The 138,609-nt window shown below is 52.7% G+C and overlaps 6 protein-coding genes and 2 long non-coding RNA genes across 14 annotated transcripts in view; 5 read left to right on the top strand and 3 right to left on the bottom strand.

The window, feature by feature from the left end:
• The window catches only part of TRIOBP (TRIO and F-actin binding protein), a 55,934-nt gene extending 18,834 nt beyond the window's left edge, over positions 1–37,100 (top strand). For 2 of the 6 annotated variants that reach the window (XM_087448935.1, XM_087448934.1), the window contains exons 7-22: positions 3,104–3,218; positions 3,920–5,038; positions 7,502–7,579; positions 19,233–19,289; positions 21,818–21,886; positions 22,009–22,098; positions 22,490–22,599; positions 24,046–24,574; positions 25,195–25,305; positions 30,902–31,049; positions 32,680–32,782; positions 33,365–33,524; positions 33,607–33,720; positions 34,596–34,682; positions 35,491–35,654; positions 36,429–37,100. In XM_087448935.1, coding sequence (XP_087305061.1) covers positions 3,104–3,218; positions 3,920–5,038; positions 7,502–7,579; positions 19,233–19,289; positions 21,818–21,886; positions 22,009–22,098; positions 22,490–22,599; positions 24,046–24,574; positions 25,195–25,305; positions 30,902–31,049; positions 32,680–32,782; positions 33,365–33,524; positions 33,607–33,720; positions 34,596–34,682; positions 35,491–35,652 — 3,052 coding nt within the window. In that variant the 3' untranslated portion in view covers positions 35,653–35,654; positions 36,429–37,100. Of the gene's footprint in view, positions 1–3,103; positions 3,219–3,919; positions 5,039–7,501; positions 7,580–9,717; positions 9,856–13,732; positions 13,937–19,232; positions 19,290–21,817; positions 21,887–22,008; positions 22,099–22,489; positions 22,600–24,045; positions 24,575–25,194; positions 25,306–25,527; positions 25,997–30,901; positions 31,050–32,679; positions 32,783–33,364; positions 33,525–33,606; positions 33,721–34,595; positions 34,683–35,490; positions 35,655–36,428 lie in introns of those variants that run through there. The other 4 variants (XM_087448938.1, XM_087448936.1, XM_004437836.2 and 1 more) reach the window with 4 other exon arrangements.
• On the bottom strand, positions 8,871–13,541 carry LOC147913732 (uncharacterized). The gene is made up of 3 exons (XR_015556358.1): positions 13,357–13,541; positions 12,541–12,628; positions 8,871–9,864 (listed from the first exon to the last, which is right to left on the bottom strand). It is a non-coding gene; the product is annotated as an uncharacterized LOC147913732 (long non-coding RNA).
• A 27,894-nt stretch (positions 37,101–64,994) lies between the features above and the next one.
• On the top strand, positions 64,995–67,215 carry H1-0 (H1.0 linker histone). Its single transcript, XM_014793194.2, has one exon. It carries the CDS (start codon positions 65,010–65,012, stop codon positions 65,883–65,885), a length of 876 nt encoding a protein of 291 aa, XP_014648680.2. The 5' UTR covers positions 64,995–65,009; the 3' UTR covers positions 65,886–67,215.
• Positions 67,216–67,747: 532 nt separating this feature from the next.
• GCAT (glycine C-acetyltransferase) lies at positions 67,748–73,882 on the top strand. Its single transcript, XM_004437838.3, has 9 exons — positions 67,748–67,958; positions 69,327–69,457; positions 70,768–70,869; positions 71,337–71,483; positions 72,003–72,157; positions 72,294–72,376; positions 72,562–72,733; positions 73,172–73,293; positions 73,570–73,882. The coding sequence occupies exons 1-9, from the start codon at positions 67,763–67,765 to the stop codon at positions 73,719–73,721; spliced, it is 1,260 nt and encodes a 419-aa protein (XP_004437895.1). The 5' UTR covers positions 67,748–67,762; the 3' UTR covers positions 73,722–73,882.
• A 2,342-nt stretch (positions 73,883–76,224) lies between these two features.
• On the top strand, positions 76,225–82,626 carry GALR3 (galanin receptor 3). Its single transcript, XM_004437839.2, has 2 exons — positions 76,225–78,679; positions 79,347–82,626. The coding sequence occupies exons 1-2, from the start codon at positions 78,321–78,323 to the stop codon at positions 80,113–80,115; spliced, it is 1,128 nt and encodes a 375-aa protein (XP_004437896.1). The 5' UTR covers positions 76,225–78,320; the 3' UTR covers positions 80,116–82,626.
• A 6,107-nt stretch (positions 82,627–88,733) lies between these two features.
• Positions 88,734–101,020, bottom strand: ANKRD54 (ankyrin repeat domain 54). Of its 2 annotated transcripts, none has more exons than XM_087448932.1 (8): positions 100,616–101,020; positions 99,101–99,148; positions 94,065–94,163; positions 91,699–91,770; positions 91,185–91,232; positions 90,987–91,111; positions 90,695–90,802; positions 88,734–90,121 (listed from the first exon to the last, which is right to left on the bottom strand). In XM_087448932.1, the coding sequence occupies exons 1-8, from the start codon at positions 100,938–100,940 to the stop codon at positions 90,047–90,049; spliced, it is 900 nt and encodes a 299-aa protein (XP_087305058.1). In that variant the 5' UTR covers positions 100,941–101,020; the 3' UTR covers positions 88,734–90,046. The 2 variants fall into 2 exon arrangements, with proteins under 2 accessions (XP_087305058.1, XP_087305059.1); XM_087448933.1 differs by having other exon boundaries at positions 94,065–94,158; positions 100,616–100,763.
• A 5,851-nt stretch (positions 101,021–106,871) lies between these two features.
• On the bottom strand, positions 106,872–109,469 carry LOC147913731 (uncharacterized). Its single transcript, XR_015556357.1, has 2 exons — positions 108,820–109,469; positions 106,872–108,699 (listed from the first exon to the last, which is right to left on the bottom strand). It is a non-coding gene; the product is annotated as an uncharacterized LOC147913731 (long non-coding RNA).
• EIF3L (eukaryotic translation initiation factor 3 subunit L) lies at positions 109,410–135,584 on the top strand. The gene is made up of 13 exons (XM_004437840.3): positions 109,410–109,557; positions 110,095–110,143; positions 111,285–111,495; positions 114,401–114,480; positions 117,604–117,665; positions 121,150–121,219; positions 121,439–121,512; positions 125,216–125,387; positions 127,870–128,024; positions 128,791–128,961; positions 129,805–130,302; positions 134,401–134,481; positions 135,364–135,584. Exons 1-13 carry the CDS (start codon positions 109,525–109,527, stop codon positions 135,400–135,402), a joined length of 1,695 nt encoding a protein of 564 aa, XP_004437897.1. The 5' UTR covers positions 109,410–109,524; the 3' UTR covers positions 135,403–135,584.
• The last annotated feature ends 3,025 nt before the right edge of the window (positions 135,585–138,609 follow it).

Below are 138,609 nucleotides of genomic sequence, written 5' to 3'. Positions count from 1 at the left end.
AGACCAGAGGGGTACATTTGTTAGAATCCGAGAACCTACACTGACACATCATTATCAGCCAGAGTCCACAGTTCACACTGGGGCTCACTCTTGGTGTTGTACATTCTGTGGGTTTGCACAAATGTATAATGATGTGTGTCCACCATTATAGTAACATACAGAATAGTTTCACTGCCCTAAAAACCCCCTTTGTCTCTGGTCTTTTTATGATTACTATTTTTGGTCTGATGTCAATTTGCATATCTTTGACTTTATCTGTTAACTCAGCAGGGACACTAAGGTCTTTAAAACAAAGTTAAATTTTTTTTCTTTCTTTTTTTTCTTATGGGGATAACTTAGAGAGATAAAGAGTTTATAATAGAAGTCCAGAATATGTTTATACTTTCATTAATCATTTAATTGTTTTTACACAGTTACTTCTATTCATTTTATTTTATTCTCTTTGAAGTAGATTACTTTTTTAAAGCTTTTTTGAGGTATAATTGATATACAAATAATTGCATATATTTAATGTTTACATTTGAGCGAAGGAGATTTTTTACCTTTTTTTTTTTGGAAGCTTGGCCCTGAGCTAACATCTGTTGCCAATCTTCCTCTTTTTTTTTTTCCTTTTTTTCTCCCCAAAGCCCCAGTACATAGTCGTATATCCTAGTTGTAGGTCCCTCTAGTTCTTCTATGTGGGATGCCGCCTCAGCATGGCTTGATGAGCGGTGTGTAGATCCGTGCCCAGGATCCGAACCGGCGAACCCCCGGCTGCCGAAACAGAATACGTGAACTTAACTGCTATACCACCGGGACAGCCCCAATTATTTACCTTTTAACAAGGTTTTATAACTCTACTGAGTAAAATCTTTCCTCTTGTATGGCACATTTTCCAAGTAGAAAACCATTTGTCCTCTGAAGATGAAATTTTAAAACCTATTTAAGTATTTGTAAGGGGCAGACGGAAATTTATGAGTGGGTGGCTGGAGAGCTGCACTTTTATTTTCTCCCACTTACTCATTCAACATGTATCTATTGAGCATCTATTCTGTCCAAGCATTGTGCTAACTGAGCCTGGAAATTTTTTCTTAAAGGGCTATCACATTAAAGCATTAGGAATTTTGGCTTAATATCTTCATTTTCCCCCCTAGATGCCTTTGGAATCTCTTATCTTAGAATCATAGAAGCATTTCGTAGTCTCTTGAATTCACAACAGAGCCTTCATGGAATGTGCTAGACTTGATGGCTCTTGTCCTTTAATACTCTCTGGAGGTAGAAGAGCCCTTCCAAACTTCCAAAGGAAACCCGTTTCCTTTGTCACCCTCGGTGCAGCCACACCAACCCTCAGGAACAGGCGGCCCAGGGGACGCTGCTGCTTCAGCATCAGAAAGGCTGGGTCTCTGTTGGAGTCTCAGAATCTTCTTGAGCCCTTCGCTCCTATCTCTCAATTCCACATGGGAGGACACTTCTCAGAAGGAACGATCACTGAGCAAACTAGAGTTTCTATGGAAGATGCATTCCCCTCGAAAGAGAGTACACATTTGCCTCGCCTCCCTGCATGAGTATTTTCCTCCGTTATCCTCCCCACCTGGTCATGTTTGGGGCTTTTGCTTCATGGATGTTCCCACACCCGGTTCTGGGGCAAACTCACGCTAAGCCCTCAGATCTCACAGAGCAAGGAACCGCCCTCACTGCAAATTAGATTAAAACTTGAACCTGATCAGGCAGCCCTAACTTTGGTTCCCTGTGAGTCAGCTGCTAAGAACTGCTGAAAACTGATCTGATTTATGGATCTGATTCTAATGACCCTGGCAAAAGCCGTGAGACAGCAACAACAAACCCCAAGCCCGTAATTGTTTTCCTCTCCAAAGCCCCTGCAGAGCTCCAGCACGGCTCCCACGCTGGAGGCAGACCGCGGAGCACGGGTTCCCGCTGAGACCCGAGCAGAGATGCGTCTCACTTCCCTTCTCGTGGCCCAGTCAGGGCTCGGCACCTGGTTGTCTTTTTCAGGCTTCTGGCTCGGTTCAGCCATGAGAGGCTCAGCTCCATTTGTCAATGCAGATGAAGTCAGACTCTCAAACCTTGTTGAAACAGATATCCAGTGGGGTGGTTGGATCTTTTGTTTTGACCTCTTACATACGGGAGCGGAGAGATGTGTGCCCAGATTCTGTTTGGCATGCGTACCTTTCCACCAAGATGTCACGTTGAATATTAATAACCGTGGCTACCAATTATCGGGCAGGACAGCTAACTGGAACGGGGGACTTTTTACAGCTCAGAGGTCCAAAGATGACCTATCTTTGGTGCATGTGGCAACAGCGCCTGAAGTCCAGGTGTCTTAGAATGGCATTTGCAGAGACAGTTGATGTTGGCCTTTCTGGAGCTGTGGGGGAAGAGGGGACGTTTCTTCCTTCTGATCTTGCTGAGAGCTCTTTTACCAACAGCTAGGACGGCCCGGAGTTTTCAAGGCTAAATGCTGGAATCCCGTTAGTCAGTGTGGTGGGGAAAAAGGTGGGCTTGGGAAATCCAAAACGTGCCATATGGACAGGAAGAGGGCAGAAAGAACAGAATACGGGGGCACGTAACATTCTATGTCTCCCATCCCCACCTCCTGGGTTGCATGAGATGAAATGAGATCTTGGCCCCTGGAACACAGGAAGTGCTCAATGAATGTCTGCCTTTATGATCCTATGTGCACAGTGCCTGGTACACAGTAGGTGCTCAATAAATCTTAATTCCCACAAGGACCAGTCTAACCTCTGTCTGGGGGTGAGTGATGGGCTGCTGGTGGGTGGTGGTCAGACAGGAAGTACTGAGGGAGACAGGAGGCGGTCAAGGCCAGGGTGGAGCCCCCGCCTTTGCTCACCCCCTTTTCTCATTTCATCTTTGCTACAGCCCCATGAGGCAGGGAGGGTAGAGCAGTGTCCACCATCCCTGTTTTTCAGAAGGGGAAACTGAGGCCCTGAGAGGATTATCCTTCACGTAGGGCCCTTCAGTGAGCTTGTGGTGGGTCCCTGGATCTCCCACATCTCCTTCCTTTGGGGGTGTGAGTAGAGGACTGGGGTGCCGGGAATGGGGCAGTCTCAAGGGCCCTCAGAGGGGCGGCTGCATTTGCTCATAGGAAGTCCGAGGCACCAGGGGCCTTCCAGGCCCGGCACGAGGGGCGGTCGCAGCGGCCCGACCAAGGTCAGAGCCAACTTCTCCGAAGACAGTCCAGCCCTGCCCTCAGCAGGGAGGTGAGCACTGCCAGCCTGCCCTGGGCCCCTGCACACACCCAGCAGGGGTGGGCCACTGCTTCTCTCCTCCCCCAGGTGCCAGGCAGGGGTCCTGGGAAGGGAGGTCCTTTATGAAGGGGTCAGAGTCCCCATCATGGGTGTCCAGTGTCCCCCTCTCCCAAAAAGCCAGCAGCTCTTGGCAAATTGAGAAGGACCCCAATTAGTCCCTTGAAGACGCCCTTTCCGTGCTGGCCCCTTCTGTCATTAGGTTCCTGCTATCTTGAGAGGTTTCCAGGGAAAGCCTCGGGTGTCTCAATCCAGCTCTAAGGGCGATCTCTTCCAGGGTGGGGATTTGTATTTTTAAAGCAAGTTTTAGAGGGCAAGGCCGACCCAGTGGAATGGAGTGTTGGTGTGGAAATTCCGGCACCTGATAGCCTAGGTTGGAATCAATATCTTGGGGGGAGGGGAAGCCAGAAAGTGAGCAGCTCTTTGCAGATCTCTTTCTGGAACTGAGGAAAGTGGGTGAGAGGGAAGAGCTGACTCCCCCGGGGGGGACTCCAGAGACCCCAGGTACTTTCTGACCTGCTTTAATCCAGGCTGCTGGGAGGACACAGCTTGCCTCTCCCTGGGGCCTGGCTAAGACCCCAGTTTCCCATCTTCCCAGACAGAGGCCACCCAGTTGGGGTCCTGGAGCCTCATCCATCCCCTCACCTCATCCTCAGGTAACCAAGCCCCTTGCGAACCAGGCAGAACCAGCCCGGCGGAGCCGAGCAGAGCTCCCTCATCCCAGGAGCCCCGAGAGGCGGCCTGAGGGGGACCGGCGGCTCCAGGGGTCCTCGCTGCCCCCAAGGACATCAGCCAGGACCCCTGAGAGGGAGCGGCGCACAGAGAGACCTCTGGAGAGTGGCCGGGCAGGCCAAAGACAGCCTCTGGTGGGGTGGCAGAGTCAGGAGGGGCTGCCAGGACCCCGGGGCCCTCACAGACACCTGGAGACAGGCTGGAGCAGCCAGGAGGACCTAGGCCTGGGGGGCTGGCAAGGACCTGGGGATCCCAGCTGGGGAGCTGCCAGAGCCCCTGAGGGAACAAGGAGGGGCCCTCCCAGGGAGTCTGAGGAGAGCTGGGGGCAGCTGGGTGGCCCCACCTGCCACAGGCGGCAATTAGAGGCCTGGGAGGAGCCCCCCGACAAGCCAGCTCAGAGGGGCTGGGGCATTCTGCAGGAGCTGTCCAGTGCCCACCAGCCTCTGAGCCCCCCAGAGAACTCCAGGGTGGGCCAAGCAGAGTTCTCAAAATCCCAGCGGCCTGAGACACCCACCGCCGCGGGCTGGGGGGCCGAGGGAGCATGCCCACACCTGCACGGCCCTGAGAGGCCACCTGCGCTTGACTGGAGGGACCTGGCGGGCCTTCTCAGGGCGCCCAGAGAGGAGGCCTGGGCCCATACGGAGGAGCCCACGCTCACTTCCCATCTTCCAAGTCTGGATTGGGAAGGCCTCCTGGAGCTCCTGCAGGCCCAGCTGTCCCGAAAGGACCCAGCTGGACACTGGGGTGGCCTGGTCACAGCTTTGGGGCCAGAGCTGGGTTCCCCGGGCACAAAGGGTGCCCTGGAGCGAGAGCAACACAGCCAACCTGAAGGCTGGGCCGAGGCCACCCTAGTCAATGGACACAGCCCTGGGCGGTGGCCTCAGAGTCTGCCCCAACCGCCTGGCCCTGCCTGCACCTCCACCCAGTGGCCAAAGACCAAAGTGACGAGTGGACCAGAGACCTCGACTACAGCTGGTCTGGAGGAGATGGGCCAGCCGGGGAGCAGGAGCCCTGCAGAGGGCCCCAGCTTGCCGCCGTGGGAGGTAAGTCAGTCTCCCCTGTGACGGGCAGCCTGAAAGTCAGCCCCTCCCCAGACAAGTGTCCTTAGAGAGGTCTCCCTTCAGCTCCTGCACACCCTCCAAGGCTCAGCCCTAATCCTCTCTCCTGACCAAAACCTTTTCCAACCACCAAACCGGACAGCAGTGACCATGACCAACACTTTTTTGAGCATTTACTATGTGCTAAGCCCTGGTGTGAATGTTGCATGGCTATTTTTGTCATTTAATCTCTATAGCAACCGGATGGGAAAGGCACTGTTTATCTACAGATAAGGAAACTGAGATAGACAGCCACTTGCCCAAGATCACACAGCTAGTAAGGGCTGGGGCGGGGGTGGAACCCCAGTCGGCTCAGTGCAGATCACCCTGAGGTCCCCCAGCAAGACACTCTGCCCAGGGCCATCTCCACCCCTACCACACCCCTGGCCCGTGTTGCCTCTGGTGGCTCCTACCTGACCCTGCCTGGGACTGCAGCCCATGTGGTCACGTCCCCTCCCGTTGCGGTATTCCTCAAAGCCCAAGACATCCCCACTTACCCCTCTCTGGCTGCTCCAGCTCCTCTCAGGACAGAGAAGAGGCTGCCTCAATGCTCATTGGGTTCAGTCGGCTGCCAGGACAGGCTGCTTATGTGAGAGCCTGTGTGCAAAGTGGGCCCAGTGCCTACCCAGTAGGTGCTCCCCAGGTCCCTTCCCTGCCTCACTGGTCCAGCGGCAGGGTCACAGTCAGTGGTACTCTGGGGCTGCCTGGAGGCCACAGACCTGCAACCCAGCCTCTGCTCCCCGGGAACACAGCACGTGGTTTCGGACACCTAGCCTCTCTCGGCCCTGGTCTTCCTTGTAAAATGGGACCGACTTCCCTGACAGGCACCCTGACAGGCTCCCGCTCATTCATCCAAACCCTCCTCATCGCCGTGTGTGCAGTCCAACGCTGCCTCCCGTGTGGATGGCGGGGGAGGACTCACAGCCTGCGGGGCCCGGGCTTAGTGCTGCACACGCTTTGCCATACGTGCTTCGGCTGGACATGAGGCAGCTGCCACTGTCTCCATTTTATAGATGAGGAAACTGAGGCTCAGGCTTGTTAGGAACTTCCCGTGAGTCACACATGTATAGGTCATGAGAAATGAGATCCAAGTGTCAAGTCCAAAACCTGAGCTTTAACCACCATGTTGTGATGCCTCTGAGCCCACAGCAGGACTGAGGAGGCACCTCCCCTCTATTTCCCTGTGTCTTTTACTAATTTCCTCTAGTCAACTCAGTGCATAGACACCAGACATGCGGGGATGAGCCAGCTTGGTCCTGCCCTCAAGTTGCTGTGAGGCTTGTTGGGGAGGCAGGTGGACCACAGGCTGCTCAGGGAGGGCCAGAGGCTGTGCCCCAGTGGACACTGGGGTGCTGTAGGCTGGCCTGGTCAAATGGGAGGAGGAAGGGCAGAGGGATTCTGCAGCCAGAGTTAGTCCATGGTGAGGCTCAGGGGTCCCCGGGAGGTTAGGAGATGGTGACTGGGGAGGGGCTGGGGCGTCAGGTGGTTAGGGACATTTCAAAGATGACACAACAGAGGCAGTCACAGGTCCTGCTGGTGCTCCAGCTGCTCACCCTCTATGAAAATCCTCGGCATGGCATTCAGGGTCTCCTGGCCTTCCTTGCATCCCAGATTTGCCCTCTAGTTGTGCTGAGCTGCCTGGAGAGGTCCATGCACACATCTCCCTACCTCTGTGCATGCTGTTCCCACTGCCTAGGATACTCTTCCTTTCCCTATTCACTCACCAAATGCCTGTTCATTGATCAGTGAATACATGGATGCTCAAGTGCATGCAAGCAACAGGTGGAGGATGGGTGGGTCAATGGGTAGATGATGGATGAATGATGGATGACGGATGTGTGAATGAGTGGTGGACAGATGATATATGTTGGACAAATGAAAAATAGATGGTGGGTGGATGACAGATGGGCAGATGGATGGATACATGGGTGATGAATGGATGACAGACAGATGATGGGTGTTAGATAGATGGATATTGCTTAGATGATGGGTGGGATGATGGATAGATGGATGAATGTTGGGTGGAACATGGATGGATGGATGGATGTTGCATGGATGGGTAAATGTTGTGGAATATGGATAGATAATGAATGTTGGAAGGATGGATAGATGGAGGATAGATGAATAGATGTTGGACGGATTGAGGAAGGATACATGAATGTAGGATGGATGGATAGATGACGAATAAAAGAGGATGGATATATAAATGGGATAATGGATGTTGGATATATGAGTGAGTGGATAATGTAAGATGGATGTTGGATGGTTAGATGGATACATGGATCTATTGATGTTGGACGCTAGATGGATGTTGGATGGATAGGTGATGAATGGATGGATAAGAAGGTGGATAGGTGGATGAACCCTGGGGAATAGCCTGGGCTAAGCTGTGTTCTTTCTTATCTCTAGTTCCAATCAGAGACGCCTGAAGAGTCAGAACCAAGCAGAGGGCAAGACTCACTGATTGACAAGAAGCAGGCAGACTCGGTAGCTGGGTCATGGGTTTGGGGATTTAGGGAGGGGAAGGAGAGGGAAATCAGGTTGGAGGTGGGCTGAGGTCCAGATGAGCTTTGGGGTCATCCAGACCAAAGTTGGCTCTGCCATGGGGTCATCTGTGTGTGTGGTGGGGCCTTGAGAAGAGGGGCTCTGGAGGAGCTGGGCAGCAGAACCACCTTCTGGCTTGGGGACCAGGGTGGGTGGACGATCCCGGGGTCTAAAGCCCAAGGCTCTGCTTCTGACTTGCTAGGACTCCCTGAAAAGGTCACTGCCCTTCCCTGGGCAAATGGCAGTTTGGCCCCAATGGTCTTTAAAAGCAAGGTCTTTCTGGGTCTGGAGGACTGGCCAGGCCTGGAGAAAGGGTAGGGCTTCCAGGAGCTGGTTGAAGATGGATGAGGAGGTGCTGCAGTCAGCGGGGCCTGGAGGGTCTCCAGGGTCATGGAGTGGGAGAGATGTGTGCAGGGGGTGGGACTCACTGAGGCTGCTCTGAGGCCTGGCTGCAGCTGGAGCACACTGCTCTGCCCCACCCCTCCCCACGACCTGCCAAACAGACTGTTCTCATCACCCTCAGCCTCCAGAGAGGTGAGGTCAGAGCTGAGGGCCCTGGGCAGCGGGAGGCGGGGAGAAGGAGACCGGCTATTGGGGCTGTGTTTTCCTCGTCCTGCTGTTGTCCTGATGTTCCCTGTCCTAACCTAACCCTGAGAAGCCAGGTGTGATTGGGTTGGGGGCGACATCTGTCTGGCAGCCTGGAGCCCTCGAGTCTGGCCCTGCTGCTAGTCAGAGCTGGGGGGATTCTGTCCAGCCCTTCACTGTGCAGATGCAGGAACAAGGGGCAGGGGAGTCATCAGGTCACTCAGCCAGGTGGCTGGACTCAAACTAGAACCTAGGGCTCGGGACCCCCCACCCAGCACTCTCTCTGTTCCCCCGCCCTGCCGCTTCCTGGCTCTGCACCATTCCCCGCGCGGCCTCGCACAGCGGCAACAGCAGCAGCACCAGCATTCCAACTGCTTGGGGGCCGGTCTTCCCATCGGGAAACAGGTGGGGACAGGAGACTGATCACTTGAGGCACTTCCAGCTCTCATGGGGGCTCCAGCAACTCTGCTCTTCCTCTTTCTGGGTTCTTTCTTCACACTTCCTGGAGCCGGAGTTTCGTGAACAAAGAGGAAATAGCAATACAGTGGTCCCCCTCTAGTCCCCACAAAATAGACCGTCCCAACCACATGGAAAAGCTCTCGATCCACCCCCAGGCAGCCTGGACTGGACAGAATTGATAACTGCCTCATTCATTCGTTTATTCACTCACATACCCTTAGTGAGCGCCTTCTGCATGCCTGGCTGTGGGCCAGAGCTGAACTGGAGCGGCAGTGGTCAGGGCGGTGATGGGGGATGTGGTGGCAGGGTGGGGTCCTTCCCCCAAAGTCCCCCTGGACCTGTGCTTTGATGCTTCACGTTCCGCCTCTGGATTCTGGAGAGTTGGGCACTGGACTCTGTCCTGCCTCGGCCAGTGACCTGCTGTGTGACTTTGGGCAAATTCCTCTGCTTCGTTGGGGCCTCAGTTTCCCCAACAAGGATGACTCCAAAGGGGGCGCTTTTGGGGGTCTGTTGGGGGTGGCTGTAGAAGTCTGTGACTCATTCCTTTCACAAAGGTGAGGAGAGTAGGCAGAAGGGAGACTTGAGTTTGGGGGGCCCTTGTGCGACCTCTTGGCTCCAGATGGTTGTTGCCATGGGGAAGAGGGGCCCAGAGTTTCCCCAACTTTAGATATTTCAAGAGAAACTAGAAATATGTAATTCTATGTTAAACCTCCTGATTATTTAACATTGGAACCCAACACAAAATAATCTGAAAACCCTACGCGGGCTGAGCACACGTCTGTGGTCCGCACTCCCCTCCCGATGGCCACCTGTGGTTTGCACGTCCCCAAGGGCGCAGCCGCAGGATCCCTGTCAACCAAACACCGCGTAGTTTGAATGAGTTAACAAGCTCTTTTCTCAGCAGCTCTGGAGAGGAGGGAGATGGGAACCCTGGGCCTTTGAGGGGGGCATGGCACAACAGGCAGGGGGGGCCAAGTCAGGGGCTCCCCCATCCCACCAGAGGGGCCTGGGGGCCAACACTGGACCCTGTTTGACAGGCAGACAAGAGGCCAGCGGAGGGCAAGGCGGGGAGCCCACTCAAGGGCCGACTGGTGACCTCATGGAGGATGCCCGGGGACCGTCCCACGCTGTTCAATCCGTTCCTGCTGTCTCTGGGGGTCCTCAGGTGGCAAAGGGTAGGCTGGCTGCAGTGGGGTGGGAGGGGTGAGGGTGGGTGGGGAGGCGAGGGAGGAGGTTAGTCAAAGAAGAGAGAGTGGGGGCTGAGGGGGAGGGACTTGGGGACCCCACAAGAGAAAGGAGAGCTGGAAGCAGAGTCCTAAGGGCCTGTGGTCTCTGTGAGTGAGCAGATCTCCCACCTCCAGGGCAGGGCTGGGCTGTCGTCAGCTTTCAGGGTGAGAGGTGACTGAATAATCTACACAGCTGAAAGCTCCCAGTCAGCAACCGGGCCAAGGGGAGGCAGGCTGGGGGGACGGAGGAGAGGAAGAGAAGGCCTGCAGGGGCTCTAGGATTGCAAAGGGTGTCTCAGACCTGGGCCTCAGCCAGTTTCACAAACATCTGGCATTACGTAACCCAGCCCCTGCCCAGAGAGGGCTGTAAACACTCAGGCCTCTGGTTCGGGGTTTCCTCAAGGGCAGTGAGGGGAGGCAGCTGTGACTTGCTCCCTCCTGCCCCCTACACAGTGGGAGGAAAGGGGCCTGACCATCTCCAGGGGCCACAGGCCGCCTCGTGGGGTCTCTGCTCTCAGTGACAGGCTGACTCTAGTACTCTCGTTGGCTCTGGGTCCAGCACTAGGCCGGACATGTTAGAGACGGTATACCCATTTTATAGATGAAGGGACTGAGGCTCGGGGAGGTGAGTTGACTTGCCCGAGGCCGCACAGCTAGGGTTTAGAGCAGCCAGCTTCTTGCTGATTTTCTTCATTCCCACATAAGAGAACGGCGGCAGCCAAACTCATGGAGCTTCAGCTGCCACATCTGTCTAATGGGGAAAATCTATGGGACACTCAGGGCTCCAGGGAGGGCTCAGAGAGATCCAGATGCACAGAGGCATAATGGTGGGGGGCTTTCCCATCCACTTCAGAATTTCCTCTCTGCTGCTCTCTGGGGGTTAAGACACAAGGTGGTCAGGCAAACACGGTTAGCTGGGCAGGTGGTACCTACAAGCCGTGGGCCGGAATTAGCTTATCAGACTACACTAAAGGTCACCCACACGCAGCAGGTCTGGCAGGAGGGGCCAGGTAAGTCCCTGGTGGAGAGCGGGGGAGAGAAATGGGGACAGACGAGAACCCTGAGATAATGATGATGGTGATAATAACCGGCATGTATTGTGCACCGACGGCGTGCTCAGCTCTGTGTTCATTGCACGGCATGCCTGATTGCATTTAACCCTCACCACCAGGCATACCAGGTGCGGTTCAGATTGTCCATTTTACAGATGAGGAAATGAAGCTCAGAGAGGAGAAATCACTTGTTCTAGGTCACACAAAGGGCAGAGCTAAGATTTGAACCCTGCTGTGGCTGGCCTCAGAGCTCCCCATCCCTGTGCATCCTCATCTCCCTGAGCCCTCCCTGCAGCCCTGAGCGTCTCCACGGATTTTCCCATTAGACAGATGTGGCAACTGAGGCTCAGCGAGTTTTGCAGCTATGCTCTCATCTGGAAATGAGGAAAATCAGGAGCTGAGGGTTGGAACTGCCGGTGTAGCCTCGCTGACAATTACCTAGAGCAGCTTCAAACATCTCTCAGGATGGATGGTGAACTTAGCCCAAGGTCAAGGGCCAAGAAGCCTGGTCTTGAGTTCTGTCTCTGCCCCTAAACTGTGTGGCTTTGGGCCATTGTCTTCTTTCTCTGAGCCTCACACTGTTATTCTCAAGAGAGTAATGGTTGGAGAGGATAACCTCCAAATTTGGTGGCTCTGGTTATTAACTCACTCCTGGGTCCTGAGGCTGTGTCATTTCTGTCCTACCAGGGCAAGTTGTGGTAAGGCAGTCATTCCTCCATTTGTGCGTTCTTCATTTGACCACTGTTCCTAAGGACCTACCATGGGCTGAGGCCCTGGGCTGGCCTCTGAGACAGAGCCAAAGGACACTCTGTCCCTGCCCACAAGGAGCTCACAGTTTGGTGAGGATAATGCCGTGTAACTGGGTAGAACACACTGTGGTCCTCACTTCAGTGGGGGAATGTACAGATGCGGGGAGCACTGGGCAGGGAACGCTGGACAAGGAGATTCCAAGTCTGTGCTAGGGGCACTTTGGCTTCCTTTGGACTGAGACTTGAAGGATGAGGAGGAATTTTCCAGGCAAACAAACATTTGGAGGGAGGGAATGAGAGAAGGGGAGGGAGAGAGAGTGTGTATGTGTTGGGGCACAGAGGACAGGAAGGGAAATGTTCCAGGCACGGCAGAGAACAACATGTGCAGTCCCATCCGAGGTACAAAGGACCTGGCTTATTCTGGGAATTCCCAGTTGTCCGGCGTTGTGTATCCCTAGCATGTAAAATGTGTGTATATAATGACAGAGGACAGAAGGCAGGGGCCAGATGATGCTGGGCGCTGACTGCCTGGAACAAGAATGTAGAGCCGGTCTATTAGCATTGGGGAAGCAGTGCAGAATTATGAGCAGGGGAGTGGTCTGACCACTGAGTTGAGGGTACTAGAAACGTCGTCCCAGAGGCCAGGAAACCAGCAAAGAGGCTGGTGCCATCAGGTGCCCAGGCCACTGGGCCAGGGCACTGGTGGTAGGTGAGGTCCTCTGTGTGTTCACTCGCTCTCCCAGGGACTGATGCCTGAGTGAGGTGCAGGGTAGGGTGGGAAAACTCAGCACGGGGATGCCAGAAGGCCAGTTTCTGGAGGAAGGTGGGCTTACCCCTGGCCTCATTCCTCAGGGTGGAGGAGAGGCTCCCAGTGGAAATGCTGGGAAAGAACTTCAGCTCCCTAGGCCTCCATTTCTGGATCTGTGAAATGGGGATAGTAATTATAATTATGACAGCAATAATTTTTGAACCCCAAACTGAGATGGCAGAATAATTGAAATGGCAATTATTCTAAGCTCCCTTGGCCCCCTATCTGAGGATAGCTAACTAGGGATAAAGGGGTTGTTCTGGGTGCTTTACTTAATTTAACACTTAATCCTACAGCAACCCTATGAGATAATAGCATTATCCCATTTTACAGAGGGTGAAGTTGAGGCACAGAGAGGTTAAGTACCTTGCTTAAGGTAACACAGGGTTTGAATCACAATGCCACACAAGCTACCACATGCATTTAGCAACAAATTCCACCAATTTGGAACTCAGATGAGCTCCTGCAGGCAAAAAGCCTCTTAGAAACTGCCAAGTGCTCTGGAAACGTGAGAAACGGGTGTACGCTCACACCCAAGAACCCAAAACGAGATTCTTAAACCCAGAAAGACCTGCTTGTGAGAAGGGGGCATTTGGGCAAGGCCTTGCCATTCCAGAACTTACTCTGTGCTTAGATTTCGTGCTAGGATTCCCCTCTCTTCTTACTGTGTGGCCTTGGACAAGCTGGCTCACCTCTCTGAGCCTGTTTTCTCATTAGTAAAAAGGGGACAAGGACGCCTCCCTGTCAGGTTTTGGTGGGGACGAGAGTCGATTACACAGGTGACGAGCGGGGCTCGGTGAGTGGGGCCCGCTGAGATGTTAGTACTGGGTGCTTTGCCCACCTCTCCATCGAACCGAGGCGCCGAGCCCTAGTGGACCCACCGCTCCGTCCGGCGGCTCGCGGCTGGGGCTGGGGAGCCGTAGCCGGGACGACGCGGGGCCACACCCGGCTGCCTCCACCCTGCACTCCGCGCCGTGGCCCGACGGAGTCACCGGCACGCTGGGCTCTTCCTTCCTCCCAGCGCGCCCGGGGCTGAACCCGGCCCGCCTTCCCTTCCCTCCGCCCCCATCCGCCCGCCCCGCCCGGCCGCGCGCGCCCGTCCCGTCGCGGCAGGCCCCGCCCCCGGGCCCGTCCCGCGCTCCCATTGGCCCGCCCGCGGCCCCCGCCGCTGCTCGTCCCGGCGTCCCCGCCGCCCATTGGCCCGCCCGGATCCTCCCAGGAAGTTTGAAAAAAAAAAAAGTTTTATGGGCGGATGGAAGGGGCCGGGGCAGCGCCGGGGAAGGGAAGGGCCGGAGGAGCGGCGGCGGGCGGCCGAGAGGGGCGGCGGCGGCGGCGGGGTTCCCGCGCCGCTGAGCCCGGCCCGAGAGCCCTGTCCCCCTTCCTGCCTCCTGCTCCCGCCGCCCCGGGGCGCCGCCATGACGGTGAGTGCCCCCCGGGCAGCCTCCGTGCGCCCCAGGCCGGGGTGAAAGCGGCGGCCCGAGCCCCAGCCCAGCCGCCCGCCTCCCGGACAGCCCCCTTCTCACTTCCCGAGGCCAGAGGAGGGCTCGGCCGGAAGACGGGGCGGCCCCAGCGCACGGGCCGGCCGTCCTGCCTCACCTTCCCCCAGCCTCCTCCTCACCTTTCCCGGCCTGAAGCCCGGGCGACCCCGAGGAGATGGCAACGCCCCGTCCCGGGCACCCCCTGTCCTCACTTTTGCGGGACCGTCACGAACGGTTTCGGGGTGGTCTTTTCCCGCCTCCCCTCATCCCCCTTGGTGAAGACCTGATCTGATCCCCACAAGCTGCCAGACCCCTAGGGGCTCCTGGGGCTCCTAGCTGTGGGAGGAGCCGAGGTGGGCCCCGCCTGGGTCTGGGTGTTCGCCCTGGGCTGGAGAGAGGCGCTCCCCGGCTCGGATGGGTCTCTGCCCCGGGCCTGGGAGGGCTGCCCTCCTGTGTGGGCACTGACCGGCGGTTGGGTGGATGAGAAGGGGCCGCCCCGTCCCGCCCTGTCTGGGAGCCCATCCTGGGATTTCTCAAGCGGCAGGATACCGGTTCTCTCGAGCTGGCCCCTTCGCAGGGGCGCTGAGGCCTTGGGTGGGGCAAGCCCCGAGTGGGGGTGGGGGACACGATGGCAGTGGTTTGTCTTTCTCTTGGGGATGAGCCCTACCCAGGCTCTATCAATACCTGTGCCTTAATTATCGTATTGCACCGCACTGCCGTGGTCACCATTATCCCCATTTCACAGTCAGGTAAACTGAGGCTTGCAGGGAATTGGTGAGTTGCCCAAGGTTACCCTGAGAGTAAGGGAAGGAGTAGCTTCTTTCCAGGTCAGTCTGGCCTCTTGACCATGAGGTTCTGGAAGGGAGAGGCGGGGCTGCTTTTGGTTTCTGACTAGTGCTTAGGGAGGCTCTGACAGCCTGGGGGGCGGGAGGTGGGGGTTGAGCAGGGTGGGTATGAGCATGCGCGCGTCCCCTCTCGTCAAGTGAGTGGAGACCCCGACCAGGAGTGGGCGGGGCCTCTGGGGGATTGGCACCAAGGGCCTCTGCCCCTGTGAGTGTGATGACCTGGCCGCTGCCTGGACTTCCTCGGCCTCCGCACATCCTGCCACCTCCCTGCTGGCCCTTCCTGTCGTCAGCAGCCTCCCCTTCCCCGTCGGGGAGCAGAGGGGGATGTCGGAGGAGGAGCTGAGTCAGTGTCCTGCCACCCCCCCACCCCCTGGGCATTGCCCACTGGGTGCCTGCCAGGTCCTGGGCTGGATGCTTTCACATTCCCAGAGTCAACTCTTCACGCTTGATAGTAACTCCCCATCTGACAGACGAGGTCACTGAGGTGTGGGGAGGTGAAGGAACAAGCCCCGGGTGACCAGGCTGGGCCCTGGCTGAGCCAGAATTTGTATCCAGGTCTGTCCCAGTTTTCTCTCTGGGGTGAGATAAGAAATGCACACAGTTGCATCTCGTGGGGAAGCACGGGCTGAACAGGGTGAGGCTGCTAGAAGTGGCCTGTGGTAGTGCTTGGAGGAGGGACAGCCCCGCTGGGGGGAGGGGGCTTCCCGAGGGAGATGCCCTCCTATGATTGCAGGACTTTGTCAGGTGGAGATGGCCTGGGAGGAGGGAACGGTGTGGACAAAGGCCGGTGGTCATGTTTGGGGAAAGGCGAGACAAGGGGCCGGGAAGGAGGCCTCAATGGCCAGGGAAAGCATCTTGGGCTTTGGTCAGGGCACTGGGGAGCCATGAGCGGTGTTAGGGCAGAGAGGAGGCTCGTGATCCCACTGACTGTGTTTGCTGGGTTCATCCTGGCTGCCTTCAGACCTGAGCCTACTCCAGGCTGGCGTCCCTCCTATACCTTCTTCACTGCCTTTCCCTCTCTCCTGGCCCCATCTCCCTGACCCTCGTGCCTGACCTCAGGGATCTGCATGGAGCAAGTGGTACTGGTGCTGTGGAGGGGAAAATGCTTGGAGGCTTCTGGCTTTCGGGCCTGGAGTCAGGATCCACTCCGCCTCCTTTTGTCCTTTTGCCTTAGGCTGGAGCAGCCCTGCCCCCCGGAGCCTCATTCCCCAGCCAGGCCTGGCGTCAAATTATATACCTGTTCCCTTGTTTATTGTCTGTCTCTCCTGAGTCCCACCCGGGCAGGGGCCACATCTCTCGTTCACAGTGGATTTCTTGGCCTAGAACAGTGCCTGGTTCTTAAAAAAAAAAAAAAGGAAGAGATTTCTGCAAACATTCTCTGTGCCCCTGGGTCCTGGAGGGTGAACAGCGCATGTCCCTGCCTGTGAATTGCCTCTAATGTAGCCTGTGAGGGCTAAGTAAGTCGATTCAAGATAATCATGGATGCAACAGAGGCTGGAGGAGGGCAGCTGGTGTAGTGTGTGGTGTGTCTGGGAAGGGGGCTTCAGAGGTGGCAATAAAGACCCTCAGACAGGGTCTTAAGGCATGAGTAGGGGTTCTGGTCAGCGGAGGAGGAGGAAGCTTGGTATTCAAGCAGAGAGGACACAATCGTGTGTGGAGGGCCCAGCGACCTGATGTGCTGGGGATAAGAGAGGATGGGTGGTGACATAAACATGGGACCCCCTATGCAGGGGGGAGACCAGGCTGAAAGGGTGGACTAAGGCTTTTGTGCCATCCTAAGGCAGCTGGATCTTGTTTAGAAGCCAGACTTGGAGGTTTTAAGCAGACTTGTGACACTAGGCTTTTTTGAGTGGGTCCCCCTGCCAGAGTGTGCATAGAGGAGGCCATGTCGACGGTGCAGGCAGGCAGGAGGCAGTGCTGATCTGTGGCCGTGGCCAAAGGGAAGAAGGCGGGCTACGAGAGCCTGCTGGTGTTCCTGAGGGAAAAAGGAGAAGGTGGGCTTCCTGCAGGTGGAAGCAGGGTGACCGGGCCTGAGGAGCCGTGTGTGAAGGCGCAGTGACAGATTTAGGTTATCAGACCTTCTGACCCTGGCGGCGTGGGGGTGGTGGGGGGGCGGTTCTCAGGTGACTGCAGGACCTCCCCTGCCAGCGGGTTTAAAAACTCACATTGGCAGGTCTCCTCTCCCCAAGGTCACCGTGCCATCTCGTGCCTGATGTGGCGTGCGGTGTGTTTGTACCGGCTTCCAGAGGGTCACCAGACTTCTCCATACATGGCACATTCAGTTCTCTCACAAAGTTTGGGGGAGGGCAGGAACCCCTCCATCATTTGCCACAGTAGGCAGCCAGGCCCAGGGAGGGAATGTGACTTAGGAAGGTCACTGTGACCCCACTTCCCAGGCAGCCCTTGGGGTCTCAGCCTGTCATTCCTCTGGAAGCCTATGGCTGGTCTCCTAGCCCTGGCACAGTCCGATTGGCTGGGTCATCTGCTGGTCCTTCCCAGGGCGTTCCCCTGCGTCAGCACAGTGATGCCAGCTCCATGTGCCACCCCAGAAAGCCTGGCTCCTCAGGGCTGGGGGGTAGAGATGGGGACTGCCGCCAAAGCACAGGAATTCAGACCAGGGAGGTAGAGGAGGGTGGATATTTATTCATTAGGTTTTCCCTGGGGCCTGGCCACAGCATGCCAGGCCCTGGGGCCACCGGAGGTCCCAGTTTGAATGAGGTGGACCCAGGTGACTTGGTGGCCTTGAGCGTGGCTACCAGTTTTCAGTGCTAGCTTGGGATGACCCTGGACACCCGTGGGAAATAGGGCAGGGAAGAGAGGAGAGAGACAGGGCGTATAGCCCCAGGGCTTCCCAGCTCTGAGCAGGGCCCATGTCCCCTCGGTTACACAGGTCTGCAGGGAGGGACTGCAATGCAGAGGTGGGGCTGCTGGCCTGCCGAGATCCAGGGGCCCTGGTCCCACGGCCACGGCTATGGGTGGCTGTGGCTGTCCAGGCTGCTGGCCCAAGCCCATCTCAGGCCACTTCCTCCACCTGAGGAAGAAGAGAAGGGCTCCCTGGGAGGAAGGCGGGTCAGGAGAGGTGGCCAGGTCAGGTGGCTCTGGTTTCCAGGTGTCCAGCTGCCGCCGTCATCATTGCTGCTCACCCCCAAGCCATGCCACCCGCTCCCTCCACGCAACCAGACACCTTGGCCTGGTGAGGCTGCGATGCGAGTCCTGATAGGTGGGCTCAGAGCCATGGCAACAGGTGGCCGCCTCCTCCCTGCCCACCAGTGGGCCGGAGCTGAGACTCTGCAGAGGGACGGGACTTAGACTGGAGAGAGGTCTCCCCAGTGGGCAGGAAGGTCTGGTGGCTGGTGCCCACCAGATGGGCAAGGCCAGAGAAAATGCCTGGATGAGCAGCTTCTTCATCTAGGCCTAGGTGGGGGTACCTAGCTCACGGGCCCCCGTGGACCATGCTGCAGCTGGGAACCCCCAGACCCCGGGGCCGAGCCCCACTGGGAAGCACCCACCAGGTAGGGCTTGCCAGGACTGAGGTACCATCTCCCTGGCCCTTCCAGAGATCTAGGGGGGCCAGAGGATCTCTGACCCCAGCCTGGGCCTGGGCCTGGCTCCATCTTTCAGGGTTTCCAGGAGACAAGGGAAGAGCAGGGTTGGTTGGACCACAGGAGGTTGGGGGTGGGTAGGAGCTTTAAGGCATTTTCCTGGTGGGCCGCTCGGGCCTTGTCAGCAAGAGGGACTGGGTGGTTCGCTCAGCTCCTGGGCAGCCTGTTTGGAGCTCTCGAAGGGTCTCTCTCTCTTTTTTTTTTTTTGTGAGGAAGAGCTGCCCTGAGCTAACATCCATGCCAATCTTTCTCTTTTTGCCGAGGAAGACTGGCCCTGAGCTAACATCCGTGCCCGTCTTCCTCCACTTTATATGGGACGCCGCCACAGCATGGCTTGCCAAGCGGTGAGTCGGTGCGCGCCCGGGATCCGAACCAGCGAACCCTGAGCCGCCGCAGTGGAGCGCGCACACTTAACTGCTTGGGCCACCAGGCTGGCCCCTCGAAGGGTCTCTTTACAGGCAGAGTTCTCCCGGCGCCTCTGTCTTACTCCTGGGTGAGGAAGGAGGCCGATGGCAGGGGAGCTTGGACATCTGTGGCGGAGGCGCCAGTCACCCAGCCCACCCTCTTGGCTCTCAGACATTGCCGGATGTTGGGGAACGGGGCCAAGGCTGCCTCAGTGGCTGGGGAGCCTGCCTGGATTTGGGAGTTACTGGGCCCTCAGCCCTCTTTCCTGGCTTCCCAGGACCTCAGTCTTACCGGATTCGGGGGCAGGATGAGCACAGCATCTCTTCCTCCCCAGCCCCATTTGGTTCTCCGCTAAGCTGACTCATCTGCCTCCTCGTCTCCCCACAGCCCGACTTGCTCAACTTCAAGAAAGGATGGATGTCAATCCTGGACGAGCCAGGAGAGGTAGGAGGGCTAAGCGGGAGGTGAGGAGGGTGACCTGCTGCAGTGCCCTCTCAGGTCCCTGGGGCACCCCAGGAGGCCGAGCTGCTTCCCAGGCCTGTCCCTGGCCTCTGGGTAGAGGGGCTCCAGGGTGGGGGCCAGAGTGGAACTCTGAGGGTGGAGTGTTTCGTGTCCAGTCAGAAAGAGGGCCTTGGGCCATGGGGATGGGAGGGCAGAGGCTGCCAATCACCTTTGAGCCTTGTAGAGCAGGCTGCAGAGTGTAAAAGTCACCAGGGATGGAAGGTGACTCACGCCCTGCACCCCATGCCCTCCTCTCACCAGGAGCCCTCCCACCTCTTGACGACTGGCTGGGTACCCAAGGGGCCTGGGTGGAGAGGTTCACAGAGATTATCTGGCCTGAGACACATACAGATTCCCAAGACTCAGCCATCAATAGCCCCGCTGCCCCGGGGTGGGGCTCAGAGCACATTTCTTGACGTCTCACCAACCTGGGGCCTCTGGTTGAGTCACAGCTTCCTCTGGCCTCAGTCGCCACATCGGTGAAATGGGCATGATGGATAATGATGATTGTTTCCAGGGTGGATAGCAGAGTCACAGAGGTCCCACACAGCCCTCCGTGCCTGCTGGGGCTTCAGCTAATAACCCTTCCCTTTCTCCAATGTGTCCGTCTTTAGAACCAGAAGGGACAGTGGCCTTTCACCGACTCTGCCCTTTCAGCTGCCAGGCTGGAGCTGGCTTCCTGCCCACCCAGCCTGGGAGGGGACGTCTCATCGCCCCTGTCCTGCATGCGCCTGCGGCTTGGGTCTGCGTGCAGCCCGCATGCCAGGGAGGGCTTGGAGCCAAAGGGAATCTCATTGTGTTTCCTGCCCACATGTCTTAGTCCCTCCAGCCCACAGCCTTCCGTCCCCGCTGCCTGCCTGCCTGTCCTCTGGCGGCTGTGCTCCAGGCTCACACAAGGCCTGGCACCTGGCCAGTAACCCATCCCGCTTCCCCCTCCAGGGTCTCTGAAGGGCAGAGATTATGGGCCCCACCCAGAACCGACCGTTACTCATTCTCCTATACAGGGTTTTGGAATGTCCAAGCTGGAAGGGCTCTGGGAGTTCAGCCAGCCTAACCCCCTCGTGCACAGACAGGGGACAGGCCCACAGGGGCTTCGATCTCTTCCAGGCCTAGCAGCACCTTGGGCAGACCCAGGCCTAGAACTCGAGGTTCCTGAGGCCCACGGAGCTCCATCCAGCTCCCATCTCAGACTGTCCTCGACTAGGCCTGGAAGGGCCAAAGAGATCATTTGGCATAGAACCCCTGCCCCGCTTTACGGAGGGACACCCCAGGTCCCGAGCAGCAACTCGGGCCACTCAGGAAGAGCAGGCTGGTTCTGAGAACAGTCCCCAACCACCCAGTGCCTGACCCTATGCCAAGTGCCATGAGAGACTCAAGGGAAGGTTAGGAATTTCTAACCTCACAAGAAGGCTTAGGGACTCCTTATTGGCCCAACTTTACAAGTCAGAAGACTGAAGCTCAGAGAGGTCAAGACACTTGACTAAAGACACACAGCTAGCAAGGGATATAGTTGTAATCTAGATCTGTTGGATGCTAAAACCCTGTTTCTTAGAGGAGGCAGTGTGGAAAGAGGTAGGAAGTGTCATCCTGACACTTCCTTGAAAACTTTCCATCTTCTTGAGGAAGGAAAGCTAAGTACTTGAAATAACAAACAGTGTGGGTAGGGCCTGGTGGTGTGAGGGAGCCCCAGGAGGGCCGGGGACTGGGTGACATGTGCTGACCCTGGCAGTGGGTGGACCTCGACTGGTATTCCAGCGAATGGCCAGAAGCCCAGAGGTGGGCTGAGCTTGGCACATTTCATATCAGGCTGTTCTGGTGCCCCCGTCCCTTTCCTGGGTGTCCTGCCAGGCTAACCCTGCTGGAGCAGAGAGAGACACCCTGCATGTACAGATAATTCATTCCCACAAGCTGAGCACGCGTGTAACCAGCACCGGATCAGGAAACGGAATCCGACCAGCACTCAGTTGCCTGCCCCGGGTCACCTTCCAGTCCTCCTCTCTGGGGGACTTGTCCTTGGCCACCGAGGTGATCCAGAGGGGCATATGGAAAAAGGCTTGTGAAGTTCTCATCCCTGACTGGCCAGGCAAATGACCTTACGCAGGTCACAGCCCCTTCCTGGCCTGCACTGTGGGGACTTGCTGGTAGAGCCTTGGCCATCTTGGAGGAAAGGATCAGAGGGGTATGGAAGTGTCAGCAAATCAGAGAAGGGCTCCCAGGGGAAAGGGAGGGCATGGTTACTGAGGAGAAGCTGGCCCATTTCACAGATGCTGCCCCTGAGGCTCAGAGAGGAAATGGAGGCTAACTTCTAATGTGGATTCGCCTGCCCCCCGCCCCTCAGCAGGCAGATTAGGGTGCCAGGCCCTCCTGTGAGCAGAACGGTGGACCTGGCAGTGCCCAGGACGCCTGCAGAATGGCGCACACATGCTCTTTCAGTCCACTCTCCCCGGCTCACCGCCCCCTCTCCTTCACAGTGGAAGAAGCACTGGTTCGTGCTGACCGATTCAAGCCTCAAGTACTACAGGGACTCCACTGCTGAGGAGGTGAGACCACGAGGTGGGAGGGCTCCCTCCCCATCAGGTGCGGGAGGACCCCTGCAAGGGGCTTGGGGGGCTCCAGTGGGATCCACGGAGAATGTGGATCATCGTGGGCCTTCCTGCTGCAGGCAGACGAGCTGGATGGCGAGATCGACCTGCGCTCCTGCACGGACGTCACTGAGTATGCGGTGCAGCGCAACTATGGCTTCCAGATCCACGTGAGGCTGCGTGTGGCGGGGGCTGGCATGACTGGAGGGCACCCCAGAGGAGGTGTTGGTGTAGAGCGTGGCTCACCGTCAGAGACTGCTGTCACTCATTTATTTAGAGACTGTCCTCAGAGCCAGTCAGCAGCTCTGTTGCCAGCACTTAGCATATCCGGGGAGGTCCCAGATATCACTGCAGGGGCAGTTTGAATGTTGGGAAGGTCTTGGAGCCAGTGGGGCTCTTCTGAGACTATTGGAGGGGAGGTCTTGTACCCTCTGCTCACCTCCAGGTTCAAGATCTTGGACACCCTCCTGGGAGGGAAAGGCCGCACTCCGTGGGGTCCATAGTGGGGAGGGAGTGATGAGGCCGGCCAGGTGGCAACCTATCCATGGGGTGGACTTGCAGACTAAGGACGCTGTCTATACCTTGTCGGCCATGACCTCGGGCATCCGGAGGAACTGGATCGAGGCTCTGAGGAAGACTGTGCGCCCAACCTCAGCCCCGGATGTTACCAAGTACGTGCTGGGCTGGGCCAGGGCCTTGGAGGAGGCACTCACCCTGCATCCCTGAGTGGGGTCCTGGCAGTGATCTGAGGGCCCTGTGGCTGTACCTTCGGGGCCTCAGTTTCTCTATCAACAAAATGGGGAGAGGGCAGTGAGCATTCTTGGCAGTCATCCAGAAACACATTGAGATTTGAGGTTCCACTGCCGTCTGCTTATATCCCCCCACATCCTGAGACGGTGGGGAGAGAAGATGCAGGTGAGTCAGAGGCCCCCGCTGGGTGGCTGACTGTCTCTGCTGTGGAGGCTGTGTCCGAGCCTGTGTTAGGGAAAGGGGATGGCTGGGTAGTCCGGGGGGAGCTCACTCCCTCTGGAGGTCGCCGCAGGTAGAGGGGCAGGAGGGCTGTTACCTAGTGGTAGAGCCCCACACAGTCTAAACCCCAGACGCCCACGGTGGCTGGGACTGGTGACTGCTGGGCAGCAGGAATGGAAGTACGAGTCCCCCAGCCTGGCCACACCTGGCTGTTCAACACGGCCAGTTGCTCTCGTCGAGTCTCAGGTTCCTCGTCTGTCATGCTGAGTGTCGTGTGAGGACGTGCATGGAGGCCCTTTATCAACTGTGAAGTACTCTGCAGCTGGACTATTATTTAGTACATAGGCTCAGCTGCTATAACAAAGAAACCCCAAACAGTGGCTTAAACAAGGGAGAGGTGTGTTTCTCTCTCCAGAACAGTCTAAAGGTATATAGTCCAGACCTGCTGGGGCGGTTCTGCGGCCCTCAACTCACTGCTCTGCCTCTGGGCCAAAGGACTGCAGGTTCTCATGGAGTCCCAGCCAGCAGTCAGGCCAGGGCACGCCTGTCCTCTCACACCCAGTGGCGGAATGTAGTCACGTGGCCACATGTAGCCGCAGGGGACGCTGGGAAGTGTAGTTTGGGGCTGGGCGACCATGTACCCAGCTATTGCTGTGGAAGAAGAGGAGAGCCGCCCAGTTGTTAAGTCTCCACCATCCGTACTCTGTGCACCCAGAGGTCACTGTTTGCCTCCTCAGCAGGGACTGTGGGCATCTCCCCTGTTCCACTGGGAGCCCAGGACCCTGTCTCCCCAGTACTTTTAATAATAACGCTTTGATCACCATTTGCAAAGGGCTTCCTGGTTGCTTTGCACACAGTGGCTCACCTGGTCCTCATCCGTCCTGTGAGAGGCATTGTCCCATGTGACAGATGAGGTGACCGAGGCTCAAAGAGGGAAGCCAGATAGCCTGATCCCTCTGCTGGCGAGTGGTGGAGCTGGGCTGGTTCCCGGGTCTGCGAATGAGGAAGCTCTAGTTGTAACGTCCAGGCTGGGCTCTTCCTCCCCTGAGGTCCGTCCCCAGGCCCTGGCACACGGTGGCACTCCAGAAGTGCTTGTTTGGGACTGAATGGGTAAGGACCTGCCTGACGTGGCTCTGCTGCCACCCTAGGCTCTCCGACTGCAATAAGGAAAACACGCTGCACAGCTACGGCACCCAGAAGGGCTCCCTGAAGGCGGGGGAGCAGCGCGTGGGCTCTGAGCTCATCGGCCGGGGCGGTGGCCCGCGGAAGGCAGACGGGCAGCGGCAGTCGCTGGACTATGTGGAGCTCTCCCCGCTGACTCAGGGCTCCCCGCAGCGGGCCCGCACCCCGGCCCGCACCCTTGACCGCCCGGCCAAGCAGGAAGAGCTGGAGCGGGACTTGGCCCAGCGCTCTGAGGAGCGGCGCAAGTGGTTCGAGGCCACGGAGAGCAGGGCCACAGAGACACCGGCTGGCGAGGGGCCACGCCGGGGTCTGGGCGCACCCCTGACTGAGGACCAGCAGAGCCGGCTCAGTGAGGAGATAGAGAAGAAGTGGCAGGAGCTGGAGAAGCTGCCCCTGCGGGAGAACAAGCGGGTGCCCCTCACCGCCCTGCTCAACCAGAGCCGTGGGGAGCGCCGGGGACCCCCGAGCGACAGCCACGAGGTGCTGGAGAAGGAGGTAGGCATCACCCCACCAACGCGCCTCCTACCCCTGCAGTCACCTATGGCATTTATCTTGCATACCTACAGTGATGGGGAGCTCACCCCTGATCCAGTCTGACACCTCAGACTCCTTGTGAAATGGAATTTTCTTTCCTGGACCTTGGTTTTTTTGTTTGTTTGTTTTCCTTCTTAGTTCTGTTCTCAGCAACCACAGAGAAGGGAAGAGACGGGAGAGAGCATTTATTTAGTACCTTTGACATACCAAGCCTTGTCCTAGGCCCTCTTTGCCTACACTGGCTCATGTAACCCTCACAGCAGCCTTATGGCCCCATAGGGTAGACCTCATCCACTTTTACTGATGGGACACGAAGGCTCAAAGACGTTTCCCCCGCCACTTACATCGTGTGGTAAATATCTGACCACGGTGTCCTGCTCCCAACCCTGTCTAGCCTTCTCTGGGACAAAGCTCTCCTGAGTCACTGACCTGGCCATCCAGGAAACAGCTGGACTGTGCCCCTCGCCCACATCTCCTCACCAGGCCCGCTTCCCCTTCTCAAACCCACAGCCCGTCACTGCCTCCCACCAGCCCCCTCCCTGCTTCCAGTCCCCCGCTGACCTTGCCTCCTCCCCTCACAGGTCCAGTCTCTTCGTGCCCAGCTGGAGGCGTGGCGTCTCCAAGGGGAGGCCCCTCAGGGTGCACCCAGATCCCAGGAGGACGGCCACGTCCCCCCAGGCTACATCTCACAGGTGAGGCTGGGGAGCTGTTTCATGGGGGATGGGGGCAGGTTTCTGGTTGCCATGTTCTCAGAAAACAGCTAGTGTTTTGGGAGCCCTGCCTGTGTCCCAGGACCCGTGTGAGAAATTTGACATGCATCATCCACTCAATCTCCCCAGTGGGTGGACATGGTCACTGTGCACGTTTTACAGACAAGGCCACTGAGCTATGAGAGCTTATGTGACTTGCCCAAGGTCTCCCGGCCTGGAGATGTCAGAGGTGGGATCTGAGCTCGGGTCCGGCTGACTACAGAGCCATGTGTGAGCCCCTGCGTGACCCTATGCACCTGGACCCCTTCTCCCACCCCACCCTGGGAAGTGGGGGGCCAGTGGAGAGGGGGAACCCCAGGGGGCAGGCCCCCGGGAGTTTCCCCCTAAACAGGGACATCCTGCCCAGGCCTGCCAGGCCGAGGCCCTGCACAAGGTGGTCTGCGGGACGTGGGAGCCTCCACAGCCCTCGGGGGACGCACAGTCTGCTAGGACAGCGGTTCTCATGGGGGTGATTTTGGTCCCCTGGGGACCTTTGGTCATGTCTGGAAACACTTTTGACAGAAAAATACGTGTGTGTATATAAATCCACACTTAACATATGTTCATTACCAATTTTACTGATATAAAGGATGTTTAGTACACAAATTACAAATAAAAACTACATAATACTTTTTATTGTGAATTCCATTTAGCAAATTGATTTTCCTCAGAATGCTTTCATTGTTTTTTCCGAATGCTTGTATCCACAGCTAACTGACAAACGAGCGTCGTCCTAACATGAATTTTGGTTGACGTTTTTGTTTATGTCAAGGAGTAAGATGAGAACACGTTATGTTGGAACTTTACTTGGTCAGTGTCAGTATTTCCTCGGGTTTCTGTTCTGTTTACAATGTGATAGTCATAGACCTGGCACACTTTTCAGTTTAATCTGCATTGTTAGCATTTTCTCATCACTTGCTTAAGTCTAGACAATCAACACAACAATAAATCAAGCCCTGATTTGTAATGTTTGCCAACGTCCGTGGTATAAATACTCCCACTACGTCCCTGAACATGGAGTTGGGAAGATACGTGTGTGCCATTATATAGCATTTCCACCATACAGATATAGAGGTAAATAGTCTCAAGAGCAGAGAAAATAATAAAATGCAGTGAAATAATTAGGAAGAGATGAATATTGAGTACCAGCTTTGTTTTAATGTAATTAATTATAAGTTTATATAATTTAATTTTAATAATGGCTGTGCTTAGCATCTGCGTCACGAAATTCCTAAAAATTTGACGATCAACTGCCTCCAGTAAGCACACCATTGCCTGAAGCAGAAAAGAAGGCTGGGATCCCAGGCTCTGGGCAGGGGGCCTTCTAGAAGTTCCAGGGAGGGAGGTTGCTGTGCAGGGCGGGCGCTGGGCTGAGCACTGGGGGGTGGGGGCCATGGGCTATGGCAGGAGGTGGAAGGCCAGTGGGTGCCTATCGTGGAGAGCTCCAGTGCCAAGCCAAGGAGCTGGGATCTCATTTCACAGACCTCAGGAGGTTTGGGGTCTGACAGTGACCTCGGGGAGGTGGTGTTGGAGTGGAGGGGGGCTTGGGAGGGGGCAAGGCCAGCGTCAGGAGCGAGGACGGTGGCTGAAGGAGAGAGGGATGTAGGAGGGTGTGTGGAGGCAGGAGAGTTTGGGACTGGGTGACTGGGCCCGAGGAAGGCGGGGGACCCCCTGGGGGCCCTGGGGCTGGGGCTGCTGTGCAGGGCCAGGGGGCTGTCCCGGGCTGAGTGGCAGAAGGAGGACCAGGGCCAAGGGAAGTTGGGGCCTGACGTGGAGGGCTAGCTTGGGGGTCACCTGACTTGGGGAGGGGGCGAGGGGAGGGACCTATGTTGTCAAAGGCTCCCTTGAGGCCAGAGGAAGGGGTGGGTGGGGCATCTCCAGGCAGGAAGGGGCCCAATACCATGGCCTCAGGCATCTGGGACCCCCTCAGAGACCCCCAGCCAGAGGGCTTCAAACTGTGCTCTGTGGAGCCCTCGGATGCCCCAGGGGCTGCCTTTCTAGATGGGTCTATCCACACCCACCAGCAGTCAGAGCACCTCCATCTCTGTCCAATTTACTATTAGCACCTGCATTAGATTTCCTTTGGAAAAAGGTGTCTGTCACAAAAATGAAATTTGAAAAGCACCGCTCTGACTTCTCAGCTTACAGCTGGGGAAACTGAGGCCCAGAGAGGTGGAGAGACCTTTGAGCTGGAGGCAGACCTGTGTCTGCAATCCAGGCCTCCTGGTCCCCAGGCGCCCCGTTGGGCACTCCAAGGGCTGTCAGCATTTCGTCCTGTTTGGGTGGGAGGGGCAGGGGGAGCAGGTGGAATTGGGGGGTGATGAAAAGGGAATAATGGGGATACAGAGAGCCCGAGAGGGGGTGGAGGAGTGGCCCCGGATGCGGAGGGCACCAGAGAAGAGGAGCTGAGCCATCTGTGTCCCCCTCAGGCACCAGAGGAGGTGGCTGGAGGTTCACTGGACCCTGAAGAGGGGACAGATAGGGAGGGATCCCTAGCCTGGTAGCTCATGCCGAGTGGGTGCCCCTCTTTCAGCTTGTGGAGCTTTCCACCACAGGACAGTGGCTGGGGGTTCTGGGGCTTCACCCACTGGAGCTTCAATGCCTCCTCTGGCAAAGGGGAGCCTTCCAGCCTATTGCAGTGGGGGCCACGGGCATTTCTTTATCTACTTTGATCGGCGTCAGAGGTGGCCACCAACACCTTGGGCCCTCGGGAAGGTAGGTCAGAGAGCAGCACCTGGCCTTCTAGGACCCCTCCTCATGGGCTGGTTCCCATGTCCTAATGTCAACCTCCAGACACCCTATTAGGTGTCGGGTCTGCCTACCTGATCTGGCCCTTTAAGAGCATCAGTCCCGGCCTGGGCCCATGGCGCAGCGGTTAAGTGCTCGCACTCCACTGCTGGCGGCCCGGGTTCGGATCCCAGGCGTGCACCGAGGCACCACTTGTCAGGCCATGCAGTGGCGGCGTCCCATATAAAGTGGAGGAAGATGGGCACAGATGTTAGCCCAGGGCCAGTCTTCCTCAGCAAAAAGAGGAGGATTGGCATGGATGTTAGCTCAGGGCTGATCTTCCTCACCAAAAAAAAAAAAAAAAAAAAGAGCATCAGTCCCCACCCCCCATATTGCTGCAATCTCTACAGGTGGGTGATCTCCACAGGTGGACGCTGGCTTTCCTTAGGGACCCTCGTGAGTTGGTTTCTTGGGGCCTGTTTTACAGCTGAGGAGACAGGCTCAGAGAGGGGAGGGGGCTTGTTCAAGTTCACTGCACGGTGCCGCCAGGACTGGGGTCCGGTCTCTGGGCCCCAAAGCCGTGTTCTGTTGTCCTGACTAGGGGGACACACAGAGGACAGGTGCAGAAGCCCAGTGGGACAGATACATCCCACCCGCCACTCACAACACTGGACCTGGGAGGCCAGGCCCTTGCCCTTCCCCCCACTGACCCTTGCAGCCCCAGGGGTGGCTGCTGGAGAGGTGGGGGTTGGTCCCCACTTGCCGTCAGGTGCCCCGTGGCATGGGGGAGTCTCTTGTCTGGCCCTCGGTGCCTCGGTTTCTGCCCTGGCTCTTCCCTTCCCTTTTTAATGATCTCATATATTTCTTAATTACATAAGAAATATGTTTACATTTTCAAAAATAATTCTAACAAATCAAATGGTTGGAAATAAACAGGTGAACTCTCCTTCCCCTGCCTGCTCCCACCCCAGGGGTCATCTTGGCTACAATTTGAGCCCATCTGTATAGTGTCCTGTTGCTGCTGTAACGGATTACTACAAACATAAATCACACAGACGTATCATCTCACAGTGTTGTAGGGTAGAAGTCCTATACGGGTCTCTTGGGGCTAAAATCCAGGCACTCGCAGGTTCCTTTCTAGGTAGGATCCCTCTCCTCGCCTTCTCTGGCATCTGGTGGCCGTGCACATTCCTTGGCTTATGGCACCTTCCCTCGTCCTCAAAGCCTGTGAAAGAGAGTGAAGTCCTTCTCATTCCCATCACTGACCTCCCATGGTCACTTCTCCTTCTCCCTCTGCTCTCCTGCCTCCTCTTCCACGTCTAAGGACCCTGTGATTACACTGGGTATAATAATCCCGGATAGTCTCCCTGTTTTAAGGTCAGCTGATTAGCAACCTCTGTTCCCCTCTGCCATGTAAGGTAACACAGGTTCTGGGGAGTAGGACGTAGTCAACTTTGGGGGCCCAATACTCTGCCTCCCACAGTATCCTTCCTCTTTCTGTGTTTTCGCATTCATGTACTTGGACGTACGGCTCTGTGTTTTGTTTCCGTGAGTGCATGTTGTCAGAAGCCAGCTTTCGTCACCTGACTTTCGGGACACCTTTCCACACGGTCCACGCGGGCAGCTCTGTCTTTTAACAGCTGCCTGGGTCCTTTGTAAGGCGCCATCCATCATTTATTTAAAGGCTCCCCGTCAGGCATTTAGGTTGTTTCTAGTTTTCATCTGTTACCAATGTTGCCGTAGGGAATACCTTTGTCCAAGAGTCTTTGTGCACATGTGACTGTCTGTAGAGTCATTCCTAGGAGTGCACCTGCTAGGTCAAGGGCTGGGGTCATTAAAAATGCGACGATGGGGGCTGGCTGGGTGGCATAGTGGTTAAGTTCCCATGCTCCACTTTGGTGTCCTGGGGTTCACAGGTTTGGATCCCGGGCACGGACCAACACACTGCTTATCAAGCCATGCTGTGGCAGGGTCCCACATAAAATAGAGGAAGATGGGCACGGATGTTAGCCCAGGGCCAATCTTCCCCAGCAAAAAGAGGAGGATTGGCAACAGATGTTAGCTCAGGGCTAATCTTCCTCACACAAAAAAAATGCAATGATGCCACCAGACTGCCCTCCACACACCCCGTCACAGCTGACTCTCCCTGCAGTGGGTATTATCAGTCTTTTAAATACTTGCCAGTCTTGTCTACAAGGCCCCATTTTGTGATGTCATCGATTTCAGACTCAGCACCTGCCACAAAAGTCGGGCCCTGGCCGGGACCCAAGGGACTCCAAGCTGGGTCAGATCTTCCCTGTCTTCGGGGAACTTATGTCCTGGCAGAAGCAGAGCCTTTGGAGGCAGGGGAGAGGCTGCTCAGAGACAGAGCTAGGAGGACATTTAAGCTGGGCTGCAGGCCGAGTGAATTACCCAGGAAGAGGAAGTTGCAAAAGAATGTTCCCAGCAGTGGGAATAGCATGAGCTAAGCTCAGAGGTGTGAACCTGCCGTGAACTGTTTTTATAATGTTGAGGTTTCTTGCGGGAGCAGCTGGGGATGAGGCCACAAGGGTCAGACCCGGGAGCAGGGACTTGACCCTGTGGGATTGGAGCCTTGGAAAGGTTGGAGCAGGAGAGTGACAGGGTGAGGTTTGCGGATGGCGGGAGTGAAGGCAGGATCGGGGGCAGGTGCAGGCTGGTGGTGCCAGGGTCCAGGAAGAGGGGTGAAGCCTGGACCAGGGCAGGCCTGCCCGGCGGCATCTCTCCTCAGGCTGGGAGAGGGCCGCTGTCCGGGCAGTGGGGGCAGCCCCGTGACCTGGCCTCCCACCCGCAGGAGGCATGCGAGCGCAGCCTGGCCGAAATGGAGTCCTCACACCAGCAGGTGATGGAGGAGCTGCAGCGGCACCACGAGCGGGAGCTGCAGCGGCTGCAGCAGGAGAAGGAGTGGCTCCTGGCCGAGGAGACGGCTGCCACGGCCTCGGGTGAGGACCCCGGGCAGGAGCAGCACAGGGGGGCTGGGCTCCTCCTAACTGGACTCAGGAGGCCTTGAAAGAAGATGTGTGGGTCTCAGTGCCAAACTTGGGGTAAAGGATCAGGAGGGGTTGGAAGCCCCAACACTGGCCTCTGACCCCACTAGAAAAGGGGAAACCAAGGCAATAAAAGATCCGCCCCTGCCATGAGATGTGACTCCTCTCCCTCAGGGGCCTGCAGCCAATGGGAGGTCCACCTCAAGCCACACACAGGAGTGTGCTGGGGAGGGACTGCTCAGCCACAGAGCCTGTCCTCATCAGAGTGCCGTGGCCTCGCTGGGCACACAGGCTGGACCCTGGGGAGAGCAGGGGAGGGGTGAGCATTTACTGAGCCCTAGAACCTGCCACCCACGTAACATTACCCAGTCCTTGCAGTGCCCAAGGGAGAAACCTCATTGCACAGATGAGGAAACCGGGGCTCAGACAGGTTCGTGATGTGTCCCAGATGGCATAGCTTGGAGGTGGCAGAAGCTGGAGTCAGAGCCCAGGGCACTCTGACTGCAAAGCTATGCTCTGGACCCTACCCTCTGCTCTCCCAAGCCAGAAATAGGAATGCCTAAGATGTTGGGTGACTCCCTCCCTCTCTCTGTCCACTGCTGTGTGCGCCTGGTGCATCCTAGGTACCCCCATGGGGTTTGCAGAGTAATGGAAATGACAGAAGAGGTCGCATGATCTAGAACTTGCACCTGCCGAGGGCTCTGTGGCCCCTCATCCCACACCCTGGGGCCTGTGTGTTTTGCATTTTAGGAAGATAACCCCCCACCCCAGCAGGTCTGGGCTTCACCCTGAAATCCAGCACTAAGGTTTTCTGCAGTGAAATTTCTCAAAGTCACGCTTCAGTGGGATAATAATGACACAAATAGCCTTGTGTTCGTTCAGGTCGGGGATTGCCACCACAAGGCTTATGAACAACTTTCAGTGTTCAGAGCTTTTGGATTTTGGAATTACGGATAAGACTGGATGAGGATTGTTTAATCCTCACAACAACCCCATGTGAGTGTGAAAAGAGACTTGGTCCTTGCGAGCTCACAGTCTGGAAAATAAACTGATGGGAGCTAATGTCCGGGCATTTACTCTGTGCCATTCATTGTTCTAAGTGCTCTGCACACATCTTCCAGTAACCCATGACAGAAGGTGCTGTTGTTATCCCTGTTTTCCAGATAAGGGACCTGAGGCACAGAGGGGTTAAGTCCGCTGTGCAAAGTCACACAGATTTCCATCTACTGCAGAGCCTGCACTCTTGACCACCAGGCTGGGCAGGCAGAACCTCCAGGTTCTGCAGGGAGGACTGTGTGGGGTCTTATCCAGAAATCACTAATGAGGTACCAGTGGTCGGACACTGAGGTGTCTCCCCAGCAGGGTCCGTCAGACCAGGCTCGTTATCCTCCCTTGATAGACAGGCTCAGAGAGGTCGAGCAGCTTACCCAGAGCCACTCAGTTCATGACACAGCCTGGACCGGTGCTCTGTGCATACCACTCCCTGCTCCTGTCTCCATGGTGTGTGTGGAGTCTCGGAGGAGGTGGAGCTTGGTGCTGCTGACCCCTCCTCAATCTCCCCTGTGCCTCTCTGTCCTGCTTCCAGCCATTGAAGCCATGAAGAAGGCCTACCAGGAGGAGCTGAGCCGGGAGCTGAGCAAGACACGGAGTCTCCAGCAGGGCCCGGACGGCCTCCGAAAGCAGCACCAGTAAGATGGCACCTGGATCTGTGGGCTGGGGCTCCCTCCAAGCCAGGGGCCCAGCTGTCCACCCTGGTGGTTATGAGTTGGGACCTGTGCTGAGGCTGCTTGGCAGAGGACACGTCAGTTTGCCCCCAGCTGAGGCCCCCACTGCAGTCACATGGCACAGGGAACAGAAGCAGTGGGGTGTTTGCCAGATCCCCAGGCCAGTCCACCTAGACAGTTCTTCAGGCCTCTTCTTGTCTAGCCAGTCTCAGCATCCACCCTCCTCTTCCTGTCTTTAGTGTTCCCTAGAGCTGGGCTGCAGTATCTCCCTCGGCCAGTAGGTGTCCCTCCCTGCCGCAGAGCACAGTTCTGGAATGTTGGGGGCGTGGAGGCCTTAGAGATGGGCTCCTCCAACCCACCCCCTCACAGAGGAGCCGCCTGCAGCCCAGAGAGGCTGTCAGCAGTGCACAGCCCCTCAGTGGGCTGAAGGTGGAACGAGGGCGGGAACCCAGGTGTCCTGAGCTGTTCTGAAGCTGCCACGACCTGGCTCCGGGCTTGGCGGAGGGCAGGAGCCCATGCCATCCTGGCCCTCCCCCGCCCGGGCAGGTCAGACGTGGAGGCGCTGAAGCGGGAGCTACAGGTGCTGTCGGAGCAGTACTCGCAGAAGTGCCTGGAGATCGGGGCGCTGACGCAGCAGGCCGAGGAGCGTGAGCACACGCTGAGGCGCTGCCAGCAGGAGGGCCAGGAGCTGCTGCGCCACAACCAGGTGGGCCTGGCCTGGGTCGGGGGTTGGGGGTGGGGGGTGGGCGGTCCCGGCATCCCTGCGCTGACCCCCCCGCCCCTCCCAGGAGCTGCATGCCCGCCTGTCAGAGGAGATCGACCGGCTGCGCGGCTTCATTGCCTCGCAGGGCACGGGCAGCGGCTGCGGGCGCAGCAGCGAGAGGAGCTCCTGTGAGCTGGAGGTGAGCGCCCTCCCCTGTGCCAGGCAGCCCAGCTGGCTCTCGGGGCCTGGCGCCGGCACCCCTACGGCCTGGGTCTGCCCTGCAGCGGGGAGCACCGGGGCTGCGAGGGGCTGGGCCCAGTGAGGAGAGGCCCCCGCAGCTGGAAGGACACCTGTGTGCTCCCAGCACTACTGGGCTGGGCAGAAGCCCTGCAGCCAGAGTCCAGCCCTCCCATCCCGGTCCTGCCCCCTACCTGCTGTGTGACTGAGACAAGTCACCTCACCTGTGTGAGCCCCAGGAGCTCATCCGTAAAATGGGGGTCGCACCTCCCTTACGGGAGAAGCTGGAGTGAGAAAATGCGTGTGCAATCCCAGGATCACCCGAGTCTCGTTTTATTTAACAAAAATGTAACGCGGCTTTAGTCTGGGCCTGGCACTTCAGTAAGACCTGTATAGCTATTGGCTCATTGAGTCTTCCTAACGGGCTGAACCTGTCTTCCCCCTTGGTCAAGTCAGGACGGCAACACCTGCCCCTCAGAGTTTGGGGAGGGGTTAATGAGGTGGTCTGCAGGGAGGCCCAGCCCTCTCTGGTTCACAGTAGGGTCACACTGTGGCTTCTTTTCATCCTGTTTGCCCTCAAGTTGAGGGCCTGGTGCTGTGTTGGGGCCACAACAGAGGTGACCATAAGATACCCACTCCCATAGTATGGACAGAGGCAAGGGAGCAAGGAGAAATCAGAGAGGGCTTCCTGGAGGAGTCTGCCACTGAGGTGTAGTGGGTCTTGGTGCAGGTTGGGAGCTGCATTCTTGGGGCCTGAGGCAGGGAGAAGCCAGGCTGCAGGGCACTGTGGGGCAGGGGAGCTCTGGCCTTCAGTCAGCCTGGCACCCATGACCCCAGGTGCTGCTGCGAGTGAAGGAGAACGAACTCCAGTACCTGAAGAAGGAGGTGCAGTGCCTCCGGGATGAGCTCCAGATGATGCAGAAGGTAGGGCCCGCGGGCCGGGCGGGGGGTCAGTGGGCAGGGAGCCTTTGATCCACTGGAGTGCCCCGTCCTGGGAGCACCTCTCTGCACCAGCCACTCCTTCCTCGTCACCTCATCCGGCTCTCCTGGCCTCGCCCACGTAGGTGTCATTATCCCCATTAACAGACTAAGAAACTGAGGCTAAGAAAGGATGAGGGCCTTGCCTGAGGCCACACTTGCTTTCATTTACTCAGCAAATATTTACTGAGCACCTACTGTGTGCCAGGCACTGTGCAAGGTGACGAGAGAGAGCCGAGAACGAGACAGACCAGCCCCTGCCCATGCGGAGCGTGCGTTCCGTGAGGAATGAGCTGCTGCTAGCGGTTGGGAGGGCCGGGATTTTCAGGCTCAGGTCTGTGAGTCCGTGGGCCGCCAGTGACACGTTGGTGCCGTGTCCCTGTGCCCTTGACACCCCCTGTGTGTTGGCGGCTCTGTGAGCCGGACTCACGGAAAGGCCCAGCCCTGGGCCAGGCTGACCTGGTTCTCATCCCAGCCCCTCACGGCCATGTGGTCTTGGGCAAAAGCTTCACCTCCCTGCGCCTCGGCTCTCAAGTGGATGAAAACGATGCTGCAACCGGGTCACTGGGGGGTACTGGGAGGGGTAGGCCCAGGGTGGGGGTCGCCTGGGGGAGCATCTGGAAGAACAAGGCCCAGGGGCCGGTGGAGGGGCCTGGCTGCTTTGTGCTGGCCAGCAGGGAATGTGGTGGGCATGTGCCCAGCAGGCAGGGCCAGGCAGGGAGGGCCTCTGCCCTCACAGTACCACCACCCCCAGGACAAGCGCTTCACCTCGGGAAAGTACCAGGACGTGTACGTGGAGCTGAACCACATCAAGACGCGGTCGGAGCGGGAGATCGAGCAGCTGAAGGAGCACCTGCGCCTCGCCATGGCTGCCCTGCAGGAGAAGGAGGCCGTGCGCAACAGCCTGGCCGAGTAGAGGTGGGCGCCATGGGGCTGGCACCGGGATGGACAGGGGTGAGGCCAGGTGGGCACCGGGCCTGGAGGTGTGCACTCCAGGCTCATCCACACCTGACTCACTGTGCCACCTGAGCCAGGACACATTCTTCTCCTGGCCTCTGTTTCCCTTTCTGTAAGTGGGGTCGGTGACCCCAGCAGCATGGGGTGTCGTGGGGATCGGTCAGAGGGAACTTTGTAAACTTGAGCTTGTTCCTTTGGGGCGGGGAGTGCGGCTCAGGATCTGATTGTTGCCGTGTCCCCCCGTGTGACAGCCGGTGCTCTTAACACAGCATGACGCCCGCAGCCCGATGAGTCCCCGCCGCTTCCCAGGGCTGACGGTGCCCCAGGCTCCAGTGTGCCCACCCCATCAGCCCTGGCCGCCTGGCGCTCAGCACCAATCCCTCAGCATCCCTTCCCCCAGCTTTACCCTCACACCCTGAGGGAGGCCGGCCTTGTGTGCCCCTTAGTCTCAGTCCTCCTTGAGTTAGGGTTTGAAACGTTCTTGTGATCTTTTCCTAACGCCACATCTATCTGGAGCTTCCTCTTTCTGACGAGTCTTGTGGACTTCTAAGGCATGTGAGAGAGGCCACCTGTGGGCCAGGCTCTTTGAGGAGCTCGGAGGAGCAGATCCGGCCTAGCCTTGGGGTACGAGAGGCATTGGAAGGACCTACTGGCCACCCTTGCCTGACCTGAGCCAGGGCCCAGGGCCCAGGCTGGACTCCCCCAGCCCTCAGCTTCCCCACTCTTGTCTTCCAGGTCCTCGTGGTCCAGCCCCGCTGCAGACCCCCGGCCCAAGGGGACCAGTCACCCTCCTTCCCTACTGGATGGACGTCAGAAGCCAAGCTTTCTCCCCGCCCTCTGTGGGCCGCACGTACACACAGACACAGGCACACACACGCACAGGCACACACACGCACAGACACACACACACACTGCGTATCTGAGCGTGCCCCTCGCACTGGGTCTTATCTTGCACCTTCTTCAGGATTTTATATGTGAAGAGATTTTTATATAGAATTTTTTCCTTTTTTTCCCAAAACACTTTATACCTTTTAAAAAGCAGTTCCTGTGGCCGTGTGCCTCCCACACTGGTTCCCCTGTCTCTAGCCGCCTGCTTGGGCTTCTGGCTGTGGCCCTGCCCGGGGTCTGGTGGAGGCCCAGCAGTGGCCAGAGCAGGGTTGACTGCTGGGAGAGGCAGGGAGCCAGCACCCTCTTCCTACCCTACCTCCCACTAACTACTTCCTGCCCCGGGGGCTCCACACCCTGGGACTCTGGACGGAGGGACCGATGGACAGAGGGAGCCGGCAGCTGTCCCCGTGGCCCCACCTCCCCGTCTGGGGGTGCTGGGCGTGGAACGCTGGAGCAGCCCCATGATGGTGTTTTTCCTGCTCCGTGAGCCTTCCTAACTTAATAAAACCTTCCAGCAGCTCTGGTTTCCTGGTTGGCTGGGCCGGGCAGGTTATGGAGGTTGGGGGTTCTTAAAGTGGCTTCACCACCCACACCCCCAGCACACCTCTCTTCCTGAGGAGTGGCACGTGGGCTCCTGAGGGTGGAGTTGAGAATCGAGTTCCTCCACCAGGCGACGGCTTTGCAGCTCCACGTGGGGTTTGCAGACCAGCAGCAGCAGCAGGGAGCTGGGGAGTTGTTAGAAATACCAAGTCCAGGCCCCACCTGACCTTCTGCATCAGAGTCTGCACTCTTACACAGCCCCCCAGCGATGCGTGTGCTCCTCCGAGTCTGAGGGCCTGGAGAGGGCACTGGGCCCAGGCCTTGGAAAGAGGAGCTGAGGCGTCGCCCCTGACCGACCTTGGGCAAGCCACGTGCCCTCTCTGAGCCTTCATCTGCTTCTCCATCAAAGGGGGTGCCTTTCAGCCCCAGTCCTGTATTGAGGCTGTGCCCAGAGGTCATGTCCAGCCCTGGGCAGGGAGTGGGGTGGGGGCTGGACATGGCCACCCCAGGCCCAGCAGGCTGGGAGGCTTCATCACGGCTGGCTGGCTGTGCTGATCATGGGCACGCGTGGGGCCGGGAAGAGGCCCCATTTCGGAGCCGCTGCAGGCCCAGCCGGGGCTGTCTGCTTCGCAGGGCTGTGGCTCAGGTGAAGAGGACGGGAGAGGACAGCTCGAGCCAGCCTCGCCCCACCCTCAGGGCTCTTCTCACCAACCTCAGGCTCCTCCTCTGGGCTGGACACGGTGGATACAGAGTTGAACAAGAACTGGCCCTGCCCCCACTGAGGCTACAAAAACAGGCCACATTGGGTCGGGTCCCAGAAGGCTGTGGGCACCTGGAGGAGACCCTGAGCCAGCCTGCAGGTCAAGGAGGACTTTTGTAGGTGGCTTTGGGATATGACTTTTCCAGGTGGGAAAATCAGGAAGGGCATTCCTAGTGAGGAAACAGCACGAGCACATGCCCTGTGAACACCCCCGGTGTGTGCAGGGAAAGATCCACAGGGGAGCGATCTTGGGTATGGGGGGGTGTACCCCATTCCCTTGCCAACACTGGGTTTAGGAAAGGGCATGGGATGCACTTCCAGCCGGTGAGACGCCAGGGGCAGTCGGGCAGGGGCGGAGGGTTGGAGGGGTAATCTGGGAAGGTCTTCCTTGCTCTTAAAAAGGGGCACAGGGGAGGCCTCTCTCCCGGCCTTTGGACAGTGTTGGTGAAGTCCCCAGGTTGCCACCATCTTGCCACATCAACGTGCTAAAAGTGGCCGAGCAGAAGAAGGAAGAACGGGGACCCCTGAGCCGTCAAATCGTCCAGCTGGGCACTGCCCTGACTCTGGCCTTCTTGCTCAGGACATAAGGAGCATCCCGGAGCCACTCGGAGAAGGGTGTCTCCACCGGCTGCCCCAGGGTCCAGAGCGCAGTCCAGAGCCCTGCCATCCTCACTGCGCTCCGTGGCCCCCCACCCGCCCTCCTGACATGCTCCACGCCATCCTCTGCCTCCACTACGGCCTCACCCCAACTCGGGGCTGCCCCTCTAGCCTTGGGCGGTGGCAACACCCTCCTCCCGGCTCCCTCCCGCCCCACCCCCAACTCGGGGCTGCCTGGACACTCGAAAAACCGAAAAATGTAAAAAGGTGCTCCAGCTCAGTCATTTGAAAACAATGAGATCTCTCTCCCTACCTATAGGAGAACTCAGATTAAGAGGACTGACGGGGCCGGCCCCGTGGCTTGGTGGTTAAGTGAGCGCCGCTCCACTGCTGGCGACCCGGGTTCGGATCCCGGGCGCGCACCGACGCGCTGCTTCTCCGGCCATGCTGGGGCCGCGTCCCACATGCAGCGGCTGGAAGGATGTGCAGCTATGACACACAACTATCTACTGGGGCTTTGGGGGGAAAAATAAATAAATAAAATCTTTAAAAAAAAAAAAAAAAGAGGACTGACTGACACCAAGGGCCATGTCGGATGTGCCAATCTGGAGTTCTCACGTACTGCTGCTGGGAGAACTGTGGGAAACTCACGGTTTCCTGTGAAGTTATACATACACCTACCCTATGACCTAGCATTTCCACTCCTGCATGTACGCCCGGAGAAGCGAGCGCTTAGGTCTACAAAATGACCGGTACAATGATATTCACATCAGCCCTATTCACAGAAGGCCAAATCTGAAAACAGTACCTGTGTCCATCAACAGTAGAACAAATAAACAGTGGTATATTCGTACATTAGACTATTATACAGCCATGAAGAAATATTACAGCTACACGCAACAGCATGATGAATCTTCCAGACATAATGCCGAGCAAAAGAAGCCAGCCACAAAAGAGCACAGACTGTACTATTCCAGTTATATGAAGTTCAGGAACAGGCAAAGCTGTTACTATGGTGATATTCATCAGAACAGTGTGTACCTCTGGGCTCCGGGTCGGGTGGGGCACAGTGACTAGCAGTGGGCACAAGGGAACTTTCTGGGGTGCCAGAAATGTTCCATATCTTGACCTGGGTAGTGGTCACATGGATGTATACACATGTAAAAATTCACCATGCTGTACACTTAACAATTTGTGCATTTGACTGTGTGAATCATGTCTTAATTTAAAAAAAAAAAAACCAGCCAGGGTTCCAGCAGGTGCCCAGGTGAGCCACATGGGGAAAACCCCAATAACCTGTCACAGGGAATTTGGCCAAAACCATATGATTTGGCTGCAGGTCTGGTCTCCTTAGGCAGCCAGGTATGTGCTATGGAAAGAGCAGAGGCTGGGGTGTCAGACAAACCTGCCTGGGTTCAAACCCCAGCTCCTGCCTCCAGCTAGCTACATGAACCTCCCTGAGTCACAGCCCTCTCTGGGCTTTATTTCCCCAACTGTTAAGTGGGGACGATAATGTCTACCTCAGAGGGCTGTTTAGGTATTAAATTATCAACTGTTTCAATTCTCTATTGCTGTGTAACCAACTAGACTGAATGGCTTAGAACAAGAGTTTATTATCAGCCATGGTCTTGTGGACTGACGGCTCCGCTAGGCAGTTCTCTTGGTGTCTTTTCTGCAGTTGCTGTCACGTGTGGCTGGGCTGGAGTCATCTGAAGGCTCGGCTGGGTTGGACATCCAAGATGGCTTCTTCACTCACTTATCTGGTGCCTCATCTGAGACAGCTGGGGGCCACTGGACATCTGTCTCCCTTTCCCCATGTGGCCACCTCCTGTGGCTAGCTTGTGCTTCCTCACAGCGTGATCTCAGAGAAGTCTGTAGTCTGACATCTTACACTGTGGTTGACTTCTCTTGGAGAGTTTCAAGAGACGCTCGTGGAATCTACAAGCTTCTTATGACTGTGGCTTGGAAGTGCTGTGGCATTCCTTCCATCACATCAGTCAAAAACAGGTCATAGGGCCAGCCCAGATCAACGGGAGGGGACAACACCAGGGTATGAACCCTGGATTGGGGGCTCATTGGGAGCCATCTCTTTTCTCGGTGCTCTGTATCTCCACCTACTTCTCCAGCTCCTCCTTCTCAGTCTTCTTTGAGGAGTGCCTTGCTTCTGCTCTGTCCTTGAATGTTGGGGTCCCCCAGGGTCTGTCCTCAGCTCTCCCATCTTGTCTTTCTACACATTCTCCTGTGACAAACTTGATCTCTCCTTGGCTTCTAACTGTCTCCAGCCCAGACCATTCTCGGGACCTCCAGACCTGGACAGCCTCAGTCCCAAGGCCACAATCAAAGCCCTGTCTTCCCTCCAACCTGCTCCTCTTCAGTTAATTATAAGAAGCCACAGTCAGCACAGAGGACGCAGCAAACCCAGCTTGGGAGGTCAGGGAAGGCTTCTTGGAAGAGAGGGTGCTGGAGCTGAGCAAGAACTAGCTAAGATAGCAGGATGGAGAGAGTATTCTAGATTGAATGAACATCATGTTCAAAGGCACTGAGACGGGAAAGTAACCCATTCAGGGCTTGAGCAGGGTTTGGCTAGAGTGTGGAGCTCATAGAGGGACCCAAAATAAGGCCAGAAGGGCAGGCCAGAGCTAGAACCCAATTCTGCAAGGATGGTGGGGGCCATGGGCGTATGTCTAGCTTCATTCTTAACCCAGCGGGGAGCCATTGGGGAGTGCCCTGGCTCAGGATGGAGGTCTGAGTGAAGATGGGGGTGTCATCAGCACATGGGCGTTAGTGCAGGCCCCGAGTTAGCCTTGAGGGTGGTATATATTTGGGGGGGTGGGGGTAGGTTAACAGCAGCCAGAGCGAGCAAATGCTTCAAGAAAGGAGTGGCCGACAGGGGCCGGAAGAAGAGGCCCACAAAGAGTCCACTAAGTTCCGTCAGGCACAGAGGGTGTGGACCCGTGTGGGGTGCGGGGACTGTGGGGGAGGACAGAGAAGTTTTGTCACTTCCTTGTCACCAAAGAGTCAGACTTTACTCCGCCTGCCTTTTCTAAGGCGTAGCGTTCCAGTCACCCAGCCCCACCCCATCCTGGGCCTCCGGGACCACCCACCCACTCTCAGCCCCAGGGACCCCCAGCTCCTCTGGGGGGGCCAGCGTCACCTCCAGCGGCTCCCCTCAGAAAGCACTAATGATACGAGGCCCCCACCCTCCCCTCCATCCCTCCCTCTTCTTCCAACTGCCCTCATTTATGCCCGCTGCCCCTGCCCTGACCCTGGACGCCCCCCGCTCTCACCACGGGAAGACGCTGCGGGAGGCAGGATGAGTGAGGAGTCAGAGCTCAGGTCCGTCGGGGTCAGACAGCCCTCCCTCCGTATCCTTGCTCCTAGCTCTGCAACCCTGGGCAAGTTACATAACTTTTCTGTGTCTCCGTTTCCTCCTCCCTAAAATGGGGATAGTAGTGTGTACCTCGCAGAAGTGTTGTGAAGATTAAAAATGAGCTAATACATGTAAAACACTGAGAAGAAGGCCCGGGGCCTGGTAAGTGCAATGCAAATGTTAGCTATTATTATTATTATTGTGGTGGTGGTTGTTATTGCTGTGGGGCGGTTATGAGAATTAAATGAAATGATGGAAGTAAAATGCATGGCACGGGGCCTGGAATACAGTAAGTATTTCAAAAACAGGAGCTGTTATTTTATCATTATTAGTCAGAAGTCAGCAGATGTCCCTGGCCCCCACCATCCCCAGGAGATCTGGTTAAACTCGGTCCAAACTGCACGTCCACGGCCTGGCCTGTGAGAATCCAGACCTCTTCCTTCCATTTCGGCAGGTTCTCTTCTCACTTTTCTGGGCTTCCCGAGACTGCCTTTCTCTTGGGGAGGGGTGCATTGCCAGGTACAGAGCCAGACCCCTCAGTGGTTCCACAATAAATCGTCTCACAAAGTGTGTCCTATTAGGGGCGGGGATCTCAACATCTTACCCCTTGCACCATCTGCACCCCGGGCAGGTGGGGGCCCCTGGCAGTCTGGGAGGAGCCCAGCCTGGCCCCTGGGTACCGCCCAACTCCTCCTCCCCACCCAGCCCTGGCCAGCTCCCCGCCACTGCGCTTGGATGCAGCTGCTCATCCTCGTCCCCATGACCACGGCCTCACTCAGCCTCTTCCCTGGTCCCCACGCCTGTGACCTGGGTCAGCCTCTTCCCTGGTCCCCACGCCTGTGACCTGGGTCAGCCTCTTCCCCGGTCCCCAGCCTCTGGTTTTTCTCCTTCAGTCCAATCCGCACACCACCAGTGTGGGCTTCCTAAGACAGACGGCTGGCAATTGTTTCCCTTCCTGAAGCCCTGCCCTGATTGCCTGCTGCCCTTAGGATCAAGTCTTGGCACATGAGCCCCTCAGCCTGCCCCTTCCGGCTCCCTGGGCTCCAGGCTTCCACATGAAGCCACCTGCAGCTCCCAAGGGTGCCCAACCACGCACTCGTCTGTCCTCACTGCTCTCCTCCACACACACCTGCCCACTCCCTGCCCCTCCCCTGGTAGAGTCAGGACTCAGATCAGCCATCATCTGCCACCTCCAGGAAGCCCTCCCAGATCCCCCAGATGGGGCTAGATGACTGCTCTGGCTTCCACAGCCCCTCGACTTGACATGTTCTTTCTACATGGCTCCCCCAGATTGTAAGCCCCCTGAGGCCAGGGACCAGCTCTGATTCACTTCTGTTTCCCCAAGGGCTCAGCACAGAGCACGTGGAGTCTCAGCAGGATGAGTGTTTGTTGATTGACACGCTGACCGACTGACCAACTGACCAGAAGTGAATGACTACCCCACCAGGCACCCTCTAGACAGAGCACAGCCACAGCCTCAGCCCCATCCGCATGCCAAATGGCAAAGGGCGAGGTCTCCCCATGAGCCAGCTGGGAAGCCCAGCAGCCAGCCTGAGGGGCTGGGAGCTAAAGGCAGTTTCCAGCACATGAAAGGCCCGGCTGTAACCATGAGTCACCCCTGTCATCCCAGCGTCCCATCTGGACTTTACAAGGGCTCCACGGGCTCTGCGGCCCTAGGAGGGAGGAGCTGACTTCAACATAAGTGAACTTTATAGGCAGCATCCCTGTCGATGCTCACAACAACCCTTTGGAGTACCCATTGCTGTCCCCATTTTACAGAGAAGGAAACTGAGGCTCAGAGAGGAGACATGACTCACCAAGGTCAATAATTTAGTGACCCACATCTCGGCTAGTCTGACGCCAGCGCCCGAATCTCCTCCCTCAGGCCGCCTCCCTAATGGTGATAATATCCACCTTTGGTTGAGCAGTCCTGTGTGCCAGGCCCTGCAGGAAGCATTTCACACTCATTATCTCCTTTAGTTCCCGGAACAGCCCAGGGAGGGAGGGGCACAACAATCCCCACTTTATAAGTGATGGGCTGGGACTCAGAGCGGCGCAGTGAGTCACCCGGTCACAGAGCTGGAGTCCAGGTCTGTGGGTCTCACCACGCAGACGGCCTCTCGAGCTGACCAAGGTCTCCTCATCGCCTGGAGACCAGGTGCCTTGGGGCCCCTGCTGGGGTGCAGGTGTGGGGAGGGTCTGGGTGCACCTCTGTTGGGCTGACCGGATGAGCTACCGGCACACTCCTGCCTCAGTTTCCCTAGTAAAGCAGAGCAAGAGCTTCCTCTCAAGGGGGCCAGGAAGGCGGGAGGACCCTCGAAGGGGCAGGAGGGTATTCCAGCGGTGCCTGCGTCGTTGGCTGGCTTACCCCTTCACTGTCCTGCAGCTCCAGACTCGCCCCGTGCGTCACGGTGGGGTGCCGACCACACTTTCTTCCCAAAGCCCCTGCAGTGCTGCTCCCTGCCTAGACCTCCATCTGCACTCCCGGACTCCCGGGCCAGACCCTCCCCAGCTCTGGCCACCCTAGACCCAGTCGGTCACCCTCTCCAAGCTCCCTTGTGGCTCCTCAAGGCCATGGCTCAACGAGGCCTGCGGCCATCTCTGTGTCGCCATCTCCATTATCAGTGCAGAGGGAGGAGCTTGCATCCCAAAGATCGTCACCTGAGCCTGAGTCCTGGCTTGGCCACCCACTGGCCCTGTGACCTCAGCTGAGGCATCTCCACAGTGAGGCCCCAGCCTCAGGAGTGGGGCAGCTGTCTGTACTGGCCGAGCAAGTCTGAAAGGTGATTGGTGTGGACTCGCTTTCCCAGCAGAGTGACATTGCTGCATTGAGGAGGAGGAGGCACCGAGGGGGCCCTGCCCAGAGACCCTCAGGTGGGCCGGGCCAGCTCTGACCCTCTGGACTCCAGCAGATTCTCACATTCTCCTGTTTCCTTAGGAAGACAGGTGTGCAGGTGTCTCTGGCCCCACGCCCAGGGTCCCCCCAGAACCCAGGCCCCAGCCTCACGCATGTTCTCACCTCTTCACTCATTCATTCCTCCATCCATTCATTCAATGAATGTCTATGTCTATACAAGAATGTTGATCGCAGCATTGGAAGTAGGAAGTGTTGAAATAAATTCACCACCACATGTGCAAGCAGTTATACAAAGCAGTGAGGAGGTTCTCCACATGCTGATGAGGAGAGATCTCCCAGGTGTGTCGTAAAGCAAACAACGCAGGTGCAGAACCGGGTGTGGGATGGGGCACTAGTCGTGTACAAGAAGGAAAATATGGCTGGTACAGATTGGCATATGTGTTTATAAATGCTTGAAACCTTTCTGGAAGGATTCACGCGCACACACACACACACACACACACGAGTGAGAAAACCCTGGGCATGCGAGACCCTGGAACAGCGGGTTCCTCAGGGAGGGGGTGGGAAGGCTGGGGGCAGGGGTGCAGGGACACATTTCAACGTTATACGTTTTCATACATTTGAATTGTCTCCCAGGTGTGTGGGATATCTATTCCAAAATAAATAAACATTTAAAAAATAATGAAATGGGCCGGCCCTGTGGCTTGGTGGTTAAGTGCGCGCGCTGCAATGCTGGTGGCCCGGGTTCGGATCCCGGGTGCGCATCGAGGCACCACTTCTCCGTCCATCCTGAGGCCGAGTCCCACATGCAGCAGCTAGAGGGATGTGCAGCTATGACATACAACTATCTACTGGGGCTTTGGGGGGAAAAAATAAAATAAATAAAATCTTTAAAAAAAAAAAAAATAATGAAATGGCCCCAAAGGGAGCATGGAATGGGGACAACAGAGCTGGAGCCAAGCTCGGGGTTCAGTTTGTGGTTCTACCTGCCCCAGTCAATTCCTCCAAGACCTCGCTTCCTCCTCCCCCGAGATGGGGTTAATAATAGAACTAAGTGAGGTCACGAGGGCACGGCTCCCGCACACGCCTGCCACAGCGGCCGTGCCCACCGAGTGGCAGCTGTTAACATCACTGTTAATGTCCTGGTTGGGCCTGTTCCAGGCACTCAGGTGACACAGACATGAAGGGACACGCCCTCACCCAGCTCAAAGACAACAACCCCAGGGAGGGCAGATGATGCAACTGACCGGCCGGAGGAGCCAGTGCAGGCTGCAGACAGAGGTGACGCCCCGCTCAGACTCCAAAGATAAGTAGGCAGGGGACAAAGGAGGGGAAGGGCGCTCCAGGCCGGGGGAGCAGGCTGGACACACCTGGAGCCACAGCCCATCAACAGAGTTGTAGAGGCTCGCGGTTGTGAACACCTGTGCGCACAGCCGCCCCATCAACACATACTCCGCTGCTCACATATACAGCACTTGTCTGTGCCTGTACGTGCTCCAGGTGTTCGCAAGCCGGGCAGAGCATGGAGGGCGGGGCTGCTTGGGAGTTAGGGATGAGGGCTGGGCACAGACTGCTGACTACCTGTGTGACCCCAGGCAAGTCACTTAACCCCTCTGTGCCTCAGTGCCCTCACCTCTAACCCAGGGATAATAACAGTACTGGCCTCAGAGAGATGGGGTGAGGATTACAGGATGCAGTTCCAATAGAGAACTGAGAACACCAATCAACAGACATTCATGGTTACGATTCTAATATGCACATTATCATGTATAATAATGTACTTCATGACATATCAATATCATTACATGAACACAGTGTGCTCATATTTCATAGTATATGCTAATTTTTTATTAAATGCATGCCTAGGGTGCATGTCTATGTATTAGATATACACACAAAAGCCTCCATGTGCCCACTCACACATCTCGTGCACACCTAAACGCATGTACGTGTGTACGCACACACGCATCTCTCTACATGCCCACTCCACCTCTGCCCTCTCCTCCCAAGCTGAATGTCCACGCAGGGCAGTGAGGCAGGTGGTCCAAAATGTTGCCCTAGCCTGAGTCAGGCCAGTCTCGCAGGCTCCAGGCTGCCTTCTCAGACCTGCTGAGAAGAGTAGACCCGGACTGATGGGGGCCAGGAACCACATTCTAGGGCCACTGAGTCAGAGCCCAGCTGCTCTGGATGGAGAGAAAGCTCCAGGGTCATGGTGCATTCTTAGTCTGGGACCCCTGCACCCAGAACAGTGCCTGGTATCGTTGAGCAGGAGGCCCAGCTCATGGTGCGAGTTGACTGACGGTGTGATCGTGATCAAATGGCTGCCTATTGTATGAAAATGAAAATAGAGTTGTCTTGGGGTTGCCTATTTCATCTTCATCTCCTCTCTGGGCTGTGAGTTCCACGAAGATAGGGCTCATGTCTGATTTCTCTTTGTTTCCAGCACCCAGCCCAGATTCTGGCAACGAGTCACCAGTGAGTGAATTAGGATATGTTTGGCTGTGAACAGCAATAATAAGATTAAACAAGAAAGAAGTTTATTTATCTTACCCGGAAAAGTCTGAAGGGAGGGATCCCAGGCTGAGCCACAGTGTCTGGGATCCAGACTCCTTATATCCTTTTATCTAAGACCTAGACTCCATCATACATGGTCTCCATTCACAAATATACCTCACGGTCCAAGATGGCTGCTCTAGTTCCAGTCAGCACATCTGCATCTCAGCCAGCAGGTAGGAAAAGTGAAATGAAGGGGCAAAGGGCCTATGCCAGCTTTCTCTTAAGGAAGCTCTAGCACAACACTTCCACTTATATTCCTTTGGCTGGAACTTGGTCACATGGCCTCTCCTAGCTGCAAAAGAGGCTGGGAAAGGCAGTCCATTTTAGGTGACCACATGCCTAAGCCAAACATCAGAGGCTATATCACTGTGCTCCATGGGGGACATGGATACTGGCTCCAGCTTTATCAATATTTGCTAACTCAGCTGTCTAAGATTCAGAGAGATCTCGGGAATTCTTTGTCAGGCTGGGGACACATAAACTGTACTTGAAGAGAGAAGGACTCTAGTTGTACCCCAGCCTGTACCGCCTGTACAGAGAGGTGCTAGCAGTAACTTCTGCTAGCCAGAGCTCAGAGAACATGTGAGACAGGACCACGTCATGGTTAAAGGCACACGCTTCAGAGTCTGTCAACCTAAAGAGCAAATTCACCTGTTATTTTATCCTCAAAATGAATTTATTCAGGAACAGCCAAAAGAATTGCAACACAGAATGTGCATGCTATGGCAAACCATAGGCAAATCCAGAAAACAGAGGAGGGGGGCTGCCTTTATAGAGACAAAGGGGGAGCCGGGTGGGGCTGTTCTCAAGGAAAGTCCGCTGCGGGGGAAGTAACAGTTCAGGGTGGCGCCGGCTTCCCATTGGCTGGGCTATAGACAACTGGAGAGAGAACTTTTCCTTCAGTAGCCAAGTAGTTTTACTTCCCGTGGGACAGGCAAGCCTCCCTCTCTTCCTGTTTGGTGGAGGTGAGATGTGGGATAGGGCGTGAGAGCTCCCCCTACAGGCCTTCCCGACCCCAGTTCAATTAAGGCGTCTTCATCTCCACAAGTCTGGCATGTTTTAGTTCCTGCTCCAGCACCTTTCCCCTCAAAGGAAGGTCATGAAGATGCAACAAGGTCACCAACACAAGGCACTTGATGCAGTGCTAGGCACAGAGGGGCCTCAGAAAATCACCCGACGGGAGAGGGCAGGGGCCACTTGATCCGGCAAAGGTCTCGGGGAATTGGGATAGGGCTCGGCCTCAGCCACCAAGGGACCTGGAATCCTCTGAGTATAGCAGGAACCAGCTTTTTTGTCACTTTTATCATATCCCCTCTAAGTTTAAAAAATTATTTACTATACAAGTGAGGTAACATTAACTTTTGAAAGTGAGAAAAAGCAGATAGCTAAAAGAAAAAAGAATCATCTATAAAGTTACCACCTGGAGCTAAATTTTATTAGTTTATTGACTGTCCTGTCGACTGATTATAACCCCGTGTGTACACATAACTATGGATACTTATATATTTCTTTTAATGTAAAATTGACATGCTTTTCATGGGATCACTCTGCACATAGGCTACTTGAAAACCTCAAAAAGCTAAAAACTACCCTGTTGAAATACACCTTTTTCACCTCTTGACAATCAACATCTCTCCATGCCAACAAATCGGGGAGCTCCACCGTTATTCTTCCTGGCTTCATAAGACCAAGATTTAGTCCACTGGTTCCTCTCTGACTGCTTTACATGTGAGTTTTTTCCAACTTTTCTAGGGTTAAAAATAAGGCTGCAGTGAATATCCTCATACACATACACTTGTGTGAATTTCTGGTTATTTCCTTAGGCCAGATTCCTATATATGGGCCTCTTCCATGTTGTAAAAGTTTTGGTCTCTCAAATGAACTAATTCAGAAATAAGAGATTCCTACAAAGCAAAGCCATATGGAACTGCCAATTAAAGCTTTGGATCAGCAGGAGAAAATCCACTATTCTCACGTTGAACTGGCATAAATCTTAGCCAAAAGTAAACGTGTTTGTGAGTCTCTGCCGCCTTGTTGTAGGCAAACACACCATGTCCATGCAGGAGTCTGAAATACCAACAATGATAACAGCTAACACTTAAATGGCACTGACTGGGTGTCAGGCTCTCTTCTAAGTGACATCTATATATATCATTTATTACGTACATATATATACATTTAGTCCTCATGAAAACTATCACGTAGGTGCCACTATTATCCCCAGTTTACAGGAGAGGAAACTGAGGCACAGAAGGCTCAGCTTGCCAAGTGCCTCATACCTGTAAGTGGTGGGGCTGGGATTTGAACCCCAACAACACGGGTCTATGGTGCTTGGACCTCACCCCTATGCTAGACTTTGTGGACTTCTAGTGGGACGACGAGGTCCATCCAAACCCTGAGTTTATAGGAGAGAGCACATGCACGCAGAGAGGGTTAGCCAGCTACCTCAGGTCACACAGCACATTGCGGTGCTTCTCCCACACCCCGCATGCCTCCTAGGGTGTGTTTAAACACCTTAATGCCCACGGGAAAAGGACTCAAAACCTTTCTAAAGAAGCCGCAGTGACCCAGAGTTTATGTCCACTCCTCCCTGGGAGCAGCACTTTGCTCTCCAGCCCAGCCAGCACCAAATGTTTTGAACACCCGAAGGGAGTAATGCCAGCTGCGTTTGGGCCCCAGCTGGGCACGGCCCCTGCCAAACAGCAGCCAGGCCCAGTGTGTGGGCCTCCTTGCCACCCCGCGCATCCCAGCCTCGGCACCAGGGCCCTTTGGCTGCTGGTGCTGGTCAGGGCACCAGCTGGCACACTTGAGAATGTGGGCATGGAGTAGAAAAGCAGAATCTGCCCATCCGCCTAACCGCTTTCCAGCTATAAGAGATCGTGACGCTAATATTTTATATTTTAGAATCCTAACTTACGTGAGAGTTCTGATATAAGTGAGTACAAAATTCTCAGCTTCCATAATTCGATTATTCTGAATTCTTTGATTCTGGAAGTCTTTGCTGTTCATTCCCAAAAGCTGGGGCCAAGAAAAGCCATCGCTCCCTCCTCTGAACAGTGAGGATGTGGGCCGCCTGGAGGACATCAAAGTGCTGGGGGCAGCTGGTTTAGGGCTCTCAGAGGGAAGGGGCCATGACCTGTGTGCTCTGTCACCTTTTCCCGGAACCTCTGGTTTTGTTTTGCATGGTGTGTTGCTCCCAGGATACCCTAGTCCCCCACCCGGGGACCCTTCCTTATCTCCTCCTCCAGGCGGGCTCTTGCTCATGTGAGGGGCCCCACGGTCAGTAGACTGCTTTGATAGCAGAGCACATGTCCTGAGGTTAGGAAAACAGCTGGCACTGACGTTGTATGTTATTGCTTTTTGAAAATAAGAACCACAAACAGCCGTTCCACGTGCCCCGGGCTTCAGCAGCAGGGCCTGCGCTGAGGGGGAGAAACAGAACCTCGGATGAGGGCTGGGATGCTCCGGGGCCTCTCCTGGCAGACCCCCTCCTCTGGGGCTTCCATGACCTTCCTGGCTGTGGCTGCCCGTCCACACGCTCGCCCATGGCTGGAAAAGACCCAAACCCAGAATGTTAGGGCAGGTCCAGTGAGGGAATGGGTCCCAGAGCAGGGCTGAGGGGGAGACTCAGCCAGATCACCGGCAGAGCCAGGACGGGCCCCACTCTGCTCATCACAGCCCCGGTGTGAGTGTCAAGCTCTGGGACCAGGGTCTGGGTCTGGCTTCATTCTAGGCCTGATGTCGGATGAGGGGTTGAGAGGCAGAGACTGGCTCAGGAGTGGGGCCGGGGTGGAGTGGGTGGCACGTGGCGTGATCCCCCAGATAGGCCTGCAGAGGGTCTCCAGCCCGGCGGTGCTGAGTGGGTGCTCTAAGGACTGGGGAGAGCGGGAGCAGGTTGGGGTGGCGTTCGGGACCGGAGCCAGGGCCAGCCTCTCCACGCTCGTGCACCCTGCCTCTCCCACGCAGGTGCGGGGCCAAGAATGGGCTCACTTGGCCTTGAACGCTTTTCCTCCAACTTAGTCTGTACACTTTCAAACCTACAGATGAGCTGCAAGATTAGTGCAATCAATACCCGCATATCCCCGCCCAGGCTCACCAACTGTTGCCATTTTGGCGCCTTTTTATTTCTCTCTTGGGCTCTCTGTTGACGCCTATGTCTCCATATACACAGATCTATCCATCCACACAGCTGTATCCATGTCTACATACATATATTTTGTGACTGATCTGAGTTGCCAACGTCGTGACACTCTCTCTCAATCCTTCGGTGTACATCTCTCAGGTGATAGGCCACTCAGCCTTCATGACCATCATCCAATGAGCAAATTCAAGAAATGGAACATAGGCACAATATTATCTAATACACAATCCACATTCAAGTTTCCTCAATTGTTTCAATACTGTCTTTTAGAATTTGTTCCTTTTTAAATCCAAGGTCCAGTCGAGGATCCGGTATTGCATTTAGTTGGCCGGTGTCTTCTGTCTCCGTTAGTCTGGAACGCGGCTCCTGCCTTCTGTAGTCTTTCATGACTTGAACGATTTTGGAGGGTCCAGGCCTGTCCTCTTGCAAGATGTCCCTCAGTTTGGGTTTGTCCCATTCTTTTCTCATGATTAGGTCCAGGTTGAGTCCGAACAATTTAAGGCTGTTGACTCCTAGCGGCAAATTGTTATCTAAATGTGTTGATCTAACGTCCTGGGTACTTGGCGAGTGGGGTAAGGGAGTGCCCATCGCCCTCCACTCTTGCCAACACAATTATCATTCCTAAAAATCTTAGTTAATGTGAGAGGTGATAAATATGACATTGCTGTTGTTTAAAGCTGCACATTTTGCTTATTTATGAGATCAAATTAGCTACTGGTATTTACTCGTCTATAAATTATCTGTTCGTGTACTTTCTCCTGTTGAGGGCTTACCATTTTTCTCTTAAGGATTTGTAACACTGTTCTACGTGCTAAGCATACTTACCATTCATCATATTTATTCTGAAAGGTTTTTTCTGTATTATTTTTTGCCTTTTCATCATATGTATGTTTTGACATCATGAAGGTTCTTTCTTTATTACAGAAGTAATGCGTGCTTATTGTTTATGAAACTAAAACAATATAGAACTGTATAAAGTAAAAAATAAAAGCCCCCCATGACCCAGTTCCACTTCTCAGAGAAACCTGTCAGCAATCTCATGGAGTACACGCAGGGGCACACTCGTGGCCCATTGGCCCCGCCTGGAGAATGACCCGGTCACAGAGCTGTGTGGTTGTTTTTCGACCAATCTCTCATGCACCCTCATGCATTTATTGGTAAGAAGCCCAGCGTCTCCCTCTTGAGGTGTCTTCCAGAATAGTCTGACAATCCCAAGGGTCTCACTTGGTCCAAAGGAGGACAGTCTTACCCCCACAAGGCCCAGTCCTGCCTGCCCGTGGGCCCCAAGGTTACAGCCCTCTCGTTCCTACCACAAGCTCAGTCCTTGCTCCCTGGAGGGGGAATGATGCCAGAACGGGTGTGTCCAGCAGGGCTTCCAGCGCAAGCCACACGTGGTGTCTGCCCCCGACCCAATGCCTGGCCTCTGGCTCTGAGCTTGGGTCACCTTCCACTCCCCTCTTACACAGAGCGAGTTCCCTCTGTTAAGGCACAGGCATCCTCTTTGCCAGCTGACCTTGGTCAGGACTAACCCAATGGGTCAGATGGCAGCCACTGACCCGCACAAGGCAGGGCTCGGCGCCCGGAGCTCATTCCTCCTGGGGCTCCTCAGGCCGGCCACAAATTTCCCACCCGGTCCCCAGAGTAAGGGAAGGACAGCTTTGAGAGTTGGTTAAGAGCATGGAGTCAGACACCTTAGGCAAGTTCCTGGCCCATCTGTCCAAGGAAATGACAATAATAGCAAAAGATCCCACGCATTAGTACCATCAAGAGAGCTCTTAGCCCAGTGCGGGCACATAGTAACTGCTCAATGAACATGAACTGCTATGATGCACCTGTATGGAGCTCTCTAATTTCCCTATTTTATAAAAATGAGACCCCACACACATATTGTTCCTAGCTTGCTTTTCTCAATGAACACACCATAGACATTGCCCATGTCTGCACGTGCAGCCTCCTCTCCTGTGTGAGAGGCGCAGAGCCTTCCAAAGATGGTGTCCATGCAGGAGGTTAAACTATCTCTGTAGGATCAAAACCCCCAGTCTTTGCCTTGGTGATGTCGTCTGTTGCTTTAAATCCTGGGAAAGGGGCTAAAGTTCAGCTCAGTGAGCTCATAAAGTTCAACTGTGAAGCTGTCATCTGCGTTCTCTTGCCTCTGTCCCGGGAGTGTGTGTTCGTCTTTCTGTCCATCGTTTGACTCTCAATCCACCTGGGATTCGCCTGGTTCCTAACTTGGAAGAAGCAGGTGAGAGGTCAGCTTCCACAGGGTGAAGCTGTAAAGGCTGAGGAGGGAGCAGGAGAGTTATGGCAGGAAAGGGCAGGCCCACCGAGGAAGGGTCCTGGTGTCACCGGGCCATCACCGTCTCTGGGCCCACCTCCATCTTTGCTTCTGCTCCAGGAACCTGATAGTCCTTCTGGTTCCTTCCTCACCCCCCACAAGCCTTGAGCAAATCCCATGGACTGGTCCTCCTCAATATTTCTCCCATCTGCCCCTTCTTTCCACCTCCACTGCCACCCATTAGCTCAGTACCTGCAGAGCTGAGAGGGCCCCTAAGGGTCTTGCCACCTTCATTCTGCCCTTCCCTAATCATCGTCCATACTGCAGCCTGGGAAAAGCAGCTGGCATGACCTGGCAAGGCTGAAGCTGCGCATATTGCAACTCCTTCCCGTTTGCACCAGGATCCTTGCGGTAGCAAAGTCACAGCAACATTGTCTGCAAGGCAAGAAACTGGAAACAACCCAAATATCCGTCAGTATTAGTGTCTGAGTTCCTATGGCTGCTGTAACAAATTACCCCAAACTTGGTGGCTTAAAACAACACATGTTTATTATCTTATAGTTCCGGAGGTCAGAAGTCCAAAAGGGGTCTGACTGGGCTAATAAAAAAATCTAAAATTTGTTGTGAGTTCTTTTCTCATTCTAAATATAAATTCACTTATTACCTCATATTCCATTTTAATTTTGTATTTTCTTAAAAAGGACTTCAAAAATTGTATAAACTTCAGGCCCTACAAAACCACTATGTGCTCTGACCACAGCAGTGAAAAGGAATGAGCCATAGCTACTTGCACCAACGTGGATGACTCGCAAAAATACATGGAGTACAAGAAGCGAGTCCCAGAAAAAAACACCCACAGTATGATTCCATTTGTATATAGTCCAAAAACAGGCAAAACTGAGCTATAGAGTGTATGGGGATAAGTATGTATATGGGAAAACTATAAAGAAAAACCAGACCATTGTTAACACAATTTCAGGATAGACGTCACGGAGACGTGATCAGGGAAGGGTACAAAGGGGGCTCCCGAGGGACTGGTGATGTTTCTTAGGTTAACTTGAACCATGGAGACACAGGTGTTTGTTTCCGTGTTAGTTTTATTTATTTATTTATTTTTAAATTTTTATTTATTTATTTTTCCCCCAAAGCCCCAGTAGATAGTTGTATGTCATAGCTGCACATCCTTCTAGTTGCTGTATGTGGGACGCGGCCTCAGCATGGCCGGAGAAGCGGTACGTCGGTGCGCGCCCGGGATCCGAACCCGGGCCGCCGGCAGCAGAGCGCGCTCACTTAACTGCTAAGCCACAGGGCCGGCCCTCCATGTTAGTTTTAGAATTGTATATATGTTGCATACTCTCTTGCATGAAGGATGTATGTCGTAATTTAAATTTTTTATTTTAAAATAACTGGATTGATTATTTTAAGAGACTTAAATTTTAAGCTTAAAATTCTGCGGTGGCTTCTCACTGCACTCAGGAAAAAACCCACATCCCCTGCCGTGGCTTACAGCCCCACGTGCTCTGGCAGGCTCCCCTCTCTGACAGCATCTCACATCACACACCCCCTCGCTGTCCCCACTCTGGCCACAGGGCCTCCCCTGGCACCTGATCCACATAAGCCCACCTGTCACCCCCTCTCACAGCCCCTTGTTCTTTTCCTTCTTGGTGCTTGATACCACCACAATTTGCAATGATATCAATGCCGTCTCCCTCACTGGACTCTGAGCCCCATGAGGCCAAGCGCTGGGTCTGTCCTGTTCACACCCAGCACCCAGCAAGTGAAGAGACTCAACTGGCGCCCGCCTGGGCCTCCTCCACCTCCGAAGGGCTTTGGCTTGTTCGGTTTGAGTCGAGGCTCACAATCTGTGAGGTAGACCAGGCAGAAGGGAGAACGGGGTCTCCAGAGGGAAAGGGAGACAGATCTGGAGATGGAGGGAAGGGGCTGGTGGGCGGTCCCCTCACTCAGGAGGGATGGCCACTACACCCTGGAGGGCTGGGTCCCCTCCTCTCAACAAGGTCTGTGGTTACTCTTTGGGGACTTGCCAGAAATAGGAGCTTCCCCCCCGCCCCCAGGGCTAGGTGTCACTTAGATTCTTTAAATTGAAAAGCAACTGACATTTAGGGGCACCAGGAATCGAACAGAGTCCAGCCAAAGGGTTTTTACAAATGTCCCCACCTTCCCTACCAGCCGCACTGCTTTGAGGTGACTGGATGGTGCGCACGCTGCAACCAGCTCTCCGTCCGGGGAAGGAGTTCTCAGAACATGGGAACAGCCTAGACGGGAGCTGGGCCTCACGTGGTGCTGTGGGGGTGTGGAGAGATGTCGTTCACAGCCCCCAGCCCCTGCCAGTTACGCAGGTGGGTAGCTGTGTGTGGGAGGCAGAAGAATGGTGCCCAAAGATGTCTGTGTCCTAATCCCTGGTACCTGTGAATATGTTATGCTGCATGCCCAGGGGGAATTAAACTGACCTTGAGATGGGAGAGTGTCCTGAATTATCCGAGTGGGCCCAGTGTAATCACAAGGGCCCTTAAACGGAGGAGAAGGACAGCAGAAGAGTCAGAACCAGAGAGACGGCGTCATGAGACAGACTCCACGGACCAGGGCTGCCTTTGAAGATGCAAAGGGCCCATGAGCCAAGGAATGCAGGCCACCTCTAGAAGCTGGAAAAGGTGAGAAAATGGATTCTCCCCTAGAGCCTCCAGAAGGACCACATACCTGCCAACACGCTGATTTTAGCCCAGTGAGACCCATTTTGTATTTCTGACCTCCAGAACTGTAAGATAATAAATGTGTTGTTCTGAGCCACCAAGTTTGGGGTAATTTGTTACAGCAGCAGCAGGAGACTATGCACTGGGTGACTTATTCTTTTCCTACCTCTCCTCAGGGTAGCAGGGAGAGCCCCAAGGACAGCCAGGCATAACTCTCTCACCTCATCTGGGCCGCTGCAGGGCAAAATTTTCTCCACTCTTTTTTTTTTTTAATAATTTTATTTATTTATTTGTCCCCCCAAAGCCCCAGTAGATAGTTGTATGTCATAGTTGCACATCCTTCTAGTTGCTGTATGTGGGACGCAGCCCCAGCATGGCTGGAGAAGCGGTGGGTCGGTGCGCAGCGGGGATCCAAACCCCGGGCCGCCAGTAGCGGAGCGCAGGCACTTAACCGCCAGGCCACGGGGCCGGCCCCTCCACTCTTAAAAGAAGCTTAATACACCCATATTCATAGCAGCATTATTCACAATAGTCAAAAGGTGGAAGTGACCCAAGTGTCCATCAATGGATGAAGGGATAAGCAAAACGTGGTATGTACATACAGTGGACTATTATTCAGCCTTAAAAAGAAAAGAAATTCTGACACATGCTGAAACATGGGTGAACCCTGAGGACATTATACTAAGTGAAATAAGCCATTCACAAAAGGACAAATACCGTATGACTCCATTTATATGAGGCACCCAGAGGAGTCCAATTTGTAGAAACGGAAAGTAGAATGGTGGCTGCCAGGGGCTGGGGCAGGGGGAATAGAGTTGTTTAATGGGTACAGAGTTTCAGTTTTGCAAGATGAAGTCTTTCGGAGATTGGCTGCACAACGATGTGAAATACTAATCACTACTACACTGTACACTTAAAAATAGTTAATACGGTAAATTTTATGTTATGTGTATTTTACTACAATTAACAAAATAAAAACAAAGGAAGCTTGGAAAGCAGTGACATTGTCCTAAATGAGGACGGATCTCTCACCAGGAAGAAAAATCTGCAAACATTTTTCTCCCCTTGTTGTAATATGTATAATCTATGTGCCAGGAAGGGACATGGAAATTCATTCATATTCAGTAAAATTAAGTAAGGGGTCCCTTACTTAAGGACAATGGTGACAATCTATTAACTTGATGAATTTCCAAGAGAAGGAAGGATGGTCACAAGTGAATTTTTTAAATATGCGTGTATATATATCCACCTATGTGGTTGGCATTTATTTTATTTTTTATTTTTATCTTTTGACCCCCTTCAACCCATTTCTCCCAGCCTTCACCCCCCTGCCTCTGGCAAGCACCAGTCTGTTCTCTGTATCTATGAGCTTGTGGCTTTTTTTTTTTTTTTTTGAGATTCCACTCATAAGAGAAATCATACAGCAGTATTTGTCTTTCTCTATCTGACTTATCTCACTTAGCATAATGCCCTTGAGGTCCATCCATGTTGTTACAAATGGCAAGACCTCATTCTTTTTTATGGCTGAGTAATATTCCATTATATATATATTTCATTTCCTTTGGATATATGCCCAGAAGTGGGATTGCTGGATCATATAGTAGTTGTTTTTTTTTTTTTTTTTGGTGAGGAAGATTAGCCCTGAGCTAACATCTGATGCCAATCCTCCTCTTTTTTGCTGAGGAAGACTGGCCCTGGGTTAACATCCATGCCCATCCTCCTCTACTTTATATGGGACGCCACCACAGCATGGCTTGACAAACGGTGCGTCGGGGCACACCCGGGATCTGAACCTGCAAACCCCGGGCCACCTAAGCGGAGCACACGCACTTAACCGCTGTGCCACCAGGCCAGCCCCTCATATAGTAGTTCTATTTTTAATTTTTGAGGAACCTCCAGACTGTTTTCCATAGTGGCTGCACCAGTTTACACTCCCACCAAAAGTGCACTAGGGTGCCCTTTTCGCCACATCCTCACCACACTTGTTAGCTCTTGTCTTTCTGATAACAGCCATTCTGACAGGTGAGAGGTGATATCTCATTGAGGTTTTGATTTGCATTTCCCTGATGATTAGTGATGTTGAACACCTTTTCATGTACCTGTTGGCCATCTGTATGTCTTCTTTGGAAAAATGTCTATTCAGATCTTCTGCCCTTTTAAAAATCAGATTGTTTGGGTTTTTTGCTATTGAGTTGAATGAGTTCTCTTTATATATTTTGGATATTAGCCCCTTATCAGATATATGATTTGTAATTATTTTCTCCCATTTGGTAGGTTGTCTTTTCATTTTATTGATGGTTTCCTTTGCTGTGCAGAAGCTTTTTAGTTTGATGTAGTCCCACTTGTTTATTTTTGCTTTTGTTGATTTGACTTTTGGTGTCACACAGGTGATGTTAAAGGGCCTCTGTCCCCTGAGGCTTACTGGCTGGGTGACTTTGGGCAAGTAACTTCACCTCTCTGCTTCAACTTCCCCATCTGTGAATGGGGGATAATAACATTGTCCACTCCTGAGCATTGCTAGGAAGATTTAACGAGTCTTAAATTAGCCCCGTGCTTGGCACACACTGTCATGTGCTGGCTGCCCCGGGAGTAGAAGTCATTCAAGCTCACACTGTGTCAGTTAACATCCTCTGAGCATCTTTAATGAGAAAATTTGCTCAGCATGGGGACCGACACAACAAATAAGGCAGGATCCCCCCCCTCAGGGAACTCCTGACCTCACAGATTTCTTGAACTACACCAGCTTCTCCCCCTGGCACTGTGGACATTTGGGGCCAGATACTTCTTCATGGGGGGAGGCGCTGTGCTGTGCATTGTAGAGTGTTAAAGCAGCATCCCTGGCCTCTATCCACTGGATGCCAGTAGCATCTCCCTAGTTGTGACAATCAAAAATGTTTCCAGGCATTGCCAAATGTTCTTGGGGGCACAAAATCGCCTCCATTTGAGAACCACTGATCTACACTGCAAGGCAGAAAGCTCTCGATCAAAAACTAAACCAGGGGAGACTGGGCAGTCAGCAGGGCTTCCTGGAGGAGGCTGGGACTTGAGGTTGGGGAGGATTTCCAGAGGAGCGGGGTCATCACACTGCCCTGGCTCTCATCCCACCTCCCCATTGTTTTTGGCTCCTCTTCCTCCACATGATCCTGAAATGCTGGGACGCCAGGGCTGTGTCCACGGCCCCTTCCCCAGTCTCTCTCCACACTTCCCCGGGAGAGCTCTCATTGAGAACAGCTGACTCTTCACTGCAGACCCTTCCAATTCCCCATCTCTGGCCCAGACCTTTCTCCTAAGCCCCTGATTCCTTGTCCAGCTGCCTCCAGACACCTCCACCTGGAGCCCTCCAGGCTCTGCAAACCCAATATGGCCAGAGTCGCCCTCTCCCCTCCCCGCCACAGTCCACATCCTGACACCACTGTTGACACTGTCAGCTTTCTCTCCCTCATCCCTCTCCAGCACTTGTCAGTTTGACGTCTTGAATGTCCCTGCAATCCAGACCCCCCACTCCATCCCCACAGCTGGCTTCACCACCTCCACACTGGTCTCTCTCATCTCAGTCTCGCCCTCTCCAGTCCACCCATCACACTGCAGCCAGAGATCCTTCTAAAATGCCAATCTGATCATGTCACACACTCTCTCCCTTGCACAAAACCTTCCATGACCCTCTGCCCGGCTGCAAGGCCTGGCTCCCTCTCCTGCCAGATCTCCTGCGGAACCATTCAGTCCCTCACTTCTGCCTGTGAGGTCACCTCCCTTTCCCCATCCACGCCTTTACTCCGCTGTTCCATCTGACTGGAATGCCATCCCCCACCACACACACACACCTGTGGGAATGCTGATCATCCTTCAGAGCCCAGCTCCTGTCTCCTCTTCTGGGAAGTCTTCCCTCATCCCCCGGCCCCTGGCCAGGGTTCTGACTTCCTCTTGCCCCTGAAGGAAAGATGTTTAAAAGCTGGGGGCAGAACCTGTGCCCACCCCCCACCCTCCTCACTCCCCCATCCCCCCCACCCAGAGCCCTGCTCGTGAGTCCCAGAGAGTGGGAAGGGCTCTTGGAGATCCTCTAGTCAAACATCTTCATTTTCCAGATGAGGGCACCCGCCATTCCACAAGGACAGAGGATGGCCTTGGCTGCCTGGCCAGCGGCACTGGACAGACTGGCCTCTCCCTCCCCACCTCGATAGGCTCTCCTTCCTCACTGGCCTGAAGACACCCCCTCCCCTGGTTTTCCTCCTACCTCGCTGGCTGCTGCTTCTTGGTCACCTTTGCTCGTGCCTCCTCTTCACTCCTGCCTTCTCATCTCAGTGTCCCCAGGCTCAGTCCTTTGTCCTCTGCCTGTCTGCTCTCACTCCCACTGATCACGTCCAGTTCAGGTCTTTAAATACCAGCTCTCTGCTGATAACTCCCAAATGTGCATCTAAGGCCCCCAAGTCTCTTCCTGAATGCCAGGCTCAGGATTCTTCTATTTACCTGCCTTCTTAGCATCTCCACTCACACCTCTGGGAGACATCTCAAACCTAACCCGGCCAGAAGTCTCCCACCTGCTCCGCCCTCAGTCTTCCCTGCCTCAGTTAAGGACAGCTCTATCTTCCGTTGTTCAAGCCCAAATCCTTGGGTCCTCCTGGGACCTGACCACTGCCCATCCCCTCCACTGCTGCCACCTGGGCCAGACTACCGTTATCTCTCACCTGGATTACCGCACCAGCCTCCTAACCTAACCGTGCTTCTGTCCTTGCCTTCTGCAGCCTCTTCTCTGCACAGCAGCCTGAGTTAACTGTCATTGACTGTTGACTGTGGGTCCCATCACATCCCTTCTCTGCTCAAAACTCTCCAATGGCTCCCATCTCACTCAGAGTAAAAGCCAAAGTCCCCACAACACCCTACATGACCCGTGCCTCCTTCACTCACCTTGCTTATCTTTCTTAAACTTATCTCCCCCTACTGTCCTCCTTGATTCAGCAGACTTGTAGACTCCTGCCTCAGGACCTTTGCACTTGCTGTTCCTTCTGCTTGGACGATTCTTCCTCCAAGAATAAGAATGGCCCCCTCCCTTGCCTCCTTCGAATCTTTGCTCACATGTCAGCTTCTTAAAGAGGCCCTCTCTGACCACCCTACGTAAAATTGCAAACCAGCTCCTCTCAGCACTGCCTATTACCTCCCCCTCACCCTGCTCAATTTTGTCTTTGCAATTATGGCTTTCCAACATACTATATAATTGACTTTATTTAGTCTATTGCTTATCTGACTTCTCCACTAGAATGTCAGCTCCACAGGGCAGGGATCTCTCCTCTCTTGTTCACAGCCACATCCCAGCGCCTATCCCAGTACCCAGCACATATCAAGTGAACACCTTAGCATTCCAAAGCCCAGAATGAGTACATGTCTTGCAAGGTCTGACGAGACCACAGGCAGTGCAGTAGGAGAGTCATCAGCTTGGGTGTCTGTCATCCGGTCACCCTCCTTCAGCCTGAGCCACCTCGGACAAGGCATTTAGCCTCTCCAGACCTCCTGTCTGAAAAATGCAGATGCTGTGTGTCAAGAGCTCATAACTGCTGGCACATGCACACTCCAGCGTCTCAGTGCAAACATGACCCCCGGCATTCTCATGCCATTTACACTTTCCATGCAGGATTTCACTTCGCGCTCACACCGACCCCAGAGGTAGGGAGAGCCCCTTTTGACAGGTGAAAAAACAGCGAGGCGGCCCGGGCTCCTCACCGCGCGGCTGGCCCGACGATGTCTGGCCCCCTCCCCACGCCCGGGGGCCGGCGGCTCCGCGGCTAGCGAGGGTCCCGGGCCGGCGCAGCGCGGGGCTGGGCGCCAGGGGACTACATTTCCCAGGAGGAGTTGCCCGCAGCGCTGCGGTTCCCGGGTTTTTAAAGAGCTGGCGTTAAAGGGGGCGGGGGGAGTTCTGCCGTCTGCCGGCGGGAAACTGCTCTGCGCTCGGTGGGGGGCGGGGAGGGGTACCCGAGAGCCGCCTGCGGGGGTGCCCCGGCGGGCTCCGGCCGGAGTCAAGAAGTCCCCAGGCCCTGCAGTGTCGGCGAGGCGATGTGAGGCCAAACCAATCTGGAGGCCGCCCTTCTTCATCGTGCCCCCTCGGCCTCGGGCTCAGCCCCCAACTCCCGGGAACCCCTCCCGGCCCCCTCCCCTCCCCTCCCATTCTCCCTAGCAGGGGGAGGGGCGGTGAAGCTCGCCGCCAGGAGGGAGCAGGGCTGGCCGCCGGCGGGAAGCCCCCCGCGACCCTGAGGCGACCCCTCCCTCCATTTCTGGCTTCAGTTCCAGGAGAGAATTTACGGGTTGCTGGGATTAGGGGGATACGGGATGTGACAGCTACAAAATTAAGTGAAGGCCTGAGGGCACTGGGAGCTGAGCCTCACAGTGCGCCCCCATATCCATCCTTCCGAATGAGGTGATGGGGGGAGTGATCACGTTACCTGCCTCCCCAGGGCGGAGGCGCAAAGGATCGAGAAACGCCGGTGGAGAGCACTTTGCAAACTGTAACACGCTGTGTAAATAAAAATTATTTCATCATCGTGCCATTGGATTCATCCAGTCCTTATTCTAAGACACGCACGGACCTGGGGAGATGACATGTCTGGGGGGGAGGGGACGACGACAATATCTTGGACCTGGGGGTCCAAATAATGCCTATTTCCCCTTCCAGATCTTAGTAGGAACCAGAAGAAATGTCTTTGAAAATAACCAAAACAAGCCCACCAGAATGTTGTGTTTTCAAATCAGGAAACTTCGGGGTAACTGACATCATCCAAATAAGAACCTTGACCTTTTGAACTAACCTGGCCCTTCAGCTGTTTCTCTTCCCCGCCTGTGCCACCAAGATAAGCCCAGGGAGAAGGCATCCGATATGGACACGGAGTCTCAGGCCTTCCCCTCCCCCCTCCCAATCATTTGGATTAATCCATCCCTTGGTGTAGGGGGGAAACCCATTAATTTCCCTGGCCTCAGAGACTTTCAAGTCCAGTAGGAGCCCTTCCCCCCACACCCCCTACCTGTGACCGGTCCCCCCACCTAAACCCTCCAACCCTTCCCCCCTCCCCTCCCCAACAGCCAGTGTTTGCAAACAGCTCCCGGACCCTACCAGAGACGCCGTTCATCATTTTGACCAGCTATAAACCCCCACTCCTCGGGTATTGTTTAATTGAAGAGTGACGGGCCTCTTTGCTTAGGGAATATAGCAGGTTTGTTGTGGGAGGGGGCTCAGGGAGCCAGCATCCCGGAATCTGGGGCCCGTGCCAAGTGGGACCTTGCACGTGAGTAGGATGTCTATCGCAGACAGGGGTCCCAGGAACTCTGGAGTCCCTTCCGCTGGCCTCTGGGCCCCTAAAGGCCCTCAGAGCCCCCCACACTCCATACAGACGGTGGCGCCCCTTGTTTGCCTGGTCTGTACCTGCCTGGCAGCACGGGAGAAGATGTGTACATTTTAACAAAGACATCGCTTCCTCCCAGCAAAATGGCGGTGGTCCTGGCCACGGCTCCCTGAACAACTACACACTTGCCGAGGATTAGTCAGGACCCAAGGAACACTACCCCCTACTCGAGCTCCCCCCCAGAGCCCGGTTTTCCCAAGTTCCCAAAGCACTCAGGGCCTCTCCTCATCCCAGGGGCCCCTACAGTCTCTCGTTAAAGCCTTTAGGGCAGCTCCTCCATTGTGGACCACCGCCCGCTCCCCCCCTCCCACTGCTTTCAAGGGGCTTTGGGAGGGGGACTGGACCCCCAAGATGGGCCTCAGGGGTGGGGGCAGCGAGCTCTGCCTTTGACACCCCAACACTCCTAGGCTGACGGAGGGATAGAAATGAATTCCTGGTTAGGCTATATGGGAGATGTGAGGGTCTTTGAGGAGAGGAGGCGACTCGAGGGACCCCGCCTCATTCCCTCAGGGCACCCAGGCAGCATTGGGGGCTTGGCCTCAGGAGAGACTCTGGATGCAGAGGTCAGGGGGCGCGCTGGGGGAGACACGACAGAGGAGGGGGAAGGGACAAAGTTTGAAAGTGCCCTTCCAACTCTTCCAGGGAAAGTTTGCTGGGGGGGCCCCATGGACAGAGAGGGGGTAGAGATGCGGGGGGCCGGGTGGCGGGATGACCCCCGAGAGGTGACCGGACCCCGGGGGAGCGACCCCTCCCCCTGTCCCGGCTCGGCCCGGCTGGGAGTCGCCCGGCTCGGGGCGGCGTGTGTTAGTTGGAGCCGCTTTCCGGCCGCTCCGCCGGGCTGGGGGGCCCCGGCGCGGGCCGGGAGCCGGCTCCCCGGTAGCCCCAGGGGGCAGCTTTACTACGGGGGGTTTCCCGCACCGGGACTCCCCGGCCCCGCAGAGCCAGCCCCCCGCAAAGGGGAAATGTGCCGGCGCCCCGGCGGTCCTCGGCGCCGTTTGGGGCGCGTGGCGGGCGCGGGGGGCGGCGGCCGGGCCGGCGAGACGGCCGGCGGGGGAGCCCAGGGAGCCGGGCAGCGGCCCCGGGCGGCGGCGGGGAGCGGGAAGGCTCGGGCTGGGGGGAAAGGTCGGATTTGCTGGGCGGAAGAAACACAGATGGCGGCGGCGAGGCGCCATTCCGGGCCGGGAGCAGGCAGCCAGCAGCCCTGTCCTCACCGCGGTCCGCCCGCCGCCGCTAAATACCCGGATGCGCCGCCCGAGCGCCAGACGCGGAGCTGGGAAAAGGGAGGCAGAGGAGGCGGAGGCGGAGGCAGAGCCAGGCGCCGAGAGCGACCGACAGACCGGCGGGGCCGGGCCACGCCGAGCCGGCCCAGCGAGTCTTCCCGCGACCCGAGCCAGGTCCCCGCGGGCCGCGCTGCGGACTGGCCTGGGCGTCAGGGGCGCGAGAGCAGGTTCTGAGGCGGGCTTCCCTCGGCCTCCGGCGAGGGCTGGCCTTTTTGAAGGCGCCTTCTTTAACAGCAGGACTAGGCAGGCCACCATGACCGAGAACTCCACGTCCACTCCTGCGGCCAAGCCCAAGCGGGCCAAGGCCTCCAAGAAGTCCACGGACCACCCCAAGTATTCAGATATGATCGTGGCTGCCATTCAGGCGGAGAAGAATCGCGCGGGCTCCTCGCGCCAGTCCATCCAGAAATACATCAAGAGCCACTACAAGGTGGGTGAGAACGCCGACTCGCAGATCAAGTTGTCCATCAAGCGCCTGGTCACTACCGGGGTCCTCAAGCAGACCAAAGGGGTGGGTGCCTCGGGGTCCTTCCGGCTGGCCAAGAGCGACGAGCCCAAGAGGTCCGTGGCCTTCAAGAAGACAAAGAAGGAAGTCAAGAAGGTGGCCACGCCAAAGAAGGTAGCCAAGCCCAAAAAGGCTGCTTCCAAAGCCCCAAGCAAGAAGCCCAAAGCCACCCCAGTCAAGAAGGCCAAGAAGAAACCGGCTGCCACGCCCAAGAAAACCAAAAAACCCAAGACTGTCAAAGCCAAGCCAGTCAAGGCATCCAAGCCTAAGAAGGCCAAACCAGTGAAGCCCAAAGCCAAGTCCAGTGCCAAGAGGGCCAGCAAGAAGAAGTGACAATGAGGCTTTTCTTGTGGACACTCCTGCCTGTCTCCTATTTTCTGTAAATACTTTTCTCCTTTTCTCTCCCTTGATTTTCGTCTGCAACCCTTTGCCCCGTTCTATTCTTACTTTATAAGAGACAATTTGGATTCCTCCGAAATTAGGGAATAGTTCATTTTTCCTTTGAACCAGTCATGCAAGGACAGCAACAACAAATCTCATCTCTGTAATGATGAGAATGTACCTATGTTCTGTTTTGTTAATTTGCTATTAATCTACTTATGGGTTTAGGGATTTGGGGGGGGGTTGTGTGTTTTGGATGGTTGGTTTGCTAGGAAGGTAAAAATGGGAGGAGAAGGAGCAAAGCAACTCGTTCTGCTAGATGAGAGGGAGCCCAGGAATTGTTCAGGTTTGTAGGAGTATCTTTAAGGCCAGCGAGCTTGCTTTAAGTTGAGCACTCCTTGTGAGTTTCAGAACCTTGGTGGAGAGGAGAGAGGTGGCAGCAGCTGGATGGCAAAGGAGGGAGATGGAAGTCAGCCCATAGAGAGTTTTTTCCACTCCCAATGGTGGGCAGTAGGGGGTCCAAATCCAGTCGCCTTCTCACCTCTGTTAGTCTGCCCCTGTGGCCTCCCTATTGTCCTAAGGAAGGGGAAGGGGGGTGGAAGTGACAGCTGGTCCAGGAAGCAGTGACTTCTCTCAGTCAGTTAGAAACTAGCCATTGGGGGTCTTTGTGATTTGGAAAAGTCTCATGATAAACGGGGCTGGAAATTTTGGGGGAAGGGTGGGGAGTCAGTCAAGTGCCTCAGTGTACCCTGTTGAAACTTGGGTTTTTCCACACAATTGGATTGTATCCTAGGAGGACTTTTTTTCTTTTCCCCTGGCTTTTTGTTCCTCCAGTACAAGAGGTGGCTTTGCTTGGCGGTCTGGCGGAGTCCAGCCCAGCCACCTGCCACTTAAAAACCTCCCAGACCTCTTTACTTCTGAGTCTTTTATAAGTAGTTGTAGATGGGGGAGGGGTAGTGGGCGGGGAGTGGACAGTCAGACATACCGCAGTCGATTTTGAATTGCTAAGTAGTTTTACAGAGCTAGGTCTGTGTGTGTGTGTATATGTATATATGCATATCTAGGGCTAGTACTTAGTTTCACACCCGGGAGCTGGGAGAAAAAATCTGTACAGTCGTCTCTTATTTTTAATAAAATAGTAAAGCGCGCGGTTACGCGTCATCCCCCCACCCCACCTTTGTTTTGTTTTGTTTTGTTTTTAACAAGTGATATTTGTGCCGGGAAGAATTCGCTGTCTTTGTAATTTTAAAACTTTAAAATAAAATTGAAAAAGGAAAAAACTTGAGCGGTGTATTCTTCGTCGCTTCTAAGACTGGAGGAGGAGAATGCAGAGCGATTGGGCGGGCGAGCAGTGGGGGAAATCGGGGGCCGTTTGCATCTGAGAATGGGGGAGCGTTCCAAGAGCTCGACTGAACCCGGGAAACGTCAGGGCTGGAGGTAGGTACAGAACGTGCCTCGGCCGGCTTCTAGGCTCCTGCCTTAAAGGGTCCAGAGGGCACCCCCTTCCGAGAGGTGGGTGTGCAGGCAGGGGATAGGAATGGGGTGGGGGTCTGGTGGGCTGGGCCCGGGCGTACCTTCCTCCGCCCCGTCGCCTCCCCTCCCCCCACGCGGACCGCTCCGGTCTCAACTTACAAATCAATCCACTTTGGTCCTCTGCGGATCCCGCCAGGCCCCGCCCGCCCGGCCCTGGGCCCGCCTCCCCTGCCTCTTTAGCGGCCCCTCTCGCTCCGATTGGCTGCCGGGGCCCGGCCCCCGGCCACCTGACCAGGCCGCGGCCGCGGCGCGCACGGCCCCGGAGCGGGCAGGCGCGCTCGGGCGAGTTGAGCGCGATGTGGGCCGGCCGCGTCCTCCACGCGGCGCTCTCCGGGGGCCCCCGCGGCCGCCGCGCGCAGTCAGCGCTGGCCCAGCTGCGTGGCATCCTGGAGGAGGAGCTGGAAGGGATCCGCGAGGCTGGCACCTGGAAGAGCGAGCGAGTCATCACATCCCGTCAGGGACCGCGCATCCACGTGGACGGCGTCTCCGGAGGTAACTCCCCCTCCTGGGAGTCGTCGGACCTGGCCGGTCGGAGGTTTGCGCCGGAATGGAGGCCCTGCAGGCAGTAGGCGGGTGGGAGCACCTGCATGCTTAGCCACTGGCCCCTTTCCCATCTATCAGGCCGACTTTATGGCTTCCCAGTGTTAACTCTGACCTGGTTAAACCCGTTTCCACAGAGGGAGGTCAGTTGCCCTTGACCACCCTGTTGGCTCAGAGGGCGGGGCTGGACCGAGACCCAGCCGTGTGAGACGTGAGAGAAAAAGAAAGACACCAGCTAGCTCCCACCGCGCTGCTTCAAGGAAGGCTGGTGGGAAGGCAGCAGCAAGAGACCCTGCATTTCTGGAGCGGCTGCTGTGTGCGGGCGTCTGCTAATTGCAGCACGTGGACGCCCCCAAACCCCCACAGCTGGGAATGACTAATCCCATTTCCCAAACGGAGCAGCTGAAGCTCAGAGATGTGAATGAGGTGGCTTGCCCAAAAGCCCCCAGCTAGCTGCAGGCAGAGCTGGACTTTGGTCTAAGTCCTCTGGTATATCGGAGCTGGAAGGTCAGCTCACTGGCCGCAGTCACAGTGAACCCGGCTCAAGGGCTGCTGCAGCAGTTGCACCATGAATTGGCCCTCCAGGCCTCTTTCATTTCTTTCCAACCACTGGTCACTGCCTGTCTTGTCTGTGCCAGGTCCCAGGTGGGTGCTGATTGTAACCAGGCCCCCAAACCTGCCTCCTGCCCGGGAAATAGGCATGGAATCCTTGGTGCTGTTGTACTAATTTGTAAAATGGAGATCCCAGGAAATCCCTGCCTTCTTCCAGGGGAAGCTTGGAGCAGGTCAAAAGATGGGAAATTAGGAGACTCAGCTTCTCGTCCTGTTTTTGCCTCTCCCAGGCTGAGTGAACCTTGCCCTTCTCGGGTCACCTGTGTTCACTTGGGGCTTTATAAGTCAGGGGTCGGGGCCGCAGAGGCATCCCCTTTGGGCATTCGATTCTGTACCAGGCAGCAAAGTCACCTGTGTGGAGTTTGAGGCGGGCATCTCACCCGGCCCTCTTTTACCCTGGAGGAAACCAAGGCCCAGATGAGAGGTTGCGGGTGGTCTTCAGGGATGGGAGAAGCCTGTGAGGCAGGACTGAGTTCTCCCAGGGTAGAATGTGATTCAAAGCCAGAGTTTAAATGTCTCATCCTTCAAGGCACCGCTCCGAGTCCTTTCCTGACCCTCTCTGAGGGTGATCATACTGTGTGGTTGTCACCTCCTCAGGGGTGAATCCAGGTTCATCTCCTTTCTGAGACCCCAGGGCCTGGCACTGACACCTTTCCAAGCCCTTGCTTGCCCTGAGCTGCTGTGTCTGTCCCCTCTCCTCCACCTCAGGAATCCTTAACTTCTGTGCCAACAACTACTTGGGCCTGAGTAGCCACCCCAAGGTGATCCGGGCAGGTCTGCAGGCCCTGGAGGAGTTCGGAGCTGGCCTTAGCTCTGTCCGCTTCATCTGTGGGACCCAGGTACACAGCGGGTGTTGGGGGTGGGGGTTGGGAGGGATTGTCCCCAGCACTGGGCACTGACCCCAGCTGTCTGCTTCCCACAGTCAGCAGGGCTGGTTTAGCCAGCTAGCTCAACCCAGGGCCCTAGGCCCATTCTTAGCCCCAGAGCTGTCCGCTGGAAAGTCTGGGTTCAGGCTTTTGTTTTGCTGTGAAGCCTTGGACAAAAAACTTAACCTCTCTGAGCATCCATTTCCCTACCTGCAGAACAAAACTCCGCACACCTGTTCCCCTTTGGGAAGGGAAGAGTAGAAGGCAGGGATTGAGATGGAGGGTTCTGGAGCTATTCTGCCTGAGTTCAGTTCCCAGCACCACCATTTATTGGTTCTATTGCTAAAGGCAAGTGTCTTAATCTCTCTGTGCCTCAGTCTCTTCATTGGTAAAGTGAGGATAATAGTACTTTAAGAGGATTGTTCAAATTAAAGGGTTAACACATAAAAATGCTTAGAACAGTGCTGGGCACATAGTAATGCTTGATAAATGTTGGTTATTATTTTATTTTGTAAATGTTACAAGATAAACTTATATAATCATGAAACTTACACGGCTTATTATGTCCCAGGTACTGTTTTAAGAACATTACAAATATTAACTCATTAATGCTCATAACAGTCCTAAATGATAGGTGCTATTTTTGTCCCTGTTATGGAGATAAGGACACTGAGGCCCAGAGAAGTTAAGTGACTTGCCCGAGGGCACACAGCCTATCATGGTGGGATTTGAATACAGGTGGCCTGGAATGCAGTCCGTGCCTCTGCCTCCTTGTGGTTATTCTTACCTGTCCTCTCTGAAAGGTGAAGGTGAAGTGAATGTCAGAGGTGGAACGCCTAACTCTCAGCCAGGGCACTTTCCAACAGAACCCTCACTCAGACTGCACAGCTTTCAAATCTAAAAATTTGAGGCCAAAATGAACCTAGAGTTACTTGTGTAATCCTCTCCTTTGCCATTAAGCCACCAAAAAATGCATCAGTTTGTTATCAGGAAGACACATCTTCCTTTACCATCAGCACCCATAATTCCACCATCAGACCCCAGTACAAACGAAGACCCAACCAGGAAGGGACACCTAGCAAGCCCCTGATCCCTCAGTGAGAACCATCTGCCAGATTCCTGTCGGCTCTGAGGGAACCCTTGCGGTGAAGAAGGAAGGGAGAGGCCAAGGCTGCAGGCCTTCTAGGCTGCCTCTGTTTCTGGTCCTCTAAGCCTCTGTCCCCAGGACTTGTCCCACGTGGCCCCCACCAGGCATTAATACTTGTTTTACTCGCTTTCTTCAGAGCATCCACAAGAACCTAGAAGCAAAGATAGCCCGCTTCCATCAGCGGGAGGACGCCATCCTCTATCCCAGCTGTTTTGACGCCAATGCTGGCCTCTTTGAGGTGTGAGGGGGCCGTCGGTGGGGTTGGTGAGGCTGCCAGCCTGTGGAAGGCTTGGGAGTGGGCAATTAGAGGAACCTGGTAGGATGCCAGCACTGTGCCTGGGGGCTCCAGTGCCCGTTTCTTATGGAGGTCAAGGTTGGCCCAGGCAGGTGCTGCAAGAGGAACCTGGGGCGTGCAAGGATGCCGGCTGCCTGGGCATTTTGGGGGTAACCTACATCAGCTGGAAGGCTGGGGATGGCAGGGGCCAGGCACTCACCAAACATGTCCTTGCCTGCTCTCCCTAGAGCAGGACGCTGGTCCAGGCCAGTCCTGGGCTCTGGGGACCCAGGTCAAGGCAGAGTGCTCCTTGCCTCCCTGCCCAGAGGAACACCCTGGCTGGCAGTGAAATTTGGACTCAGATGGAGTTGTGGGGAGGGACAACCCCAAGGTGGTTGAGTGATGGCTCTACTCCAACTGCCTTCCTCCAGGCCCTGCTGACCCCGGAGGATGCCGTCTTGTCGGACGAGCTGAACCATGCCTCCATCATCGATGGCATCCGCCTGTGCAAGGCCCACAAGTACCGCTACCGCCACCTGGACATGGCCGATCTGGAGGCCAAGCTGCAGGAGGCCCAGGTGGGGCAAGACCCAGGGTCTCAGGGGTGAGGACTGGGCTCACCCGCAGCCTTCCCCCTGCTGAACGAAGTGGGGCTTGGAGAGGCCAACTCCTCACTCAGACAAACACCCTGAAAGTTTGAAACAGCCAAGATTTGAACCCAGATCCCTCAGACTCAAAGTTTTATTCCATTGCACCATGCTGCCTTGAGTTTTAGCAAGCACCTTATGTGTGGCAGGCCCCTGTGAGGCATAGCAGTGAGGTGATCTTATGGCTAGAACTGGCCCTGCCTCACCCTGCCCTCTGGGAGAGGAGACAGAGCATTCTCACTGCCCAGGGCTAAGTGTGGCTCCAGACTGCCCTGGAAGAGATGGGTAAAGGGAGAGAATGTTCCAGCCCCAACACAGTGGTGCTTATGAGCCCGCCTCTGTGCTGGGCACTGGGCAAGGTGAGCTCTTGGAGCCCCCGGCAGCACAGAGGGTGGGTGGTTTGGCCCAACTCGTGACACCAGCCACCACCTGTCCGTGTCTTCCCTGCAGAAGCATCGGCTGCGCCTAGTGGCCACTGATGGAGTCTTTTCCATGGATGGGGACATTGCACCCCTGGAGGAGATCTGCTGCCTCGCCTCTCGATATGGTGCTCTGGTCTTTGTGGATGAATGCCATGCCACTGGCTTCCTGGGGGCCACAGGACGGTGGGAGCACCTGACACCTTAGGCCTTGGGTCGGGCTTCTAAGAGTGGGTGGGAAACTGGGAGGCCAGCCCCCAGCCCAGCCCGTGATCCCTGGGCACTCAGGTGCCAGTGGTGGCAGTGGCAGCTTCTCTTGCAGGGGCACGGATGAGCTGCTGGGTGTGATGGACCAGGTCACCATCATCAACTCCACACTGGGGAAGGCGCTGGGCGGAGCATCAGGTGCCTGCAGGGTTGTGTCCCTGGGGTCCCTTATCCACATGCAGGGTCCTGGAGGGCTCTCAGAGAAGGTGGGGAGGGGAGACCTGGGGCTGCGGAGAAGAGGGCAGCATGGACTGTACTCTCAGGAGGGTGTTCCCCTGGCCTCTGACCACCACCTCCACCACCACCTCTGCCCTTGTTCCCAGGGGGCTACACGACAGGGCCTGGGCTCCTGGTGTCCCTGCTACGGCAGCGTGCCCGGCCCTACCTCTTCTCCAACAGCCTGCCACCTGCTGTAATTGGCTGTGCTTCCAAGGCCCTGGACCTGCTCATGGAGAGCAACACCATTGTCCAGTCTATGGCGGCCAAGACCCAGCGGTGCGTTCCCTGGCAGGGGTGGGGCAGGCTGGGGTGGGAGAGATGGTGAGGGCCTGCCCTGTGTGCCTGTGCAGGCCCATAGCTCCACGCTTATGAGTTCTGCCCCTGCCCACACCACGTCCCCAGCAGGGTGCACTGGGACTTGGCTCTCTCATCCAAAGGCTGCCTGCTTGCCCACCTCCCTCTTCTCTGTCGCTGCCTCCTCCTTCCATTTCCTGGTGCATTTCTCTGCGAATGACCCTGTGTCTCCCCCTCATGTGCAATCCTGTCTTTCTGTCTCCGTTTTTGGTCAGCCTGGCTCCTCATCTGCATCTCTGTCTTTGTTGGTCCTTTCTGCAGACTTGGGCACAGATCTTGGTTCACATGCCCATCAGGAGCAGGTGTGAATGCTCCACAGCCCCCCCCCAGCTACCTCTGACACCTAGCTTGTTCCCATAGGTTCCGCAGTAAGATGGAGGCCGCTGGCTTCACCATCGCGGGAGCCCATCACCCCATCTGCCCTGTGATGCTGGGTGACGCACGGCTGGCCTCTTGCATGGCAGATGACATGCTCAAGAGAGGTGAGGGGCCCAGGACTAGAGGACTGGCCGTGGGTCCTGAGAGAAAAGGGGGGAACCCCTAGACTGTGAATACTGCCCCTGACCCCCACCCTGCTACCCCTCTTAGACCAGCTGTCTAAGCTTGAAAACCACAGGCCATGTGGCAGTCCCATGTCTGAGAGACCTTGGGCAGCTCCCTTGCCCTCTGTGGTCTTCAGGAAAGTAGGGGCTGTATGTCATGCCCCAAAGCCTGTCTGGCTCTTGTGAGTCCCAGGTTGACGCGCTCTACCCTCCCAGGCATCTTTGTCATCGGGTTCAGCTACCCTGTGGTGCCCAAGGGCAAGGCGCGGATCCGGGTGCAGATCTCAGCGGTGCACAGCGAGGAGGACATCGACCGCTGCGTGGAGGCCTTCGTGGAGGTGGCGCGGCTGCACGGGGCACTGCCCTGAGCCCCGGGGAGTGACAAGCAGAGCCAAGGCCCCCTCCCTCCACAGTGACAAAGAGAGCCTTTGATCAGCCCAGGCCAGAGGCTCTGAGCTCTGTCAAAGTCCTGCGGCCGGGCTGGGGCAAGGCCATGAGTATGAGGCAACAGTGTGGAAACTGGCTGTGACGCGCTGGTCTGCTTTCTTCTCTCTAGGCAGGCTCAGTCCTGTGACCGGCAGAGGAATCAGGCAGGAGCTAGGGCTCAGGGCAGGCTCCTGAGGACTGTAGTGGATCTCAGAGCTGAGCACCTCCCCCAGATTGAGATGGGACCCAGGCAGCTGGGGTAGTACGGGCAGGGGCCGCCGTATTTGTGCTGCTGTGGAGGGCAGCTGAACACCAGCCCGCAGGCCTTTCTCATGCCACCCCCCACCCTACTCTGCAGCCCCTTGAGTCTAGCCTTGGTGAACACCTGTCCTCGGCTCCCTGTCCAAAGGATGGCCTACAGCTGCCCAGACAAGAAGAGGCTGGGTGCCCAAACCCTTGTTTGGGAGGAGAGACAGAATTCAGGCCCCAAAGGAAAGAATGTGGGTCACTACTGGAGAGGCCCCTGACAGTCTGAAACCAGTGTTCTGGCCCACTTTGTCCCTGACTCTGTGGCCCCGGTCAGGCCCCATCCCCTATGTGTGCCTCAGTTTCCCTCCACTATCAAGAGTGGATGTTATATTGTTACCTGGGGCGAGGCCTACTCCCCTAATTGTCAGCCGCCAGGGGGCGCAGTGAGCTCAGGCTTCGGCTGCTACCGGCGCCGGCTCGCCCCGTCCTCTCCAGACTCCAGGCCTTGGACTCGGCTGGCGGGCAGGGCCCCTTCCACAACAGCTCGCTGCTCCTGGTCCTCCTCTCTCTATTGCCCTACCCACTCAGCCTTATGGGCACCTGGTGGGGGTGGGGGATGGGTTCTGAGTCACCGCAGCTCCAGCCTCTGCATGCTGTAGCCTTGGGAAGCTTGTCATTTGCTGGAGGTAGGGCAGGGAGGTTGAAAAGGCTCTTCACTAACAAGGGGGAACTAGGACCACATCCCTGCCGCCCTGCACCCCTAGCCCTCGCCTTAGCCTGGACATCTCGGCGTGGACGATCTGGGCAAGCTCTGGCCCAATCCTGCAGGATCTTGACACTGGGATTCTGGGAATCCTAGCTTGTGACCTGGAGGAGCTTGAGGCGGGGGTCCAGAAGCTCGGGGTGCTGGGGGATGCAGCCCAGGAAAGGGGGCTGCTGTGGCCACATGTGCAGCATGAATGCTTGTAGGCCGCCACCGGGCCCAGCCAGCAGCTTGATGTGCGTGGTCTGCGCAGGCCGGCAGGTCGTACCGGGCGGCCACGAGCAGCCGCGGAGTGATGCGTCGCAATCCGTGCAGCGTACCCAGTGGGGCCGGGACACCGGGCCCAGATCCACTCAGGCTGACGAGAGGCGGCACGAAGCTAGGTCCACCTGGCAGTGGGGCTGAGTGCGCGCCGCCGCCTCGTGCAGCTCCCCGGTGGACAGCGTGGGCAGCAGCATCGCGGCGACATCCTGGGTCAGCTTGCTGCGGTAGCGCGCCGCGCCACTGGCCAGCTCCCGGCCCAGATTGTGGAGCTGCGCCGGCCCCGGTCTGCCGCCAGCCAGGAGGGGTAGGAGGCGACAGCAGGCACAGCAGCAGCTCCGGGCGCACGTGCTTCGCCCTGGGCGCGTACTGGTAGTCGCTGGACGCCCGCGCGGGGCCCGAGGGCCAGCCGCGGATCAAACGCACTTATGCATCCTGGGGGTTCCGGGGACCGCTCCCCGGGCACGCCAGGCCACGTCTTCTGCGTCGGGCGCCGGGGTCAAGGCCACCGCTCCAGGAGCAGCAGTTGGAGCAAGAGGAGGAATTGGCGCCAGGGGCGCGCCGGTCCTGCCTGCCCCACGGCGGAGCCCTCTATGGGTGCCTCCGGCCTTCCCTCCGCCTCTGCTGTCATATCAGGCGCTCAGCCTTGCCGCTGCTGGGAGCTCTTTGCCCCAGTCCTGCCCGCAGCCCCTCCAGATCCCAGCCCCGACAAGGAGGGGCCTTGCGTGCTGGGGACTCCCAAGGGGAGGGAGGGCAGTATCAGGGACTTTCAGGGTTCAGACATGCCACATTGGTGTGTCCAGGCTTCTGGGAGTCTAAGTGCCTTGCTTTCATATAGGGTGGTTGTGAGCCTCTAATTGTCAGTGATTCTGAAGTCTGGAATCACGCTGAATCTAGAATCCTACAGTTCTGCCCTTCAGTGATCATAAGATTCTACGTTCTAACTCCTTAATTCAGTTCTGATAGCTCTGAATTTACGTTAGCAGAGTCTAGGTATGATTCCTAATATCTTCAATTCAGTTGAGTCTTCTGCTTCCAAAAATTCGGGGAGGTACAGCATCTGGGATGGGTGACATCAGAGAAGCCCCTCTGCGCACTGGTGAAAATCCCAGGGCCTCCGAGGAGCTAGTTCTGAAGTTCTCTTCCCCGGTTCCTCAGGCCTTGAATGCAAGTCCTGGCTTCATCAGCGTCACCCTCCCCACCACCCCAACTATTTTCCCTTCCTTCTCACAGACTCGCCTTTACACTCCTCCCACTCTCCCAGCTTCTCGATAGACTCCGCACACAGTCCCTACCGCCTCTTCTCTCCCTTAACTCACTGCAGACTGCCTTCTGCTCCACTGCACTGTCCAGTTTACCAACAACCTCCTTTTTGCTAAATCTAATGCACCTCGCCCCCCAGGTGCTGGCCTTTCTAACCCCCTGGAAGCAATTGGCCATGTGACCCACTTCTCCAAGAGGTCCAGGCCAGAACCCCGCAACCGAATCACACAGCCATTCACCAAGGCCTCTTAACCTCTTTGACTCCTACCTGGACAAGAGGCTCCTAACAGATCACTCATTAAATTGCTACCCCTCTCTCCACCTTCACCCTAGGCCATGATAAACTTCTTACAAAATAAATGAAAAGGTCATGTCCCTGCTCTAGAACTTTCACTAGCTCCCCATTGCTCTCTGGCTAAAGCCAGATTCTGGATGACACGTAAACCCTCTGATCTCCAGCCAGACTGAAGCCCTGGAACAAGATTAGGGAAGCTGATGGGTCTTGGGATTCTCAGGGTCCAGAGGAGGAGTCCTATCTGAAGTCTAGAAAAGGGATTCATATTCTGGTTTCCTAGCCTGGGACACCCCATTTGAGACTAGGAATCCTTTCTGAGCTTGGATTGGAGCCCTGCTTGGAGCAGGGAGGGGAGAGGACAGGGGGTGGAGTCATCAGGCAGGGCCACAGGAGGGAGTGCCACGAATGGGCTGGGCCCTGGGCACGGAGGGGTTAACTACAAAGCGAGTCTCAGCGAGATCAATGGGTTACTCGCTGCAGAAAGAGAAGCAACGCAGAGAGGCAGAGAAGAGCCAGGCAGAAGAGCATGCATTCTGGGGGCAATCAGGGACTGACAGGAGGTGGCCAGAGGCTACTCCGGAGGGAGTGCACAAGTCCAGCTCAGCAGAGGAGGGGCCTTAAAGGAGAAGAGGGAGAAGTGGGAGGCAGACCTGTACCTGCAGAGAGGCACCAAGGGGCAGCCACTGAGCCAGGAGGCAGCTTCAGCCTGGCCGGTTCACCCAGGATCGAGCGGGGGCCCAGTGCCCAGGGTTGAGGTGGGTGTTGCCCATCCTGGGCTTTGGGGGTCTGCTGCATGCTGGGTGCTGGTGGGAGGCAGATATCACCTTTCTTCCTTCCTCCCTGCCTGGTCCCCCTTGCCCTTAATTTGTCCCACCACCCCAGAGGTCCCAGGCAGGCAGGGGGATCCACAGGTAGCAATCGATGTGGGCTGCGGGGTGGGGCAGGGGTGAGAGTGGGCACAGCTTGCACAAATGCACGCACACACACGCAGGTTGTCAGAGGCACCACCTGTTACAGGCTCTCAGATGAGCACTCCAGCTTGGGAGTCAGGGTACCAGGCTGGCAACAGCCCCGGATCTGCCACTCAAAGTGTGATATTAGCCTCCCATGTCCCCTTTCTGAGCCTCGATTTCCTCATGTGCAACAAAGGGGCAGTGGCCTATATGGTCGTCCCAGCTGTGCCCTGTGGGGCTCTCAGTAGACTGGACTCTCCAATGACTCAGGGATGTCACCTGAGTCTACAGCTTGTAGCCGGATGGAAGTCCATGACCCATGTCCGAGAGTCTTTCTTGAGCTTCAGGTCCCCACTGAGAAGTAAGGAAAATATACCAGCTTCTGGGGGTGGAGCTGCCCCTCCCCCCATCTGCCATGTCCTCACCCTGCTCTGCCTGTGTCTTACCTGCATCATTGCTTGGCGGTGTCCATCAACTTTGTAATCAGCTCTTCACGCCCTGGGCTATGGGGGTGTTCCATAGGAAACTGAGAAACCCACCCCAGAAAACAATGTGATGGTGCCAGCAGCTTGCACAGTGGGTCTCAGTGATGATTTTCAGCTCTGTTCCCCAACTCCCACCCCCATGAAATTCCAGCCCAGGAGACCTGGCCAGGCGCAGGCTGAGGGAACTAGACCCTTGGGTCGAGTGACCAGAGCTGGGGGTTCCTGCCTGAGAACTCCAGCTTCTCTTCCCCAGGTGCCCATCTGATGAGGAGATGGCTGATGCCCAGAACATTTCGCTGGACAGCCCAGGGAGTGTGGGGGCTGTGGCAGTGCCTGTGGTCTTTGCCCTCATCTTCCTGCTGGGCACAGTGGGCAACGGGCTGGTGCTGGCGGTGCTGCTGCAGCCCAGCCCAAGTGCCTGGCAGGAGCCAGGTAGCACTACAGATCTATTCATCCTCAACCTGGCGGTGGCCGACCTCTGCTTCATCCTGTGCTGCGTGCCTTTCCAGGCAGCCATCTACACGCTGGACGCCTGGCTCTTTGGAGCCCTCGTCTGTAAGGCCGTGCACCTGCTCATCTACCTCACCATGTACGCCAGCAGCTTCACGCTGGCCGCCGTCTCAGTGGACAGGTGCGCTGTGCCCGGGGCCTGGCTGGGCCTGGCTGGGGAGGGCCGACCTGAACAGGTTCTCATTGGCCATAGGAAGGAGAGAATGAGGGACCCAAAAGGGAGATGGGAGGGAGGGAGGGAGGGAGGGATCAGTTCTCTCTCCCCACCAACCAGTCTCTGGGCACCTGCAGGGCGTGCTTGAGGAGACCATCCTGCCCTCCCCCCAACGCCACTGTGAGCTTCGGGAGGACATCTCTGCCTCCAGTGTCAGCACAGGGCCCGGCACAGAGCGGGTGCTCTGTGAGTGAGATGAATGGCAAAAAGAACACAAATGAATTCATCCAGTACTTTATTACCGCCCACACCTGGCCCAGGTTGTGGTCATACCTGCTTTCATAGCTTGAAACCTGGGGTCAAATCCGGGCTCACACTCTAGCTGATGACCTTGGGCAAGTCACTTCTCTCAGCCTCCGACCCAGCCTTCCTAGGGGCCGGGCACGGCTCTAAGCGCTGTGTGTTAACTCCCTCAGTCCTCACAACCACCCAGCGAGGCAGGGCGCGCGGTCCCCCGCACCGTTCAGACGCGGAATCAAGGCCGCCCGGCCCACGGGTCCCCGGGGCAGCGTCAACGCGGGGGCGCGGATGCGGGGCCGCCCGCCTGCCGTGCTGACCCGGCGACCGCCCGCAGGTACCTGGCCGTGCGGCACCCGCTGCGCTCGCGGGCCCTGCGCACCCCGCGCAACGCCCGCGCGGCCGTGGGCCTCGTCTGGCTGCTGGCGGCGCTCTTCTCGGCGCCCTACCTCAGCTACTATGGCACGGTGCGCTACGGCGCGCTCGAGCTCTGCGTGCCCGCTTGGGAGGACGCGCGCCGGCGCGCCCTCGACGTGGCCACCTTTGCAGCCGGCTACCTGCTGCCCGTGGCCGTGGTGAGCCTGGCCTACGGGCGCGCGCTGCGCTTCCTCTGGGCGGCCGTGGGCCCCGCGGGCGCGGCAGCGGAGGCCCGGCGCAGAGCCGCGGGGCGCGCCATGCTGGCGGTGGCCGCGCTCTACGCCCTCTGCTGGGGCCCGCACCACGCGCTCATCCTCTGCTTCTGGTACGGCCGCTTCGCCTTCAGCCCCGCCACCTACGCCTGCCGCCTGGCCTCGCACTGCCTCGCCTACGCCAATTCCTGCCTCAACCCGCTCGTCTACGCGCTCGCCTCGCGCCACTTCCGCGCGCGCTTCCGCCGCCTGTGGCCCTGCGGCCGCCGCCGCCGCCACCGCGCCCGCTGCCCCCCGGGCTCCCGCCGCGCCCTCCGTCGCATCGGCCCGGCGTCCTCGGGCCCTGCCGGCTGCCCTGGGGACGGCTGGCCTCGAGGAAGGCTGCCGGCGGGCAGCGGCTGGGGCGGGCAGCCCGGGGGGGAGCCTGCCCGCGACGGAGAGGCTGCGCGAGCCCTGTCAGCCCGAGGATGGGAATAAACCTTGTCCGCCTGCACTCTGCTGGGTGTCCGTGTGTCATTCCCCTTACCCCAGGGCAGGACGCTACTAGGGGATGGGCTAGGGGATGGGGGCCAACACTAGGAGCCCTCTGAGGAGCAGGGGCTGAGCTGGGGCTCCAGCCCTTTGAACACCCCTGGGCGGTGGAAATGGGTCCACCTAGCCAAGCACAGCCTCCTGGCTCCGCAGCCCTCAGACTATCCATAGCCAGTGTGGCAGGAGGGCAGTCCCTCTGCCCATCCCTGCAACTCCGCCAGCACCTTCTAGGCCCTGCTTCCTCCACCACCCTTTACCAAGCCTCTTCTCCTTTCCAGGCCCTGGCCTGGGTAATTTAACACTAGCAGCTAATACAGCAGATATTTATTAAGCACTCGCTATGTATCTTGTGCGGTGCTACATTCTTCAGTCTAATTATCAAAACAGCTTTGCAAGGTATAATTAGTTCCGTTTTATAGATGTAGAAATGAAAAATCAGAGGTTTAGTGATTTGCACAAAGTCACATGGCTAGTGTTTGACAGAGGTTGGATTCAGACCCACTGCTGTCCAACTTTTTCTGCTCAGTGGAACCTCCTCCACCTCTAGGGCCTCTGCTCTCGGTTTCCATGGTTTCCAAGGTTTTTCTTGGTTCTTCCTGATTGGGCATCAGCCCTCTTCCCCAAACCTACAGCTCCCCACATTCGACTGGATGCCCCGGAAACCTCAGGGCGCTTCCAGCCCCCTTCCTTCAGAGAGTTCTGTTCAGGTACTCAGGCCAGTGGGTCCTGGGTCCATTGCCTGACCCAAACCCCCTGCATTATTCCTTCAGCCTTTTCGTGCTCCTGGCTCAGGAGAGAAACTGAGCCACACTCAGGCCCCAGCTGGCCTCCCAGCAGCCTCGGTGGCCCCTCCCTCCCTGTCCCTGCCCACAGCTGGGGTAGTCTGTGGCTGTGGAAACCTCCTAATTAACCAAGAAGTCAGTCTCGATGGTTGCAGAGCCGCCCACTTCCCTCCCTCCCTCACCACATGCCAATGTTTATTAGCTTCTGGCCAAGGCCTGAGACCTCTCAGCTTCCGTGTCTCCCCAGCATACCTCCTGGCTGCTGGGCACCCAGGGAAGACCCCTCCCTGACAGTAGGCAGCTGCTGAGTCCTTGCCACTGCCTGCCACCTGCACAGACCTAGGGGTCAGAGTGGCAGTCACCCGTCACAGGAGGAGGCTGAGACCCAGCTGAGGGAGCGACTGCTTCAAGGGCCCGACACAAGGGCCTGACGCCTGGTCCAGTGTTCTTTCTCCCACAGCGCTACATGGTTTCCACAGCTGACTCCCCGCAGCAGGGGGAGTGTGTCCTGGAGGAGGTGTGATGCTGCCCACTTCCACAGCACCCAGTATGGCCTCCGTCTCCCCGTGGCCATCACTCACACTGCCACTGGCTCATCCGTGCCTCGCGCCAACCCTGGCAAGCAAGGGATATTACCTCCCTTTTCAGAAGTGAAAACTGAGGCTCTAGGAGGTGAGGTAGCTTGCCCAGAGCCAAGCGGCACATTCGCGGCAGAGCTGGGATCCTAACTGGCCCAAGATGGCTCGCACGGCAGCCCAGGCAGTGTCCAGAGAACATCTAAGAGAAGCTGCCAAAGTTCACTGCACGACAATGGCGAGTGCCTGCAAAGGAGAAGTAAGGAACAGAATCTCCTGGGGTTGATGTATGCTGTGGTCAGTCCAGCCACCCAGCTGGGCCGCTGCTCCTCCACAGTCCCCTCTGTGGGCACGGACAGGTGACCCACTGGGAATAGCCTTCTAGGACAGGCAGGAAACAAGATCACCCAGCCAGGGAGTGGCAGGGCCAGAGTCTGAACCTGCATGAAACTCTGGGCCCCGGGGAGGGGTTGGCCAGTGGAAGCACTCCACAGTGGCCTGGGTCTCTGCTCAACTGGCAGAGGGACAGTTGTACTGCCTAGGCCCCTGGCTGGCCTCCAAGGCCTCCTGCTTCTGAAGCAGGTCTCTCTGGCCCATTGGAGCCAGGTAAAGAAACCCAGAGGCCCCGACTAACGGAGGACAGCGCAGCCTGGCCCAGAGGGGAGCACAGCAGATATCTGACACGTGAGGACAGAGGTGCCGGGGAAGGAAAGATGCGACCCTTCCTTCCTTCCTTCTTTTCTCTATCCCCCAAACATGTGAGTGCCTGCCCTAAGCTGGGCCTTGAGGAGAAGACAGAGATGGCAGGAGTCTGCTCTGGTCCCTGCCTTCCAGGAGCTCTCAGTCCAGCTGGAGAGCCAACTACCAACAGATGCAAAGACAGCACTGTGTGATGGGGCCCTAACAGAGAACACACAGTTCTGAAAGGGCACAGAGGAGGAAACTCCTGCTCTCCTGGGCAACCCAAGCAGGAGTCCCAGAGGAGGTGACATTTAGTATGCATTTTCCTGGAAAAACGTGGGAAGAGCTCCAGGTGGAGCAACAGCCTGTGCCAAGGCAGGGTACAGGTAGGAGCAGCAAGTGGGCTGGTGCAGCTGAAGCAGGGCAGGGTGGGGGCGGGGAGGCCAGGAGGGTGGCTGCAGCGAGCACACATGCGCTCCTGGGCCAGCTGGAGAGCAGGAACCAGAGTTCAGGCAGGCCAGGATGCCACTGGAGGTTTTTAGGAGGGGAGGGGCCCCATCAGACGTGTGGTCAGAAAGCCCCGGGGTTGCTGTGTAGAGGCTGGGTTGGAGGTGCAAGGCTGGCACTGAGGAGCCCAATCCAGAGGCTGCTCTGTGAGCCCTTGGCCATGGATTTGGCAGGAAGATTGATGGCCTGCTACTGGGCTTGGGCTTGGGCTTGGTCCCCAAGCCTCCTGGGTCTGCTTCAGGGGGCAAATGAAATGCTTAGAAGAGCAGATGGTCGTAATACTTTGGTTAGGAGAGGGCTACGAGACCTTTAAGGCCAGAGGCAGACGATGGGCGCTGGAGTAGAGGCTGAATGAGCCCTGGTCACTGCCCATGGGATCCAGGAGAACCCACCTGACCTGAGCCCCCTGCAAAGTCTCGGGCTAGGCTTGAGGCAGTCTGGGCTTCCTGGGAAGGAGCCCCTCTTAGTAGGAGGGAGGGCTTGAATTCTGCAGCCCTCTCACCTTCCTATTTGTGCAAACCTCTTAGGGATGGGCCTGCAGCATTCATGTCTGAGCACCTACTAGGTACAGGGTTTTCCTGCAGGAAAGAAAGACAGAAGCACAGGGGATTGTGGGAGCCCAAAGGAGGGCCCTACACCAGCTTGGGCTGGCAGAGAAGACTTCCTAGAGGAGCAGGTGCCCAAGCCAAGTTGTGAAGTGGGAGTTAATCAGGGCAGATGGAGAGGGGAGCGATGGGAGAACATGTGCGCAGGTCACCTGGAGTCAGGCACAGCATGATGCACCGAGGGCCTGGAACAGGGTATACGGGAGCCCCAATGGGAAGTGAGGTGGGAGAGTTAGGGGGCAGTTGCAAAGGATTCAGTAAGTCCTGTCTGGAACTGAGACTGTACTTTGTCCTGAGGGCAATGGGGAGCCACTGAAAGGTTTGAAACAAAAGAATGACCTGATCAGATTGACTCTTGAGGGAACTCTTTCTGTCTGCAAGGCAGGTTTCCTGGGGAGGGAGAGCAGAATGAGACTGGGGGCTAGGAGACTAGTTAGGAGGCTGCTGTGAGAATCCAGAGAGATGATGATATCCAAGCCGTTGGCAGTGGGTGGGGAGACGTGGACAGACGGGACAACCATTTGGGAGGTACAATTGTTGGGACTTGATTAAATGTTGGGGGGAGGAAAGAGGTGTCCCAGATGACACCCCAGACTTCTGGCTTGACTATTGAGGGTGGCAGTGGGGATGGCAGGGGACAGGTTTTGGGGGGAAGATGTTGAGCTTGGTTGGAACATGTTGAGACTGAGGGGCCTAGGGGACACGGTGGGGACATCTGCTATGTTTCAAGCTTGTGCTTGGCCCTGGAACGTGTGTCTCATCAGCTTTAGAGTTTGAAGATGGAAAAACTGAGGCTCAGAGAGATTAAGTAACTTGCCCAAGATCACAGAGCTGGCCCAAAACAGAGCTGGGGTCTAACTCAGGTTTGTCTGATCTCGGTTCCATGGTCCTTAGGGAGAAGAGGCAGTGGGAGTCGGTTGAAGGGGAGGGAGGAACTTCAATGTGCAAAGGTGACCCCCCCATCGCGCCCTGTGTAGCAACAATAACCAGGGCTGAAACTCAGCCCTGGGGAGGGCGGGTGAGGTGAGAGCCCTGGCACAGCCATGTTAACCAAGCCCCCTCCCTGCTTAAGGCTGGCAGGAACAGCGTCATCTATCAGCTTTGAGGTGTGCACCTGGGGACATCAATACCAATTAACCACCACGCGGTTTCCTATTAATGAACATCAGCTCCTCGGCCCGGATGCAGGGCTCATTTGTGAGCCACCAGCTGGATCCAAGATGGCGTGAGGCCAGAGGGACAGGCTGTGCAGGGGTGGAATTGTTTCTGGTTTAAGAGGACAGGACCCTGATTCATTGAGGCATCTGCTTGGTGCCAGGTTGTTTTAGTGGCCCAGGCTCTGGGGATGAGCCCGAAGCAGGAGGAAGGGTGGTGAGGAGGGCTGAGGGACCAGGGCGCCAGCTTGGAGTAGGGGGGGTGCCCTGGATGGCTGTGGTGCTGGGCAGGGTGCTGGCCTGCGCACCTGGTGGACCTGCCAGGTCAACTCAGAGAGGTGGCATAGTGCAGGAGTCACGGCATGGCCTTTGAGCGGCACTGTCAGGTTTGAATCCTGGCTTCTGCACTTCATGGCTCTTGAATCCTGGCTTCTGCACTTCATGGCTCTGACCTCTCTGTGCCTCCTTTCCTGTGGAACTGGGCTGTCTGAGCCACGCCCCACAGGAGGCAGACCGCCTTGGGTTGCTCACTGGCTGCTGCCAGCCCTATGCCATGTTACAAGGGCTCTCCCAGGCAGATCTTTGTCTCCATCCAAACCCTCACAATCCAGCTGAGGTTGGATTGCCCACCTCTGCCCCTCTGGGCGTGCTGATTGCCAAGGGCTTCTATAACACGTGCCATCCTCCCGAGGGAAAAACTCACCAGGCTGGCATGGGCCAGTCACAGGGACAAGAGAACACTCTGGCCCCTGGTCTGGGGCTTCAGGAAAGACTCCTTTGCTTCTCTGAGCTTGTTTCCTCATCTGTAAAGTGAGCTGATCATATCTCCCTTCAGGCACTGAGGCCTCAGTGTCAGCTTGAAAGTCGGCATGCAGGGGTTTGGGCTGTGATTCTCTTTGGGCCCCACAGCTGGGGAGAGCTAGGGTCTTTGTTGGGATTACCTGGGCATCAGTCCTGCTTCCCGACCTCCTAACTCTGGCCTGGGCTCAGCGCCTGAAGCAGCCTGGGGAGCAGACAGCCCTGGTGGGTAGGGGCCTTATCCCAGAGGGGTTTTTCCCCAGAGCTCGTGGTGCCTGCTCTGGGTAAGGATACATCTGACCTCCAGGTGGAGGTGACAGCCTGCCTCACCTGGTTTCTGCCACAGGGCAAATCTTTAGACCTCAGGATCTCCACAGCCTGGTCCCACCTCCCTCCCTGGCCAGCCTCTCACCCTCCTGGTCCCACGGCCAGCTGGTGCTTGTCCTCCAGCCTCCAGGCCTGGTTCATGCTGTTCCCTCCACCCACCCAGCTCTCTGACCACCTGGGACGGCCTGTAATAGTTGAGGCAGCCACCAAAGATCAGCGAGGACCACTCCAGACCCAGCTCAGCCCCGTCACCTCGTACTGTCCTTTCTCTTCACCAGGTGACAGGTGCACGCCTCGTCCACCAAGCACACTGCATCATGTGCTCAGCAAGGAAAGGGCCAGACCCTCCCCACACCTGAGACTGGTCACACAGACAGGGACGTTCACTTAGTAAGATCTGTCAGTTCCTACTGACTGTGTCCGAGGAGTGCTGAGGACATTGGCACTTTGGAAACCTTGGCAGAGATTCCGTAGACCTAGGCTGGGCCCTGCGCACAGCTATCTGACCTCAATACATTACTCTCTCGGAGCCTCAGTTTTCTGCATCTGTAAAATGCTGGCTCCCTACCTTGGCTCCCTAACATTTTATTGCAAACACTAAGTCAAAGGGCTTGTATAAAGGGCCCGCTGGCTCACAGCAGGAGCTCAGCAGATGTCGTTGCCCTTAGTTTTAGGAAACTGTTTCTGAGAGGCTCTCATTTTAGGTGGGGTAGGAACAGCATGGGCTCTGGGGGTGGGCCCAGGTTCCAGCCCAGCTGCCTGGTTGGGTCGCCCCGGCAAACCTGCATTTTCTTGCCTATCAAAGGCAGCGGCAAGGCCAGTTGTCTCCCGGATGGTTGTGGGAACCTGTGATTGCTCCTCTCCAAGCACTTAACACCGTTTGCCATGGGCTATGGCCAGGATGTTGTCTTTTCCGTCATTGTCATGTCCCCAGCTAACACACTGGCTAGCGCAGAGCAAGTGCTCACTTCGTCTCTCTAAACATGAATGAGACGTGAGGTGTCAAGACCCAGAAGGTGACACGGCCAAGCAGGGATTCTTCCTCCTGCCGCCCCCACGTCCCCCTCCTTACATCCCCCGCAACTCAGGAACTGCCAGGGCAGCTGTAACAGAAGGAACCAACTCCTGGCGGGCAACCTCTGTGTTCTCCATCCTGCCCCTGCCCAGCCAGCTCAGGGCCCACTTGTGTGTTTTCTGACTCACTCCAATGTCTGGGGCTGACTTTAACTGGCTGGCTCTTCAGACAGATTTGGGGTTGCAGAAAAATCCTGGTTGGAAATGGAGTGAAACAGATTGGCTGGCTGCCTGGATGTCTGGCAGGTGTTTACTGACCGGCCTGTAAGCAACCTTCATGTGTCAAGCCCTTCATTCACTGTCTACATGGCCAGAAAGGGAGTTGACAATAGCCCTTCACTTGCCCCAGTGGCCCATTCTCATGGTTACATGGCTACAGGGCCAGAAGGGTGTGGGTGAGACACCAGAGGAATAGAGGATGCTGCAAGGATGCGCGCCACGCTCCAGGTGGGGATGGCTTGGTCCAGGCCAAGGACTTGTTAGGAGTTAGTTAGCTAGCGAGTCTGTGTCAGCCTGTCCTACAAACACACGCAGTCACCTCACAATTTCACAAAGTCCCAGCATGCCCCACCCCTCAGCTCTGCCAATACAAACCAGCCTGCCCTAGGGAATAACCGGTCCCAGAAGTGCCCATCTATCTGCTCCCAAAGACTGTAGCAAGAGTTCCTAACCTTTTCTGAGACTGGACCCTGCTGAGAATGAACACTATGGGCCCTTTTATCAGAAACACACATGCACACTCTCCACAAGAAATCTTGTATCCTTTCAGGGGGTTCAGACCTCTCTAAGGGTCCGTTAATTGAACCCCTTAGACCCAAGGTTGAGAAACCTTGCCTCAACTCTCTCCAGGGTGATCAGCCCCCTGTGTGGTAGGGGGGAGACCAGAGAAGCAGGTCCCATGAGGGTGCCCACCCGAGTTTGAGGTCCACTGCCTCCCGCCCCTGCCTCTCCACTGCCCTGGACTCTTCTCGGCCCAGCCCCACCCGAGGGGGCCACGGGCCAAGGGGCTGAGCCGCTGTGGGAGGGCAAGCTCAAACGTGGACCCCGGGCCTGAGCGGGCAGGCTCACCAGGAGGGAGTTACTAACATGGACAGGAAGGAAGGGAGAAAAGCCTCCCTGCCTGCTGCACCTCTCCCACCAGCTCCCCACCTCACCCTGCTCCCCACCTCCCTCTGCTCCCCACCTCACCCTGCTCCCCACCTCCCTCTGCTCCCCACCTCCCTCTGCTCCCCACCTCACCCTGCTCCCCACCTCCCTCTGCTCCCCACCTCACCCTGCTCCCCACCTCCCTCTGCTCCCCACCTCCCTCTGCTCCCCACCTCCCTCTGCTCCCCACCTCACCCTGCTCCCCACCTCACCCTGCTCCCCACCTCCCTCTGCTCCCCAGCTCCCCCTCACCCTGCTCCCCACCTCACCCTGCTCTCCACCTCACCCCAGCACACAGCCAGCTGGCAGCCACCTCACACACAGCAGCAGCAGCCTGAGTTCCACAGAAAGACTTTACTGCTTCCCCTGGCCCTCCCTCCCCAGTCTGGGGGCTACCACAACACTTCCCCTTCCCCAACCCTGCTGACCTGGTGGGGCCTTCGGCTTCCCCTTGCACAGGGTCCTGGAGGCAGCCCCAGGCCTATACCTCAAACCCACAGAGAGCCTTTTTCTTCAGGGTCTGGGGAACAGCTGGGTTCCTTGAGTTCAATTCAGATCTGATCAAGCCGGGATTCGGGGGACAAGCTCCCCTCCTCTGAAAAGTAGCCAGGATTCCAGTTTGGTGAGAGGGAATGTGGGGCAGAGCCAGAGTGGACACGGACGGATGCCCGGAAAACAGCCTGTCTCTACTCTGCAGTCAAATGTCTCCTGGGAGAGGCCTGGGCCTGGCAGTGCCTTCCTTTTAGTCCTCCCTCTGGCGGCATGCAGACCCCTGCTGCGGGGGGCGCTGCAAAAGAGGGAACGTCTGCTCCTGCAGGGCTGTGAGTGGGGCACCTCCTTGATGGTGAGTGGTGAGCCTTCACTGTGTATCAGTTTCCTGTCACTACTGCAACAAGTGACCACAAACTCAGTGGCTTAAAACAACACAAATTTATTCTCTTACAGTTCTGGCAGTCAGAATTCTAAACTCTGTCTCACTGGGCTGAAGTCAAGGTGTCAGCAGGACTGGTTCCTTCTGGAAGTTCTGAGGGGAGAACCCATTTCCCTGCCTTTTCTAGCTTCTGGAGGCCGCCTGCATTCCTTGGCTTGTGACCCCTTCCTCGCATTACTCCAACCTCTTGTTTCTGTCACCTTATCTCCTACCTCCTCTCTGACCTCCTGCTTTCCTCTTATAAGGATCCCTGTGATTACATCAGGCCCACCTGGATAATGCAGAATAGTCACCTTGTCTAAAGATCCTTAACTTATTTACAACTGCAAGTTCCTTTTTGCCATATAAGGGACCATTTACAGGTTCCTGGGAACAGAACGTGGACATCTTGGGGGGCCACTACTCAGCCTACTACAACTAGGCTGCAGAACTGCTACAGCCGCCTGGTGTTGCAGTGATTGAGAGGAAAAGGATTGGGGATTTTCTGCTTTGGGTTCAGCAGGGTCCTTTCTAACTTTGTATTTCTTTTTTTTTTTTTTTTAAATTTTATTTATTTATTTTTTCCCCCAAAGCCCCAGCAGATAGTTGTAGGTCATAGCTGCACATCCTTCTAGTTGTTGTATGTGGGACGCGGCCTCAGCATGGCCGGAGAAGCAGTGCGGTGGTGCACTCCCGGGAACGAACCCGGGCCGCCAGCAGCGGAGCGCGCGCACCCAACCGCTAAGCCACGGGGCCTGCCCCTAACTTTGTATTTCTAAAGTCTGGGCTTCACCAACCCTCTCCTTCCACCCAGAGAAACTCTCTGCAATGTCTCCTTGAGAGTCAGGTGACAGGTCTAAGTGCTGATGAGAGGTGCAGGGCCAGCCGAGAAGCCCCCTAGGCCACAGGGGGCCGGCCCTAAGCCCACACCTGCTGGCTACAACAAGCCCATGGCCAGGAAGGAACATGGAGAAGGGGCTGGGGCCCGCCGAGGGTGCCAGGGGCCGTGGGACGAGTGAGGCCTGCCAGGAGAGCGCACATCGGCCAGAGCTGAGGCGTGGCTGCAGTGCTGCTGGAGCCAGAAGCAGCAGCTGGGGGCGGTGGTCCCGGCCCACAGAGGTGACGGAGAGCATGGCTGGGAGCAGCTCTGAGGTCAGTGAGAGAGCATCCCTGCCCCACAGCATCTGGGGGCGCAGGTGAGGGCCTCACCAGACAAGTGTTGCTCCCATGTTCCAGGTATCGGGCTTCTGCTTTGTAACGAGAGTGGTGGGGCAGGGGTGGGGCAGTGGCAGAGCGGGAAGTCAGGGAGCCTCTCTTGCTACCTCTTCTCCATGTTCTGCATCTGCAGGCTGAGGGAGGTGAAGCTGGCCAGGAGGTCGGTCACCTCATCCACCTAGAGGACCAAATGGAAGCTCTGTTACAGGGCCTGGCCCCCGGGTCTCCTTCCCAATACCACCAGCATGGAGGGCAGGCATTGCCTCTCCTCCCAGGATACGTGGTGGCTTCACTGTGACTATGGAACAGCTGTCCAAGGGTTAATCCTTTTTTTTTTTTAATTTTTTTATTTTTTTCCCCAAAGCCCCAGTAGATAGTTGTATGTCATAGCTGCACATCCTTCTAGTTGCTGTATGTGGGACGCGGCCTCAGCATGGCCAGAGAAGCGGTGCACCGGTGGGTGCCCGGGATCCGAACCCGGGCTACCAGCAGCGGAGCACACGCACTTAACCACTAAGCCACGGGGCCTGCCCACCAAGGGTTAATCCTTGACACTAGCTGGTCTCAGACTGCCCCAGAGAGAAGATCCACGAGCAGCTTCAAAGGAAGTGGCCGGAGGCTTTGAGGTCCACAGTGGGCTGCAGCCCCACAGCCACAGCCTCTTTCTCCTACGAGTGTCTGGCTGCATCAGGGCAGGGATGGACTGGCCCTGAGGCTCCTGCCGGGCCCTGGGTGTAGACCAACCACTCACCTGCTCTTTGGTGCTAGTCATCTGGAGGCGGGTGCAGAGGTCGTCCAGCCGTTCCCGCTGCTCGTGCCGCCCCAGGCGCTCCAGGTACTCCCTCAGCATCTGGATGATCTGAAACGAGAGTGGCGGCTGAGCTGCTGGAAGGCACACAGAGGCCTGATGCTGCTGCCAAGGGGTCAGTGTGAGGCGACTCAGGAGCCCCGCCAGGCGCTGGAGGCAGGCGTGTCTGTGGTGAGGGCAGCACTTGTCCAGGGCTTGCTCGGTGCCACGGGCTCGGCAGGAGAGGGGCACTCACCTGCTTCACCTCCAGCCGCACGGCCTCCAGGCACTGGGAGTGGCCTTCCTGCAGGATGTTCAGCTTCGACTTGGCCAGGTGCAGGGGCGTGCGGCCAGCTCGGTCCAGGGCATCCACACGGGCCCCTGCGGGAGCAGGCGGAGGTGAGCACGCTGAGACAAGGGTGAGAGAGGAAGGAGAAGGGGAAGGCCCACATACCTCCTCTTAGCAGTGTGGTGATGACAGGGACGTGGTTGGTGCAGGCCGCTGAGGAAGAAGAACAGGGACTTGAGAGGCCAGGACCACCAGGCTTGGCCCTGTGTGCCCGATGGAGGGAGCAGGACTGTGTCTCCAGTGTGCCTGCACCAGGTCATGCCTCCTGAGAAGGCATCACCATGGTGGCTACTGGGCAGGACTCAGCAATCAAGTCCAACTTCCCCCAGGACAGCTGGGGAAACTGAGGCTTGGAGATGGGACTGCCTCACCATGAGCCATGGTGTGAGCCAGCCACAGGGCAGGAATGGCTGCAGGTCTCACCTGCCCTAGCAGAGCTGCTGCTGAGCCAGTTTAGGTTGCTAACTCAGCTCTGCTCAGGGCACAGCCAACTAGTGATGGATGGGGAGGTCCCTGGGACACAGACTGGGGGAGTGCGGCCCTGGGGGCTCAGGCTCTCCAGCAAAGGGGCCTGTGTGTGCTGCAGAGAAGGTGTCTTGGCAGCTTTTCAGGCACTTACCCAGGTGCAGCGGCGTGTTCCCCAGCCCATCTCGCTGGTTGGGATCAGCCCCGTGGTCCAGGAGCAGCTGCACTGGAAACAGGAAAATCCAAGAGGAGCTGTCAGAGGCTTCTATAGACTGGACCCTAACCCCATCCCTAACCTAGCTAAAGAAGCTCCCTCAAAGTGTGGAACACTGTGGGCCGGCCCTGTGGCTTAGCGGTTAAGTGCGCGCGCTCCACTACTGGCAGCCCGGGTTCGGATCCCGGGCGCGCACCGACGCACCGCTTCTCCGGCCATGCTGAGGCCGCGTCCCACATACAGCAACTAGAAGGATGTGCAACTATGACATACAACTATCTACTGGGGCTTTGGGGAAAAAATAAATAAATAAAAAATTTAAAAAAAACAAAGTGTGGAACACTGAAAGCAAACACGGTTCCCTATGTTGTTTCATTCATTCATTCAGTCAGTCACAGGGTTCACAGGCAGGACTCTGAGGACCAGGAACTGAAGATTCCAGGAGGGCCTCTGGCCTATGCAAGTGTTACGGGACTGAGATTTCAAGGGTTAAAGAAACTTCTTCCAACAGCAATGGCTGCTAGCAGGGCTCTCAAGGGCATTTTCTGCTCCTTCCACAGCCAAGCGCCCCAGTGGGAATTAGACCAATAGATGATGCTGAGCACCCTGTCCTTGAGAGTGTCTAGGCCACCTAAGGGTGGGCTGTGGTATCACCAGGGCTCATCAATTACCCAGATGGACGTGCTGGCAGACTAACTCATACAGGGAGACCAGGCTGAGCCTCACACCATATATAGAAACTAATGCGAGGGACCACAGACCTAAATGTGAAAGCTGAAACAGTCAGGCTTGTAGAATAAAACAGGAGAATACCTTCATGATGCTGGGATAGGCAAAGATTTCTTAAATAAGTCACAAAAATACTAACATAAAAAAGAAAAGATTAATAAATTGGATTTATTAAAATTAAGAACTTGTGTTCATCAGAAGACACTATTCAGAGAACAAAAAGCCAAGCGCAGGAAAGGTAAGTCATTTATGTTTAATAAATTATTTGTGTCCAGAATATATAAAGAATTTCTACAAATTAATAAGAAAAAGATAGGCAACTTGTTAAAAAAATGGACAAAAGACTTGAACAAATACTTCACAAAACAGGATATAAAAATGGCCAATGAATACTCGAAGATGTGCTCAACATTATTGGCCATCAGAGAAATGCAAATTAAACCACAATGAGGGCCGGCCCTGTGGCTTGGTGGTTAAGTGCGCGCGCTGCGATGCTGGCGGCCCGGGTTCGGATCCCGGATGCGCATCGAGGCACCACTTCTCTGTCCATCCTGAGGCCGCGTCCCACATACAGCAACTAGAAGGATGTGCAGCTATGGCATACAACTATCTACTGGGGCTTTGGGGGCAAAAAATAAAATAAATAAAATCTTAAAAAAAAAACAAACCACAATGAGATACCACTAAAGTTAAAAAGAGACAATACCAAGCATTGGCAAGGACGTGGGAAAATGTGGAGCTCTCTTCCACTGCTGGCGGGAGTGCATGTGGTACAACCACCTCGGGATAAAGTTTGGTATCTACTAAAGCTGAATGTACGTGTACCCTAGGGACCCAACGATTCCACTTGTGGGTTTATATCTAACACAGACAAGTGCTTATATCCACCAAGTCACATGTGTAAGAACGTTCACAGCGTTTTATTCACAATAGCCCAAACCTAGAAACAACCAAGCAGTCCGTCTATAGTAGACTGGGTGAACTGTGGTACATCAGTAAGAAAAAACAAACTACTGAGACACACAGCATTCAGGGATGAATCTCAAGGATATAATTTTCAGTAAAAGATGCCAAGATACAAAAGAGTGCATACTCTCTGCTTCCATTTCCATGAAATTCAAAAACAGGCGAAACTAATCGATGCTGAACAAGGTCCACATGGGGGTAAGGACTGGGAGGGGCATGAGGCAGGCTGCTGCAGTGCTGAAAATATTCTATAGCTTGATCTGGGTGGTGGTTACACCAGTGTATACACACAGAAAGTTCACTGTTTATAAGTTGTACCGCACCCAAAAACTCCTCAAAAACAAAAGGGCCGTCCCACTGCTGCCCTTGGCGCTGAGTAAGTGTGGCCTGAATGTCTTGAAGGTCTGGCCCCAACCTCGCAGTCCATCACGTTCTTTCAGGTTTGCCCCTTCCCCAGGCTGGTGGTGCCAGCTCCACAGGCGAAGGGAGTGAGGGGGACGGGCAACATCTTGCTGGGTCTTCCTTACACCCAGCACCCCGAGCTGTGCAGACAGCAGATGATCCCCCAGCACCTCTCCAGGGATGCTCCCTCCTCCCTCCCCAGGACTCACCAATCTGGTCGTTGCCATTGCAGGACGCAAAGTGTAGAGCTGTGCGACCCTTGTCATCAGCTGCGCAGGGATCTGTGCCGTCTTCCAGCAGCTGCTGCACTGACGCCAGCAAGACAGGGAGGCAGGGGAGAGAGCGGCAGTGTGAGTTAAGCTGCAGTCGCAGCAGGTGGAGACAGATGCTCACACGCCCCTCCAGGCAAGGCATCTGTAATGCGTGGGAGAGCTGGTCCCTCTTGGATGCTGGCCCCACAGGGACTGCCATGACAGGGACTTGGTTTCCTGAGGGCTCATCTGAGGGCCGTGGATTCTGGGTGCTCAAACTATGTGTCTAGGGATAGAATGTCACAGAAGGATCTTGACCCTCAGGGCCAGGAATTCTGGGATCACAGAAATCCCCAGCATAGACTTTGGCCCTGTCCCTCAACTTGAAATTGGATACATATCCATTCCAGCTGGACACAGCTGCCCAAGCTGTGGGCCGACGCTTACTCTGCTCCCAGGAGGCAGCCCTTTCTAGTGGACAGAGCCCGAGTTCTGGAGCCACACAGACCAAGTCCTAGGCAAGGCTAAGCAAAAAAGGAAGGAGTGCATTCACAACAGCATGGGGTAGTGGAAAGAGCTGGGCTGGGAGCAGGAACGCCTGGATTTGGGCCCCAATTCACCAGCAAATGGGGATAATCTCTGCCCTTCCAATCTCCAGAGCTGCTCTGACGAGAATAATGGACATGAAACTCCTTCTCTGAAAAGTAGGGAGCCATTATAAAATGTGAGGCATTATGTATTACATGTACACATCCACCTGAAATGTAGAAATTGCTGCCAACCGTCATTTTAGAGCAGGCAACATTTTAGTCTCTTTCCCTTGGCAAACCTCTCAAGGACTTGAGTCCTTCCAGACAAAGCCCAGATGTCTCCTCCTCCACAAATCTTTCCTGGCTCCTCAAGCCGAGGTAGACACTCCCTCTCCTGCATCTCCTCAGTGGCCTGTTCACCCTGCTACTCTACTATTAACGGGCTGTGCTATTTTAGAGTAATTGCATCTGTACGCTGAGCACCAGCCAGGCGTCAGACACCTGACTGCTAAGTGCCCGACCAGCCAGCAAGGTATCACGTCCATTTCACAAACCAGGCAACTGCAGCCCAGAGAGATGATGTGAGGCGCCCAAGCTCCGTTCACCCGGCTCACAGGAGGCAAAGCTGGGACATAAACCCAGGTTCCTCTGGCTCCGGAGCTTACACCTCTCCAATTAAACACACACTTCAGTTTTTCGGGGGTTTTTGGTTTGGAAGTGGTATCACTTTATATTCTTCTTCTCCAACTGTATTGTAGCTTTCTGTTTTATCTTAACACTTTGGATCAAGATATTATTGTCCTGCTCAGAGAATGTTGCTGGCTGACTGAATCAATGAACAGAGGTGGCAGGAAAAGGTTTATGAGAGCAGAGTTCTGAGAAGTAAGAGCTCCAGGTTAGCTCAGCATTCATCAGTACATTCACCGAAAGATAGCCAGTATCAAAGAGAGAAAACCAAGCTAAAACAGCCTGTTCTATCTTGTGATTTGTGCAGTTATAGTCTTTTTGGAATGCACTTTAGCCACATCTATCAGAAGCCATCAAAATACATATACCCTTTGATGTAACAATCCCATACCTGGGAAATGGTCTTAAAAATGAAAAACCAATGTGCAGATATATGACTGACTAAATAACTCTTGCTTTGTGCCTTTGAAGGCCTAGTGTGCATCATTAAAAGTTGCGGTTATACACATGATTTCACTCATATGTGGAATATAAACCAATACAGAGACAGAGAGGACTGTATGGTGGTTACCAGGGGCAAGGGGGTTGGGGGTTAGGCACAAGGGGTGAAGGGAGGCATGTATATGGTGACTGACAAACAATAATGTACAACCAAAATTTCACAATATTATAAGCTATTAAGACATTAATTAAAAAAAAAAAAAGTTGCAGTTATAGGGGCCGGTCTGGTGGCGTAGCGGTTAAGTTCAGGCGCTCTGGTTCCACAGCCAGGGGTTCACAGGCTCAGATCCCGGGCGCAGACCAACGCACCGCTTGTCAGGCCATGCTGTGGCAGAGTCCCATGTAAAGTGGAGGAAGATGGGCACAGATGTTAGCCCAGGGCCAATCTTCCTCAGCAAAAAGAGGAGGATTGGCAATGGATGTTAGCTCAGGGCTGATTTTCCTCACACACACACAAAAAAGTTGCAGTTATAATTGGGGAATGGAATTATAAGGTGTTTTTTGATTTTTACTTTAAAAGCTTTAAAAAAATCGTACAGCCGTATATTCATTCTATAAATATAGAAAAATAATGATGCTTCCATTTTGAAAAAACAGTTACAAAGACTATGAAAAATGTTTATGATACCCAAAAAATTATGTGGGCTACAAGACTGTGTATACAGCAGTTTGCAAGCCTATAATGAAAATTCTTCTGCAAAAGAAAAAGGACTGGAAAGATATTCACCAAAATATTAATAGAAATTAGTTCTTTTGCTGATATTATGGATGTTTTTCTTGTATATTTCTCTAATTTCCAAAACATTTTAAACGTGTATATTATTTTCATATTTAAAATATGTGAATTCATAGAGAAGGACTTACGATTTAACAATAGCGGGGTATAAATTTTATGTTCACTATAATTGCTAAACTATAGAAAAAACAGATAAACACACAGAGAAAGAAAACAAAGTCCTAACCACAAAAGAAAAGGCGTGAAGAGGCTGATCCCGCAGCCAATCTCACCATCAGAGGCCTGCAAGAGCCCGGTAAATCTAAGAGCCATTCAGATGTGAAGATGAGTGTGTTAGAGGCTCTGAATGGAAAACTACAGCATTTCTATCAAAATAATAAAACCACCAGGTGAACACCTGATTCAAGATGAACTAGACTTTCTGTGGAAGGGAAGTATAATTAAAATATTCTCTGGCCACATACCAGAAATATTAAAAAGAGAACACTTATCATTTTTCCTTGAAAAGCTATCTAGGTTGCTGTCCAAAATATTCCAAAATGTTAAAGTTCATGGAAAAGAGACCAAAGTGAAAAGAGCTGAAAAGCCCTCTGCTTTCCAGGCCTGCTCATGGCTGCTGTGTCAGGGAGAAGGGAAGCATTTCAAGGCCCACGGTGCAATAGCCCAGCTCCCTGAGGTAAATGACCTCCTCTCTACGCTGGCTGTACCCGAGCTCTCCTATCCCATGCTCGCATTTTATCTGTTGACCATAGCATCCTGCCACCAACAGAATGATGTCCACTTGAGGTGGGCAAAATAAGGGCTCCCAAAGATGCCACGCCGTGATCCCCAGAGTTTGCAGATCTGTTACCTTACACAGCCAAAGGGACTTTGCAGATGTGATTAAGGTTAAGGACCTTGACATGGGAAGATTATCCTGGATTATTCAGGCCCAATCTAATCACAGGAGTCCTTAAACTCAGAGAACCTTTCCCTGCTGTGGGAACCAGAGAGATGGCAGTGTGCAGACTCAGTCCACTGGAGCCAAGGAACGTGGGCGGCCTCTAGAAGCCGGAAAAAGCAGGGAAACAGATTCTCCCCTAGAGCCTCCAGAAAGAACTATGGCCCTGCTGACACCTTGACTTCAGCCTGGTGAGACCTGTGTTGAACTTTTTTTTTTTTGAGGAAGACTGGCTCTGAGCTAACATCTGTTGCCAATCTTCCTCCTTTTTTTTCTTCCTTTTTTTCCCCCAAATCCCCAGTAGATAGTTGCATGTCACAGTTGTAGATCCTTTTAGTTGCTCTACGTGGGATGCTGCCTCAGCATGGCTTGATGAGCGGTACGTGGGTCCGTGCCCAGGATCCGGACCGGTGAACCTTGGGCCACCGAAGTGGAGTGCGCGAACTTAACCACTGTGCCACTGGGCCAGCCCCATGTGTTGAACTTCTTTTATTTTTTGTGAGGAAGATCGGCCCTGAGCTAACATCTGCCAATCCTCCTCTTTTTGCTGAGGAAGACTGGCCCTGAGCTAACATCCATGCCCATCTTCCTCTACTTTATATGGGACGCCACCACAGCATGGCTTGACAAGCGGTGCATCGGTGCGCGCCCGGGGTCCCAACCGGCAAACCCCAGGCCGCCGAAGCAGAGCGCACGCACTTAACCGCTTGCGCCACCAGGTTGGCCCCGTGTGTTGAACTTCTGACCTACAGAATTGTATGATAAATTTGTGTGGTTTTATACCACTTGTTTGTGGTAATTTGTCACAGCGGCCATAGAAAACGAATACACCACTTTTCCCTGATTCACAGAATTAAGTCAGTGGATAAAATTAAAAGTACTGGCAAGCCATGCTGTGGCGGCGTCCCATATAAAGTGGAGGAAGATGGGCACGATGTTAGCCCACAGCCAGTCTTCCTCAGCAAAAAAAGAGGAGGATTGGCAGATGTTAGCACAGGGGTGATCTCCTCACACACACAAAAAAATTAAAAGTATTTTCCTATAACTCGTCCTTGTACCTTTGATGCTGCTACTGCCCTGCCAGCTAGTGAACGCTGGAGAGCAACAACAAACCAGAGTGGTGCCTGCCAGGGGCCCCTCCCGTGCCTTTCAGGTGATCTGTCAACTAAACAAGTTTGAGGACCACTGACACAAGCACCACAAAGTCTCAGGGAGCAGTGAAAGGTGGTGGCTCTGGGCAGGTGGTGGCTCTCCTGGCAGTTAAAGTTGAGTGTTCACTCCCATTAACCAGAAGTCCCAAAAAGGTTCTATTCTGCTGCTGGGGGCCAGGAATACAAAAGCAGGCATGGTCCCCACCCTCAGGGAGCCCAGAGGGAGATCAACAGTATGACATGAGGAAGTTCTTGGTGACAGGGAAGCATGGGAATTGTGAGCATCTAAGCCAGACTTATCTTCCACAAGGTGACTGCAGTTATACAGTAAGTACAATGAGCCCGGTCCAAGGGGGGAGCTGGCAGACTGAATTCAAGCACTATCTTCCCAGGTGTACCAGTGCCTTCCCTAACCAGCCCATGGAACTAGACCTGCTCTGCACACTCACCTGTTTCCACATCGTTGGCGTTGGCCGAGTCCCTCAGCCTCTTTAGAGCTGTGAAAAGAGTGCGAGAGTGCCAGTTAAAAAAAAACACAACAACGGCCATGATGAAGCAGAAAGTGGACAGCTTCCTAGTTAACTCACCCTTCAGCCAGAATAGCATCTAAAGGGAAAGAAAGGTGGCAGGTTACAAGAGACACGACCCTGGGAACAAGGAGAAAATTGAAACGTGGCCCAGCTAGTGCAAAAGCCACATTCTGCAGCAAATCTTCCAAGGCCTTTGGAGCCAGATCTTGGGCTCTGGCACTTGTAGCAACTGGGTGACCTTGAGCAAGTTAGTTAACCCACCTGGGCCTCAGGTCTATCATCTGCAAAACAAGGCTGAGTTCTGTCCTGACAGCCCTGAGTTACAGCAAAGACAAAACGAGATGTTTACCTGGACGCTGTCTGTGAGCAGGTCACTTAGATAACCCTATATTCTCCTTCAAAAGAGGCCACTCCCCAATGACTTACTTAAACGTGCTAATTCCTAAGCAGAAATTTTTTTCTCCTACAATGACACTACCTCTATATTAGACGCTAATAGAAAGCAATGCCTTTGTCATCAGAGAAATGAACAGAAATTGTAACTCAGATACATAACAATTCCTTACAGTCATATAGCACTTAATGATTTATACAGCACTTTCAAATTCTCATTTAATCTTCATAACTCGACTAAGATATAGGTGGAATCACAGTCCTGGAAGGGACCCCAGAAGTCCTCACTCTTTAGTTTCCACGTCATCCACAAAATGTAAAAGACAATATAGCAGACACACCCGAGCAGGAGTTTGAGTCTGCAGACCCAGGGTTCTACCACCAGCACAGCTACTTTCTAGCTACGTAACTTGGAGCAAGGCAATTTCTCTGAGCCTCAGCTTCCTCTTCAGTAAAATGGGAACAGTACCTGCACCTCAACGAGTTATGGTCAGGACTAGAAACGATTAGACATCACCCAACAGGGTTTGGCACAAAACAAAGGCAGAATAATAGCTACACATTCATTACCTTACTTAACTCTTGCAACATCCCTGTAAAGTAGGTATTGCACCCATTTTACAGATGAGAAAACTAAGGCTGAAAGGTCCTATAGTTTGCCTAAGGCCTAAACGAGGTAGAAGAGTCCAATCCAGGTCTGTGCATTTAAACAAGCTGGTAGGACCCGGCTACAGGCTCTGGCCTCCTCTCTCTGATAAAAGAATTCTCCATGACTCCATTTTCTTATCTACTAATGAACACTGGAGTCAGGAAAAGTTTCTGTTCAGGAATTACCACGTGTGAAAAGCCTAGGGTGACTGGCTCTGAGCAGGAAGACGTTTTTTCACACTCACGGTCTTAGCAGCTATAATAATTATCACTGCTGAAAGGAGACTCAGGGGCCACTGTGGCCCGAAGCTCAGACGTCCGAGGAACCCCGACTGGGGGCCTGGGGGCGGGTTCCGGGCCCAGGGCCCGCCCGCCTCCCGCCGCGCCGCTCACCGTGCGCCTCCTTGCCGGTGGGCCCGAGCCTGCGGTGGGGCCTGGCGGCGCGCCTCAGCCGGCCGGCGGGGATCTTACAGCGCAGCTCATCGCGGGGCTCCGCGTCCTGCTGCCACAGGACGTGGAGGTAGCGCAGCGGGGACTGGGCCCCGCCAGACGCCCGGCCCGGCAGGCCCGCGCCGCCGCCCAGCGCAGCCCCGAAGTCGGCGAAGGAGAAGAGGCCCTCGGGGCCGGTCAGCGGCTCCGGCGCCACCGCACACTCGCCATCTGAGCTCGAGCGGCCCGAGCGCGGCTCGTCGTCCGCGCCCCCGGCGGCGGCTGCCATGGCAACGGCCCCTCGCCGGCCTGGCCGCCGGAGCCTCGTTCCCGACCGACCGACGGACCCGCTTCCCTCCGTCCTAAGCCTCTCTGTCAGCGGGCGAGCGGGCGGGCCCGGCCTGCAACCACGGCAACCGAGCGGGGGGCGGGCTCGGGCCGCGAGCTGGAGCGTTCCGGGCCAATGAAAACCCTTCCAGCCTAAACCCCGCCCCCTACTGCCCACCGGGCATGGTACGAGCAATAGAATTGGTTTCCGGCAGCGTGACTGACGGACACAAGAACCAATCACAAATTGGAGATGCCCACGCCCTCGCCGTACGTATCCACCGGAGCCAATAAAACAGCTGAGTTTAAGACACTCTTCTTTTTCCGTTTTCCCCGTCGGATCATGGGAACGATAACGGGCAGATGCCTTAGCCAATCACGTTAAGATGATCTGCCGCCAATCACAAAGGAGAGTGAAGAAGCCCAACTCAAGGGATAGAGAGATCTAGATATGTTTTAAATCGATGGACGTAAAAAAAAGAACTTCCCACAAATGCGTAGTGTAAGTAGGAAAGTGAGACTATGTTAAAATTTAGGGCTATCACCGAACTGTGGAGTAATAGCTTCTGAATGCGATAGATCCCTTTAGTTCTCTCGGTAACCCCGGCGTTGATCACTGATTTACAGAGAATTATAATTCAATATAATTACGCCAGAGCGACGCTTCAGTCGGAGCCAGGGAACTCTCGGTGCTAGGTCCTGGACACAGGATCCGACTCGGTGTCCTCTGAGATGCACACGGTCCGATGGGAGAAGTCAGAGCCGGAAACAGGGAAGTCGCAAACCTTGAACGATGAGCTTAGCAAACCCTCACGGGTGCACTGTTTCTAAGAATTTCCACAACCCTGTGCCCCACAAATACTTCTATAAGGTAGGAAAGGAGGATCATCCCCATTTTATAGATGAGCTGAAACCAGAGAAATAAGGGACTTTTCATAGATGCCTAGCTCTCTTGCGAGGAGGGCTTGTGTCCAGGCAAGAGTTCTTCCCTCTCATTCAAGCCACTTAAAGTGTAATCTCATGACCAAATTGGGTTTATCCTAGAAATGCAAGGCTAGTTTAACATTGGAAAATCTATTAATGCCATTCATCATGTTAATAAATTCAGGGAGAAAAGTCATGTGATTGTCTCAGCACTAGCAATAAATGTCAACATCTACTTATGATAAAAGTGTTTTCAGGGGCCTGCCTGGTGGCACAAGCGGTTAAGTGGGCGCGCTCCGCTGCGGCGGTCCGGGGTTCGCCGGTTGGGACCCCGGGCGCGCACCTACGCACCGCTTGTCAAGCCATGCTGTGGCGGCGTCCCATATAAAGTGGAGGAAGATGGGCACGGATGTTAGCCCAGCGCCAGTCTTCCTCAGCAAAAAAAGAAGAGGATTGGCAGATGTTAGCTCAGGGCAGATCTTCCTCACACACATACAAAAAAAGTAATCTTTCTCTGACAGTTGAAAAGCACTTTCAGATTTTGCAGTGCTCTCAGCACACCATTGTGAGGTTGATCATTGTTAATGTGTGGAGAAAAATGCTGTCTATCTGAACTCTCCTCCACTGCCCCATCTTCAGTAAGGACATATGCCAGCTCTGCTTGTAGCCAGAAGGAAACAGAGGAAAGAAATAAACATTGAACATGTATCATTTACCAAGTGCTTGCTTGATATATACATTATACCACTTAGTTCTCCCTCACAAGAGCCTTAGCAGGTAGATATTATTATACCCACTTTGCAGATCAGGAAATTGAGGTCCTGAGATGTTATATGAACTGTCCAAGGGTACAGAGCTAGAAAGTTGAAGAACTGGGATTTGAACCCAGAAAAGTCCTCTCTTTCCATCACACTGCCTTCTTTAATGAAGTCTGCTGGAAACCTGGCTCTGGAGAGTTTAAGTGGTGTCTAGGTATTTTTACCTCCCTCCTGCTGAATGTACCCCAAAATAACTTTATTATTCATTCCTCCTTTTTCCGTGTAATAGCCTCCAAAGTAGTCTTTCTCTCTCCAGTCTCTCTTTGCAGAATTCAAGGTGCACATGCTGCCTAAACCACAATTCTCTTCAGGTCTCTAGGATCTGCCTGCCCATTGAGTTCAGGCTAAAGTCCAAACCCTGTATCTTAGCAGTCAAGACCGTTATCTTCCTCCTACCAGTAGGTCTGGTCTTCAAGCCATCTGGTCTACTAAGATGTTTGCATTGTCACAAATCTTTTAATTTGAACAGGATCCCTAAATTTCTAGAAGTGGTTGTTACTTCTAATTTGAAGTCTAAATTACATAGCCCAATCCTCTGTGTGTTTCAAGAACCACTTGTTATTCTGGATTAGAAGAATAGGATGTTGCCTGTAGACCCAGTTAGCCTCAGCCTCACGGTTTTCGACTGGAACTTGGGTCTATGAAGTTGTAGTCCCCCGTAATGCCTGGCTCAGCAACGGGCACCAGCACCCTGTAGCTATTTGACTGACTGGCTGACTGATTGAAGGAATGAATGAATGAGTAAAGATAGCATAGCCCAGTGGTTAAGACTATCAACTTTGGAGCCATAAATATGTGGGGCTATGGCTTTGAGCAAGTGACTTTACCTTTCCAAGCCTCAGTTTCCTCGTCTATAAAATGGAGGTAATGGTAGTGCCTATATCATGTGATTATCATAGGACTAAACGATACAATGTGAGTAAAGCACCTAGTACAGAGCTTGGCGCAGAGTTAGTGCTCAAAAAATGGTAGCTATTGTCGTTATTATTATAAATAAGGGTAGGATGCAGGCTAAGGCCCATGCAAATCCTACACAGCGGTGGGCACATCACACTGGCTTGAACTTGACCTAAGGGTATGAATGCAAGCATTCATATACAAGTCATTTATATTTGGTCAATCGGCAAATAAAACATGAAGCAGTTTGTGGGAGACAAAGAAAGTACCTATAATGTTTGCCTTGTGGGAATCCAGGGGCTTGTGTTCTAAGTCTGGTTCAGCCCAAACTCACCTCCTGATTTTGGGGTAAGTGTTTCCCTTCTTTGGGCCTCAGTCTTCCCATCAGAAGGTATTGTTCTAGGTCAGTTATTGACACTGGCTCAGGCCCAATTCAGCAGGTTGGCTTTCCTTTCATTCTTTCCCTCCCCCTGTTGGCCTTCACAGTATTTTAGAGCAATTTGAACTGGTTGCCAACATTTAAAAATTGAGAGCTTTCACATAATGTTTTATTTCCAGATTCTGTTAAAAATGAGAAGATATGGCAATACAGGACCAGCTCTCCCACATGGCAACAGCTGGCTGGGTCTGCATGGCAACTGTCCCCTTTTGATGGGACATGGTGTTCTGGTTTGCCACAGTCCCCACCACTCTCTGTTACCTCCACATTGAGGCCCAAAGGCAGTTACCGTTTTTCATCACACTTGTGCTGTTGTTTTTCTTAAGTACAGTTAATAGGAAATTAAAATATTTCTTGTCTTTAAAACGTGGAATAATGAAAACTAGTGCAGAGGAAAATTATCTAGTGTCTGAAAACATGACAAAGTGATTATGTGGCTTTTTATTATCATGCTAGAGAATTTCTAATAAAACCTACATAAAGGACAGCTAACTCTCTGGAGAAACTTAACAATCGATTAGGACCCAGTGAGGTTTTACAACTCTGTCAAGTTAGAGGTTAACTTGTAGGAAACTGATAAGGTGCAATAATTTTTGTGTGTCCAATGGAGAGATAACCCCAACAGTTACGGTTTTATTACTCTGTAGAGCATGAAACAGGTTTGGATCTAACTCAGCCATCATATTTTAGCTTTCCTTTGCCCATTAACTATCCTCAAATTCTTTCCAAACCAGCTTTGTCATACTGTTGGTTCCTTCATTAACGACTAAAGAAGCTCACTCTTTATTAGTGTGAGAATTGTTTTTAATCTCTTAAGGGTATTAATCTTTTGTCTATCATCTTAAGTTTCCAAAATTTTCTTGGTTAGTTGTTTGTTGTTAATTTTACTTATAATTTTAAAATCAATTTTATTAAGGTGTAAATTACATGCAGTAAAAGTCCCACTTTTTAAGTGTACAAGGCCAATGATTTTTGACAAAGGTATACACTCATGTGCCCACCACCCCTATCAAGATATAGAACATGACAATTATATTTTTAACAATTTGAGAATTGATCTTTTAGACTACAGAGAGAGGGCCCTGTGTTTTCAGAAAAAGAAGTGAATATTTATTTGTAGGTAAGAACAATAGTCTTCAATGTCTGTGGTGAAAGAAGGGATACAACCTAACATGAGGTCAGGAAACAGTCTGCTACTTCACTGTCTTTTTCTATCTAGTGGAATCCTGTACCTGATGATTCCTAAGGACACTTCTAGTTCTGATTTGTAAAGACTCGGCTACTGCTCTCTTGGGGCCCACAGACCACTGCAGTAAGGGGGTGGGCAGGGGCTTGTGAAATCATGCTCAGAAGAATGAAACAAACAGGACAGTAAGCAAACTACAAACAAACTACAGGTTCTTGGGAAGTGGAGCCTGAAACGAACCCAGCTGAAGAGCCCAGGCAGACTGTGAAATATAACTAATGGCTTTTCTGGGTCAGAGAATTTTCTGCCTCAAATCCCAGGCAAAGGAAGATCAAGAGAAACAGGGCAGCTTTTCAGCTGCTAAATCGTCTCAGCAACTCTCCCAGGTAAAATTATTCCAGGAGCTTTGGTCTGCCCACAGTTTCCTTCCCTTTGAAGTAGTGCTTCCATTAACAAGAGAGCCTTGCAAAATCAAACACGCAGTGCTCAGACATTTCATAGTCTGTAATGGGGTTCCAGCTGCTTTCGGGTCGAAGTTGCATTTCTAAGCAGACTTAATGTGCTGCCAAGCAATGGCCTAAGTTTGAATTCAAATGCAATTCTACAAATATGGACTGAGAATTGGAGGCAGGAAGGGTGAGGAAGCCGTTACACTACTAATGAGATGATGGTGCCTTGGACAATAACGATGGAGACAAGGTGGTGAGAATGGAGAGTCTGGGAATATTTTGAAGGTAGAGCCAACAAAGTGCAGCTGCACTGAACATGTGGTGTGAGGAAGAGTCAAGTCAGGGGTGGTTCTGAGGGCTTTGGCCTGAGCGACCGAAAGAATGAAGTTGCCGTTAACTAAGATGGGAAAAACCGTGAGAAGAGCAAGGTTGAGGCAGAAAATCGGAAGCTCAGTTTGGACATGTTAAGTTTGAGGTGCCCATTAGACATCCGGGTACTCACATGGGCCACTGAGCCCAACTCAGGAGTGCGGTCTGGGATGGAGATATAAATGTGGGGAGTCAACAGCATATGGATGATATTTAAACCTACTGGACTGGATAAGACACCCAGGGAGTGATGGCAGATAGAGGAGACCAAGCCCAGGGAGAAGGGGCAGTCCACTATTTAGTGACTGAAGAGAGGAAGAGGACTTAAGAAAGGAGGGTGAGGGCCGGCCCCATGGCTTAGCGGTTAAGTGCGCGCACTCCGCTACTGGCGGGCCAGGTTTGGAGCCCAGGCGCATACCACGCACTGCTTCTCCGGCCATGCTGAGGCTGCGTCCAACATACAGCAACTAAAAGGATGTGCAACTATGACATACAACTATCTACTGGGGCTTTGGGGAGAAAAAGGGGAAAAAAAATGGAGGAAGATTGGCAATAGATGTCAGCTGAGGGCCAGTCTTCCTCACACACACACAAAAAAACCAACAAAGGAGGGTGAGAAAGAGTAGCCAGTGAGGAACGTTCTCTCAGAGCCTTTACTAATCTCTAAGTTAGAGCACACATTCTGGAAGAGGTAGAAAGTCATGAATAAATAAATAAAATATATATTAGATGGTTGTAATCAAAGAATCCAAGTTTCTGGTGACTGAAGCTTACATGAAGAACAAAGAACAGAAAATTACAAAACCAGAACTAGGTAGGAAAGAGAATATTTATTTAGAACAAGGAATCACAACACAAATTGTGGGAGAAATCATGCAATCACAAATTGCAATTTGTCATTTTAAAAAGCTGACAAATAATACAAACATCACAAAATCCAGAAAAGAAACATATTTGTTAATTTTCTTAAACACCTCCATAAGACGTTTTCTATTTTAGGCTGAAAAAAGCAACAGGAAAAGCATGAAAAGCAACAGGATATATTGGAGTGTATGAGGAAACCATTTGGTTTAAAACTAATTCGGGGGCCGGCCCCGTGGCTTAGCAGTTGAGTGCGCGTGCTCCGCTGCTGGCGGCCCGGGTTCGGATCCCAGGCGCACACCGACGCACCGCTTCTCCGGCCATGCTGAGGCCGCGTCCCACATGCAGCAACTAGAAGGATGTGCAGGTATGACATACAACTATCTACTGGGGCTTTGGGGGGGAAAATATAAACAAATAAAATCTTTAAAAAAAAAAACAAAACTAATTCGGCCTGACCTTGTTTTTCCAAAAGGGCCTGTCATGGCCTCTTGAGCATGCATTGTACATCTACTTTAATCATTTACAATGTCCCAAAGACAAGAATGATGCCCTTAAAGATAGGGATGTATCTTCCCCCATATCATTTCCTTAAGGATAAGCATCTCTTCCTAGAAACAAGAATTACCGACCTGCTGTGCTCACCTTGTGACCACTGACCTGCTGTGCCAGCAAAGCAATCTTGTGACTATTGTAAAAGGGACGTTCCTATCATATGTGATGTGTGCTCTTTGTTCCAAGACGGTATATAACCACTCTGTTCACCCCACTTTTGCGTCCTTCCGTGCTTGGGGAAGGCAGGCCCTGGGCTACAGTCCTCAAACCCGGCTCACAATAAACTCACCCCAATTTTGATTTATAGATTGATTATGGATTATTTGTGTTGGCAGGCTGACTATGCTTTGGTCGCCTCTTTATATGACCACAATTTCGTATCATAATGAGAATGGAAAGATAATTTAGTCTATCCTCTAGCATGTTCCATCAAAATTTTTTATTAATAATTTAGAAAAACTTCTTCCAGTTTTACAATTCCTTTTTAGTAATGTCATGAACATTTTGAGAATTGTTGTCAAAGTTGGGGACAACCTGTATGAAATTTTTGTCCTATATAACTATAAAATTTCAAGCTTTCTAGTACCCTGATTAACCTTAAATACTCCTTTCATTGAGGACACTCACTGATCACAGGGGATGGCAGGTACAGCTTACACTAGGAAGGCCAGTGATAACAACTATACGTGGAACAGTATCACATAAACATATTCTACTAAACTCAAATGTTCCCAACTGGATTTCCTCTAGCTGGATCCCAAACGCCATTAAACTCAAGGGGCAGTATGACAGGGGAAATCGGAGTAGAGAGTGGTTTTAAGCGACTGCAGTAAAAATATTACTTTTGCAAAGTTTACAAAAACATAAGACCACGCAAGCACATAGCTGGGGGCCCTCCTTGAGCCATGGAAGAACCCCGGGGAATCGAGAGGCCCTAAAGTTTAAGCTTTAGTTCCATGACGGTCTCACCTCTTGGTGATAGTGCAAAGAATGAAGGCAAAGTAAAACGCGGCACAGGGAGCTGGGGCGGGAAGTTGCAACTCGAAACATGTAGGATGCTCTGAGTCGCCGGCATCAGAGTAAACAGCTGAAGGAGGTGACGGAGCCAGCCTTGCGGACATCTGGGAGGTCTGCATTCTACAATCTAGACCAGGTGAGGCGGAGTGTGCCTCGCTTCGGAAAGCTGGGAAGGCTGTGTGACAAGAGGATGCGGGCGATGAGGCCTACAGAGGGAGAGACACAGCCTGGTCACACAGCAAATCAGTGGCTGTGACTAGAATCCAGATTTCCACTGGGTGTTGTGGATGGGCAGATGGCTAAACGAAGGCCCTTGACTCACATACCAGTTTCTGTTGGTTTGTTTTATAACCCTGTCCCTAACTCGAGGACTTCCAGGACTCGAACCCACGCTACCGCCGGATTCGGAACACGACCCACAGCCTGAGCGCTCCGTGCTTTACCCGTGGGTCGCAGGGCCTCACACCACAGCTGGCCTCATCTTTGCCTGCTCCAACCTTCAAGTCCAAAGTCGGAAGCGCCTTTTCTCAATGCCCTCTCACTGCACGGGACCAAGTCTCAACTTTTACACCCAGGAAGTTTAGTCTTTTGAGGGCAGAAAGTTTGAAGACATTTCTCGCCGCAGGCAAACCGCTTACACCTAAATCCAATATCAGGCCCCCACGTCCGAATTTCCCTTCACGCGAGAAGTCGGCCGAGGAAGTTGTCAGCCATCTTTTGTGTGGCATGACTTCTGGCTTCTCTTACTTTGCCCATCCTCTATTACGGCGAACCATGTCATGTCCTTATTTCCGACTTTACGCAAGTACTATAGGGCCACGATCCTTGTAAATTCTCTGTTTGAAGAAGGAAGGAAAATTTAGGTGTTTGTTTTTTTCCGCCCTTCCTAACGTGGCTGTCTCAGCTCGCCGGCGGCCCGGAAGGGCTTCCGGTTTCCCGGCAGGCCCGAGCGGGCCTGAACTTCCGGCCTCGCCGCGCGGGGCGGGACGGTCTTTTCGCTCTCTCCCGCGGTGTTCGTGAGCGCTGCAGCCATGTCTTACCCCGCTGATGATTACGAGTCCGAGGTAACCCGGCCTTAAGCGTGTGCTGGGCTCCGCGACGGGGGCAGGCCTCTCTGGATGCTGGGCCCCGCGGGCAGGCGGTGTCCGGGCGTCTCCGGGAGCCCCGCGGGCCGACCGGCTCCGGCCCGCCTCCCTGCCTGCGCGGCCCCCGTGCTGCTGCCACAGCTCCTGGCTCCTCGTTAGCCCTGTCTCTACCCGCCCACTTCGCAGGGCCGGTCCCTTCGTCCTCTCCTTTCCCAAGACCGGGCACGGAGGCTGGTTATGGGGTTCTGTGTTTCTGTAACTGAGCTCTTCTCATGGTCTGCGCTCGGTCTTGAATCCCGCTGATTCCCACGGTCTCTCGTGCTTTGCCTTATTGCGTTCCTAACGTTGTGTTGTCATTGTTTTCGCTTTGCTCCCATGCGAGGTCCTCAAAGGCAGGGACTGTGTCTCATCTACTTTTGTATCCTTAGTATCCTGCGTGGCCCGTAGGCCCTAGAACGAGCATTTTGGATTCACGAATTGGTGACTGTTCTTGTTTTTGTCTCTTTTCGTTGACAGGCTGCTTATGATCCGTATGCTTACCCGGGCGACTATGATATGCACACAGGTGAGACTACAGGTTGGTCTGGCTAGCTAGGTACGGCAGCCTAGGGGTTGGCACCTTTATTAACGTTTTGCAACAGCTCTAACGCACGCCTGTTTAAAACTGCTTCTTGATGGTCCAGGTTTGGCATCAGTTATTAGCTTTCAGCAGGAGGGTGGTATAGAATCTCATAAACCAGGCCCTTTTCATGGTCCACTTCCAAGTCTCAGAAGGGAGGAATCGCTATCCTGGCTGTGGTTTCTTTGTTTAAACTATTAGCCGAAGAAGAAAATCTTGTTGTGAAAAATTAATGATTCAAACCAAGTCCAAATGGAAGGTTTTTTTTTTTTTAAATAATTTTGTTTATTTTTCCCCCAAAGCCCCAGTAGATAGTTGTATGTCATAGCTGCACATCCTTCTAGTTGCTGTATGTGGGACGCGGCCTCAGCATGGCCAGACAAGCGGTGCGATGGTGCGCGCCCGGGATCCGAACCCGGGCCGCCAGCAGCAGAGCTCGCGCACTTAACCACTAAGCCACGGGGCCGGCCCCAGATGGAAGGTTTTTGACATTTCCTGAAATGTCCTAGTGAGTTGGCTTGACTTAGCACTTAGTAAGTGCCATGCCTTGTCCCGGTACTTTGCGTGAAGTATTTAATTTAGTCCTTACAAAAGTTTTATAAAGTACGTAAATTAGTGTGATGTCCGTTTTAGAGATGAGAAAACTGAGCACAGAGAAGTTTAGTAACTTGCATCGTGCCATAGAGGTAGAAAACGGCAATCATTCATTCATTCAAAAAATATTAAGTACCTACTAACTCCCCCTTACTACAGTCTTCCTCTCTCCTCCAACACACATGTTAACTGTTCTAGGTTCTGAGGGTGCACCTGGGTACAAGACAGACAAGCTTCTTGCCCTCATAGACTTTAGATTCTAGTGGGGAAACAGATAATAAGTAAATAAATAACTAAGTAGTGGTTAATGTTCTGAAGAAACAAAGTGATGGGATTGAGAGTGACCTGGGAGGATTGTATCCCTTGAGTGTTTAAAAGGGAATTATATCGATTTTATAGAGTTTGGTTTGGGGGATGGGATTGTCCTTTTGTTATGTCATATATATGGGTTTGAAAGCACTTTCGTAAAGTGTTGATTATATCCAACCTCTAGGAGATCCAAAGCAGGATTTAGCCTACGAACGGCAGTATGAACAGCAAACCTACCAGGTGATCCCCGAAGTGATCAAAAACTTCATCCAGTATTTCCACAAGACCGTCTCGGATTTGATTGACCAGAAGGTGTATGAGCTGCAGGCCAGCCGTGTCTCCAGTGATGTCATTGACCAGAAGGTGTATGAGATCCAGGACATCTATGAAAACAGGTACTGGCTGCTGGCTGAAATGACCTCTTTCTGAGTGGCTTGGTGATGCTGCCCCTAAAAAGGGGTGATGGTTAATCATTTTTCTGTAAAGAGAGTGTCCAAGGGGTTTCTGTGATTCCTTGGGGCTAGGGACATGTTATTTTGTTGGTCTGTGTATCCCCATAACTTGTACAAGGCCTAAAATAATGTCAGTGTCAATCATTATAATAGCAATTAGTGTGTATAATCAGTATATATCAGGCAGTGTTCAGCATGCTTTTCCTGTATTTACTTATTTACCTGTACCCCAAGAAGTAGGTACAGTAGTCCACCCTCATCCACGGTTTCATTTTTTTGTGGTTTCAGTTACCCACAGTCAATCGCGGTCCGAGAATATTAAATGGAAAAATTCCAGAAATAAATGCTTCATAAGTTTTAAATTGCGGGCCATTCTGAGGAGCTTGATGAAATCTCATGCTGTCCCTCCTGCGACATGAATCGTCCCTTTGTCCAGCATATCCATATTGTATATGCTGCCCGCCTGTTAATTACTTAGTAGCTTCCTCAGTTGTCAGATCCACTGTCATAGTATTATAACACTTGTATTCAAGTAACCTTTGTTTTACTTAATAATGGCCCCAAAGTGCAAGAGTAGTGATGCTGACAATTCAGATATGCCAAAGAAGCCGTAAAGGGCTTCCTTTAAGTGAAAACGTGACAGTTTCTTGACTTAAGAAAGAGCACGTATACTGAAGTTGCTAAAATCTGCAGTGACTTTTATTACAGTATATTATTATAGTTGTTCTATTTTATTATTGTTGTCATTAGTCTCTTACTGTGCCTAATTTATAAATCAAACTTTATCATAGGTATGTATGTATAGGAAAAAAAGTAACATACATAGAGTTGGTACTGTCTACAGTTTCAGGCATCCACTGGGGGTCTTGGAACATATCCCCCTGCAGATAAGGAGCGCCTACTATACTATCGTTCCCCTGATTTTACAGATGAGGAAACAATGCACAGAAAGGATAAGTCATATAGCTAGTTAAGTGGATGTGCTGAGTTTTGAACCTGCACAGTCTGAGACCAGAGCCTAGTTTCTAAACTGTCCTGTACAACTTCTCAGTGCGTAACAGGGTGAGCCAAGCTTTGAGTGATTTCTTCTGGTTTTGAGGGGACTGCCCTCGTGCAGCGGGCATCAGAGGCGAGACAGTCAGTCAGGGTTGAGATAGTCAGGAAAGACATCACCAAGGAAGTAGAATTTAAGCAGTTCCTGTAAGGATGGGTGGATAAGGTGAATAGCCAAAGGCCTGTTGGATCAGTGAGTTCCTGTTGACCCATCCCTGACCTGTGTTTCCTTCATCCCCTGGGTCTTTCTGGTTAGAAGTGTACAGACCAGCGCTGTCCAATAGAAATATAATGCTAGCCTGATGTAATTAAAGTTTTTTCATCAGCTTCGTTTTTAAAAAAGTAAAAACAAACAGGTGAAATTAATTTTAACAGTTTATTTAATCCAGTATAAATATTTCCACATATAATCAGTATTAAACTGTTAATGAAATACTTTACTTTTTCTTTGTACTAAGTCTTCTAAATCCCATATTTTACATTTATAGCACATCTTAATTTCTGTGCATCAGAAATACTTGAACTCTATTTAGGTTTCATAACATTGGCAATTGGAAAAGTAGATTCACATACCCAAGTTGTTCCAAATATACTTTCAAGTTTTCCAATAACTGAGTTAAGTATTGTTTTTTAAATTTAATTAAAATTTAAAATTCAGTTCTTTAGTCACATGTGGCCAGTGGCTACTGTATTGGACAGTGAAGGCAGATATAGACAGTAGTTGAAGCCTCGCATGTAGTAGATCTGTCCCTAGGAGAATGTAGTGAGAATGGCTGGCACCTTGGGAAATAAGTTCCTGTGGGAATGTGGGCAAAGAAAGAGGAAACAGTAAAGGGGACAGCAGAAAGTAGTAGTAGTAAATGAGCAAAGAGAAGTGTCAGAAAAGTAGGCAGCAGATCAGCAGAGAGAAGGGTCACAGGAACTAACGAGAAAAGAGACTTTGAAGAAGGGAATGGTCAACAAATGTTAACTGTCTGGTAAGGTTGAGATGAGAAAGGAGCCAGTTGAATTTGGTGATTCAGAAGGCCCTTGGTAACCTTAGCAAGGTCAGTTTCAGTGGAGTGGCGGAGGCAGCAGCCAGGTGACAGTGGGTTAAGAAATGGGGATTGAGAAAAGGGAATTGGTAAGTGTAGAGGACTTATGGGGTCCTTGAGACGCTTTCTGTTTTGTTCTGTGTTTTGAAGGGAGACTTGAGCGTGTTTCCATGCTGAGCTAAGACCCAAAGAAGAGGGAAAGGTGGGGCTTGAGGAGAGTGGAGGAAAGTTGCAGTAACTGCTAAAGGGATTGGGAGAAAGAAAATGAATAGAAACGTCTCGTGGGGTTGTGAAGCATCTTGGGCAGCAGTGTTTGGGTTGGATGCTCTAGGTCTGTTGTGGCATCAGACTGCATCAAACTGATTGGCTGCCATGTTTGGAGAGGGGGAGGAGGCACAGTGCTCCAGGTAGTGGAACCAGTATTGCTAAGGGAGGGGGTGGGACTGTCTAAAAAGTAGTTCTGGAATCAGGGAACAGCAAGCATATGGCTAGAGTCCATGATACAGAGGGAGGAGGTGATCCTGAGGAGCTTGGTGGGTACCTAATTGATATAAAAGGAGTATGTTATGTATTAAGAAAGGTTGTCTGAGGTACAGGGTTGGGTTGAGAAAAGTTGTAGACTTGGAAGGCTCTGGCCCTGGCTCTATTTCTGTGACATCTTCCCCATTCTGAGTCTGGGTCTTTATCTGTAAAATGAGAGGGTTGCCTCTCTCAGGTGCTTCCTCTTTTGAGGTTCTAGAATGTTTCTTCTTGGTTTTCAGTTGGACCAAGCTGACAGAAAGATTCTTCAAGAATACACCTTGGCCTGAGGCTGAAGCCATTGCTCCACAAGTTGGCAACGGTAGGTGTGAGCTCTTTCTGTCCTGTATGCTGGATGGGATTCTATGACTGGGCGTCATGGGAAAGCTCGATGATCTGTGTCTGTTTTGCTCACCATTTTGTTTCGCCAGGGCTTGGTACATGGTAGACCCTTAGTAGATAACTTGTTGAATGAAGGCTGAATAAATGAAGAGGACAGATCTCTCATGTAGCGAAAGCTGAAACCCAGATCTTTGTCCTGACTTGTTTCCATTTCCGTCTAATTTCAGGGTTCATTACAGTCACTCTGGAATGGGCTCTCTAGCCTCCTCCTACCTTTCACTTTCTGATGGTATCTTTTATATATGCTGTGAAGTAGGAGGATCCAGCTTCATTCTTTTGCATGTGGATATCCAGCTGTCCCATCACCAATTTTTGAAAAGACCAATCGTCCCACATTGAGTTTTCTTGGCACCCTGTCGAAATTGGTTATCATGTAAATGTAAGGGTTTATTTCTGGCCTCTCAGTTTGACTCCATTGGTTTGTGTCTATCCTTATGCTTATACCACAGTGTCTTGAGTATTGTAGCTTTGTAGTAAGTTTTGGAATTGGGACATTTAAGTCCTCCAACTTTGTTCTTCTTTTTCAAGATTGTTTTGGTTCTTCAGAGTCCCTTGGATTTCCATGTGAATTTTAGGATCAGCTTGTCAATTTCTGCAGAGAAGCCAGCTGAGATTTTAATAGGGATGGCATTGAATTTGAAGACCAATTTGGGGGAGGATTGCCATCTTAACATTAAGTCCAGTCCTTGGACACAGGATGTCTTTCCATTCATTTAGGTCTTCAGTTTTTGTCAACAATGTTTCATAGTTTTCAGTGTACAAGTCTTTTGTTATAGCTAGCGTTTTTGAACACTTATTATTAGTATCATCATCATTACGTAGGTGTAGAACTCATTCCGAAAGAAATGTTACGTTGCTCAGACTTTATTCTATGTTTAATATAGAGCCTATATTATAGAGCCTATTTGCCTATAAAGAATGTAATCTCATGTATATTAAGAACAATAGGAGTCCCATGATACGTATTTTTAAACAGGTAAGGATTCACAGGACTCTTGGTATAAAAGGAGATTTGGTATAAAAATCCCCTTCCCACTTCCTTCCCTGAGTTTTCAGTTTCTCTCTCTGGTGCCATCTAGTGTTAGCATTTTCTTGTTTATTCTTGCTTTTTACTCTATGCGTACATAAGCAAATAGGAATTACCAATAGGGCGGCATAGAAGGGGAAGTCTGCATTCTTAAGAGAGTACGTTCTTTAATAGTTAAAGCAGGGCCGGCCCCGTGGCTTAGCGGTTAAGTGCGTGCACTCCGCTACTGGCGGCCCGGGTTCATATCCGGGCACGCACGGACGCACTGCCTCTCCGGCCATGCTGAGGCCGTGTCCCACATACAGCAACTAGATGATGCGCATCTATGACATACAACTATCTACTGGGGCTTTGGGGAAAAAAAGGAGGAGGATTGGCAGTGGATGTTGGCTCAGAGCCGGTCTCCCTCAGCAAAAAAAAAAGAGGAGGATTAGCATGGACGTTAGCTCAGGGCTGATCTTCCTCACACACACACAAAAAAAACCAAAAAAAGTAAAGCAGATGTACAGTGTATGTTTGATAGGCCATAAGTCAGGTTTTTTTTTTTTTCTTTTTTGGTGAGGAAGATCGGCCCTGAGCTAACATCTGCCAATCCTCTTTTTGCTGAGGGAGACTGGCCGTGGGCTAACATCCCTGCCCATCTTCTTCCACTTGATATGGGACGCCGCCACAGCGTGGCTTGCCAAGTGGTGCGTCCGTGCGCGCCCGGGATCCGAACCGGTGAACCCCAGGCCGCCGCAGCGGAGCACGCGCACTTAACTGCTTGCGCCACTGGGCCGACCCCAAGTCAGCCTTTTTAGTTTAAGCCAAATCAGTTTTGAACCCGAATAGTTACCGCATATACCTCAATATTTGAAAATCTCTTGTCAAAGTATACAAACTCTGCACAAGTTTTGTTAGATTTAGATCTAAGTAGTTCATGTTTTTTGGTGCTATTGTAGATGGTGGTAGTTTCTGTTCCTTTTTTACATAGACTAATTGCCCCTTTCTTTACCTTTTTAAAAATTTATTATATTTTCAGAGAGTATTCTGCATCTCTGGGATTCCCAAGGCCACCCCCAGGTTTGATGATTTGCTAGGAGGACTCACAGGACTCAGTGTGTAGTTGTACCCACAGCATTTACAGCAAAAGGATACAGAGCAAAATCAACAAAGGGCAAAGGCGCCTGTGACGAAGTCCAGAGGAAACCAGGCGCAAGTTTCCAACAGTCCTCTCCCGTGGAGTCTCATGGGATGCACTTAATTCCTCGAGCGAGGAATTGTGGCAACATGTGTGAAAAGTTGTCTACCAGAGAGGCTTATTACAGACTCAGTGTCCAGGGCTTTTGTTGGGGGCTAGTCATGTAGGCACACCCTTTGGCTAGCATGTACCGAAATTCTAGACTGCCAGAACGAAAGCAGGTGTTCAGTGTAAGTCATACGTTTGCACAAACAGTTTTGGCACAGCAGAACACCCTTATCAGGGTGGTGGGAACCCTCTTGAGATCTAGGTTCCCAGATGCCAGCCAAGGACCAACTTTACTAGCAGGCCTTTCCAAGAACAGCAGTCTCAGACCTGCTTTGTCAACTCTTTTCTGCGTAACATCAATACCCAAAGAGCTTTTTTTCCCCCCTTCTTTCTTTTTAATGGTTGTATTGTATCAGTGGGCTAAATTTCTTAAAATAGGATTTCTGTGTCAAAGATACCCATGTATTTGCAATTTTGATAGTGTCAAATTGCGTTCTATGGAGCATATTACTATTTATTTATATGCTGGTTTATTTAAGAAACTGTATGGCAAAAATCTCTAAACGGTGTAGGGAAATGACTCTGAATGAGATTAAGATGAGGCTGAGAGAGTAAAATGAGAAATGAATTTTTTTGTTGCACATATTCTTGGGGTAAAAGCGTTAGAGTTTCGATGTTGTTTAGTCTCTGAAATTGTGTTTATTGCTTTACTCCCCTCAAAGGGCTAGAACTTCCAGGAGACGCTAGTTTTATGGGTTACTAAAGCACTCCTCTGCCATCTCTTTCAGATGCTGTCTTCTTGATTTTGTACAAAGAATTATACTACAGGCACATATATGCCAAAGTCAGTGTGAGTATCTAAATGTTGCTGGCAGTTTTTTAAACTCTGTGTTATTTTTGTCCCTGGGACACAATCATTAGTTTGCATTGGTTTGGTGCCTAAGAGTGGTTGGCATGTTTTCTGAGCATTCTTTTAAGGAACGATGGAGGGAATGATTGAACCCAGAAAGCTGGGTATCTGTTCCAGACAAACTGGAACACTGCATAGCCTGTCCGTCGTTTTTAATCTCTGGATCCCCACAGTTCTCCTTGACTGGACACTTACCACATGCACTGGGTTGCAGGCTGCGTCCTAGTAGTGTGTTCCCAGGCACCTTCTGCTGCCTCTGCCTGGGCTGCCTTTGCTTTTTCCCTTCAGTGCATTGCCACTGAGCCTCCTGCCCTCTGAAACGTACATGAAACTGTCACTATTTGCCAGACACAGTGCTAGCACTTGGCACACATCTACACATCTCTAATCCTCACAGTGATCCTGCAAAGTAGGCAAACCAGGGTGTATAGAGGTTGCTTTTTCTCACATTCACGCAACTAGTAAGGGGCAAAACTCGTTGAACCCAGGCCGGTCTTACTGTGACACTGTTGTTCTTTCTACCACGTTCCCTCAACTTTGGGTATTTGCTCGATTTTTCTCTTCCTGATTTCTGAATTTTAAGAGTGCCCTAAGTCTCTTGAAATACCATCTGTACTATTTATATACCCCAATGACTTAATAATCTCTATCTTTAGGTCCAGTCTCTCCAAATCCAGACTTGTGTAGCCAACAGCCTGCTCGCCATCTCCACTTGGCTGTCTCATAAGTCATCTGTAGTTTAATATGCCCCAAACTGAACTCTTGTTTTCCCTCTAAACCTGTTCCTCATCTCAGTAGATGATATCACCACTCACCCAGTTCCTTGGACTGAAAACCTTGGCATCGTTCTTGACTTTTCTCTCACTTAACTTCCAGCCTTGCAGCAAATCCTATTCAGCTCTAGCTTCAACATAGTTCTTGAAACCAGCCACTTCTCACCACCACTACTGCTGCTACTCCGGTTCAAGGCTTTATCATCTCTTGCCTGAACTACTGCATAGCCGCTCACCTGGTGTCAGTTTCCATTTCTGTCCACTTAAGTTTATTCTCAATCTAGTGACCAACATGAGCCCTTTGAAACATAGTCTCATCAGGTCACTCCCTTCCTCACAATCCTATCATGACTTCCCATCATACTTAGAATAAAATCCCAAATCTTGGTCATGGTCCTGCTTGATCTGACCCCTGACTCCTTTCCCCTCTTGTTTCCTACAACTCTCTCTCCTTCTCTGGGCTCCTCGCCATGCTCTGTGGCACTTCAGAGCACGTAGCACTAGCTGACATTGTGTTGTTTCTTTGGTTTTTGTTTACTTCCCCTCCTAGAGGGTAATCTCCACCAGGGCATGGGCTTGATCTTGTTCACTACTGTCATCCAGTGCCTCATCTTTGATGGTGACGCATTAATTGTTGGAGCGTGTGTGTGCATGTGTACATAAAGGAAACTGGCACCACAATTTTAAGAGTATTTCCACTTCAGAAGTTCCCAGTTTCTCACACTTACTCACCTCTCATCCTCCTGAGGACCACTTGACCTGACTAGAGCGCCTGCCTTGGCACAGGAGCCACCATCAGTGGTGGTAGCCAGAGGAGTTCCTGCTGCTAAGGTAGTGAGGGGCCACGTTTTTCTGGCATCCCAGTGAGGTCTCTGATTATCTCTTTACTCTGATAGAAAGAGTCCCTCCTACCATTGATGCTATGGCTCAGGTACTTTGTGGGCTAGGCTGAGAATCTAGCAGCCTGTATAACATGGCTTCTTTGGGGATGCCATGGCATCGGAACCCATGGTATAGCTGGTTTCTCTAGTCTTCCCTTTGGTCTGTAGATGAAGATTCAGCAAAAGTTTATTGACCCCATAACCTCTTTGCTGGGTACCAGAGGGGGCACTTTCACATACATGACCAATTTTAAAACCCCAGGGGGAGATTTTTCATCGAAAGAGCATTTACTGGGCCGGTCCCTTGGCTTAGCGGTTAAGTGCGCGCGCTCCGCTACTGGCGCCCCGGGTTTGGACCCCGGGCGCACACTGACACACCGCTTGTCTGGCCATGCTGAGGCAGCGTCCCACATACAGCAACTAGAAGGATGTGCAGCTATGACATACAACTATCTACTGGGGCTTTGGGGAAAAAAAAAGGAGGAGGATTGGCAATAGATGTTAGCTCAGAGCCGGCCTTCCTCAGCAAAAAGGAGGATTAGCACGGATGTTAGCTCAGGGCTGATCTTCCTCACAAAAAAAAATAAAATAAAAAAGTGGCTGCACCATTTAAAAAAAAAAAGAGCATTTACTATATTAGGCATTTAAACTACATAGTCTTATTTTACAGAAAGATTAAATGCCTTGTAAGAGCCCCACAGTTAGTAAGCTGTGGGGCTAAATCTCCAAGGCACTGTTCTTCCCATTCCATCACAAATACATCATTGATCATGTTGTTCCCCAGCTCAGGAACCTTCAGTCATTCTCAGGTGCCAGCAACATAAAGTTTAGATCGGGGGTCAGCAGCCTTCTATGTAAAGGGCCAGATTGTAAGTATTTTTGGCTTTGAGGGCTATAATGATCTCTGTTGAATCTATTCAACTATGCCTTTGTAGCAGCCGTAGACAATGAGTATGCATGGCTGAGTTCCTGTTATTTTTTTTTTTTTTTTTTTTTTTTTGCTGAGGAAGATTAGCCCTGAGCTAACATCTGTTGCAGTCTTCCTCTACTTTATATGTGGGTCGCTGCCCCAGCATCACTGATGAGTGGTGTAGGTCTGTGCCTGGGATTCAAACCTGGGAACCCAGGCCACCAAAGTGTAACATGCAGAACTTAACCACTATGCCATGTGGCTGGCCCCTCCACAAGTGTTGGTGGATTTGCTGACCCCCTGGACTAGATTCTTGTTTGGCACTGCAAGACCTCTGCATTCCTGGCCTGTGTAGCCCAGTGTAGTGTTGTCTGCTTTTACCCCCCAACCTTGAAGTGCCGTGATTTTGGCTCTCTGCCTTTGTTAGTACTGTTTTTCCTGAAACACCTTCCCCTCTCTCTGTTTCGCTGGATCTGCATGGCTGTTCTCTGACTGTCGGTTAAGGTTGTTGCCATAAAACCTGACTGTTGTGGTCAGGCATTCAGTGCCCCTTTGAACTGCTGTAGCGCTTACTGTCTTGCCTCTCACTTGAGTACTCTTTGCCTACTAAGAAGAGAGCAGACGTCAATTCTCAGGTATTTGTTTCACTTGTCATGGTAGGCCATGAGTAAAACATTTTTTTTTTTAGTTGAAGTATAATTGACATAAAATATCCTGTTAGTTTCAGGTGTACATCATAGTGATTTGATATTTATATACATGATGAAATGACCACCACAATAAGTCTAGTTACCAACTGTCACCATAAAAATACATTTAAATTAAATATTTGTGTCCTGATGTCTCTGTTCTCTTTACAGGGAGGACCCTCCTTGGAACAGAGGTTTGAATCTTATTACAACTACTGCAATCTCTTCAACTACATTCTTAGTGAGTCTGAGGTTTGGCCAAGGGGGTGGGGGTGAGGTTATTGTGAGGTCTAGTATTGGCCTCCAGTTCTTTTTAGCAGGATTTTAATATGCAGGTGGGAAGAGGGGAAATCTTATGATTCATAGTCCTTTTAAGAGAGAACTTACAGAGTGTGTTCTGCAGCCTGACTGAATGGGCATAGTCACTGCTCTGAGTCTGACTTTTCTGTGATCTTCACAGATGCTGATGGTCCTGCTCCCCTTGAACTACCCAACCAGTGGCTCTGGGATATCATCGATGAGTTCATCTATCAGGTATCTGGCCAGCCTTGGCCTAATTTGAAGTAACTGGTCCAAACAAGCAGCAGCTATTACCATTGTTTGTGTTGTTAAAAAGATGCATGGTGGGCTGGCCCCGTAGCTTAGCGGTTAAGTGCGCGCGTTCTGCTACTGGTGGCCCTGGTTCGGATCCTGGGCGCACACCGACACACCGCTTGTCTGGCCATGCTGAGGCCGCGTCCCACATAGAGCAACTAGAAGGATGTGCAACGATGACATACAACTGTCTACTGGGGCTTTGGGGATAAAAAGGAGGAGGATTGGCAATAGATGTTAGCTCAGAGCCGGTCTTCCTCAGCAAAAAGAGGAGGATTAGCATGGATGTTAGCTCAGGGCTGATCTTCCTCACCAAAAAAAAAAAAAAGATGCATGGTATAAAAATGTCAGCATCGCCGGCCCCATGTCTGGTGGTTAAGTTTGGTGTGCTCCACTTTGGTGGCCCGGGTTCAGTTTCCAGGCGTGGACCTACACCACTCGTTGGCGGCCGTGCTGCAGTGGTGACCCACATACAAAGTAAAGGATGGTTGGCACAGATGTTAGGTCAGGGCAAATCTTCCTCAGAAAAAAAAAATTCCCCATCATAGTGTAAATATCCCATGGTGGTGAACTCCTATGTCGTGGTTTTCTGAAGAGTCTGTGAGGCCTAAGAGAGTTGAACTCCTGACTTTCACCAAGTTCTTACCTGACCTTGAAAGGTGGTCTGGCAGGAAGAACAGAGGCTTCACAGGCTTTGGAGTCAGGTAGAAGTGGGTGCTAGTCTGGGGGCTGCCACCAGACTATGTGTAACAGTGACATTATTTAAGCTTTCTGAGCCTCACTTTCCTCACCTACAAAACAAGAATGTTCTGTATCTCGATGGTGATAGTGGTTACCTGAGTATGTCCTAGTTCAGAGTAAAGTAGAACGTTATTGTCAGAACGGAAATAGCGCCTACCTCGGGGTGATATTAAGATTTCCACTAAGAACCCTGCCAGATGTAAAGTGCAGCAGCTGTGTAGCCTGGGGGTAAACGTTCAGGTCTTGCTGTCCTCTAGCCCTGGACTTTGGGCAGATTACCTATGCACACTGTTCCTTGGTTTCTCTGAAACAGGGATGATGGGGAAGATTCCCAGGGTACTACATAGGGAGTGCTTAGTGCAGTGCCTGTCACAGAATGATTGCGCGGGAGATAGTGCCTGCTTGTTAGGGTGGTCAATATCATCATCCTTGTTCTCTACCTTCTTTTAGCCTGGTTTTACTCTTATATAATATAGACTGAAAACCATAAAATAGTTAAATTTGGAAAAATTCATTTTCCGTGTGTTTTAGGGGGATAGTATATCTCTCTGTGGGTATTTCAGGAGAAGTCAGTTTCTGAATAAAACCATTTGAGTTCCATGGACCAGAGAGACTTTGTGAATACAGAGTGCTGATAAATTGTGATTGGTGAGCTGAGGAAACCTTCCTGGGCTCTTTGAGAAAGGCTTCCTGCTCAAGATGGGGCTTCACTGCCGTTGTGCAGCGAGGGCCACAAACCACCCTGGCCTTGTTTGCTCTCTGCTCCTGGGCTTGTGTCAGCCTCTCTGTTAGGAGATTGGCAGTCTTGTCGACTCACAGCAAGTCGAGGAGGATCATCTGTGCTAAGATTCTTCATCCTCCTTAAGGTAATCATCATTCCCTGCATTTAGCTGGTGTTCTCTTATTAAGGGGCTTAAAGTGCTCTCACTTCTCACAAAGACTGGCCATTGAGGGCCAGGTAGATGCCACGGGGTGAGTGCCTCTTCCCCGCCACTCTCTTTCACTTACTTTTATTGATACAAGTAATATATGAATGTGTTATTACTGATGAAAAGTTTTTTTCTTTTTCAAACTGCAGGTAAAGTGAAAGTGTCTTCTTTCCTTGCCATTGCAGAGGCATCATTGTCTGGAAAGATAGGCACCACGTTAGTGTTTCTCAGGCATTTACATAAATGTGTACATATAAAAATAGCTCATTTGAAAAGTGATATCATACTACGTTGTGTAATTTGTTGTGACTTGGAACACTTACCATGTCTGCGTAGAGGATCTGCCTTGTTCTTTTGTGCCGTGTACATGATATGGATGTACTGCTCTTGTGGTGCCGAACATTTGGGTTTTCAGTGTTCACTATTACAAATAGTGAATCAGTGGGTATCCTTGTATGTGTTACACGTAGGTATATCTCTAGGGATCACTAGAATTGCTGGTTGAAAGATATTTGCTTTATAAGATTTTTTAAATCAGCTTTATAGAGTCATAATTTGCATATAATAAAATATATTAATTTTAAGTGTATAGTTGATGAGATTTGACAAATGTATACACTACCACAATCAAGATATAGAACATTTCAATCACTTTGCATTTAATAAATAGTAATACTGCCCTCCCAAAAGGCTGTATCAAATTATACTACTACCAGCAGCGTTTGAGAGCAAGTTTTCTGTACTGTATGTCATCGGTATGTCTGATTTAAGAAATGGTAATCTCATTTTAATTTACGTTTTTCTGGTAACTGAAGAGATTAAGCATTTTCCCTGTTAATTGACTGAAGTGATCATCAGTATCCTTTGCCCATTTTTCTGTTGGATTATCTTGTTCTTATTGACTTAGGAGAATTCCTTCTATATTCTGGATACTATTCTTTGTTCATTGTCAGTTTGGAAACTTTTTCTTCTGTACTCTTAGAGGAAGATGATATTTAGAGTTGAAGAGCAATCTTAGGTCATTTAGGATCTGGATTCTAGGTCACTGGTTTTCTTTTCTTTTTTTTTTTTTTTTTTGTGAGGAAGATCAGCCCTGAGCTAACATCCATGCTAATCCTCCTCTTTTTGCTGAGGAAGACCGGCTCTGAGCTAACATCTATTGCCAATCCTCCTCCCTTTTTTCACCCAAATCCCCAGTAGATAGTTGTATGTCATAGTTGCACATCCTTCTAGTTGCTGTACGTGGGACGCGGCCTCAGCATGGCTGGACAAGCCGTGCCTTGGTGTGCGCCCGGGATATGAACCCGGGCCACCACTAGCAGAGTGCATGCACTTAACTGCTAAGCCACGGGGCTGGCCCAGCTAGGTTACTTGTTTTCAAACCTGTGTGTGTACCAGTATCAGCCAAGGAGCTTTTTAAAAATTCTGATTGAGTAGGTAGGTAGGTCTCTTGTGCTCTTCTCTGGGTGACTGATGGAGCCAGCCTGACACTGGTCCCAGATAAAACCACGGTCCCCCCAGAATACCTGTGTTATGTCCCCTATATGTGCCTTACACTTGGCCAGGCGCTGTGGTTAGTACAGAGGTGACTCAGGTGAATTGATGGTCAACTCTGGAAGGGAAGACAGACACAGATACCTGTGCCATCTCCACTGTGTCGTTATTCATAATCTTGACGCTGGCATGGCAAAGCCAATATGAATAGATTTGTTACAAGCCACCTGATTCTGGCGGCCAAGTTGACTGCATTGTGAAGCCCAGAGACGTTAAGTGACTTTAGGCTGTGTTTGACTCCAAATTGAATGCTTTTTCCAAAAACTACCTCTCACAGATTTTTACTTAGCTGTGGAATAAGGAACATATTCAGTAATGAACAAAATTCACAGCTTAATGAAAGATAAATGCACAGCGTTGTGCACTTGGGCTGGCACTGGGTTTGGCATCTGCTGCATCTTTCCCTTCTTCCTCAACAGTTCCAGTCATTCAGTCAGTACCGCTGTAAGACTGCCAAGAAGTCAGAGGAGGAGATTGACTTTCTCCGTTCCAATCCCAAAATCTGGAATGTTCACAGCGTCCTCAATGTCCTTCACTCCCTGGTAGACAAGTCCAACATCAACCGGCAGTTGGAGGTGTACACAAGCGGAGGTGAGTGCTGCTTGCCGTCTGTTCCAAATGAATAGAGACTGCAGGTAGTGCAGAGGAGTTATCGTCTCTTAGGCTGCTCCTCTTTGGTGTTTGGGTGTGAACAGTGGCCAAGGGCTGATGTTGGGGGCTACTGGGCTTGGCATTCTGTTGGCTGACTGACAGAACCAGCATTTCCTGGGGTCTGCATTTGTAAATATTTCTACCGTGTCTCCAAGGCCTTTGTTTAGATAAGCACTTCTCAAACTTCTTGGTGTCAAGACCACATTACACTCTTAAAAGATTGAAAATCACAGTTTATTGATATAAAAAATTTTTCAGTGAGAAGATTGGCATTTTTGCAAATCTCTTTAGTATCTGAATTCATAGAAGAGAGCTGGATTCTCATCCTGCTGCTTCATTCAGTCTGATGCAATATGCTGTTTTGGTTGAAGTAGTTAAGAGAAATCTGGCCTTACAGATACTTAGTCGGGAAAGGGAGGAGTATCTTAACAGCCTTCTCAGGTAGTACGGCTATTCTTTGATACTACATCAAAACTGGACAAGTGGTAGTTTCTTCCGGGTTGGTTGCAGTAAGGAATCCGAAACCTTTTCAGTGAGCTTTTACTTTGTTATACAGTCATGCACCGCTTAACGACGGGAATCCATTCTGTGAGAAATGCGTCGTGCGAACTTCATAGTGTGTACTTACACAAACCTAGATGGTGTAGCCTACTACACACCTAGGCTCTGTGGTGTTGATCTTGTGGGACCACTGTCATATACGTGGTCCATCGTTGACTGAAACATCGTTGTGCAGCGCATGGTTTATTGGTCTTCCCTGCAGCTTGAATGTATCTTTTACCCATGCATGATGTTGTAAGATATTGGTTAGCTGAGTTATAAAGATTTTCTTTTTTTTTTTTTTTGTGAGGAACATCAGCTCTGAGCTAACATCCGTGCTAATCCTCCTCTTTTTTTGCTGAGGAAGACTGGCTCTGAGCTAACATCTATTGCCAATCCTCCTCATTTTTTTTGCCCCCAAAGCCCCAAGATTTTCTAAATATTGACATTTTATTATACAGTTTTAAAAAAACACATCTGTTACTTTTGCCATCAACCTCATTAGATAAGTCTTTATTTAGAAGCCTCTGAGCTCATAGTGGCAGATACATATTTTATAAACTTCTGATTTTTGCTTAAAAGCTCAAATTTTCATTGGCAGCAAACTATCAGTTTTCTTTATTGAAGTGTAACAGGCTCACTTCATTCATCTGTGAGGAAATGTCTGGTTAAATCTAAATAACTGTCATTTGTGTGTCAGTCATTCTTTCAAGTAAAAATATTGTTTTGTGAAAAAACTGGCTGGTTCTTTTACTGCAAGTGTGTGTGGTGAAGAATACACTGACTGCTAGTATAGTTTGATGCCGCTGCCTGATTTATGCTCAGTTGTCAGTAGTTCTGCCTACTGTTGTTTTTGCACCATCAGTGCACGTGTCAACTGAGTGAGAAAGGCAAATAGCATGTTAGTCTTATTAGGAAAATAGCTTTGACTTCGTGGATTTCCTGAAAGGAGGGGCCTTGGTGAGTAACTGTTACTGATAAGGCCCTCTCATGTTCTCAAGTGTGTTGGAAATGTCGACAGAATCAATAATCATTCTATTGCAAAAGAAAAGAAGAGAGTTTTAGTCAAGGCTTACTGAGGACTATAGCCCAGGAGTCCCAGCCTTCACAAGGGAAGAATGCGCTCCAGAGAAGAGCAGTTTCCGGCACAGTTACGTACCTTTGACGTACCATTTCAGAACAAAGATACGTCATCAAGTGTGACGGCGGTACATTCCTTCAAGGGTTCAGGGAGAAGTTTGTTAGACTAGCGCATGCCCAGCATTCCTTCAGCATGAGCCTGGTGCCATAGGGAGGGAGGCGTTGATCCTGTCTTCAAAGAGGACTTTCCCTACTGCAGGTTAAAGCAGATGGACAGTGTTTGACAGGTCGTAAGGTAGGCTTCTTTGTTTAAATAAGGTTCAGGCCAAATTGGGTTCAAACCAGAATGGCTTCCCCATATACTTGAAAATATAAAAATTTTTCTTTTTTTTTTTTTTTTAAGATTTTATTTATTTTTTTATTTATTTTTCCCCCCAAAGCCCCAGTAGATAGTTGTATGTCATAGCTGCACATCCCTCTAGTTGCTGTATGTGGGACGCGGCCTCAGCATGGCCGGAGAAGTGGCGCGTCGATGCAGTTAAGCTAAGCCACGGGGCCAGCCCTAAAAATTTTTCTTGTGTCAAGACCCCCCCAAAAAAGCTGTCATCCTCCACGCAACTGTTGGTAAATGTAAGATCTGCTTAAGGCCAGCCATGCTGTTTCTTGGTGTTCCTTCAGAGGCGGAGTTGTTCCCTATTGCAGGAAGCTGTGGAGCCTGGTAGCCCACAGAGTTTACTGAGTGAGTTTATTTGCCGTCCTTCACCTGCCCCTGCTGAGCGTTCACAGTGTCTCTCTCTCTCAGGCGACCCTGAGAGCGTGGCTGGGGAGTATGGACGGCACTCCCTCTACAAGATGCTTGGCTACTTCAGCCTGGTGGGGCTTCTGCGTCTGCACTCCCTGCTGGGGGATTACTACCAGGCCATCAAGGTGCTGGAGAATATCGAACTGAACAAGAAGGTAATTCCCAGTCCCCGCCCGCCTTCCCAGAGCCAGCAAGTCTGTCTGCTTCTAGAGAAACTCTGACCTATTAGGACAGATTTCAGGGAGGAGAAGGAGGATGCTTCCCCAGGCCAGTTGAAAATTGAAAAGAGAACTGGAGAAGCCACTGCAGTGAGAATCTGAACTGGACGAGGGGTGTCTCTCTGGTGCTTAATAATACTTAACATATTCAGCAGTCATTTGATTCTGTTTTCAAAACAGAGTGATAATGGCAGATTTTTACATTCAAGTTTCACTGGTCTTAAAGAATTAACAGATGACTTAATTATAAGATGGTAATGATATGATTAGCTGTGGTTGTTTTTCCTAGCCACAGACAGATGGCTACCTTTTTGTCTGACATGTGTCTGTCTGTCTTTCTGTCTTATCTATCTATTCCTTTATAGTGCTTATTTGAAAAAGAAAGTAGAAAGCAAGGAGGAATACAAAACTGAGGTGTGGAAGGTTTTAGAGCTGAGAGACTTGAGGGTCACTTGTCACCTTTAGGGTCACCTGCCATGGAGGCCTGGGGTCACATAGCTTAATTGGTGAACCATAGGATTTGCACTCAAAGCCCCTGACTCCAGAGCCGGGCCTTCCTCTGCATGGGTCAGGGCCTCTGCAGGGGAGCTCAGTGCTTTCACCCCAGCTGACACTAGGCCCTGCCAGCTTTCAGACCCCATCTGGGGTGAATTGGTCTGTTGGTCTGGGGACTCATGGATGCTTCCCCCACCTCCTTCCACAGAGCATGTATTCCCGTGTGCCCGAGTGCCAGGTCACCACGTACTATTACGTGGGTTTTGCATACTTGATGATGCGTCGCTACCAGGATGCCATCCGGGTCTTTGCCAACATCCTCCTCTACATCCAGAGGACCAAGAGCATGTTCCAGAGGACCACATACAAGTATGAGATGGTAAGGGGGCCTCTGACCAGCTGACCCCTTGACACCTATGACAACAGTTTTCAGTACACACCATCCAAAATTTTGCTATTTTGTATGCCTTTTCAACACCGTGATTTCTTAATGGCTGGCGTACTCTTAAGAGTTTGTTTCGTTATGCCTGTTACCTCAGAGATCGTTAACACCTTGACAGTTGACAATAAGGACAGTATCTTTTGTTTCACTTTTATCCGCCAACAGTGCCTACATTTATTTATTCAGCAGTGATTTTCTGAGTGTTCACTGGGCTGTGGGTGTTTAAAAATGAGTTAGATGTGGGTATTGTCCTCAAGCTTTGCCATGGAGCAAGATGGGTCTAAGACGTGTGTAGGAGGAGGTTTTTAGGCAGAGCAAAGGTGTTGAGACTTGGAACTACGGTGATGTAGCAGCACAATAAACCGTTTTGGCTGGAGGGCAGGAGAGTAGTTGAGTTGGGGTGTGAGATTCTGGGGTAACCTTCATTACCCAGCTAAGGTATTGAGGTGCTATCAAAGGTTTCTGGGTGACTTGATCATAACTGGTGTGGCAGGATTGACCTGCCAGTGATGTGTGGGGTGAACTGGAGAGACTGGGACAGAGATACTGGTAAAGAATCCAGGAGACAACTAAGGAGGACCTGGAACTAGGCCAGAAGTTCAGTAGAGCTAGACGGAGGATTGGGAGAGACGTTGGGAAAGTTAACTGGCTGGGGTAAGACAAAGGGAGAAGTCGGATCTGTGCAGAGTACTTGGGAGGACAGTGGGGCCGCGTTGGCAGTGGGAACCTCAGAAGGTCCTTTTCATTTGAGCCTGTGCGCATCTCTCTCCCCACCCCCAGATTAACAAGCAGAATGAGCAGATGCACGCGCTGCTGGCCATCGCCCTCACCATGTACCCCATGCGTATAGACGAGAGCATTCACCTCCAGCTGCGGGAGAAGTACGGGGACAAGATGCTCCGCATGCAGAAGGGTGACCCACAGGTCTACGAGGAGCTTTTCAGCTACTCCTGCCCCAAATTCCTGTCGCCTGTAGTGCCCAATTACGACCACGTGCACCCCAACTACCACAAGGAGCCCTTCTTGCAGCAGCTGAAGGTGTTTTCCGATGAAGTGCAGCAGCAGGCCCAGCTCTCGACCATCCGCAGCTTCCTCAAGCTCTACACCACCATGCCTGTGGCCAAGCTGGCTGGCTTCCTCGACCTCACAGAGCAGGAGTTCCGGATCCAGCTGCTTGTCTTCAAACACAAGATGAAGAACCTGGTGTGGACCAGTGGCATCTCCGCCCTAGACGGCGAGTTTCAGTCAGCCTCTGAGGTTGACTTCTACATCGATAAGGTATGGCTGCCCCCTGGGCTGGGTGCTGTGGGGCGCTCTCTGCTCACCCATTCAGCAATAAATATTGATTAAGTGCCACTGTCTTCTGATCACTCTTCTGGGCCTTTGGGATACATCAGTGAACAAAATCAAAGATTTCTGCTCTTGTGCTGATATTCTAGTGTAAAAAAAATAGACAATAAACATTATAATTAAGCGAATTGTGTAGTAGGTTAGAAGTTGCCAAGTGGTAGGGAGTAAGGGTAGTGGTGGTGGAAGACACAGGTTGTAGTACTGTATAAGGTGCTCGGAATGGGTTTTATTGAGAAAGTGAAATTTAAGCTAAGACTTGAAAGAGGTTAGGAAATTAGCCAAGCAGATATCTGGAGGAAGAGAGTTCTAGGCAGAGGGAGCAGTTAGAGCAAAGGCCCTGGGGCGGGAGCAAACCCAGTATGTTCAAGGGACAGTTGGAGTGTGGCTGGAGTGGCCTGAGAGTGGTGGCTGTGGCAGGAGATGGGGTTGGAGGAGAAAGCAGAGGGTGCTTTGTAGACTGTTGGAAGTGCTTTGGCGAGTGGAAGCCATTGTCCTGACTTGTTCCACCCTGGATTAGTCCTGCCTGCTTTTGAATTTCATATAATGGAATTGCCCAGTTTGTGCTCTTTTCGTGTCTGGCTTCTTTTGTTCAGCATTATATTTGAGAGAGTCACCGTCCACCATCGTCATGTATAGCAGTTCATTCATGCCTGCTGCTCTGTGATAGTCCAGCAGCTACCACGGTGATTGACTCCAGTTTTTCCAGTCTTACGTTGATGGGCATTTGGGTGGTTTTTGGCTATTACAGAAAATACACATATGTTTTTATAGAGTGGCTGTCAATGGTCCATTTACGTTTTGGGGGTTTTTTGTTTGTTTTTTGGTGAGGAAGATTGGCCGTGAGCTAACATCTGTTGCCAGTCTTCCTCTTTTTGCTGAGGAAGATTAGCCCTGAGCTAATATTTGTGCCCATCTTCCTCTATTTTGTATATGGGACGCCGCCAGTGTGGCTTGATGAGCGGTGCATAGGTCTGCATCCGGGATCGAAACCTGCGAACCCCGTGCGGCCGATGCAGAGCGCACGAACTTAACCACTATGCCACTGGGCCAGCCCTAAGTTTTTTTTTTAAGTGATATATTTACATATTCTTGTGTATGCAAAGAGTTACTTCTGGAAGGATGCACAAGCAGCATGGCAGTGGTTTCCTCTCAGGAGAGAGGCGGGTTGAGGAGCAGTGTTGTCACTGTTGGGATCTTAATTTCAAGTTGGACATTTTAATCTCTTAATGAGATTTTTTAAAGAACTAAGTTGTTTTGTTAATGAGTTTTTTCAGACTTAAAATATGCTAGACTTCTAGAATTGTTCTTTGCATTAAATATCACGTCCCCTCTTTGTTTCCCCCACGTACGTATACTGAGAAGTGAAAAAAACGTTCTACTCAGACATATTTGGAACCCTGATATGGACTTACAGCAGTCTGTTAAAATCAGTAGACTGGATCTTTCACCTCTCATATTCTTGGTATCTCTTAGATATTGTTTCTTCTCTATTCTCCGCCTTCTGGAGTTCTTATTTGATATATGTTAGACCTCACTCTGTCCTCCATGTCTCTTAAACCCGTCTTCCATCGTTTTGTCTCCTCCACTATGGATAATTTTCTTTTGATCCTTCATTCTATCCCTAATTAATCTCTTCAGCTCTATTTCTTGCTTTCTGTAATTTTTTTTTACTCATGGTGCAGTGTTTCCTTGTGTGCTTGGTTATTTTTGTACTACATGTGGTTCATTGTTCTTGAGAAACTGCTGGCATTCTTTGAAGCCTAGGATGAAGATTCATTCTTCTGGGGGGTTTGCTTTTGCCCCTTCAAGCTGGCTGGGGCTATTATTGCTCTGGGACCACCATGGACTGAGCCCACAGCCTGAGGTCCCCTGGACCAGCCAGGTGATAAGCTCAGGCTACGGATTGTCAGAAGAATCCCCTTGTGTTTATAAGGTCTCAGGGATGGGTCTCTTTTTCTTTTATATCCCCCTCCCCCTTGGCAGCCTTTGCTTGGTGTCACGAGTTGGATGGCAGTTCACTTCTGGTTCACCTTTAGCTTGAGGGGATGGCCCTTTGGGACCTCAGCATTACAAGGAGAGTCTTCTGTTAGACTGGCCCTGGCTCAGGGCAGAGGAGGCTTTGCTTAGAATGATTTCTGTTTTCTCTTAAATAGTTCTTTTTTCAGCTCTTTGATGCTATAAGGAGATTTTTTTAAATTATCCTGCGTTTTTAGTTGTTTTCAGGAAGTGTGTTGGTCTAAACATAATACTTTTTTGACTGGTTTTTTTAGATGTAATTTGCATAACAAACCATACCATTTGAAGGGTACAGTTCTGTGATTATTAGTATATTCACAGCGTTGTGCCACCATCTCCACTATCTAATTCCACTCCAGAAAGAAACTCCTTACCCATTAGCAGTCATTCCCAATCCCCACTTTCCCCCAATCACTGGCAAACCACTAATCTGCTTTCTGTCGCTGTAGATTTGTTTATTCTTGACATTTCATATAAATGGAACCATAAAATATGTGGCCTTTTCTGTTGAACTTCTTTCACTGAGCATGTTTTCAAGTTTCATCCAGGTTGTAGCAGGTATCAGTACTTTATTCCTTTTTATGGCTGAATAATATTCCACTGCATGGATACACCACGTTTTGTTGATCCATTCATTAGTTGCTAGATAGTTGAGTTGTTTTCACTTTTTGGCTATTAGGGATAATGCTGCTGTGAATATTTGTGTATAAGTCTTTATGTGACCATACTCTCTTGGGTATATACTTGATGGTAGAATTGCTCGGTCAGTTGGGTACTTTGTTTTTGAAAGCTCGTCTGGCTAAACGGAGTACTCATTTAGAGTTTATGGTTTTTGGAAGACTTGGTGTTTGGCAGAACTTAGCTGTCTCTGACATGAACAGACTCACTGAAAGTAGAAACACGTCAGTAGTGGATGTTTTTCAATGTTGTTTAAAAACATGCTTTTAAAAATCAAACAAAACTGTCTCTCCTGCAGTATCACGTTAACCACCTAAAGTCCTTTGGAGTTTCTTCTAGATGCCTGACACATACACATTCTTTGGCGGTATCAGTAACCTGCTACACCCCTCTGTCATCGCTTAGTGACCCAGCTGAACTAGTCCTAACTCCGGATAGTCTTTAATAAAACACTTCTCAAGAATTAGCAATTTGGTTATTAAAAATAAAACTTTGTTATCAGGTTATATTCAGGTTAAATTAATAATATGTTAAAATATTAATAATATGATTTAAAGTCCTTGAGTCAAAAAGTTTTTAATTGTGTGTTTTTGTTGTTATCATTGTTCCTCTTACTGGTTCAAGTTCATCTTTGGCAAAATGCTGCTTTCTGGGTTTTTTGGCTTTTCTTTTTTCATCCTTGACGTAAAAAAATCGTTATCAAAGAGATTCAGAAAGTTCTTGAGTCTTAACCTAGAATGTGTAGGAATTTACAAGCAAAGTGGTGTTCAACAAAATATTTTGAGCTAAAAAACAAAATTTAAAATCTAGACGAATTTGCAATTTTACCAACAGTGTACGAGAATAAAATGCTGTTTTAAATGTTTATTGCTGGGCCGGCCCCGTGGCTCAGTGGTTAAGTGTGCATGCTCCGCTGCTGGTGGCCCGGGTTCGGATCCCGGGCGCGCACTGACGCACCGCTTCTCCAGCCATGCTGAGGCCGCGTCCCACATACAGCAACTAGAAGGATGTGCAGCTATGACATACAATTATCTACTGGGGCTTGGGGGGGGCGAGGGATAAATAAATAAATAAATAAATAAATGTTTATTGCCAAGAGATTCATATTCGTTGAAAAGACTAGAGAATAAAAGTAAATGAGTTAACAAGAAGAAAATGAAAATCAGCCATCTAGAAAGAAAGAAATTAACTGGTAATGCTCTTCCAGAGGGTTTCTTCCCCCCCTTTGCTTTTGAAAAGCACTGTAGAGGTTTATCTAGCTCTTTGTGGCATGGTTATTTGCAAGTTCGAAAGTGGCTCCACCTCACTTCTCTGACTCTGCTTTTCCCGCAGGACATGATCCACATCGCAGACACCAAGGTCGCCAGGCGCTATGGGGATTTCTTCATCCGGCAGATTCACAAATTTGAGGAGGTGAGAGAGGTCTGAGACAGTGGTATGTGGGCTGGGCATAGAGGTTAGGAACTGGATAGGGAGTTTTACATTTTTTATTTCTCGTTTCTGTTTTCAAGAAAGCCTGAAATTGGCCCTTTAAGTTTCTGAGCTAGACTGGCTGGCTGCTTGGGGTTTGGGGAGTGGGGTTGGGCTTCTTGGAGTTGCTGTGTCAGCCTTCTCTGGAGCATCTCTTTCCAAGATCTCCCTCTGCGGGTGGCCAGCTCTCCTCTCCGTCCCTGGCATTTCCTAATATGGGTGGATTCACTGCCTGCTCTTATCCGTCCCTCCCTGTTTGGCACTTATTCTCCAGCTTAGACAGGTCTGACCAGTTCCTGCAGGCAGAGGACAGGAAGCTCTGTTTTGACAGATTCGGTGCGTTCAGCATCGTGACCTAGGAGAGGGCTCGTGGGTCAGGCCAAACACACAAGGGTGTGGGTCTCTTTGTGGCCATAGCCGGAGCCGCTGTGTCCTGGTGCTTTGAGGCCTCCAGCAGAGGTCACTGCTATGCTGTGTCCATGCCACCAGGCTCCTCCTGCAAGATGATAGCACAGCCCTGGTGTGTCTGGCCGCTCTGAATCCCTTTCCTGTCTGTAGAATGGGTGGGGCCCTATAGAGTGTGTGCGTGCTGAGTGTGAAGGGCAGGTAGAAGGACCATCTGCATGAAGTGTGGGGGCCAGATGAATGTCGGGTGGAGGACCTAACTGGGTCTTGACGCACGCATGGTATACACTCGTGGCCACATCAGAGACTCCTTCCCTGACATCAGGGCGGCCGGCGAGTCTTGAGCTGGTGATCGTGCACCCCGGAGGAAAACGTTTGGTGAAAACCCCATGTCAAACTTTGCTTTTCTTTCTCTTCTAGCTCAATCGAACCCTGAAGAAGATGGGACAGAGACCCTGAGTGCATTCACACTTGCATTAGACAGGAACCTATTTTGATGTCATTGTAGGCAGAGAGTGTTTTTACCACTATGAAGCCTTTGCCTAGCTCAGCCATCAGCCAGTCCACTGAGTTGGAGTTTGTTTGAATCAAGGACTGAAATGTTTTAAATTGGTCTCAGTAAAGGATCTTCTTTGCGGCCAGATTTGTCGTCTTGTTATTGTTGGGGAGCATCGTAACAGGACTTGATTTCCCGTGTGATGATTCTTCTCCTGACGCGTCAGTTGTTGGTGTTTAAGTTGATTCTCTACTCCCTGTGTTCATAAAGCACTCCACAGCTTACACGACTTTCTCACATTCAGTGTCTCGTTTGCACCTCACGAGAATCCTGTGAGTGTTCAGTGACTTGGCGTAATTTGCGTGTGCGTTAGTGGAAGTGCTGGTCTGGGGAAGGAACGACTGCACACCCCCTCCTGCCAGAAACTGTGCTGAGAGGAATCCGTGTACATCGCCTGCACCGTACAACTCAGGTTTGGCAGTAGTATCCCCATTTCGCTGATCAGGAAACGGACTCAGGGAGTTAAGTGATTTGGTCAAAGTAACGTAGTTATAAAAAAGCCAAGAGTTGACTCCAAATCACCACTTTTTTCTGCTGTCTTCTGCTGCCCAGTTCTGACTCCTCACCCTGAAAACCTTGATTTGTGTCGTGTGCAGCCTCTCCCACCCTCAGTGAGTTCGATACTTCTCGTTGTCTGCCTGCACCTCCGTGGGCCAGTCACTACTGGGCTGTGTCTTTTTTTCACTCTCTCTGCCATCCCTCCCTTAAACGCCCATGTGGGATCTGCCATCCTGGGGACTTCTCTGAGATGGCATCTTCTGCACCTCAGAACCTGGCAGCCCACACTGTTTATTTTCAGAGCCGGTTTCTGATCTTATCTAATGAAGCACAGATAATAGAGGTCTCTGATAATTGAAAACTTCACTGGAGGGCCGGCCCTGTGGCTTGGTGGTTAAGTGCGCGCGCTGCGATGCTGGCGGCCCGGGTTCGGATCCCGGGTGCGCATCGAGGCACCACTTCTCCGTTCATCCTGAGGCCGAGTCCCACATACAGCAACTAGAAGGATGTGCAGCTACGACACACAACTATCCACTGGGGCTTTGGGGGGAAAAAATAAAATAAATAAAATCTTTAAAAAAAAAAAAAAGAAAACTTCACTGGAGCTGGTTGTCTAGGACTCCTCACCCAATCTACCCATCAGAAGTCAAATGTTGGAACTGTAGAAGCTTTGCATTCAGGAGTAAACCCTCAGAGAGGCCTGCAAACAGTTTATGCATTGTCTCACTTATTCTGGAGACCTGGTATCTGGAAGACCAAGTCCGGTGGGTAGACTTGGTGTCCTGATTCTATTGATGAGGAAAGTGAGGCTTGGAGTAATTAAATAGCGTGTCCAAGGTCAAGTTAGTGGGTAGTGAAGACAAGTTTTTTGTTTCCCAAGTTTGTATTTTTACTTAGGAAGTCCAACTCTAAGACTGGGGGCAAAAGGTGAAACAGCAATAGATAACCCATAAAAATCTACATGGGGTATGTATTAGCCCGAAAGTGAAGGGCTGTTTCCTGGAACTTGGAAGGACACGGCTGGTGGGGCTGCTCCCTGCGTCCCAGTGACGGTTAGACAGGGTTACTGTGAGTTCTCGAGCGAGGCTTTCTGCTCACCTGGTGTGTGGTTGGTTCCTTTTGAGTTTTCTGGTTGTAAGGGAGCTGGAGGACATGGAAAGAGCCAGTGACTTGAAGGGATGACACCTGGATCCAGGTCTGAATTGTGTTACTAATTTGCTGCGTGACCTCTCTGGGCTGGTAGCCTTGTCTGACAATGAAGACATCCCCCCAGGTTGTGAGATGAAATGGGTGGGCAAGTGCCACGTTGCTCACTGATGGGCAGTAGTACGCTGGAGGGTTCTTGGTGCCTGCTGCCCGGCAGAGCTGGGCCTGCTCCACCTGCTCGTCACGGGGACGTGGGTGGTAGGCGGTGGCTGGAGCTGGGAAAGATGGCTTCCTGCTTACCCTGGCTGTTAGGGCAGTACCTGTCACTCAGGTGGGCACCAGTGTGGCTCTTGGGGTGGAAGCCCCTGCCTGCAGGTCGCTTCACCTCTGAGCCTTGTTCCTTGCATATAAAACAAGGATAGTCGGGGCCGGCCCGGGGTTCGCCGACCTACTCACCACTCATCAAGCCATGCTGAGGCGGTGTCCCACACAGAAGAGCTACAACTCTACAACTATGATACACAGCTATGTACTGGGGCTTTGGGAGAAAAAAGAAAAAGAGGAAGATTGGCAATGGATGTTAGCACGGGGCCAATCTTCCTCGAAAAAAAAAAAAAGAATCAGCCTTACTGGGCAGTTGTGAGGAATAAATGATGCTCTTCAAGTGCCTGGCCTATAATGGATGCTCAGACGTTTACTCCTCCCCCACACTTTGAATTCACAAGGTTTTCTGTATCCTTTTTTTCCCCATTGATATGACAGTTACTATTGAGTGCTGTAATGGGTTGAATGCTGGTCCCTGAAAAGATATGTCCATATCCTGACCCCTGGAACCTGTCAGTGTGACGGTTGGTAAAAGGTCTTCACAGGTGTAAGTTAAGGATCTGGAGATCATCCTGGATTCTCCAGGTGGCCCCTAAATCCAATGGCAAGTGTCCATGTAAGAGACAGACACAGGTAGGAGGAGGAGAAGGCCACGTGAAGACAGAGGCAGAGACTGGAGTGGCACAGCCACAAGCCAAGGAATGCCTGGAGCCTCCCGGAGCTGGAATAGCCGGGAAGGTGCTCCCCTAGAGCTGACGCCGTGATTTTGGAGTTTCAGCCTCCAGAACCGTGAGAATAAATTTTTGTTTTAAGCCACCAAGTTGGTGGTAATTTGTTATGGCAGCCCTAGGAACCGAATACAGTGCCTGCTGTGTATCAGGCATGTTGTAGGAGTTTATGTACAGAAGGTTGGATCCTTTTCCTACAAGTGAGCCAGCCAGGCACCGCTAGGCAAAGGGGGAATGGGAGTGGATCAAAAACAAAAGCTCTAAAAAAATAACAATTAAAAATGTTTTGAGGGCCGGCCCTGTGGCTTAGCGGTTAAGTGCGCGCGCTCCGCTACTGGCGGCCAGGTTCGGATCCCGGGCGCGCACCGATGCACCACTTCTCCGGCCACGCTGAGGCCGCGTCCCACATACAGC

The sequence above is a fragment of the Ceratotherium simum genome, chromosome 25, assembly GCF_057802395.1.
Source record: "Ceratotherium simum simum isolate JZ-2026a chromosome 25, ASM5780239v1, whole genome shotgun sequence".
In the NCBI taxonomy this organism is placed as follows: Eukaryota; Metazoa; Chordata; class Mammalia; order Perissodactyla; family Rhinocerotidae; genus Ceratotherium; species Ceratotherium simum.
The sequence above is the reverse complement of the archived record's forward strand: the minus strand, read 5'-3'. Positions and strand labels throughout refer to the sequence as shown.

Coding starts and splice junctions, on each gene's coding strand:
- H1-0 (XM_014793194.2), top strand. CDS start 65,010: ATGCGCCGCCCGAGCGCCAGACGCGGAGCTGGGAAAAGGGAGGCAGAG.
- GCAT (XM_004437838.3), top strand. CDS start 67,763: ATGTGGGCCGGCCGCGTCCTCCACGCGGCGCTCTCCGGGGGCCCCCGC. Junction 70,870..71,336: donor CCAATGCTGGCCTCTTTGAG/GTGTGAGGGGGC, acceptor GCCTTCCTCCAG/GCCCTGCTGACCCCGGAGGA. Junction 72,377..72,561: donor GGCGCTGGGCGGAGCATCAG/GTGCCTGCAGGG, acceptor CCTTGTTCCCAG/GGGGCTACACGACAGGGCCT.
- GALR3 (XM_004437839.2), top strand. CDS start 78,321: ATGGCTGATGCCCAGAACATTTCGCTGGACAGCCCAGGGAGTGTGGGG. Junction 78,680..79,346: donor GCCGCCGTCTCAGTGGACAG/GTGCGCTGTGCC, acceptor GACCGCCCGCAG/GTACCTGGCCGTGCGGCACC.
- ANKRD54 (XM_087448932.1), bottom strand. CDS start 100,940: ATGGCAGCCGCCGCCGGGGGCGCGGACGACGAGCCGCGCTCGGGCCGC. Junction 94,164..99,100: donor CGCCAACGATGTGGAAACAG/GTGAGTGTGCAG, acceptor TGCTGGCGTCAG/TGCAGCAGCTGCTGGAAGAC. Junction 91,771..94,064: donor CAATGGCAACGACCAGATTG/GTGAGTCCTGGG, acceptor TCCTGTTTCCAG/TGCAGCTGCTCCTGGACCAC.
- EIF3L (XM_004437840.3), top strand. CDS start 109,525: ATGTCTTACCCCGCTGATGATTACGAGTCCGAG. Junction 125,388..127,869: donor GGAGGTGTACACAAGCGGAG/GTGAGTGCTGCT, acceptor TCTCTCTCTCAG/GCGACCCTGAGAGCGTGGCT. Junction 130,303..134,400: donor TTGACTTCTACATCGATAAG/GTATGGCTGCCC, acceptor CTTTTCCCGCAG/GACATGATCCACATCGCAGA.